General features: G+C 42.7%; 2 protein-coding genes across 2 annotated transcripts; one reads left to right on the plus strand and one right to left on the minus strand.

Moving 5' to 3' along the window:
- The first annotated feature begins 5,769 nt into the window (after positions 1 to 5,769).
- chpfa (chondroitin polymerizing factor a) lies at positions 5,770 to 16,664 on the plus strand. The gene is made up of 4 exons (XM_083682296.1): positions 5,770 to 6,184; positions 8,113 to 8,677; positions 11,713 to 11,895; positions 12,357 to 16,664. Exons 1-4 carry the CDS (start codon positions 5,895 to 5,897, stop codon positions 13,617 to 13,619), a joined length of 2,301 nt encoding a protein of 766 aa, XP_083538422.1. The 5' UTR covers positions 5,770 to 5,894; the 3' UTR covers positions 13,620 to 16,664.
- A 4,352-nt stretch (positions 16,665 to 21,016) lies between these two features.
- asic4a (acid-sensing (proton-gated) ion channel family member 4a) lies at positions 21,017 to 79,649 on the minus strand (the record flags this gene model as incomplete). The annotated part of the gene is made up of 10 exons (XM_083681921.1): positions 79,056 to 79,649; positions 27,312 to 27,456; positions 26,429 to 26,556; positions 26,181 to 26,334; positions 25,224 to 25,277; positions 23,255 to 23,408; positions 22,291 to 22,382; positions 22,047 to 22,126; positions 21,472 to 21,591; positions 21,017 to 21,130 (listed from the first exon to the last, which is right to left on the minus strand). The coding sequence occupies exons 1-10, from the start codon at positions 79,629 to 79,631 to the stop codon at positions 21,017 to 21,019; spliced, it is 1,617 nt and encodes a 538-aa protein (XP_083538047.1). The 5' UTR covers positions 79,632 to 79,649.
- Between the last annotated feature and the right edge of the window lie 58,510 nt (positions 79,650 to 138,159).

Below are 138,159 nucleotides of genomic sequence, written 5' to 3' on the forward strand. Positions count from 1 at the left end.
CAAAGATCCCCCCTTCCATTCCAATACGATCACAATACAAGCACATGCAAACAGGTCATGTCACTGTTGCGGGCCTTATCTACAGTGTTCAGTCCTCCCCTTCGCTAGCCCTGAGCACAGAGGTAACCAGAGGAGCTATTGTGTCTGCTATTTCATAGTAATGTTTCTCTTTGATTCACACTCTTTGTTTTTGCTTTAACTTCAAAGGTGACGTATGACACGCTGTCTAACGTGCAGGCGTGTCAGTCAGGGACATGGTAATAGTCCATTACATAAAAGAGAGACCGACTGACCACACCGCCATGATATTTTGATGTGCAAAAAAACAGTGTTAAGGCATCTTTAGGTCATGAGTCAAATTACTTCAGCTATTTCTGGAGTATTGAATCAAAGATGTTTCCTGTTTTCGTATACAGACAGACAGGCGACTTCTCATTCCACAAACTCTGCTTACGTTCAGTCACTGGTTCTCTGGTTTAAATTCAAATCAAATTCTCTTTTTTTCTTACTCCAGATATCTGCATGCTCCTGTTTGTGAGCCCGTTTCCCTTATCAGGAGCTGATTTAGTCAGATAAAGAGGCCCACAGAGTTGTCCTATATACCTTTTCTACAAATTTGGAGTTCATATAAAATGTTCCACCATACAATATGAATATGTGAGCTGCGACTGTAATGACATGAGAAAGTTATGAAAATTGAATTATCACTCCTCATCTATATTTAACTGCAGGCATAACTGTGAACATGTCTGTGACAACACTAGTCCACTTGTGCTTTAGTCTCAGTCTCTCTCTCTCTCACACACACACACACACACACACACACACATACACACAGACACACACACACACACACACACACACAGACACACACAGACACACACACACACACACACACACACACTCTGTATGGGCGAGTGTTTTGTTAGCGAGGGCTGATGCTTCATACTTGGCTTAAACTTTATGGACAATAAAGATCTCATTTCAAAGTGCAGCAGGGTGTTGAGCCTGGGGTCTTGGCTGAGTGTTTCTGGGAACAGCCCTCTGAAGACCCAGAGTATGTCTGTAGTTGACAGAGCTTCAAAATCCCCTGTACCGCTAGCATGTTATCCACACTCCACCCTCCACCCAACAGTCCCCCTCCGACACGGCTTTCATCCAACCATGAAATGGCTACCTAGTATCTGCCAAGGGATTGCACCTCCTATCTCTGGTTACTGAGGCTTCGTCTCTCTACCACACATTGCCCTTTGTTTCTAAAACGTTGTTCAAGCCTCTTGCTCCGGCCGAAAAGCCGGTCGATACATTCCCCGAGGATTATCATCCAAAATGATTAGAAATCCCATCACACATAATATTTTATGCGCCGAGTTAAATTAAGGCTAAATCAAAAACACATGACGGCGATGTGCCTTAGCCTTTTTAAACAAACCACAGTCATTTCTGGAATCCCCATGAGAAGTCAAGTTCATGAAATTCCTTCACAACTGGCAGTGGTGTTCTATTAAATATCAATTTTGCCACATGATTTCACGTCTGTAAACGGTAAGTCTGTTTTGGGAACTAAATGAAGTTATGTCATATGATTCCCAGATTGTAGTAAACGGTGGAGACAAATCTAAGTGTTTAACTCAGAATTACGTCAATTTTCATAGAGAAACAGCAGCGAATTGCCCAAAAGGTAAACAAGGTTGAGGTCTTGTTGTTGTTTTGTCACAGTGAAGCTGGAGAAGTGGCCGGTCACATCCACGAATCAACGTCACGATCTCTCTGCCACTTCACCTTTTGACCTTCGGCAGAGCATCCACTCCAGACCGCAGGCTTCCGCTATATAAGCCTAATTCCAGCGCAGATTACGCATTCTGACTGTTAAAGCGTGTTAAAAAGTTTTACTGATCATGAGATCACCCCCTCAGCAGCAAATACAGTCCTCAGACGCGGGCCAAGCTATTGGAAACATAATTAATCCCAGCCGTGGTCGCATCTTCCAAGTGCGTCACATTTAATACTCCACAATAACATCACTGTTGAACCTTTGTTTATTAGATTAGAACCGGCCAATTGATGCTTTTACCCGTGGTTATGTGAGCGAGAGGAACCCGCCATGTGTGTGTTTATCTCTGATATGCTCAGCGGCTTCGGTTATGACACACTCTGTCCTACTGGCCAGCGTCATCTGTACACACATCCTAGGGACTTCAACGTGTACTGAAGCTAATTGATCCTGGATGTCCAATGGACAATTATTATGGACCAAAGACTACTGTAAATTATACTTATTACTGGATGCATTCCCAAAAATCCCTGTAAACATGTGTGTACATTAGTACTTCAGAACTGCCCCTGAATTGTTATTCACTGAGCAGGAATGGGAGTCCACTGGTCGGTTACAGTGTCTAAAATCCCTCTTTTCTTGAAAAGCTGCTATTTATGTACTGGTGGATCTCCCCTGGATAGTGTGGTCAAAAGACTGACTGTTTCCAGAGGGCTTCTGTTGTGTTGGGTTCTGTTGTGTTGTGTTGTGTTGCTCATTTGCTGGGAGATGGTCTGTGAAGATTGAGGGAAGCATGCTGATTGCTCAGATGATAAACGCAGTTCATCCACAGTGTTCCAAATTAGACACAGCAAAACATAGTACACCGCATTAGAAAGATAAATATCTTCACTACTGTTGATATGCTCATAACACAAACAAATAAATTCAAATGTGTTGTTGTTGTTGATGTTTACGTTCACTGTCAAAGTTGAACTTCGGTAGTAATGAGCATTACCAAACACCTTTACATGATTCTTTATGAAGTTACACAAATGACAATTTCTTAACATTGAATTGATCAGTTCACTCATGATAATATGCAGGTTATTTATGCACAACATATTACTGAACCTCTGTTGCTTTTGCATTTGATAAACGTTGTTGAATTATTTTTGTCTGATTTGTACTGCACATGTCTGGTTGAAGATAACGAATATTACTATACCTGTGCTATGAGAAACATTAGTAAGGTTTATTAGTAAATATCGCCATCTGGTGGGGATCTCTGAAAATGACACCAATAAAAAAATTAAAAAAAGAATTCACGTCAACTTAATGTGTATAGTGTACGTTATTATGATATCACCGGCCCCGCAGCCCACAGATCCAACGGCCCATCCACCGGCCCCACGGCCCACAGATCCACCGGCCCATCCACCGGCCCCACGGCCCACAGATCCACCGGCCCACAGATCCACCGGCCCCACGGCCCACAGATCCACCGGCCCCACGGCCCACAGATCCACCGGCCCATCCACCGGCCCCACGGCCCACAGATCCACCGGCCCATCCACCGGCCCCACGGCCCACAGATCCACCGGCCCCACGGCCCACAGATCCACCGGCCCATCCACCGGCCCCACGGCCCACAGATCCACCGGCCCATCCACCGGCCCCACGGCCCACAGAGCCTCTGACACAAACATATTGGATTGGAGAGGATGCTACACCATTAGCGGACTGGCCATCTGGAGCACCGGTGGCCTGGTCGATCTGTGGGTCGTGGAGCCGTTGGATCGGGCAATCGATCTGTGCCCAGTCCGTCCCTGTGCAACAGTATATGTGTGCATAACTAAATATTTGATCACATGTATTATTTCTCATTAAACTAAAACGTTCTAATACATTCTTTGCTAGCTGTTTTTTCTTAAAAAGTTAAAAAGTGCCTCTGGTGTTATCAGTGACAACAAGGCCTACACGTTTCCAGTGTCCATTTATGCAGGCCCAGTCCAAGCCTACTCCGCATCTGTTTCAGCACTCACTCCATCAAGAGAAAGTTGTACATTTGTTCACTTCCTCAGACTTTTTTTTTTTCAGATACAGATTAGGAGTTGGCCTTCAGGTCATGATGGGATTTGATGGAACTAATGATTCTGATTGATTAATAAGTTATAACATCATGATGTCTGGGTCAGTGTGTCTGGTCTGTCCTCTCAGGCCCTGCGATCTCATCTTTTGACATTACACTTCACACCTGAGTCCAATAATTACAGATTGCAAACAATTATTTTTTTGGGGGGGCAAAGATTAGGCCGACAGTCTATTTGCAGACCAAGCTAGCCATGACTATCCTCATTATATCCTAGATATAATGTTATTTGTATACTACGTTAACTGAATGATCAATACTTTCATAGAAGGCATAGGCCTATGACCTTCTGCCTCTATCTTGGGAACTTCTAGTCCGCTGTGACTTGTTGAACTGGGGAATCAGCCAAGTTGATAATAGGTTGACCTTTCCCTGGTAATCTCTGTCGCAAGTCTGCCTAGTAACTCGCGGCGGGTTTCATGTCCTTGCGGCTGAATAAGCCTTCTAACGACCTGCATGTGTGTATGCTGACGCACGCATCTGGTGGTGCGACTCCTGGAACGTTGCAATCACGGCATGTCGGCGTACTAAACTACGCAGTAGGCCTAGAACAGCACACTACGAAGCATTATCAAGCCATGATCCATAACTTTGTAAAATCTCTCAAGCGAAGTCTGGTATTTTCTACGAGGAAACCTTGAAAGTGAAAAATCTGTGCAAAATGACACGGCGCAGTGATGTCGCATGTTGGTTCTTGTCAGGAGTTCGAAACAGTGGTTGGTACAATGTGCAGATAGGAGGACAGGTTTAACCACCACCACAACCACTCCTATCCCCTGGAAATCTATCCATGCTCAGTCTTTCACATTTTAATAAAGCTGGCATATTCATGAATTGCGTTATTTTCAACTATCTTGTCTAAATCTTTGGGCACACTTAAAGAGGTTTATGTTTTATAGGACCAGAGTTAACTGAGAATGCAGTGTCACCGCCGCTTTATGTGTCCTGTTCACACAACCGGCGGCAGGAGGTGTCAAGCTTTTAATAGGACAGTGACTTGTCACCTGGCCTAAGGGCCATGACCTCTGACCCTTTCCGTGAGAACCAGATGTACTGTCACTGTTTGTAGATCTAACTCTTGTTTTCTAATTAAGGGTCCCTCGAAACTATTTCAAGCTTAAAAGAAAGCGTCAGTAAAAAAGCATGGGTCTGATAAGATTGTTTAATCCATTAAACCTTCTCAGTACTTATCTACATTTCCCCCTATGGGAATACAAACAACTATTATCTTCAGTTTTACATTATTTAATGCGAGTATAGCCCACGTTATTTTATTACTTCAATTCATGATTTGTATGTGATACATTTCCTGAATAATAGTGGGCCAAAACCTTCAAACGGAAGCAGAAACATTATGTTCATGCAGTAGAAGAGCATCTTTTGATAATCATGCCACTGTGTAGTTTGTATGTTTTAAGACCAACACAGGCAGCACTGTTTCATTCTTTACCTGAATCATGCAAATATGCATTATCAAGGCATGATGGAAAACTAGATAGCGAGTTTGATTGAATACGACTCTTGGTTGCCCTCTAGTGTGACAGCGCACCTGTTTTAATAGGCTTTTCAGCTGAGGCAAGGATTTATTTCACAGCTCCTTATTTAGACCAACAAGGACCTCTTAGCCCATGCATGCCCTTGTTTCTATCTCCTCTGCTGTGGTCCGGTCCTGTGGTCCGGTCCTGTGGCAGCAGGGTCCGGGTCCGGTGCCGGTGCCGGTGCCGGTGCCTCCTCCACGCCTGCGCTCAGGCCTGTCTGACGTTCCGTCTCCGCGTTGGGCGGAGCTAAGAACCAGTGACACGTAAGAATCCTGCATTAATATCAAGGAAGAGGCTCCACGCATCTTTTAGTAGAGAAGGATGGCCTTTTCAAATGTGGTCAGTTGTTGATCATTTCGATCTGTCTTGATGAATACCCTTTAATGTAAGAGTCTCGTATTTGGACGCACGGCTGTGTGAGATATAGCACCGACATCCAGCAACGGGTAAAATGAGATTTTCAATGCTTATCTCCGTCCTGAGGCCGATTGGGCCGGTTATTATCGGTATTTCTTTAGGATTTACTTTGAGTTTACTAAGCGTGAATTGGGTAGAGGACTCCTGTGTTCTCGACGGGAAAGCCGGCGAAGAAGTTAGTTCTCCCCAAGAAGGGAATCTGAAAGGAGCCCGGAGACCCAATTCCATATCGACGGCCAACGATGTGGACCCAGAAGAAGACTTCGAACCGAAGATTGTCCCTTATAAACCAGTCCCGCAAAGCCAACCCAAGAAACTTTTCCGGTAAGTATTTGTTGGACGAAATGTAATTATTTCTAGGCTACATGTCAGCCTTCAGTATCGGGGAAGACACCTCAGTCTTGTTTATTTCAGCTCTATGTCCTCTCGTCCAAGAACTTTATTGAATGTCAACTTTGTTGCTGATGGTACAACATATTACACTGTTACAAACATCTATGTCTGCTCATTTAAAATGGCTATATAGGCAGCCCTGTGTTCATCTAGTGGTTTATCTCTTCATTGGTCAGTTGTTGTGTTTTTTAAATCATACTTTTTGGCATTGTTTACAACTTAATACGTCTAAAGAATATAGTGTAACGTTTTAAGGCTACTCACACAATACGACTGATTTAGCAATAATGCTAGCCAGTCAATAATGAATGAGTCATCAAGGCCAACTGAACCATGTTTGTGTTGCTGATACATTCCATAGATACTGTATTTCACCTTGACAATTTGATTCATCCTTCACTTAATCTTTGGCCTAGAGTTCCTAGGGTTCTCAGCCATCAAACTATGGTATTTTTGGTCATATCAAATGAAACTGAGATGTTTGGTTATAGAGAGTTGGCGTGTGCCAGGACTAGTGCCATCCTAGCTTGCTCTGGGAGCATGGCACCATCGGTCATGTCCTTGTTGTGTCATTCTGGTGCTGAGGTACTCTTGTTGACTTTGTTAAACCATCCTTTAAAAAAAGTTAGTTAGTTTTTTTGTCATGCTAAGTAACACTTGAGCAGAAAAGAGATGGACATGCTTATGAACAACACACAACTTACAGTATGGTAATACTTAGCATTAAATTGCTCCATATCTGTGTAGTAGGCCTAACTTTGTAGTAACTACATTACTTCAGTACTACCATGTAACACCATAATACACCATTGTTAGTATAGTAATTACAGTGTTACTACATTGGCATAAGAGAAACAAGAGGGGGTATGTTTAGCACTGCCTTCACAGCATTCTATGAATTATGCTCAGTGATTCCAGCTACAGTAGGTGTGTGTGTGTGTGTGTGTGTGTGTGTGTGTGTGTGTGTGTGTGTGTGTGTGTGTGTGTGTGTGTGTGTGTGTGTCTCTCTCTCTCTCTCTCTCTCTCTCTCTCTCTCTCTCTCTCTCTCACACACACACACACACTTTCTTGAGGCTTGAGGGAATTCTGTAGGGCCCTAGTTACAACTCCTGGACAGGCAGCCATTAAAAGACGCATAGTGTAACTACTATGTTAATGCCCTCACCCTGTCTCACACAGAGGTTGGTCTGACTCTGTTGCATGAGATACAGCTTTGTGCTGCAGGCCCCTCTGGCTCCAACTCTTAAATCTTGGACTCTGTCCAATGTCCAGGTTTCAAAGGCAGACGATGCTTAATCATATTTGAGGAGAACGGTGCTGTGACCTGACTCACACTTCACTTAGCACAGCAACTCAATTAATGATGGATTTGCACTCGTATTACACAGACTATTGTGAATTGTGTTGTGCCTGATTAAAGGATGGTGATTGGTTTTCAAAATCCAGTTCTAAATCATTGAAATACAGAGCTGCTTATAGTATGTCACAGTATGGGCCTACTTGTTCCACTTGTTTTGTAACTTTCAAATTGAAAAAAAAAAAAAAAAGGTAGTATACACTCACAGTACCAGTCAAAAGTTTGGACACACCTTGCCACGAGTGTGCAAAGCTGTCATCAAAGCAAAAGGTGGCTACTTTGAAGAATCTAAAATATAAAACATATTCTGGTTTGTTTAACACTTTTTTGTTTACTACACAATTCCATATGTGTTCCTTCATAGTTTGGATGTCTTCAATATTAATCTACAATGTAGAAAATAATCAAAAAAAAAAAAGAAAGAAAGAAAAACCATTGAATGAGAAGGTGTGTCCAAACCTTTGACTGGTACTGTACATGGGAATGTCTTTGTGTTTTTCAGGGCCAAGTACATTAGCTCAGAGCTGGGGATCCGGGAGCGTCTTTTTGTTGGAGTTCTGACGTCCAAAAACACCATTAACACCCTGGGAGTGGCTGTCAACCGGACCATCAGCCAACACCTGGACACCGTGGTCTTCTTCACCGGCACGCGCAGCCGCAAAATCCCCCACGGAATGGCCGTGGTCACCCACGGCGACGAGAGGCTCATTTGGAACATGTTCCAGACCATCAAGTACATTCTGGAGAACAACATCCAGGAGTACGACTGGTTCTACTTCGTCCAGGACGACACCTACACGGAGGCAGACCGGATCAGAACCCTGGTTGGCCACCTGAGCATGGACCGGGAGCTGTACATGGGAAGCCCTGAGGAGTTCATCGGCGGGGAGATGGAAGGCAGGTACTGCTACGGCGGGTTTGGATATCTCCTCTCCCGGACCTTGCTGCTCCGGCTCAAACCCTTCCTGGAGAACTGCAGGAACGACATCCTGAGCGCCAGGCCTGACGAGTGGCTCGGCAGATGCATCATCGATTATGCCAACACCAACTGTGTTGATGAGCATGAGGTATGTTATCATTTTCTATTGGGAAGGTCTGTTCCATGGTTTAAGATCCCCGATTCTGAATAAGAGAGGCTTGATCTTGTTACTGCTCTTTTCTTAAAACCACATGTCCACTGTCGCCCGCCGGCATTTCACTCCAAAAGGTGAAACAGAAACGTTTAATTGGCGTCATAAACGCTGCAATGCATGGTCCCCAACATGTAACCTCATCTGTGACGGCTTAGCTTGTAAAAAGCTGGTTTCTGCTCAGTGAAAGTAAAGTGTTAATACACCATGTGGTGAACATTCATACCAGTAGACTGGTATCTTGGTGGTAAGTTCTGTCTGAAGGCTGCAACGTTTATGAAGGTTTATTTTGTTTTCACACCACATTTGTCCTTGGATATGAATGGAATTTAGAGGAGGAGGAATTGTGTACCCACTAGAACTGGCCCATTAAATCCCACTCCTCTCTCCTACAACTCTTCCCCAGATTGTAGCTGTAAAAGAGGACATGTATTTAATGTCAGTCAGTTTACGTAGTAGAACAAGGGTGGAATAAACTCCAAAACACAGTTGCAATCACAGAGAATAGAACAGTGTTCCACCACTTTCGTTGCAGCCTCCAACCGTGCTTTGGCTCTGTGTTCTTCATAGAACCGGATGGCTGTCTGTCTCATCTCAGCGTGATCCCAGGGGTAGTGTGTCCTCTCTGCTGTGACACAGCGCTGTGTTCTCCACTGACTGCCAGGCCCCCAGCAGACGCCTGTCACACAACTTGTCTCTGTGACAGTTCTGAGAATGTTCCGTAACTACATTCATCGAATCTGTTTTTGTTTGCTGTCTTACTCTCTTTGCCTCAAGGGGGCTGCATGCACTTTAGACTTCGTAGTAGGATGTTACTTTTTTTTCCCCCAGCAATATCACAGATAACCCACCATCCATTCTATATATCAGTAAAAAAAAAAAAAAAATTGGACACTTTACAAACATTTGACATGAGTAGTTAAAAGTGTTGGTCTTAATATTTTCCTGGGCAGTTTGCCTCGGATACCCTCTGCTTCCATTTTCTCCCCTGTGGCCTGGCATTGGAACAGGAAACCATCTTGTTTAACAGTCTTAACAGAAACAGAGTGCTTGTTTCGCTGCTGCGTGGTCATCATAGAGCCCCGGGCCGGAAGAACTCCTGCAGAGACATATCTAAGGAGGGAAGTAGGGGAAAAGTCAAAAGAAATTCTTGGGAGCAAAAGTGACTCAGTTTCTATGAATTGTGTGAGTAACACACACAGAACACTGTGCTGCACTGTATTCTCTACAGTGTGGTTCTGATTTGAACTTGCTGATAACAGATAATCAGATAATATGTAGCACAGACAGTGCTTGGTTCTTCCTTTAGAGGGGATTTTGGGGTTGTTAAGCTGTTGACAAACATTTGCAGTCTAACAGTGACCCCTCTGCTCATTGGAGCAGCGGTTTAATTCCTTAATAGTATGATCAGATTGGGATTCACTTTTTCTTCCAATACCTTCCTAAGCAGTTAAGGTGCTTACTCTCTCTATCCTAAACGATTGCCCTCTTAGATTAGGTTATAGGATCTCATTGCCTATCATGGTCAGCCCCCAAAGCCCTGCCCGATGGCCTCCTGGCACCTCCACCTCTACGAGACTCATCCCTGCAGGCTACATACTGACTGTCCCTCCTAAAAACCTCTTCACCCCCCACGACCCATTTACATTTACATTTTATCCAAAGCCACTTACAACAAGAACATTTGTCTAAAGTAAATAAATCATCAGTCATCATAAGAAAAACTAATCTATGCTAGGACCAGGGGCCTTTGGCAGTCACAATCTCTTTACATTTTTACATTTTTTTACATTTATGGCATTTAGCAGACGCCTTTATCCAAAGCGACTTACAACAAATACATTTGTCTAAGTGAGTGAATCATCTATCCAACAGTCATCATAAGATAAAGTAATCAATGCTCAGACCAGGGGCCATTGGCAGTCACAATGCTAGAAGAAGGATTATTATTATTATTATTTTTATTTTTTTATTAACAGGAGACTAACTTGTAGTAGGGGTGAAGAGCTCTTTAGCTCTCTACTGTTAATAATAATAATAATAATAAATAAATAAATAATAATAATCCTTCCTTCTTCTAGCATTGTGACTGCGAATGGCACCTGATCCTAGCATAGATTTTTGCTTATGATGACTGATTTGATCCTGTATGGTCTCTATCGTCTCCATCAAGACGTCTTCATTCAGGATGGAAGCCTCCATTTCTCAGTCCATTTATGTACAGTAGATATGCTGTGGGAGAATTCCACTTTTGTGGACATCTTATTTTTAATCTCATTTCAACACTTTAACCAGCACTGGAATGTGCAAATTTAAAATGGTGTCCTCTTACATGTGGTGAGGATAATTTAAAATGGTGTCCTCTTACATGTGGTCAGGATAATTTAAAATGGTGTCCTCTTACATGTGGTCAGGATAATTTAAAGTCAAGCATGTGTGGCTGTCACATCTCTTACAGTGAGAGAAAGTGGTTGCTGAAAATGAAATATTTTTTTGCGATAGCCGTATCATTTGTTTGTTTCATTTGTTTTCACTGACGTGGGTCACAGGGTTAATCTGTTGTAGGAACGGATAGTCAAACTCCCATTGCGGAAAGCTCTTCACATCCATTATGTCAAAGTGGTGCACCATCATGGCTAAATATCTGGATATCACTCTGAAATATTGTCTCTTAGTGAGGAAATATGACAAATTGCCAGAGGCAAACTTGGAGTTATACTATAGTCTCCCTCTGACACGTCCTGTTTTTTTTCCACGCCTCTTCTTTTCTCTGTCTCCCCTTAAGTTGATTTACTACATCCAGAAAGATAGGAAGGCTTGCAATCCATTTCCCAGTAAACAATTCTATCACCTCTCGACCATCCTTGACAAGGACTTTTTTTGTCTTATCTGTCTGTGTCTATTTTTCCACATCTATTATTTCTCCCATGTCACCATTTGCAAAATAATACTGTATGTTGATTTGTATTCAGGGGCTGCAGTACTACCGTTATGAAATGGGCAAGAACTCGGATCCGAGTAAAGAGGAGAATGTGCAGTTTAAGAATGCCCTCACCGTCCACCCGGTGTCTGACCCTGAGCAGATGTACAGGCTGCACAGGCACTTCACTGAGATTGAACTTCAGAGGACATACGATGAGATTGCGACTCTGCAGGTAAACTGAGCCTGAATGGCACAAAACATCCTCTGTTCAATTGCAAAAGACCTTGGTGTCGATCTCCTTGTCCGTGTTTTAATTTAACATCAAGCAGCGAGGGGGTTATCTATTTCAGTCAAATAAAAAAACTCGACTCGACAGTCTGGGTTGGAACTAAGCAGGTTTTAATTATAGTCTTATAGTATCACTGTCAGATGATTACTTTTAAAGGTATTGTATATCTTTTTTTTTTCTTTCTTTTAAAAAAAATATATTTTAAGGCATTTCTGCTTTATTGGAATAGAGATAGTAGAGATTGACAGGAAGGATGGGTGAGAGAGAGGAGGGATGACATGCAGGATACGTCGATGGCCGGAATCGAACCAGGGACCTTGCAATGATATGGTATGCGCCTTAGTGTGCTACGCCACTGAGCGCCCCGGTATTGTATATCTTAACATTTCCTCATGTTTCCACAGGCCGAAATAAAGAACGTCAGTCAAGTTGCTTTCGATGGCAACCGAACGTCTCAGTGGCCAATTGGGATCACCCCTCCTTTCGAGCCGAAATCTCGCTTCGAGGTCCTGAAGTGGGACTATTTCACAGAAGATCAACTGTTCGCCTGCCCCGACGGTTCCCCCAAGTGCGAGCTGAGCGGCGTCGACCGCATGGACGTGGCTGACGTCATTGAGATAGCCATGGGGGAGCTGAACAAGAAGTACAAGCCCGTCCTCCACCTGAAGAAGCAGCAGCTGATCAATGGCTACCGGCGCTTCGACCCCACCCGAGGAATGGAGTACACCCTGGACCTGCAGCTGGAGGTGGTCAACCAGAAAGGCCGCAGCCGCTCCATCGCCAAGCGGGTCCACCTGGTGCGTCCTCTGAGTCGCATCGAGATCATTCCCATGCCCTACGTCACCGAGGCAACCAGAGTTCACATTATATTGCCGTTGACCCTTCAAGATCGGAGCTTCGTCAGCCACTTCTTTGAGGTGTTTGCCACGAACGCGTTTGAGACGAGTGAAAATGCCATCCTGACGTTCCTGTTCATCTACGACCCACTGGAGGCCCAGCAGGTCAACCAGAACGACATCTTCGCCGGCGTCAAGACGCAGATAAACGCTTATGAGCGCAAGTACCCCGCGGTGAAGATCCCCTGGATAAGTGTCAAGACCGAAACGCCTTCTCAGATCAAGTTCATGGACATCATCTCGAAGAAGCACCCGGTGGACACGCTGTTCTTCGTAGCCAGCGTCAACACCAACCTGAACTCAGAGTTCCTCAACCGCTGCCGCATGAACTCCATCAACAACTGGCAGGTGTTCTTCCCCATCCACTTCCAGGACTTCAACCCAGATGTGGCCTACCACAACCAGCAGCCCCCAGATACGGTGGACCTGGTCAGGGACGCGGGCCTCTTCGACCGCAGCTCCTTCGAGGAGGCCTGCTTCTACAACTCTGACTACATGGCGACGCGCGCGCGCATGGCCGCCGACGTGCAGGAGAACGAAGACATCCTGGAGACGCTCGACATCTACGACATGTTCGTCAAGTACTCCGTCCTGCACGTGTTCAGAGCCATGGAGCCGGCGCTGCACCAGCAGTACCGCGACCAGGCCTGCAACCCGCGGCTCAGCGAGGACATCTACCACAGGTGTGTCCAGAGTCACCTGGACGGCCTGGGCTCCCGCTCCCAGCTCGCTATGCTGCTGTTTGATCCAGAGCAAGGAAACAGCACTTGAACACTCCCCTTGACCTCCCCTTGACCTCCCCTGTGTGTGTGTGTGTGTGTGTGTGTGTGTGTGTGTGTGTGTGTGTGTGTGTGTGTGTGTGTGTGTGTGTGTGTGTGTGTGTGTGTGTGTGTGTGTGTGTGTGTGTGTGAGAGAGTGTGTGTGTGAGAGAGTGTGTGTGTGTATGTGAGAGTGTGTGTGTATGTGAGAGTGTGTGTGAGAGTGTGTGTGAGAGTGTGTGTGTATGTGAGAGTGTATGTGAGAGTGTGTGTATGTGAGAGTGTGTGTGTGTGTGAGAGTGTGTTTGTGTGTGAGCGCACGTGTGTGTGTGTTTTAAAAAGAAATGCAGTACATTCCTGAGGAAACTTTTTACTAAATGTTTACAATATAAATGTGCTGTCAACACAAAAGAGATGCTGGAACCAAATGTCGATGTAGTCCAAATTGCTTAGCAATTAAATAATTTCAACCTTATGATGAGGTGGTTATAATGAGCCACCTTTTCAGAGGTTTATTGTATTGTTCCACCTTTGAAGTGACTATTGAGGGTAAGGCTTTAAACAGGCACAGCTTTTAATACTTGCTCCTTTGCAGTTTAATTAATCACTACCAAAGCACATTTCAATCGGTGTGCCTTTTTAATACATTTCATTTTATTCCTTCCTTCGTATTTTCGTGCAAACAAATATTTCAGGTAAGATGTATAGAGCACGTACACAGTTTTCTCCTATATTACACATTGTGTCATTTTTATAAGCGTGAGCAAACAGAAATACCTTTTTTTTTTTTTAGATATATGGTGTGACTGTAACTGTAGCAAAGCCTCGTGAGGCAGTGAGGGGAACTCATCTCTGTTGGAAGCGTGTCGTTTTGGCCCTGTTCTGTTCAGATGGATTAGGAGATTCCTGCTGGGTTGAGTGGATGAGACAGTGTACAGTACCAGTCAAAAGTTTGGACACACCTTGCCAAGAGTGTGCAAAGCTGTCGTCAAAGCAAAAGGCGGCTACTTTGAAGAATCTAAAATATAAAACACATTCTGGTTTGTTTAACACTTTTTTTCTTTACTACATAATTCCATATGTGTTCCTTCATAGTTTTGATGTCTTCAATATTAATCTACAATGTAGAAAATAATACAAAATAAAGAAAAACCATTGAATGAGAAGGTGTGTCCAACCTTCTGACTGGTGCTGTGTGTCACTGCTGTATGTAGCCAATGGTCCTAACAAAGCGAGTAGGTCCTTGTTCCGGTACAATCCTCTCACCTTTAGTTTGAGACTAGCTGTAAAGAGCACCTGAGAGACTAAGGCAGGTCTATACAGGTCTAGTCTACCTATACAGGTCTAGTCTACCGCGCAGAGCCACGCTCTTGTTTCTCCATGGGGCTTCCAGACAGGAGCTAGTCTTCAGCTGTTTTTTTATTTTTTACCAACATGTAATCTCAAAATATTAAAATTGAAAGTGTTTGAATTGGTTGACATTTTAAGAATGTGGTTGTTAAGGGCAACAATGATTGTGGTACGTTGTGTGTAATAGTTGTAGTCAAAGTTACATGAAGGCAACATTTATTTTTCAACAAAATATTCCTAAAAATATACATAGTCAGGAATAAAATCAGCATTTCTACAGTTTTAATCAACTTAATGCATTATTACTATTATCATCAGCAGCGTTAATACCATTTGTGAAACTATTATTTATGGCTTTGTGCTTACTGTACTTGTGATTATAACGACCTTGTACATAATAGTCTACCATAAAACTAACAGCTCTACATGTACATCCCAGATTCACCCCCAGTGTAGTTCAAACAGAGGCCTTTTCTATTGAGTGGTGCTGGTACTCAAAACTGAGTTTGAATTGTCAGCTTAAGTTAAATATGTGCAATACTGTAAAGATTATATAATGCATTTGGATAACTGTCCAATCTGGGACAGTAATTTAAGTTATTTGACATGTGCTGCAAGTACAGTAACATGTTATTAATAATATTTATGAAACCATGACAACATCCATCGTCCCCACACTGGCATGGCCTACATTAAGACTAAATACTGTTGTTTTTGTGTTTATTGAACATGTACATTTATTAGATTCAGTTACACTGTAATGTATTGAGCTGAGAGAAACACTACAGACACTTTTAATCTATCTTGAAATGAATGCATACAAATAATAATAAGAAAAATGTCCCTTGTAAATCCAGATTTTACCTGTATATCCTGATTTCGCAAGTGGTTTTGAATTCAAAATGTTTTATGTATGTCTATTCTTTCAATAGAGACCATATGAGATTACATAGTGCAAATTCAGAATGCTGAAGTTCAAATAGAGATTTCCATTGTATTGTGTGTGTGTGTGTGTGTGTGTGTGTGTGTGTGTGTGTGTATGTGTATATATAATAGTTGTACTAAAATGTTCATGACAAATCCTCTGTTATAGTCTTGTTTACACAGACTGTAACATTGAGATGATGCTATAGACCTTCCTGCTTTGTATTTTAAGCCTTGTCTATTGAGTATTATCTATTTTACTACTAGTATAATTCCAACTATTGGATTCAGTCACCATAGATCAATCATTTATTGACCAGTAATTTGAAGTGTATAGTGTGTGTATAGGCTTTCCAATGTTGGCGTTAATCATCCAAACATCCAATGTTGGCGTTAATCAAATCCATTTATCATCTAATTGAGAAACGGTGACAGTTTGGAAATTAAATCCATATCCTCCCAAAGCAGCTGGGCCAAGGCTCCGCCCACCCAGAGGTCGTCATGTATACTGTACAGCACAAACTTTGAATGTTGTTTTGCCGATCTACGGATAATTGTTAATACAATCCAACGATGTCACACCTTCAGGCACTAATAGAAAACAAAATACTGTACTTATCGGTTCTTTTTCTGTTACAAAAATTTTGTATTATTCACATCTTTTACTCAAAATATTTCATTAGTATCCAAGAAATATGTAGATAAAACACCCAGTGTGTATACTGAAATCATCAATGAACTGTGAATTATTGTAATTATGAAATAAACAATATTTAAGTATGAACATGTGTCTTGTTTCTTCTTTAAATGTGCTGATGGCCGGTGATTGAAGGGAACAGTACTGTCCATCAGTCTTTTCTCTATTGTTAGGAGAATTTAGAATCTATTGTTAGGAGAATTTAGAATTTAGAATCTATTGTTAGGAGAATTTAGAATCTATTGTTAGGAGAATTTAGAATTTAGAATCTATTGTTAGGAGAATTTAGAATCTATTGTTAGGAGAATTTAGAATTTAGAATCTATTGTTATGTCCTCTCCATCGTCTTCCAATCACGTCCTACTGAGAAAGCACCGGAGGAGACGATCTAGATTCCTCCTCTTACTTACCCTCCTCCAATGCTTTTAGAGGAGGGGACGAGTGGAGGACAGAGGAGAGGACGCAAGGAGAGGACAGAGGAGAGGACGCAAGGAGAGGACAGAGGAGAGGACGCAAGGAGACCCTAAGAGTTGAGGAAAGGCAGTTGAGGCTACAAAGCCCAGGTTGTCCTTTAGGTGTCAGCAACAGTGCACATATTCATTCAGCTTCGCTGCCCCAGACCATATTGGACTCCTATCAACCTTGAATTGAATTGTGAATTTTGTGGATTCAGGACTGCAAACGGCAAAGCAGTTTCCCTCAGGTTTAAAACCACACATTCTAGTTGCTGCACCAGCATACGGTACTCATTATATACCTGTCTGTCTCCACAGGACGGTATGTTCCTCCACACATGAGCCTGAGATGATATAATGAAGTAGCTGACTACATTGTTGTCAGCGATACTGTATCTGAGAGGTTTAGTTGGGGAAATGGAAGCAGGGAAATTGCCTAAACAGTATTTATAGCTTGTGTATTTAAAGGGCCCCATACATACTACCCTCTGGCATGCTGTGAAACCACTTAACTACAGGGCAGCGGAGAGTCAATTGTATGTTATTATTTCGTACTCCATTTTACATAGAATCCTTGGACTTTCTCCTCCCACAGGCCAGAAGGGCATTCAAACAATTCACACAACTGGTAGCAGTAAAGCTGAAAATAAAATCAAAACTTTTAACTTCTGTTTTTTGCGTTGTTTCTTAAGTGTGTTAGTACCTGTTGCTCTGGAGGCAAACGGTTCAGTCACGCTTAGACATTGTTTACATCTTATTTGTATGCATGATTCCATATAATGTTGTGTTTCTTCATGGGGAATGTATTTTGCCTGAAGCCTGTTTTTTTTTTTTATTGAACCAACCTGCCAGTTAACGTATACGTCCTGGTTGATGTTCTCTCCAAAAGTCACAATGAATATCAAAGGTCACAGCAGTGAGTGGGATGGTCTGACAACCGTTCAGGAATAAAGCACTCTGTTGGAAATAAACATGTCAATCATGGAGGTGAATAAGTTCATCTGCAATATAGATCATGTAGGAGGCATTTCATTTAACAATCTAAACTTTAATATTTGTTGTACTTACCATAACATTTATAAAATGTGTTCTAACAGAAGAAACAGTCACAATAGCAGACTTCTGTACAAAATGTCTTGAGCGGTTGTTGTTATCTGAGTGAATTGTCCGTGTGTCCTCCAGCTGCTTGATGGCATTGCTCTGATTTCTCATTTTGAAAATGACCCCCTATTGCTGTCTAATGTGGAACATTCAGTTCAAAATGCGAAACATTTGCAATACACAATATCACAGACAACTTGATTTTGATTTTGTGAATACACAATATGCAAAGAGTTTTACAGAATGTTTTTTAACTGAGAAAAAGAAAGAAAAGGAGACAAGAGAAGAGGTAGATTCAGAAATTTTAAAATGTACATATTGTCAGGTGGGGGAATCCAATAGCAACTTCTACAGCAGTAAATGTGCCACTTCAGCTCTTCCCAGCATTGGGTTAAACAGCAATAGTCACATATGCAACTGTAATGACCAATTGATTTACTTATTCCTTGCACACATACTTAGGCGGGCCAGGTGCTACACAGGTGCTACACAGGTGCTACACAGGTGCTACACAGAGCACATCTGTGTGCTGTAGGGAATACAGGCTCTGACCATGGACATGTACAGGATGTGCTGTAGGGAATACAGGCTCTGACCATGGACATGTACAGGATGTGCTGTAGGGAATACAGGCTCTGATGATGGGGATCTACAATACCTGTACATACTTGTTAACCTAAGATAATGTAACAAATGAAGCATTACTGATAATGTGCTCCTATATGGACTCTAGTCCAGCGGCCCCTGTGAATGTGACCTGTCAGAAGATACCATTATTGATGAGAGAGGGGGGGATTGTTATGCATAGCCAGTCACAGGACACCATCAGAGATTGTGATTGGGAACCTTTGAAAATGTCATCGTGACACACGATTATGAATATTAAACAGCCCATGATTACTCGCCACGGAGGGGAGTGTGTCTGTATGCTGATAACGTTGTCATTTTCACTGTGGACACAATTCAGAGAGCACTCGACTACTGCATGACTACCATATTAAGATCACAAACAAAATCCACAAATAAAATGGTTAAGAAATAGTTGTATTCAAACATCTTTATATCTATTTATGTGACCATATGCTGTATACGGTATGCAAAGAGGACAATAAAGTCCAACAACTTGGTGAAGGTCATGGACCCACAGTGGATTGTCAGGAAAGAGGACTCAAAGTGATAGGTCTGTCAGTGAGGCTGTTTCACTCCAGAGAGTTGACAGCAGTGTTAGTCCCGGGTCCACCTTTGCTGTAACTACTTCAGTATCCAAGCCAAGCACAGGGGACAAAGAACAGTAATTTTGGAAGCCACTTTACTTCCAACAAGGATTTTTTGAAAAGACTCCTCTGGCCCAGTCTTTAAATAGGGCAGCTCAGCGTCACCCTGTCGAATGTGCTCAATGATGTGTATTATAGTGCACACACACACACACACGCATACACACACACACACACACACACGCACACGCACGCACACACACACACACACACACACACACACACACACACACACACACACACACGCACACACACACGCACACACACACACGCGCGCTAATGCATGCCCGATCCGTGAATAACTGCTCACCTTTTTCCCACACAGAGGCTTACAGAGAAGGGGAATGCTTTGGGCCAATAACATTCAACCTCTCATTGATTGCTTTGGATTTAAGCTGTGAGATCATTGACTTGTCACACTTATATTAGGGCTTTACGGGATAACATTAAGTATTCATAAGTTGGGGGGGATCTGTAATCGAGATGACCACAGTTTTAGCAGAGGTCCAGATGTAGGTGCAGCGCCAGGAGGGTCACACAGCGTGTTCCTCTGCTTTATTAGTGTATTTTATGTAAATGTCTTCGTAAAATTATTAAATTTAAGATGTTTATCTTTAAGAATTTTTCTGAACTTCATCTATACCCAAGCAAGTCAGTCAATTAGTGAAATAATTACAATATCATAAACCAATAATAATACGTAGTGTTGCTTGGAACAAATGCGTTTCAATCATTATCTTTCATAACAGGTTTAAACAAGAAGTCAGTGTGATTGCTACAATCATAACTGCTATAATTTCCAAAACATCATTTCTAAAATATATATAAATAAATTACAAAAAAAATATATTACAGAAGTTATATTAAATTAGAATAACCATCAACCATTTAAAACAGTACTTTCTTTGTATTAAGGTTGGACCTCTATGTACAGATACAATGCTACTCTCTAATGTACATTTACCACAGCGCAGACATGGTAAATACAGTAGGCGGGAGGAGGTGCTATCTATCTTAAAAGTGATGGTCGTATGGATTTAGCACGCCAGAAGACCACTTCTTCTTCAACTCCCGCTGGTGTTGTTTGAAAACACCTTTACGCTGATGGTGACGGTGGCCGTTTCTCTTCGCTATTCTCATCTTGTATACAATATAGAGGGGTAATTAAATAATTACATAATGTACAATGATATGACAGTTCAAAATAGTAGGGTGCACGGTGTGAGAACGTAGAGAAACGCGATTAAGGGAGCTACAGACGGAGGGTAATGGAGGGTGATAGATAAATCAGATTATTTTAGTATTAACTGGATCAAGATGACATGCACTCCTCTTCTTGCTCCCCTGCGGTGACCATGTGTGGCCAGCTTTCCGATCGACGAGGAACAAAGGTGAAAGTCCCCAGCTGGACAGTAAGTGTGGCGTCCAATTTGTGCCCCACACACGAGTGGTCTGATAAGCAGCACAGGTTTGGTGTTCGACTTTGGCTGTAGCTTTCACTGATGACAGCAAAAGAGGGGCTGAGGTCCAAGGGTCTGTTATTTGGCCCAATCACAGAACAGAGAGCTCACGTCTCCTGTTGTCATCAGGGCTGGAACCTCCACTGGCTCTAGCAGGCGAAGTCTTCGAACACCCCGTGTATCCCGTGGTGGTGGTGGTGGTTCGGTAGGATGGTGTTTCCGTAGGCTCCTTCAGGGTGACTCCTGGTCATGTCACTGCACTCCTGGTGGCAATGAATTACAATTAGACACAGCTAATAATACTATAATAATCATGTAAAGTATGTGACTTTGGCTCGATAAACCAAACTGATCATATCTGGTACTGTAGCTTCCGGGGGCATGTAGCCTAATCCTGTGCAATGGGATAAAAAAACAGATTAAACTTGATTTCCTTGGGGAAAACTAGATTTGTAGCGATGTAGCTCCCAACGATGACACAGAACAATGTAATCACAACTCTATTTTCAGTTGGCTCGTTTTGCTTTGGGCTATTTCCTCCTCCTGCACAGAGCTGTATGATAATGTTGGCTACGTGGCGTCACTCTCAAACCAGAGGACTCACCTCAGCTTTCATATCCTCTAATCCCACCGTTGCCACAGTGCTGGCCTGCTGTTGTTGTTGTTGCTGCTTCTTCTCCTCCTTCTGTGGCCTCAGCAAACGCTGTAGCCTGTGCTTGACCACCTGGGTTCAACAAGCGGTCGAATGGAGGGATGGATGGATGGAGGGACGGAGGGAGGGGGGGAGGGATGGATGGATGGAGGGACGGAGGGAGGGTGGAAGGAAGGGAGGGGGGAGGGTGGGTGGGAGGAAGGGAGGGGGGGGTTGATGGAAAAAACAAGCAGTCAGGAGTTCACTCCCCCACCATATCTGACATGTCTCCAAGCTCAGCGTAGGATTTCCATATCATTAGCCTCGTACACGCGAGTGAAATCCTTCACACCCATAATTGACACATTTACAGTGCTGGGCCTCACATTACTGTTGAGAGGGTTCAAGCACCGCTGACACTGATGGAGGTCGCGTTTTAGTGGCGTCCTGGGGTTTACAGTGTAAGACAAGCTGACATTTTAAGGTTAGTCACTCTGGGAGCCTCAGAAGCCATGCACATACAAATACGACAAAGAGACTCAATGTACCTCATACACATAATCCAATATTTCTAAGATTGTCAGGACGCTGGCCCCGATGAACAAGCCCATCTGGCCACCGATGTCACCTGAAAAAAAAGAAGTGACTTCATCTTCTGATATGGTTCCACCATTACAGGACATGCCAAATCCCACATGGGGGCTTAATATGAAACGTGAAAGCCCAAACATCATAAGCTCTGAATCAGAAAGAGAACACATCACAGGTGCATCACAGGTAAGAGGAACTCACCCAGCAAACCTGCAACGTCGTACGCTTTCTTCTGTTCAATCGTCTCGTAGTTGAGAGTCTCAAAGAAGATATCCAAGACTAGGAAGTTGTCTCTAGGGATATGAAGGTTGTAGAAAGAGAACGCAGCAGACATTTATAGCAGCTCGGTGATTCACTGTTCACCTTTATAACAAAGACAACAGCAAAATTGCACGGTCTATCGCAGCACAAACTCACCAGGATATTCACGAAAAGAAAAAAAAACTGCATACTGTACCATGTCATTTTTATGGTCACCATAAACTGTCATGACAGCACTTTCATGTCTTTAAGCAATTAAAATGAATCAAGTTAACGATAGTCTGATTATGGGGTGTTTAAGGTTTAACAGCGGTGAGCAGTGATTCAGTGAACATCAGGATGGTGATTAGTCAGTCCCTAGGTGGGTTGGTGTGCAGACTTCTCTCTGTGGTTTGGGTTAGTCTGATATAGACTACCTCGTATCTGATATAGACTACCTCATATACCTGATATAGACTACCTCATACCTGATATAAGCTACCTCATATCTGATATAGGCTACCTCTCATACTATATATGACATTTAGTTGACGATTTTATCCAAAGTGACTTACATTGCAGTGAGTGCATACATTTCAGTATATATGGTCCCAGCAGGAATCAAACCCACAACCTAAGCGTTGTTAACGCCATGCTCTACCAACTGAGCCACAGAGGACCACACTGAGCCACAGAGGACCACACTGAGCCACAGAGGACCACACTGAGGCACAGAGGACCACACTGAGCCACAGAGGACCACACTGAGCCACAGAGGACCACACTGAGGCACAGAGGACCACACTGAGGCACAGAGGACCACACTGAGCCACAGAGGACCACACTGAGGCACAGAGGACCACACTGAGCCACAGAGGACCACACTGAGGCACAGAGGACCACACTGAGGCACAGAGGACCATACCTGATATAGTCCTCTGTCTTATCGTACTTCCGGGAGAGGTAGCGAGCAGAGCCCTTGCTGGGGATCTTGACCATGGAGAGTTCTTTGCCGTAGCGGGTCAGGTTACAGGGTGTCTCACAGGGACAGGTGTCCCCCGTGCTCTTCTGGAGCATAGCTGCAACACAGGACAGAGCGTCAGTCTGTTACAGAGCCTGGGGTGAGCAGGCCAGGCCAGAGCCAGACTAGCCTCAGGTGGTGATGGGATGGCTGGCATACACAAACCGAGGCCCTTGTTCTGCCAGGTACCCGTCCCTTGGTATGGTACAGGTGTGCTAAGCTTCACCTCTATCCTCCAAAAGCCTTTATTGAGATGTTCCAGTTAGCACGCTACGCTAACCTTTTACGTGACGTTGTTATTATACAGTAATTAAAAAAAACAGCATTGCAATTATTCTAGTCACATGTACATGTATGTGTGGTTTGGTAAACTAGTAATTACTTTGTAATTCCACCAAAAGAGCAGTTGCTTCTCTTGTTTTAACAAAACAACACTTAACTCCATAATTATGCACTTACAGAGCAATTACTTTAACCACTAGACAGAAACCTAATATAATGTTTTTAATAGAATAATTACAATGTTACAACACAGGTATAAGAGGAAAAATGTTACCCAGGTTAGTATGATCCAATGTTACCTACTGTGCATGCATCTATATATCAATGGGACACACACACACACACACACCCATAAAGTACTTGTACACACACACACACACACACACACACACACACACACACACACACTACTGTGTATGCATAGACCAAGACTTATTCATAAGCTCAGCACTAAAAGCAAACACATCCACATTTAGAAAAAATGCCAAATACATACACTAAACACAGACCACAATGCATAGCTTATTTAAATCCCTCTTTTCACAACAAAATTCAATTCCTAGAAAAAAGAATGCCAGTGTCTATGACCTGATAACAGTAATTCACATTTGGTGAGTTATGTGTTTTATAACAGTTATAATGAGGTTATTTGTATGCAGGGGCAGCACCGAATCTATTCTTGGACTGAGGGGGAGGGGAAATCACCTATATAATATATATAAATATATATAGATAGATAGATATATAATGTTTTAAGTTATTACCTTTCACAAGGAGTGAATTTATTCAGATTATTTGAGGAGAAAATACAGCTGATACAAATATGAACAATTCTTGAAAGATATATCTAGATTTAGTTCACCCACCCATTAAATGAGGTTGGGTTTCCTTTGAAGAGGTAGATAATTAAATTTCTGGCTTATTAGGCCAGGAGAACATAATTGTACTGATACATCTCCCATCATATAATAAACCGGTTCTTTTACGGCCGTCATCATATCTTTCAAACAAGGCACCTCTGCATGGAGATAAGGTGCCCCGGCGCTGGTAGGAACGTGCGCCGCTGAGATGTTCGTGACGAAATATCAAATGACTGTGAGAGGCTGGAGAATGTGGCGGGTAGGTGGGTGGGTAGACAGGTGGGTGGGTGGGTAGACAGGTAGGTGGGTAGACAGGTAGGTGGGTGGGTAGATAGGTGGGTGGGTAGACAGGTAGGTGGGTAGACAGGTAGGTAGGTGGGTAGATAGGTGGGTGGGTAGACAGGTAGGTGGGTAGACAGGTAGGTAGGTGGGTAGATAGGTGGGTGGGTAGACAGGTAGGTGGGTAGACAGGTAGGTAGGTGGGTAGATAGGTGGCATGTTGTCACTCACCGCCAGCACAAACACTCCCAGCTCCAACAATTGACATATCGACGTAAAAGCAATTTCATTTCATAATCTGCTCCCATTGGGAACCTCCGGGCCGTTCAACCTGAAACCTAATATTTCTGTGTTGTGTAAATATTCATTTTGAGTTACTGATTTTAGCGTTGGTTCACTTAGGGGCATCGATCTATGATAATGAAGAAGGAAGGAAAGAAAGCATGTCTTACCGAGCGCTTTGTCAACACACTTGATTTTACTGGGGGTGCAGATATCGGCGTTTCCTGGAGAACAAAACATGGAATGAGTCTGACTGATCAATCAAGAACAGAATCATCGTCGCCCGTGTCTGCCAACATGAAAAAAAAAACGACTCCCCATTGAGAAACAGAACAGTGTCTTATCATTTGTCTAGATATGAAGGGAGACAGGCGAAGATGAGTTCTATTTACAATGTCTTGGCCGCGTTGGATGTCTGGCTCTGATTGCTTTGCAAAATGGAGCACTCCAGCCCCACCCCAAAGGCATATTTAGAAAGTCTTTAAAAACCAATCAATGATTCACCTTCCCGGAGACAAACAGAGCGCAGGAGCCACTAATGACAGGAATTCATCAGCAGCACAAATTAATGCTTGGGAAATATGTTCGGCACCGAAGCCAAAATGTTGTTTGAGTTAATGTTTTGAGAACAGTCTCCTTTTCAATTTGCATTAGGAGAGATTGATTTGGGGATATTCAACTGGGTTTGCAGAGGAGCAGAGCCTTCATTATGACCTGAGGGGTGAGACTGCACACTGTTCACCACGTGGTTCTAATAGGTCAGAGGTCAACGTACAGCCTGTCTATAGAGCTTGTGGCAAGAACCTCCATTAATTAATGAAAAGAAGCAGCCATGTGTGTCACATACAAATCCTGGCATGCTATATGGACACAGAAATAACTTATTGGAGATCAAATAGGTGACAGAATCAACACTAACACTTAACACTAAGTTGCTCTACACTGTTCCTGTGTAGTAATGTTGTATTTACTCATGTAACAGCAATGTATTTCCATAGTTTTGTTATTACACAAGAGGATCAAGAATCACTCCCTATTCCTTTTAAAGAGCAACTTAATGTAAAAGTTAAATGTTACTGGAGTAATAAACAAAAACGGGTGAGGCTAGAGAGACAGGGACATCGTACCGGGCATGTGCACCATCCTGCAGTGGCACTCCCTGACCACCTCCGTGGTCTCGCAGCGCAGACGGCAGGCGCTGATGCTGTAGGTGTCGTATCCTGGGATCATCTGGTCGCTGGCTGGGCGGCAGTTCCCCCAGGGCTGGGGCAGGTAGGTCAGCTGAGCACAGAATGATTGATTAGACCCCTGTCTGAGGCACAGGCCTGCGGGGCGAGGGCAGTAATCTGGGAGAGATAACAGGGACAGGGCCTACCCTCTGCTCCTGACATGAAACAAAGGTCTGGAACCCCGGGGAGACTCCGAAGCCCAGCTGGTGGATGTAGGGAGGCTCGTCCTGGCTGTGGATCTGCACGCGAATGCCTGCCTCTAAGGATGTTTCGTCTTCAGGATGAAAGGGGCAATGACACGGCACGGTGCAAAGAAGAGGTGTAGAGTGGGTTCATTTATCTTTTAAGGTTATTTTTTTGGAGTGGGGCAGTCCCACTCCTATACATACATATATATATATATATAATATATATATATATATACACACAGTACCAGTCAAAAGTTTGGACACACCTTCTCATTCAATGGTTTTTCTTTATTTTTTATTATTTTCTACATTGTAGATTAATATTGAAGACATCAAAACTATGAAGGAACACATATGGAATTATGTAGTAAACCAAAAAGTGTTAAACAAACCAGAATATGTTTTATATTTTAGATTCTTCAAAGTAGCCACCTTTTGCTTTGATGACAGCTTTGCACACTCTTGGCAAGGTGTGTCCAAACCTTTGACTGGTCCTGTATATATATCTTTTATTGCATTGAGATAGTGAAGAAAGACAGGAAAGTAAGGAGGAGAGGGTATGTCAGCAGGGCATGGGCTGGATTCAAACCCCAACTGGGGCTAATTGTGACTATTTTCAGTTATTTTCCAAAATGAACGCTCACATTATGTGCATTGTTGACAACTGTGCTTTGAAAAGAATGATGCCTTACAATCATTCAAAACAAGATCAATTCCCACATAAATACTGTATATTATTCATTGAAAGAGGTAGGGAAATTCTTGATTCATGACAACAAAAACACAACCCATACTGCAGCAGAGTGTAGGTTTATGTGTGACATATAGATGTATGGCTTACTTGTCTCTTTCCAGATGGGTAGATACTCATCCTGTTGAATATCCAACATGATCTCCAGCCCATTCCCCATTCCGCCCTGCTTGGTTTTCTTGGATGTGCTCTTGTTCCCGTTGAAAGTGTAGCATTTCCCATACCTGGTGTAGACCTACAGCATAGGAGAATAGATTGATATCAGGTAATGTCATAATAAACATGACAACATCGATCTGTGCTTCTCTGCTGTGGCAGGCTCATACACTGCATGGTATCGCAATGAAGTTCGAGAGATATGGAGCAGAAAATAAACCAGATGGATTGTACATGGTCAGTAATGTACCCACAGCTATTGCGTCTATAAAATAAAGACAGGAATCTTAGGCCTGGCTATCCTCTGCATAGGGAGGCCAGGCAATGATATGCTAGCAGTCAATCCATTTCAGGGATGTTTGACTGTGATAAAATGCAGTTTTACTCTTCCAAGGAAAATTACATAGCTAGCCCGTGCAGAGAAAACACCCACAACCAAACAGTTCAAAGTGTTTATTTTGGATCTACGCTGATGAGAGGACAAAAATGCACAACGCATATCTAAACGAGGCATGATTTAGACGTTGTTTGTGCCCCTCATCTCAACACAAGCAAAAGTGACACAAGTCTATTATTTTGGCCAAAAAAGTCGTGGAACTCGTGGGGCAGAGTAATGAAGGAATGAAAGAGGCAGAGAGCAGGCGACAGAATAGATCAGCAGGCGAGACAGAAGGGGAGGCTGGGAAATAACAACGGAGCCCGGCGGAGGGCAGATGAATGCATAAACAACCTCTGTCACAGCCTCGGCGTTTTGCGTAATAACAACTCTGTTTCAACTTCAACATCAGCTTGATCCTTATAATTGGTTGTGGGATGACTAAACAAGGGGACCACCACAGGGTGAGCTCTGATCTCAGAGGGTTCTGCAGAAATCAAAGCGTATAACAATTTGAACACTGTAATTCCCCCTCTGCAGCTGGCTGTTCAACACTGTCCACAACAGCAATTAGTACCAGAAACAGACACGGTTCTGTTTACCAAACTGGGACGTTTACAAAAACATGTACTGTATACAAGTCAAGTATGTATCCTTGACTAAAGATGACAAGGCAACAATGTCCTACTGGGTCAGTTGATATGGGTACTGGGTCAGTTGATATGGGTACTGGGTCAGTTGATATGGGTACTGGGTCAGTTGATATGGGTACTGGGTCAGTTGATATGTCCTACTGGGTCAGTTGATATGGGTACTGGGTCAGTTGATATGTCCTACTGGGTCAGTTGATATGTCCTACTGGGTCAGTTGATATGGGTACTGGGTCAGTTGATATGGGTACTGGATCAGTTGATATGAGTACTGGGTCAGTTGATATGTCCTACTGGGTCAGTTGATATGGGTACTGGGTCAGTTGATATGTCCTACTGGGTCAGTTGATATGGGTACTGGGTCAGTTGATATGGGTACTGGGTCAGTTGATATGGGTACTGGATCAGACAACGTTGTTGGCAGAGCTTCCAGTGATTCATTTCTGTGGCTCAGTTGGTAGAGCATGGTGTTAACAATGCTAAGGTTGTGGGTTTGATTCCCGCTGGGACCATCTATACTAAAATGTATGCACTCACTGCAATGTAAGTCGCTTTGGATAAAAGCGTCAGGTAAATGGCATATATTATTATACAACGTACACCCATTAGGTTCTTTTGGTACTAGGCTCATAAAATGTAGAGTTCCTGTATGTGTTGAATGAAGATTGTCAAATAATTAGTTCTGGCTAGCTCAAATGGTGGACAACGTATAATGACGACACTGTATAAAGTAAACCGATGCCTGACTGACATGTGCTATTAGTTTGAGTTCATTTAATCTCTCCACGGCTGGTTCAGAGCAGCTGTGGAAGTAAGCCGCACCTATCATTGATTTACCCCAGTTCATTGACATACATAAGCCTCAACTGGCGCGGTTTACACTATCTGATCCAGCCAGCAACCGAGAGAGAGAGGGAATCAACTTCAGAAATGCAACAACAACAAACAAAAAAACCACACTCTTCCCTCAGAGTCCCAGGGTTCTGCTCTAGAACTTCGGCTCTTGCGAGAGCGCCAAGGTATTCACACATGATGTCTCCGGAGAGCCGATGGAAGTTTTCCCATCATCCCACCTTGGAAATGGCTGTTGGCAGAGCTTCCAGGGACTCATCTCTCAGCTCCTAGCGCCTCTCTCTCTCTCTCTCTCTCTGTCTCTCTCTCTCTCTCTCTCTCTGTCTCTCTCTCTGTCTCTGTCTCTCTCTGTCTCTGTCTCTCTCTCTCTCTCTCTCTCTCTCTCCGAGAGCCGGCATGATTGATGGACCAGTTTTCTCTTTTTGCGTCTCGTACCAAATTTAGCAAAGGTAACAGGGCTGACTCTGTCAATTCCCAAGGAGAGACATCGCCACGCGGTTGAAGACCCAAATAACTGGACCATGACAGCCTCCTAGCAGACTCACAGAGGTTTAATAACCACTGCAGCGGTGAAAGTACTCATGTATAATCTTATTACTGATAAACCTCGTCTATCTTCTTGTCACTCAAAACCTACTCTTGTTTGACAGTTTGGGTTAAGCATTGGCTAAGTTACTTGATTAATAAGCCTGAAGTCAATATGCTCTCGGCCTATATTGAATGAATCCACATTAACTCTAAGATGTTTATCCCCATACTGTCAAAATTAGCCTCTCCTCTCAAGGACGGATTGCTGAGGGAGATTGCTATTAGCTTAAACATAAACATTTGATGAAATGGCCAAACAACCTCATGAGCAGCTGCATAGTAACATGCTATCCCCATTAGCATGCAACCCAAGTCCATAGCTGTAACTTTGCATTGGAAAGGTGCCTAACTACATCTCATTTGCATAAATCTCTCCTGTTCTAGCACCCAACGTAATTGGGCTTAATGTCAGACCATTAACAGTCTTTTGGCAGTGTTTTTTCTCCAAATTGCCTGTTCACCCCTTTTCTCTCTATTTCAAATGCATTAAGAGGCCCACCACTTGGCGAGCCCTGGTGTGGTAAACCCTAAAACAGCCTGTTTATGACAGTCATCTGACAGTTCCCCGGCGCTTTCCTTTTAAATAACCCACAATAATCGCTTGAATGCGGGAGGACATCGATTTGCTGGCGTGCGGCCGCGTGTCGTCACCGTCCCCCCGTGTTTCAGGAGGAGGATTTGAATTCATTTGCAGAGGCTGGAGGAACACGTCGGAGGACTGATTGGCAGTTCAGTCCCATTAAGGACGGCTCACGCAGGTTTAAGGGTGAGACGGGATGTTCACTGGTTTAATGGCTTCATTACGCCTCTCTGGCAGAGTGCTCGGGATCACACTGCGGCACAGACTGATTGAATATTTACATGACAACTCCAAAGTTTTTGAAGCGTACAGTATATGTGAATTCTGGTTGCTCCTATTTTAAGTCATAAGCTGCTATGCAGGAATGAATGAGCAGAGATGATATGAAAGTAGTTTCAACACTTGTACAATGACAGCCAGAGAAATCAAGGACAAGGGCCGTTTGTACTTCACTGCTCCGGGTGCCCTGGATGGTACATGGCAGTTTAGTCACTTAATTCCCGAATAATCCTGAATCAAAGTATGTCGTTAGAGTCTATCAGAGAGGCAACACGAAACAGATCACATTTGTCATGAGTTAATGCTTTTAAGATCTCAACATACCGGTGGGAAACGGCTCTCACTGAGAGAACAAGACGCTCTTCTGTAGACGCTTAAGGGACAGAGGTTTGGATGAATGGAGGAGACGTCGAAACACGAAGTCTAAACAGTGTTGATAGGAATGTGAGGCACGCAGGGTTCTGCGCCATTAGCGCTCGTCTCCTGGGCAGCTCCGCTACGTGTCTAGGGCTGAGCGTTGGCACGCCATCAAACGCCTTTCATTTATTGTATATCAATTCCTAACTTCATTAAAGAACAGATTGGCGAGATGTCTTCAGTGGCGGTATCCCTTCCATACTGAGCATCAGTAAAACATGACTTGACAGCACTGACCCACAACTGGAGAACCAACTTAAGAGTTTTTGCTTATCACACTAATATGAGTTTGGTGTGAAATTTAATATGTGTAAAAGACAGAAATCAAAACAATTATTTTTCCTTTAAAATCTACCCCCGCGAAACACAAAGAAAGTCACTTACAGCAGTTGAGAGACATAATAACTGGGATGATATTATCTGACACCAACGTATTGAGTCTCTAAGGACCGTCAAATATGTATTTTGACAGAAATAACTATTTGGTAATACTTGCATACCCTCTGTTGTATTCTCTCTCATCCAGTAAGAGGGGTAAATCACAATGATATCTTGGTAAATGTAGCCTACAGAAGAAAGTAGAGGGCATACTTTAATCTGAAATTGTAAAATCAGAGCATGTGGCAGAAAGAATATTTAGCCATTTTCGTTTAGTTGAAGACACACAGTTGAAACACATATTCTGAAAATCAATTTCCAGAATCAGCTCCCACTGAAATAATAATTTCCCACGTTTCACTCTTGGCCTTTAATTCTGTTCCTCATCCTCTCTCTTTCCCTCAACCCGTCCAAAGAATAAGGAGAAACACAGGCCCCCCCTCCCCTGTGTACTTCCCTCTCTCCTGCTGTTAGCGTACGGCATGCTAATGCAATTGAGAGCTACACATGGGCACTTACGAAGCTCAAACAGATGGGAGTAAATCTACCTTGACACTGTTTCACTGCCTGTGCCAAAACCACGCCTACATGGACCTATAAATGAGCCATTTGGAAATGTGATTGGATACTACTAATATAACGGAGATCAGTTAATTTCTATCACCACAGAGTGTCATTCTCCTGCCAGTCTTTATGTGTAATGGAGATGACCCCTCTCTTGCTTCTAAAGCTTATGTCTTGGTTGAGTCTGAACAGTGCTCTGAGACCCCAGATTATTGGTCGTAGAAACAATGCCCTCATGATCTTGTCGATCAGTCAGATAATAAAAAATTAACTAGCATCCCATTTTAAACACCCCGAAGGCTCGTAAAAATGTAACATTGGGGTGAAATTCAAGTGCTCTGTGTCCAAATGAACAAATCCGTTTTTGGAATTGCCTGCTTGTAAACTATGCTAACCATTTTTGACAGTTGACTCATGTTACTTTTCTTGCCCATGGCAGTGTAGTCACAATCTCTGGCTGTTTTTTTCCACACGGATGGTCAGGACCATAACACGGATGAGAGGATGACATCAACTGTAGAGCTGATTGAATGTAAGGGTATTAGGGTCCTGTCTAAACGCCAGGCATCCAACCTTTATCAAATACGTAGTTTATGTGCTGTCTGGATCCGATATCCTCCGGGTCAATTTACTCTCCGTTCTCAATCATTTACTCTGTTTGGTGCTCACTGATAGAGCCTAGGAGAGGTCTGCTCTGGTCACAGCAGAAGCAGAACAACTCAGCCTGAGGCATATGTCGAAGTGTCCGCTTTGTTTTTCTGCCTGCCGATTAGACTTTCTATTTTAATTAAGGCACCTCTCATTAACATAGACCTACGTTTTCCCAGCACTCAATCTTCCACCACACTTTTCTCCCCAGGACTCTCCACCTTCTCCTCCGGGGCAACCGTGCCGCCCACCGCCACCAATGCCCTGTCGCCACCGTTCCCTGGTGAACGTTTATTGTTTGTATTCATCATGAGATTTCCTGTATGGTTGTTTTTCTTTGTCTAAGAAGTCTGGGGAAGCTATATCTATTAGACTACTAGGGGAAGGGGAATAGACTTCCACGGAGGAAGAACAAAGAACATTACTTAATGACAAATACTAGTATATCATCAGTATACTATATACACATATATCCCTTCAGAGGTTCAGCACAGGGGTTTCACCTGTCCATCTGGAACAGGTCATGCTGTACATAACATACCGACACATGTAAAGATTATGGCCATTTGATGAATTACAACATCCCATCTGCATGATTCTATTTGTCAAAAGGTTAAGTTATAAAGAGTTGATATATTTCTCAGTTAGGTCACCATAGGACTTATACCTCCTTATTCCTCTAGGTGGTGCAATAAGCGCAACATATCACTCTGGCCCAAATGTCCTGTTTTGGTTGTGTGGATAAGAGGGAAACAGTGTTTACCTTAAAACCTTGTAATATTTATGATTATGGGGACCAATGCGTTGCATGGTATATTCATCTTCCAACTGTGTGCGTCTGAGCTGCAGCATTTCTCCTCGACCAATGTTTGTTAAAACCTGTTCTACGAGTCAGTGGAAAAACACACTAAATCAGTGACGTCAAGCCCAATATCCTGGAGGGCCCTTGTGTGTGGAGCTACTGTACACATGTTACTGCACAGCACTAACACGCCTGATCTAACTAATCACTCTACTAGTCCCATAGTCCTAAATCAAGACCGTGATTAGTCTAATTGACTAAGTTAGTGTGTTGGTGCTGGGATGTAACAAAAAAACCCCAAAACATGTCACATCATCACACCCAGACTAAAGCATATAAAGTGACACACTTTTCTGTTCAAACCCGTTCAGAATCATGGGGAGGATCTAGTGAGACCCACTGCTGTCAGCATATCAGAGAGGAGGAAGGGAAGAAGCCCGGGCCAGACAGCTATTACCACCATGGCCTGATACCATCCTCACAGATGTTTGGCATGTGGACTCTGGAGCTGCCAAATTGGGATCATGAGACAACGGGATGCTTTCCAAGGCCCTGTAAAGCTTCCCAAACATCAAGGGCAAGTCTGTGGTGTTGGTGGTCAATAAGCCCCTAAGGCACTGTCTTGCTAGCTAACAAGGTTATTGCTTACGCTAAAGTTTCATAAAGCTGACCCCAAGCTGTTACACTTGGAGATTTTTTTTTTGCAGTGAATATAACCCAATATGTATGTGTGTTTTCCTGTGTCTGACAGCAAAGCTCAGAGAGGATTAGACAGATGGATAATGTGTGTGTGTGTGTGTGTGTGTAAACACTCACAGTATATTCTGTTGCAGTGACACAACCCCATACTGGTATGAATGTTGCCACAGGTGATTCGACCACCACTGTCATTTGTTGTCAGAGTTTGCCCAGCATACAGTACAGGAACACACATGTTGGAAGGACTCCTGCGGTTACAGGGCCTGTCAATGTGGATTTGATCTCCCTGCTATTGACTGATGGTGACATGTATTTGTGTTTATTTACAGCCAAACCCCCCCTCAGAGGCGTGCTGATGTCACTGTGCTCTTGAGAGAGATGACGGGGAGGTCAGATGATCATTACCAAGGCATGGGTCAATGGAATTCCATTAGCGCCAGAGGAAGGGCAAATTACCTATGAATAAAAATGACCCTCTATCTTAAACGCTGCTGTACTGGTAAGATAACACTCTGGTTCTCTCTCATAGGTGGATAATTCCTTTAAGTCATGTTGTTGTATTATCTCAGTGAAATCCAGTGTAAACTGAGTATTACAGAACGTACTAGGGTATTTTTGGTAGAGGCATTGTGGTGATATACACAGTAGAAGGACTACACACTACACTATACTGGGAGTCTTAAAACAAAACACGGTTTTCATATTCTCAGTGAGGCTCGTTATACATTTGCATTATCATCTCAATGACAAATCCATTTCTAAGCTGCCTGCCGCTGACTTTGACAATGCCCTATGCTATTCAGACTTTACAAAATCCAATAAATACCATAGGAAATAAAACTATTCAAAATTGCTGCAATTTATTTTCGTATAATAGACACCAAGGCATGTCAAAGTCTTGGCTCACCCTGTCGTTTTCTTGCGACAGCCGCTTGTGTGGGACGAGACCAGATGATCTAACACACATACTTTACATATCTGCCGTTTCATTTAACCGAAATGGAATGTAGAGGTCTTTTAATAATCAGATGCAAATTTCAAGGATTTAATAGATTTGAGGGACATGAATGGAGAAATGTCATTAGTCATTTCCCTCTTTATGTTGACATGGGACCATTTACTGCATTTGATTATTTTCTCAGTCAGCCTCAAGGTCATATTGAGCGAGAGAGAGAGAGAGAGAAAGACACCACAATATTATCTCAGGTGGGAGGCAGCTGCAAAGTATTTATCTTTGAATTCTGCTTTAATCCGTGCTTTATGGAATCCATATCTTAACAGACTGGAAATTAAATGTGTGATTTCTACTCATGAACAACCCAGCTGAGAAGACATTGGGGCATCTTACCACTGTGGTCCTCTCCTAGTGTATAATTCACAAACAAATCAGACCTGAGTTTTACCAAACCACTTTTACCAAATGTAGCTCTAGATCGGGAGAACCCATGTCACGAAGGCGGCTCACCCTTTAGCCAGATTAGTTACTATAGCAACCTGTCCTGAAGCTCTGAGGGACTGATCGTTGGTTCTGATCAGTTAGATGAAGTGAACTCAGAATGAAGTTATGAGTTCTGGTTAGATGCCAAACTACATTTCGTTGTCTCAGTACTTGTACTCTGTGCAATGACAACAAAGTTGAATCTAATCTAATCTAATCTAATCTAATGATGAGGGGTACATGGAGAAAATCAGACCTCTAAAATATTAAAATTGATGACCCTCCCTCAAGCAAAATATGTTTTCACATAACCCTCCCTGAAGAAAAAAACCCTTTACCTGCCCCAGTACACACAATATAACACTAAAACATTAAGTAGATAGCTGCCGTTTCACTGAACACAGAAGACATAGAGATTCATAGAGATTCATAGAGGTTCATAGAGATTCATAGAGATTCATAGTAGATCTCATAGCAGAAACCCATCTCTTCAGGCTACATCTTAACAGTCCCTCCTAAATACCTCTTCACCCCCACTACCCCCCCTGTACTAACCCTAACCCCAACCCTTGAGACCTCTTCACCCCCACTACCCCCCTGTACAAGTTCTCTCCTGTTAATAATAATAATTTAAAAAAAAAGAAAAAAAAGAATTGGCTTCTGGCATTACGACTGCCAATGGCCCCTGGTGTGAGCATTGATTACTTTGTCTTTTGATGACTGTTGGATAGATGATTCACTTACTTAAACAAATGTATTTGTTGTAAGTTGCTTTGGATAAAGGCGTCTGCTAAATGCCATAAATGTAAATGTAAATGTAAATGCATAGGGTGAGTTTTTGGGGACGCTATCTTTTCAGGGGGGGGTCTGGGGGAACATTTAGAAATTCCCAAAAGCATTTCCTGCAATTTCCATTTTCTAATAACTGTAGGGCCTGTTTTCAATCATAACCCATCTAATAACACAGGGCACAACTGGAGTTGGAAATGTCATCATTTCATATTGACACATTTGACGTGACTATTTGTTCTGTGTGAATTTGGCGACCTGACTGTCTCCACGGGCTGGGGTGCATTATTGGACATGTGTGGAGGGAGGCTGTGCTCCTGCTGTTGAGCTGTGATTCAGCTCTGAAAATGAATATGGAAGGAAACCACGGTGCAGCTGCCTGGCCAGGATGGGCAGGTTCGGCAGGGTACCCTGGCACAACCAACACCCGAAAACAGCAAGGTTCCTGTCCTGAAAAGCCAAGATGATAATTGTAGACACCCTCCCCCTGCAATACATGTAATGCAATAAAGGTCATTAATCTTAATTTAGAAATGTCCCCCATGTATCTATGGTCATCTGAAAAGTCGGGTCGCCAAATTGCCTCCACTGCACGCAGTTGGCACGTTGGCACATGCTCGAGATGCAGCAGTAAACCAGCAGTAAACCTCAACCTGGGGCTTATTCAGGAGAAGTGGGCGTTCTAGAACGTTCATATACAGAAAGGTGTTGCGTAGAACAGCTGGGCGTTCTAGAACGTTCATATACAGAAACGTGTTGCGTAGAACAGCTGGGCTTTCTAGAACGTTCATATACAGAAACGTGTTGCGTAGAACAGCTGGGCGTTCTAGAACACTTACATACAGTCATGGCTGACAGGTGTGGTTTGTCCTGTGTCATGTGACAGGGGAGTTCTGGCTGGGCAACGACAGTGAAGCAGAGGTGAGGATTATAAAAGGGGGAGAAATTAAAGCAATTTCCTCCATCAGTGTCGCTCTTCCGGTTAAACTAGGCTCTCAGTCACACTTACTCTGTGACGTTTCAAGGAGGCAAATGCAATAGGATTGCTGCTGACTTGTGAGAATGAATCACTCACTCTGAGTCATTCTATCACTTTGATACGGCCAATCACGTCAGATGGGCCGAGGAGCAAACCAATGGTGAGCTAGGAAACAGCCGTCCCATGAAACAGCCGTCCCATGAAACAGCCGTCCCATGCGCTGGTCTTTGACATACAGTAGATAGGAGCAACATGAGCCTACCTCTAAATTGGGAACTCATGGCCCTCCCTCAAATGCCTCCACGTACCCCTCATCATGAATACCCATCACCTCCCAAGCTGCTCTGGGGCAGGTTAAACTGCATGAATACCCATCACCTCCCAACCTGCTCTGGGGCAGGTTAAACTGCATGAATACCCATCACCTCCCAACCTGCTCTGGGGCAGGTTAAACTGCATGAATACCCATCCCCTCCCACCCTGCTCTGGGGCAGGTTAAACTTCATGAATACCCATCACCTCCCACCCTGCTCTGGGGCAGGTTAAACCGCATGATAAACCTGCTCTGGGGCAGGTTAAACCGCATGAATACCCATCACCTCCCACCCTGCTCTGGGGCAGGTTAAACCGCATGAATACCCATCACCTCCCACCCTGCTCTGGGGCAGGTTAAACCCTCATCATGAATACCCATCACCTCCCACCCTGCTCTGGGGCAGGTTAAACCGCATGAATACCCATCACCTCCCAAGCTGCTCTGGGGCAGGTTAAACTGCATGAATACCCATCACCTCCCAACCTGCTCTGGGGCAGGTTAAACCGCATGATAAAGAAGGACCACTCCCTGACCTCCTCCGGGGGAGGATATTATCCTGAAATGTGGCCTATGCTGTGGCCTATGCTGTGTGCCTATGCTGTGTGCCGATGCTGTGGCCGATGCTGTGGCCGATGCTGTGGCCGATGCTGTGTGCCTATGCTGTGGCCGATGCTGTGGCCGATGCTGTGGCCGATGCTGTGGCCTATAATGTGGCCTATGCTGTGTGCCTAATTTGATACTTAGCGCATGAACAGTTTATTCAACAGTTTATTATTAGCTGTTTCTAGTTACCAGTAACAAGAAAGACAAATACCTTGTTATTACAAGGAAAGTTGGAATGTAGTTTCCATGTAAATTATTTTGCATGAAAGAAGCTTGAACAGAGAAAGTAGTTACTATGGAATAAGGTTGTATCAGAGCTGGAAAATTCTGTTTTTCCAAACCGGTTTCCATTTTGTTCTAGCCTTGTCTAGCCTTGTACCCAGTCTTGAACCGAAATCCTGTACGTAAGGATTCCATGCATTCGCACTGCACTTTGGATTAAGGAGCCAAACGGAGCGTACAGTCCAAACACGGGACACAGTGTTTTCCCTCAGGACTCACATCACACTCTGGTTACGTACGACTGACTGCAGATGAATGACAGCGAGCGTAACAGAGACGAGCAGGATCCTCGATACGAAAGAGACCACACTGTTTACGCCCTTTCTCAGACATCCTGTTAGCATAATCACATTGGTAGTCACCACAGCTTGAACGGCAAGCCGAGATGCTACTCAGTGTGGACTCGGTTGAATTCTCTCTTCTCAGCCATCTTCAAAATGTAAAAGAAAAAAAAAAAAAAAACTAAAAAACACACTCTTTTCATCAGAGAGAGGATTGGCTGCAATCACCAATTTTGGGTGGGTTTACATGCTGGATTTTATTGGGATTAAGATGATGAAGTTGAAATATTAAAATTAACAACCCTGGAAAAAGACGGGTTTCATCCGGCTTAATCCCACTACAGTTTGTCCAAGCTATTGTCTTGTCAATGCAACACATCCAACTGATCAACGTTGGGTTCGATGCGTTTGTGTGTGCATGGGGATGAAGAAATGTCAGTAGATTCCCCCAATGCCTCCATGTCTGCCAGCTAGGCTTCATGCGGGGACAGAAAGTCATCAGCTGAGCTCGTCCAAGGGGAATAACAGACATGTGATATTGATGTTTGAAGGGTTGCTGGTGTCAAGACTGGCCCTTGTAAAAGCTATGGTAAAGGATTACTCAAGCAACCATGTCCTCCCTCTGCACAGTGAAACCCACGAGGCTCCATCTCCTCCCTTGGCCTTGTTTGAAGGGTCATTTTTAAACACAGCCAGGGACGAACAAACAACCTGGAGAGGTGTGAAGGCCCATCCATCACCTCCAACCTGCCCCTTTCTCCTGCTGGCTGGCGCTGAAGCAGCCAGAGCAACACTTGGGTTCATCTTAAATTAGACCTGATCAAGCATCTTCTATGAAGAAAGACGTATATAAAACACAGGACAGGAGACTTGCAGGAAAATGAAATTAATAAGAAGTTACTTTGTTTGAGCAAGGAAAAGGTCCAGCCACAGCACGAGTTTGGCAATAAAAAGGAGAATTGTGTGTTTAGTGACTGGCTCCCAGGACACATATCAAGCATTGCTTTACCAATAGGATACATTTCCACTTGACATTGCAGTTACTTTCATCAGTGATGGAGTCTTTATCCATTTGACTGAATTCTAAAGGAATGTTTTGAAAGCCGTCTTATTTTTAGGGGACAATGCGAACTGCAGTTATACAGTGATTCAAAAATCCTTATTTTGTTGTAAACAGAACCCATGGATGGAGGATTCCTGTTGAATGAAAGGCTTTTTGGTGGGTCACACAATCTCAAGTGAAGTTTTCGTAATAGCATGAAATGATAAAATATGGTTTGCTGGTCTTAGAGTTAGCAGAGTTGGGACAAACACAAATATCTTCATTAATGACCATAAGTGATAACGAATTGCTGATTAATAGAAGCCTGGCAGACATTCATTATTTAGAGGTCAAGAGATTTATCATTTAGAGGTTTACACTCAGAGCAGAACTGTAATAGCCAACCAACCAAACAGTAGCCAGGGGGGGTGCAACTGGGGGGGGGGGCAACTTTCTTTTGCTATATACACTCTGTATTGGTGGCATCTGGCACATCCTCACACCTTAATTCCATCTCAAATACACAGGTTCATTTATTGAATATTTCAATAATCTTACCTCCCACATTGGTAACGTCTTGTGTCTGTGTTGTGTGCCAGCCCCCTTGTTTGTGGAAGATATATTGATATGTAAAACCATGCCTCTACCCACCTAATAGACTGCTTTTGCGAGATGGATAGTTGTGACATTGAGTAGAAAGACTTGACTAACAATATTGCACATTACTTGACTCAATGCATTGCAATGCAGGCTTATGTGCGTTGTCTTCTATATCATCACCAAAGACACAGGGGAAACCCCTAGGCCTTACATATAAAATAATGTACCTCTTTAAGCTGACATTGTGAATCTTCAGACAGTCTCACGTGTGATCCACGCTGCATAGGCCTGTCTGTCTCTGTCGCGCCACAGCCATGAAGTCGGTATCATATCTTCTCGTGTCCTGAATAGTGGCCAGTTTCCCATCGAGTCACAATCCCGCTTTAACCTGAAATCCTGACTCCTTTTCCAGTAATTTTACAAAATGTCCACCGGAGAATAATGACTTTTCTCCCCGGTACATCCGACATTCTCGCCAAAACCAAAGTGTCATTCTACAGCATGAAACCAATGGAGACGATCATGTGCCGTTCGAAGGTGTATTACACATACAAGCTTTTTCTTATTGCATTTGTTAGCCTAAAAATTATTATTATTTCCTAAAGCAATAAAGTCAATCATCTCTCAAGGTGTTGTTTTAAAAGGTTTATTTACCAGCATGTTGTTGAGGTTTTGAAACTGCCTAGATCACTGAGGCAAAAATAGAACAGGTTCAAATGAACAAACCTCTTTAAAAAAACTAATTTAGGGTCAATCCGTTCATGAAATTGTAAAAGTTGCCGGCCAAAAATGATTTAGTAGTCGGACATTTGGCCGACAACCGGAGCTTGTGGAAAACTCTGCATAATATTACAATAGTTCTACAGAGGAGGAAAAGATTCAGACGCAACGGCCAACAAGGCATCAATCAAGGAGATGTCTGAAACTAAAGATATACTTTGTGTGATGGTTATCGAGATCGAGAATTGTCTTGATAGATATTATCTATCGATGTCAACTTGACAATATTTATGTTTACAAATGTATGCCTTTGTCTGCTTTCTTCTAGTCCTGCGGAGCCGCACCTCCAACTCCCATTGTTGTGACGCCTCCTGGCGGTCTGGAGGGAGGGGGCAGGTCAGCCGCTCTGGCGGGGATTGATCCTTGACCCTGAATTTCATTGGATGATCTGCAGATTCCAAGAACCCTCCCCCCACATGTCAGTAGATGGTTGCTTGTTGTCATGTGCGTCGTCCTTTCCGACCAGGTAGGACTATTTTGCAGAGTTGTTGCAAAGCGCTAACTTACAACATTGAAGAAAATGGAAGAAAACCTGAAGGAAAAACTGAACTGTGTTTTTTTGGAGCTCCGCCCAAGCAGGTATTTGATTGGTTTGATGTGGGGCGGGGCGAGGCGTCACTCATTTCAAACGGGGTCCCACCCCTCATCATCATCTGATGTTATTGTAACACAAACATCACTTCAGTATTGTTCTTGCACACAATTGAAATGTTCAACTGTTTGTTTTGCTCATGACTCGTCCCCAGCGCAGTGACCTTAATACTCCAAACAAAGAACATAAACAGATAAATATGAGAGCTTGACCCCGCAAAAACCCCCAGTTTAATTAAAGCCAGGTCCCTCTCCTGTAATTTCAAGTTCCCTTTATTAGAAAATGTAAAAAAAAAAAGAAAAAAAAAGAAAGTGTCCTCCCAAGAGAGAAGACGAGTCACAGGGAAAATGTAGCACAATATGTTTTTAATTTCCCAGGGGACTGAAGCATGGCAACTATTTAACGATGGGAGGTACAGCTCTGCTGAATGAAACACAAAGGTACAGCTTTTTTTTCCCTTTGTCATCAAGTGTGCCCTCTTCATGAAATGTTTTACTGATTCAGCTGACACTTAGTCGCCCCGTATCATTAAACTCAATACTGGGTAATGCTTTCATCACCGCCTAGTTGAAGCATAGTGGGGCCCGCTGGGGTAAGCACTGTATTATTGCAAATTCAATCTGACGGACTTTTGTCATCTGAAACCGTAAACTTGTGGTAGGCAATAATGCAGTTTGTCACTTCAACACAAATAATTCATTAATTGCTGTATTCTGAGAATATCTAAGAACGACCACGATGAAAGAACACAGCATGAAGCAACCAAGCAAGAAGAACAGTAGTTGTACAGCGGCGCCGGGGATCATCTCCTCCATGGTAGGATACCTTTAATCAGGTTTGGCATCTGTACTGTACTGTTTCTTATTGAGACAGACAGGCACCGGCTCCTCAGAACAGTATGACTGCCTGGGATTGGCAGAGACACTACAGAGTCAACACATTGTCAGCCCTCATGTTCTCCACTCTCCTATGGGTCCCTGAGTAGGACACACAGCGCTGAGGCTGCGGTGGTCACCAGGACAGGCGAGGGAGTCTATTTAAAGCCATATACCGGCCTGAGATTTATGCATTTTATATTTGATGAGTCAAATCATCCCAAGAGGAAAAGACAGTCGTGGCTGAGGCTCTCTGCTTTTGATCTTCACTTTCAAATAGACAAGTGGGAAATTCTAACTTATTCCCAGAGCTACTTATATTTATAATGACTGTACCAGCAATACATTTTCCTTTTTTCATACTGTATGTAAACGTTCAATAAGTGTAGCCTTCGTAATATATGCATTGTTACTGATAAGTGAAATGGTAATCAACAAAGGTAGTTATTACTGTAGATTGAATGCTCAGGCAGTTTTAGCTATAATATGAAACCATGTCACTTGCCCACTGAATATGTTTATTTAAGGGCAGAATAAACACATAAATTGTGTCTTCCAAAAAGAAACCTTTCTACAGTACAGTGCTGTAGATGTTCCAGAGAAGGGTAAGTCCTTGCCCAGCCCTTTTTGCCTTTCATTTGAATGTTGACAGACTGTCTGTTAATCTGCCTGTAATACACTGCATGTTGCTGGTGATGACACAAATCAATAGACACTTAAAGGACACCCTAATCCTAGTGTATCCAGTTGGGCGTTGTTTTATCCTCAAGGATCTTCGCACACCAATTTAAAATCTGTTGAGTGGTCCTAAGGGTGACTTTCTAATTCCTGTCAGCGATGAGGAGGATTACATATGAGTCTTGAAGCTTCTTCCTCTCTCTTTTGCCAGGTCAGGTGGGGAAAACAAATGAGGAAGACTTTTACATGTTGAGTCTGCTGACATCCCAATGCATGACATAAACAAAAAATAATTTAAAAGAAAAAAAAGGGTAGGAAAAATCTCCCCATAAACTGGCAGATGAAAAAACCATCTGTTATCCTTCATCACAAGGTATTTCTCAACATCAGTCGTGAAAATATAAAACTGCTCTCTATGGAACAGAAACTGGTCTCCTGCATCTGAATTCACAACAACCTACCTCTGAAACAACAACTATAAAGCTGCCCACCTGGCTTTTCCCCATGGTTCTTCTGAGACAACATCTGCATCTTTGGTGGCGCCAGAATGATGTGTGTTGATATTTACGCTCTCACTGTCAATTAGCCTCCAGTCCCAGCACACCTGGCTAATAGCACACCTGGCTAATGGCACGGCTTGGCCAGGTAATGAACCGGAATAGATATAGAACGCTCACTCTATCGGCCATTTAATTACCACAATTACAGTGTGTGAACTTCACAGTAGGAGTGTGGGAGTACGCTTCGTAGGGAAATCACATCCCGACGTGTGCTTCCAGACGTAGTGCACAGTGTTGTGTGAAAATGTGGTGAAAGTTCAGAACTATGTTTGTTCTCCCCAGTTGGTAGTTTATTATTCCCATACGTTGTTCCGAGGGCTTCAGTGAAATATGTCTCTCAGTTCTTTAATGGAATAATAATAATGGTTACAGAATGTTTGGCTTTAATCCACTCCTGCGTTTGCTTCACTGATCCTCTTAGCGGCACTTATGTCACATTAGGCGCTGTTTTTGTCAAGATATTCCCGCCCGCTCCCTCCTCCTCTCTTCAGACTGAAGCTCAAACGCTCGTGTGCTTGTTGCTATTTCAGGAGTACCAAACTGGGGTAAAATGAGGAACATGATTGACGTTAAATTATTCCCCCCAATCCTTGAACTGTGTAGCAAGGCTCGGAGTTATGACTCAACTCAGAACTAAGGAGAGCTCGGATCTGAGATTGCCACAGTGTAAAGTGTTGCCGTGTAATTGAATTGAAAAGCACAAAGCCGCTGGAGATCACACTCAAAATTCTTCAAGCCCCCCAATTCAGAACCAAGTCACGACCCTGGTCGCCATAAGTGTCATCCAAGTCAAATCCCAGTTGCTTGCGTGTGTGTGTGTGTGTGTGTGTGTCTCTCTGTCAAACGGGAATCCAAATTCCCCCATCAATCGGGCGGTGGGAGACACGATCCCTGACAACTTCTCACATCAGTCCGGGATTAGAGGCAGAAGGGTTTACGCTGGCCTTGCCAGAATCGGGGATAACATTTTTTGATTCAGCAATTTAAACTAATTTCAAGGCTGGCTCCGCAGCAATTTTCTGGATCAATGGAACGTCATAGCTCACTTGGTCACTAGCCCTCTTATCGCTGTTACCTACAGCAAAGGGGGGCCTATGCTAATCACCCCGTTTAGAAGGGTGCAAGGTTGTTTCTAGGGATCTCTGCCTCATTGCTGGTAGGCAAAAATGCAAGCAGATTTTTAGGTTTATGCAATTCTGAAATTCCCCTGACAAGTGGTATTTTGGGACATACAGAGAAAATATATATATTTGGAATGCGGGCAAATCTTCATAGTTTGAATTAAAAGGTTTGAGCTTTGCTTTAATTAACCTGTTTTCTAAGGAGAATTGCCATATTAAATTCAAATAGATAACAACTCAGTACAGCTTTGTTGCACAGATGGCCACTGACATGGATGATTGTTGTCAGATATATTGCCAATGTCTCTTTTTCCAAGTGTCAGGACTTATTTAAATGATTATCAGAGTGTGTACTGTACTGTACATTACACAAACATGGGTCTTACTTGACATGCAACACACTGGAAAAGATTTCATCTGTTCTCTCTTTGATTAAATAACTTTTGAATGAATCGTAGAGCTATAAAGATTTTTTGTTCGTCAAAAAGTTGAAGCTAAGAAAATCACATTATACCTCCTTGCCTTTCAGACCTTGGGCCAGACACTTGAATTAAACCAACTCTTAAATGGGTATTGGCACAGGCCACCTTAGGCCATCTCAGAATACAGATTATGTAAATACAGACCATTCCATTTTAGTGGACTCATTCAATATATTATTTTTTGATTGTCATCCAGTCACCGTGAAAATACGTACAGTACATCTGAAGACTGGGGACAGGGACGGTGAGTGGAGAGTGGTTAAAACTCTGAACCTTGGGGTGTAAAATAAATAAATAACTATCTACAAATCATTTCTGTAGTGTGGCTTCAGGGTGGCACAGCTGAGGATAGCATTATCACACACACTATTTGCTGGGGCTGCTGGCGTTCCATTTTCCTTTGAACAGGAATAACTCAAATACAGTTATGCGACCGAATCTTCAAAGTTATTAAATCTGGGAGAGTGAAGAAAAAAAAAAATCAACACAGATCACTCCATTGTAATCTCTGGATTAGCCACCCATGCTTCCTTTCCCCAATGTTGCTGCATTATTTCATGTCTGGTTTGGGACAAGGAAAGAAAATAATGTAAAAGGTTCTTTGAGCTCTCCGTTCAAAACAGCACTAACAGACACAGCTAAACACTTCTTCTTTTTTTTTTTTTTTTTCTTTGCCAGGTGCCTGTTCCATTTGTTCTATACGTTTCAATTACCGGAGAGGATGCAATGTTAAGGGTTAAAAAGCAATTTCGCCCATCATGACATCTGTACAAATGTATGGTGGCAAACATTGCAGGCGAAAAGAAGAGGGAGGGGAAGATAAGGGGTGAAAGAAGCAGTGATGGTTGTGGAGGAGAGAGGTTAATCCTGCTGTTTAATCTGTGGAGGTATGGGGAGGTCTTATCTTTGCCTCCTGCTGCTGTTGCACTCTCTTTCAGCCACCAGCCTGACTGTCTGAGATCACTCAGCACTAGGGGACAGAGGGGAGGGGGAGCCGGGGGGAGAGGGGGAGCCGGGGGGGGGGAGAGGGGGCAGGGTAGCAGTTGTGGTACTAGAGTACCAGCAGCCCAGACAGACAACCCTTACCACTCTCCACACACACACACACACACACACACACACACACACACACACACACACACACACACACACACACACACACCCCTGATAGTCCCACCATGCAGCTTTGTAAGGACCACAGAGAGCACCCTATACCACTGATGGTATCGAACCCACAGGGGTCAGGCAGTCTGTCTTCTCTCCTGTTTGTTTTATAGTGGGGATGATGAATATGGGCCACCAGGGCCTCACAAGGATCATGGAGCTCCTTGGCCTGCTTCAGCAGTCAGAGGAAAAGGCAAAGGGTTTTTCTTTTTTTTTCTTTTTTTTTTTACCAGCTATGTTGTATAATATCTTGACAGACATGGTACTCTCATAAAACATTACATATTTGTTTTTCAGTTGCTAAATCCCATCACTCTGGTGTTCTCGGCCTTTCCACTTTCTCTTTAAACATTGTTTTCTTTACCGTCTGCTTGGTGTTTCCGCTAAACGCATTCAGCAGTGGCAGCAAAGTCTCTTTTATGAAGAATAAAATAATAAAATAATGCTCTCTCCACTTTGAGCAACTGGAGCAAACGACGGGACGTCGACCACCTCCACAGCTACCAGCATCTTCTCCTCCAGCCAATATTTTTGTCAATAAATACTGTATACATTTTTAGTTTAACCATATGATTTGCTGTAATATTTCTTCTAACTTTTCTGGTGGATGAAATTATAATAGTAACCAGCTTTGTATAGCTTGTTTTGAGAAAGGTGATCGTTTAAACACAATTATATTGTCTATGACTCGGAATTGAGGGGTTGCAATCTGCATAAAGGCAAAAAGCCCACTTTTAAATAACAGGTGAGCTCCTCTTTGTAGTCTACTGGAGAACCGTTTTGGATTAATGTATCGCTTTTGGATGAGTGAAGCTTTTAATGAGAGATTTAATGCTTTAACATTAAGTAATTGCAGCCCCCCAAATTCATATTCATTATAAAGATAAGCACATTTAACTTTGGTTTACCATTGACCAATTAAATGTTTTTTTTCATATTCTTTGAAGATAGACTCATCAGGACCTGGTAGAGCCATAAGCAGATACTGGATGTAAACTGAGATGTAGCTAATGAATTGATGTTGTGTAATTTAAAAAAAAAATGGTCATGGTTGCAAGGTTTTGTCCATTTTAGCTATTTTTTAGGTAAAAGGTTTATTGTTGTTAAGTTACTTTGTGTTTTTAGGGATATGAATACCAAGTATGTCTACTGCACCAGCAGCCTGTATTGGTGTTTGTGCTTCAGGGTCCCAATACGTAATATAGTGCATTTATCAGAATTTGGTTTTAATCCTACGAGACTGGAACATCGTCCAGATCTTCAATAATACCACTGAGGGTTCTAGTATGTGGGTTTAACAGAAAGCGTGTGTCATCAGCATACATTGACATGTTTGTTTTTAAGCCCTCGATATCTAGCCCACTGATGTCATTGTTGCATCTGAGCTTAATTCCAAGCATTTCAATGGCCATAATAAATAGCTAAGGAGACGAAGAACAACCTTGTTTTACTCCTCTTGATAGTTCAGCATTTCCTGAGAAATGACCATTACTTATTATCTTACACCTGGGATTGTTATTGTTATTGTTACGATACTTTAAAAGGTCCAGTATGTAACTTAAAAGCTTCTTAATGTTTGTAATGGCTATGTTTAATCGGTAGCGATCAGGGAATGAGATCCCAAATAATATTCCATTTACGGTTATTATTCCATTAATTCGGAAAAGGCGCTTTCTGAAAAGTGTCCTACCCAACACTCTTGTGCACATTGTGTTCCTGCCAGGGGTGTTCTAGGGGAGTGGACTCACCTATCTTTGCCTTTCTGTCTCTGGTGGCTGCCTCTTCGAACCGAGCATGCATACAGAAACACAACAGCTAATGCCCAACACTGCAAGTCAATTTCTGGGGTTATAGTATTATTAACTGCGCTGGCAGATTTCCAACAAGCTTACACCTCCTTTAACCCACTTGATTGATTCTCTGAAGTTAAAGTCCAAGCATTTATATAGTAAGCGTACTTTATCAAAGGCTTTTTCAAAATCTGCAATTAATATCAGCTCACACATTGAGCAAGTGAAGACGCAGATATGAACTACTGTTTCACAATAAGCCCATCCATTAGAATTGCTCAACGGTGCCCCCGGTGGTTGTATTGCTGAGGTGAAACACCTGAAATAAAATGTGTGGAGGAGGCCAGTTTACCGTCGCTCAAGCATGAACCTCTGACCTCTGACCTTCTATATATCCACTCGCTCTGATGTGTTCATAATACTCTTTAATCTCCTAAATGCGTGACGGTAAAAAATATTCCTGGTAAAAAAATGAATAAATAAATAATAAAAAAATAATGATTATACAAAATAGTTAGTTTAACCATTTATTAAATAAAAAATGGATATACAATTAGCCTATTTTGATGGCTCCACTCTTGATGACTCCACTCTTTTGAGAGCTCCCTGCATGGGAGTTATACAACTGCAACACATACTGCATATTACATGGCAGGGAGCCCTTATGCCTAACAACACTCCAACAGATACAGCCAGAGCATAACCAAGGCAGGTGGAGGCTGGGAGTGGTGACGGGTACAAAAACAATAGCAACACACTCAAAGCACAGTAACGACCAACAGTACCAGCAACACTGTGGCAGGCTGCAGGGAGGCGTATAAACTGACCACTTAAATAGGCCACCGTATCAGTTTACATTTACATTTTTGGCACTTAGCAGACGCCTTCATCCAAAGCTGCTTACAACAAATACATTTATCTAAGTAAGTGAACCATCTATCCATCAGTCATCATAAGAAATGTTTATTATTATTAATTTATTTACAGTAGAGGAACTGTACAGGGGGGTAGTGGGGATTAAGAGGTCTTCAGGAGGGACAGTTAAGATGTAGCCTGAAGAGACGGGTCTTCAATCTACAGCGGAAGACAGGTAGTGAACATGTGATGGTGTCAGGTGTAAACAGCTGATCTGTCACCTGACAGACAGCTAGCACAGAGAGTGTCTTAGAGTGTCCTGCCTGAACTAAGCTCGCCCCTTTTTGTGAAACACGGAAGCTGTCAACTAGCATCAGGCTTCGCGGAAAAGTGGAAAATCTTGCAGAGACATGAATATCAATAAATACATTGATCTATTCAACACATTTACAATACGCTCCTTTGTACTCCCGGGCTCAAAGCATTAATTTCTCAAGCATTTTGAATTTCATTGTATCTTAATAGTCTGAAGAGAGAATATGAAATATATTAGGACCAGTACATTATGGATTGTCTCCTAAACAAGATTTAAAGGGAGTGAAGTTTTAGTAAAAAAAAACTAAAACAAAAACATATTTTCAAATCAATCCCCATACTGAGGATTCTGTGAATACACAGCGTACTAGTTTCCAATCAATCTATAATCCTCTGGAAAGCACTTTCCTACTGTGCCATTTACTTTATGACTCTGATTAGTGGATGAGCATGAAATATGCACCGGGGCAGAGAGCCGGACGGCGTGGCAACCTCAGCTCATCAGTCATGAGTAGCATGCCAACCCCAGATATGCCCCGGTCCAACTCACTCAGAGGGCACAGGCGCAGGCCATCGACCCGGCACCGGGAGGAATGACTAAATGGTTTTTAAAAACCCTCCTTTGTTGATGCATTTCACTTGACCTTACAATGAGCACTTTGTTCCTGCCTTAGACCGAATGGCTCTTTTCTGTTGAGCCTATTTGCAAAGTGTCATCTCGGCAGCCTTCACAAAGAGCTGAGTGGGAAACAGTTTGCGACTTTGTTTACTGAGAGAGTGTGCACAGCGGGACTACAGGTCAATTAACACAAACAAGCAGGAAACATCAAATGTTTATCCCAATTAGTTTAATTGCACTAGGCAGACATTTAATGCATAGTTTATAACAATCTGAACATAATTATTCATAAGAGTCCCTAATTCATTAGTGCAAGTACAAAGCAATATCACATTTCTCTGTGACATGTTAATACAGCTCAGTATTGTTGAGTAATTGCAGAGTTACGACACAGGGATGACAGAGCGTCACAAAGCACAGGGATAAAAGGTAGTTTAATGAGTGACTAAGGCAAGGACTTATGTGTATATTGTTTTGTGTTTATAGAAGATCCATTTCACCCATCTCTGACACAGCAGAGCAGAGGCGTGAGAAACAGGTAACAGGGCATGATGGACAGGTGCTTCCTGTTCCAACGAATGACTTCACTTTTAGCCTAATTAAAATGGCACAGGAACCAGGCTGTTCAAACGCTAAGCTGGTGTGGGAAATGAGGTGCCTCTGCTTTGATATTCAGAGAAATAAACAGTCCTACTAAACGATTCCGCATCTCTGGCCTCCAGCTACAAAAACAATTACCGGAAAATCCATTTCTACATACGGCTACCTAGCTGTTGTCTACCTAGTTTTTAATGAGTCTGTTAATGATAACATTCCATTGGTTTACAAAGGTCCTCACACAAACAACCATTTTGTTTATTTTTCCTCAAATACGAAATGTGGGGGGCAGAAGAAAATGTACTGCTTTTATAAGGTAGAGTGCCTTTGGAAAGTATTCAGACCCCTTCACTTTTTCCACATTTTGTTGTATTATAGACTCAATTTAAAATTAATTAAATTAAAAGAATTTGCCTTCAATCCACACACAATACCCCAGAATGACAAAGTGAAAACAAGTTTTTTGAAATTTCAGTAAATTTATTAAAATTGAAATACAGAAATACCTCATGTACATAAGTATTCAGACCCTTTGCTATGACACTCTTAAAATTAGCTAAAATGCAAAAATGTCATCAACAAATCACTCAATAAGTTAAACTGAGTCTATCTTAATGCAAGGATAATAGTTCATGTAATTTTGGAATTAATATCTTTGTAAGTCTCCCCAGGCCTCAGGGTCACATTCCTGAGCAGTTTTGTTCCTCTCCATTTGATCAGTTTGTAATGACAACCTGATCCACACAGTGTGTAATTGATTCCTATGCAAATCAGAGACTCTACAAAAGCAAGGATATTAATTCCAAAATTACATGAACTATTATCCTTGCGTTAAGATGGACTCAGTATTACTTATTGAGTGATTTGTTGATGACATTTTTGCATTTTAGCTAATACCTATGTAGATGAGGTATTTTTGTATTTACATTTTAATAAATTTACTGAAATTTAAAAAAACGTGTTTTCGCTTTGTCATTCTGGGGTATTGTGTGTGGGTTGACGGCAAATTCTTTTCATTTAATCGATTTTAAGTCGAGTCTATAACACAACAAAATGTGGAAAAAGGGTTAGGGTTAAGGTTACCGCTGGTGAAGAGCTCTGAATACTTTACGAAGGCACTGTAAAGTGCCAATTCCCCTAGTAGCAACCTTTATATGCTCCATTCACACATTGCTTTCAAACCCTTCAAAGTTTTCTGCACAATGTAATGACAACCTGAGATTTCGGCCTTTTGTGCCAGAACTCTTAGGCATCTAATTGGAGGCAGGTCCCATTCTTCTGTGTGGTCACGAAGGATGGGACGATCTGCAGACTTAATGCACAGCTGATGGCTAATGACAGGTGCATTAAGTGATCATAGGATTTTAATGGCCACTTATCCCCGACCCTTGAAGACAGTCGACACCGGCCTGCTGAGAGGAGCTGGAGCAGCTGTCTCCCCGCCAGGCGTACAGGCAGCCGCCCTCAGTCTCTCTACAGCACTTCTTTACTCCTCTTTTCTCTCCAATCACACAACCTCATTGGATGACTTTTTGACAATACAAAAAGCAGTGCTGTTGTCAATTTAGACCATAGCATAGCATAGCATAGCATAGCATAGCAGTTCATGGCATTTCAAAACGACTTTGGCATGGTCATATTTACTTGACTGCATTGTATGTATCACATCTCATTCTAAAGCTGCAGCAGTCATCAATACTATCCTTTCATAACCATGAAAATAGGTATTTAATGAATAGATTTGACCTGATTATGTGAGTAAATTGTATAGGTTCTCATTATCCTCTCATGCAGCTAGGTAATATTTGGCTGGTCAAATAAATCTGTTTTGCCTTTACAATCTAGTTCCTGTGACGTTGCAGACTTGGTCACATTTTTGCTGCAATTTCACACTGATAACACTCCAGAATGACCAGAGTTTTAGCATATAAAACACCAACGTTCTGCCTGAGCTTGTATTCAAGTGTTACTTTTGTGTCATAAACATTCATGATAAAAACTCGTATTCAAAGTAGGGAAAGTGGATGGCAAAAATGTCCTTTGGGAGCATATCACAGAAAAAAAGACGTATGAAATAAGACAGGAAAATAGTTCCACAGTCCACATTGTTTGCTCTATTGATTGAACATTTACACATTTGAAATGAAACATGGCGATGAATACATTCCAAGGAAGAAATACCCTGGGGTGGACACCATTTTCAATCCACGTCTATGAATTCGTATTGAAAATGTTCTCTTTCTAGTGGGTGGAAACAAGAGACAGCAAGTCTAGACTCTCAGAGCATTATTTTGAGGCTTTGAAATGTAGATCTGCCACTCCAATCTGTCAATCATTTATCAAAATTCTGTACCATCTATAAAGATAATTGCCCCTTTGGCAAACTGCAATATCTTCCCACACTGTCAAAATTATCTCTAAAAACCTTGCAGGGACAGTTTATTGGGTAATACCCAAGAGAATAGATACTGTAATGCATTGTGCGATATGCAATGAGGTAGATCGGCAGAGAAGTTTTCAAGTTTATTTAGCATTTTCACCAAGGTCTCAACACACTGTACATCATATAAAAATACAAATAAAAATACCCCAAAATATACCAAACACATTCACAAAATAACCTAAATAAAAGCATCTGGGTAGACTACAGGATAATCTCGACATGGGGAAAGCGGAAAGGCAGCGGGGAGGGGGAGTTGCTAAGGGCAACAACACATCAGCCTGTATTCTAGAGAATAAAAATAACAAATAAGAAAAACATTTTGAATTGTATGTTTTGGAGAATGGAGGTAAGCTGCATGTAGCTTGTCTCTCTCTTCTCTCTGCTCCTGTGGCAAAAAAAAACGTTTGTTCCGTCTCACCGGGATTCTGGGATGAAGCTTCTAGAACACATCACACGCCCACATAGTGGAAGCTCTACACCCTGCAAAGAATACTGCAGATTAATGTTTCACAGTAACTACTGGCCTCCCAAGATGCAGCCTCACAGGCAATGTTTTGTACCTGTGATCAGCCATTAAGGCATCGATGTTCTTTGAGCTTCTGACCAGAGAACCGATCGGGCCGCAACCGAGTCTCTCAGAAACAACAGTAACTTCAGACAACGGCGAGGTGAACCACTGGTCACAGAATCAGTTCTGGGCACAGAGAAGTCCTGCAGAGCGGGGCCCAATGAGCAGGGGCACGTGACGCTCAGCCATCAATGTGCTTACTCCCCAGATCAATTTATTTCCTTTTTCTTGGCCACTTCACACATTTCATCAAGACACATTTTAAATGCCAGTGGTTTCATTGATTTCCATTAGAGCAGCTCACATCTCCTGGCTGAGGCCAAGGCAGGGATATTTTAGCATTCCAATTTAATACACTCCACTGCCTCTGGATATCATTGCCACGGCTGTCCACCTTACAGAGCAGAGCACTGTACGTTGTGTTTAATTGAACAGCTGAATCACTGCGAATCATATGGAAAAAAGAGTAGAAATATTTCAGATGATTGCATAAAGGGGAACTGTGACCTGTGTTCTACTTTCTTTCCCTCATCTGATACGTTCTCACACCTTTCAGAGTACCAGTCCACTAGTTCTCACTTCTTCTGTGGAGCCCTAGAGGGTTTTAAACTCTGAGACAAGGTCTGTGTCCACAAACACCCCTAGCCCCTACTCCCAAGTCACTTGTGTAGATCTGAAAGAAATAGATGGCAATCAATCCACCTTGAGAGCAAGGTTGGGCTACCACCATCTTGCGTACATCTATCCAATCCTTTCAGATCTACACAAGTGTCTAGGGGTAGGGACTAGGGTTTGTTTCTGGACAGGCCCCAGGAGGCAGCTGGTTTAATCCCCCAGTAGCAGACTGTAGCAGAGACCATAGCATTTCTGGTCGTACACATGCACTAAGAGCAGGCCTCTCCGGTCCAGGGGACATACTTGAATGTCACTTTAGATCACATCACAGAAATCAGGATAGGGCAGCATCCATGAGGCAATTGAATGCCATACAAGCACAGCTGAACTAATGGTCAGAGGCTCTTCGGAGGAGGAAGGGGAGGACCATCCTACTCAGTGAATTTCAGAAAAATATGAACATAGGGAACATTTAAAAAGTGATGCTTTTTAGATACAACTATACTAAATACATTCACATCACCAAATACCCGATTAAAACCCACTGTTTGGTAATGAAGGTCTACAGTAGTCTCAACAGCACCCTCTAGAGTAGCACCATGGTGTAGTTGGAGGACAGCTGTTGTCGGTCCTCCTCTGGCTACATTGACTTCAATAGCCGAGACCTCGGGGGCGTCTGGTTCTCACCCCCTTCCATAGACTTACAGTAATTATGACGACTTCCGGAGGACCTTGTCCAACCTATCAGAGCTCTTGCAGTATGAACTAACATCTTTGTTCATCCAATCAAAGGATCAGCGAATGCATCACGTACTGAACGCGTAAGGTTCACTTACTTAGCTAATGCAGCTAATTTAGCCTACTCAACAACCTGACTCAAACATGGAGGGAGTCGTTTTATGTTAGCTAGCTGGCTAAAGCTATCCAACACGACAACTCCTCTGAATCAAGGTAAGCTTACTTGTTTTATTAACGTATTGGCACCGAGGTCCGCCGGTGTAACTGTTGCTTTCCGTGATTGTAAACATGGATTGTAATTCTAGGTTACGCGCGTCGGTTGTAGTTTGGTAACTATCGTTAATATGGTGACAACGACGTAGGCAGGGAAGCGTTTCTGGAGCGGTTATTGTATAAAGTTTTGGCTAAGAGAGGTTTTTGCGCCTGGTCACAAACAGCTGTTGTGCACTGAAGTTCCCAGGCGAGGGGAACAGATCAGGAGGCAAGTGAGTGGACGGGAGAAGGAATTATACAACGAGCAACGTAATGGTGCTGGTGCTATGAAAGTGAACTGTGTGTGCGGGTGATCACATCAGCTGGATGCAGGCGAGGGTGTGCAAGTGAATGTGTTTCTGTCACCTTGTTAACTACAATGCATCTCTCCTCCCGTGCATCTGCGTTATAAACCTTTATGTGTAGGATAGCATGATAACCTCATGATGGGTATAGGCTGGGCAAAGTCGAGTATCATGCTGGGTATAAACACCCTACGCCTATTGATGTTACATTGAGCTGGGGGAATGGAATATGAATGACACTCATCCAATATGCTGTAATAGAAATGAAGCCATACTCATCATCAACAACGACAAAAAAAATCGTCCTCCCTAAACTTGAACGGCTCCAGCCGCCACTAATTGGGAGACATTAGGAACAGACGCACCCCACTGGGTCTGTGTGCTTTGGAGGAAAATGTCTGCACTTCATGACAGAGGCCACCCAAGGCGAGCGGTGCTATTAGTGTAAATGTCAGAGTGAGGAGTTTTGCGTAATTGGCCTGCACACTAAAAACAAAACCAAAAACCGTGATTATTACCATGGCATGGTCAAATGTCTCCCTCCATCATGAATGACGGAACTACTCTCCAAGCAATGCTGTCCCCATTAAGGACTTTGGCGGGTATCTTAATTCTCAAACCGGTATACCTTTATATTAAAAGAAAAAAAACGAAAAAAAAAAACATTTCTACCAAGTGTAATCGTTGTGCCACCTGGCAGAGCAGCGTGCACGGCATCGTCAAACGAGCGTACCCAGACTGAGCGCCCCAGGTGACAGCGGACGCTTTCCTACAGTATTTTACTGCATGTTCACGAGCTAAATCTAGGACTACTCAATTAACAAAGGTAATCAAGGTAGTATTTTGTCATGTGCTTGGCAGTTAATGCTGCGTTTACGTTTTTAAAAAGCTCTACATTGCTGTACATTCGCTAACGGGCTACACACATAAAGCCAGCTCTGCAGTTGGTGCTCAACGCACACACACACACACGGTCGCATCGCAGAAATGACAGGGCCGTGCTATTGTCGTCTGGTTTGAATCCAAAATGTTGCCATGATCCAAGTCAACAGGTCACTTCACACGAGTTAACAGTATTGTTTCTCTCTCTGGCTACCGTAGCAGGCTAAAGATGTTCCACAATGTCACTGATCACGCCTTGTTCATTTCTACCAATTATGCGTACATGTGGCATTTCCATATCTGTTTCAGTTCCATATTTAAAAATATAACACAGCAACGGTATCAATATGATTTCTCAAAGCGGTGCTATGTCAACAGAAGATCCCCGCTTCATCTGACCTGCAAGCCCCCCACCGACCACTCGGGTGACAGTGATGATGCCTCAAAGCCTCCGAGATCAAGGGGAACCTTTACCTCGTCTTGCTAAGCAAACCGCAGGACGGCGCGCATCGCTTTTGTCAGCAACATGGGAGCACCTTCACAAAATGTCAGCGAACAAAGCTGTTTTTTTTTGTGGCCAAAAACAAGCTCATTAATGTCAATACTGTGATCTCCGCTGCTTCCAGGTTGCATCAGTAGATATTGCCTATAGGAGGTTTGGCCGGGAGAAGGTCAATGAGCTGATGATGAAAACGATATTGCTATTGATTTTACAATGAAAAATGGCAGACAGAAGACAAACGACGGCCTACGCTAAAGAAACTGTTTCAGGTAATCTTTAAAGGCAGGTATGCCTGCCAAATATACACAATACAGAAAATATAGCTCTTTAAGCTCTGATACAATATAGTTTGTTAGCATAATAGCCTGGTTTTGTAAAAAAAAAAAAAAAAAAAGAAGGAGATTAAGGAGATTTGTTTTTATGACAAATACATGAAAATGTGTTTATTTCCCTCAGAGGGAGACACTTCAGTCCCAAGATTGATGCAAGTGTTAAATATGGAAATATCAGAGAGACATACCGCATCTCCATATTTAGTAATATGTATGAGCAGCTGGCCGGCATGTTGTCCACAGGAGTGGGAGACGGGGCCGAGGCCGGGTGTGAACAGATGAACCGATGGCCTTTGCAATGTTTTACAGGACCTCAGCCGTGCCAGCATTGTTCACCACTTCCCAGAAGACACCAGTCAGCTGCTGGAGGCTAATGTTAATTAGCTCTTGTCAGCAGTGCACCCCTTTAAAAAGGGTCGCTGAAAAGGTCAGTGTGCTACATTATAATTACTTTACATGTTGAAACCAGATCTTCCCTTTTGAAATTTGACTCACTTATCCATGTAGTATTTCTTTTTCCTTGGTGCACTGAAACTTAATATGGAATCCACCTCTACCACATATCCTTATACAAAACACACTATCAGATACAATACATTGACCAAATTGACTCATAGAATTCAGGTTAGCACTGACGGTTGTAAATCACAGACCTACACTGAGATGTTCCCCCAGGGACCACGCCACACTCCAGACCGTTCTTTCTAATTCTCTACGGTACGGTTCCAACAGTGGAGCCTGTAGCCCACACACCATCCAGCAGCCCACAACTGTCTGTCCCCATATTGACCTTCTCATTGTGTAGTCCCTCTGATCAAGTCCATCTTCCCCTGCAGTGTCAGACACAAATCTCCAGAGGCCAGAGAGTGCCTTGACGAGTCTGCCCTGTCTCCCGGCAAACCTCCACAACCTCGTCTGAAACACAGCTTTCTCTTCCCCTCCGGTAAAACCCTCACCGACAGGTAAAGACAGGTGGAAATGTGTGTCCCAGTACTGGACATAAATCACGCCTGTTTCTGTATCTGATAAACATCATGGCACAGATAATAAAGCATTAGTGGCTTCACCTTCATCACGCTGACATTTGTTATGCCTCACTGAGGCAGAGGCTTGATCCGGCCCATGATTCAACATCACGTCTTTAATCTGTGTAAGCGAGTCAAAGGCCAGAGTGGCTTGGGAGCAGGCAGAGGCAGAGGCAGAGGCATTACTCAGATAGAAAGAAAGAAATAGAGAAGGCATATGGGCTCCGGAGGAGACTGTAGTGTATTGCCATGTCAATTGGAGCTACAGTAAAACAGCCGTTTGTTTCCGTGTACCTCTCACACCTGAGTCAAATAAAGTATCTGAAAGGATTTCAAATACTGAGTGTTTTCTTGAGCTTGTCTGCAGTGCCAGATGGACAGGTTAAGCACTTGTTGCACTATTCCATTGGTTCAATTGCACCAGGCAAACACAATCAAGCACGGACAAGTATTTGAAATGTCTACAAACACTATTTGGACCCTACCCTTGGTACTTCCTCTACTAAGCATTTGCATTGCACCGTCCAAGGGAGTCTAAGAGTATGATGAATCACCAAACAGATCCCCAATCAGCGGCCGTATTTCGCTGAGCGCTGCATGACGTTTGAAATTGACATTTCTAATCTGCTGTGGTTTGCCCCCTGATGTGATCTACTGTACCGCCGAGAAGGACTAAGGAAAGCACATAAATCTGACACACATTTCTCAGAAGCATCACCACGCCAGATAGATTTTTATTTCTACCCCTGCCTTGCTACCAACAATCAATTTGTGACGAGTCATTACGTGTTTGGTGCATATTACGGCACAATATGAAATGTGTGACGCTGTGAAATCTAAATTCAACGTTCCAGTGTGATAATGTAATGGCACTAAGGATTGAAATCACTTGAACACGGAGGAGACAACATCACATTTCTCACACAGCACACAACACAATTGCGCAGCTGTTATACAAAGACAGAGGGGGAAAAAGTGGAGTGGTCTGCAAAAAAAAAAAAAAAATCCCAGACATAAGTCATCTGTTTCTCTGGAGACTTTCAAAGCGTATTTCAATCAAACTCTAAATTGTTTAATCAGCCATGCCAAGCTTAATTGAATGATTAGGGACTTGCCTGAACGGACTATAACCGGAAAATAATCGTTTTCACAGACCAATTCCCTCAAACAACAGAGCGTGTTGGGTCTAAAATGACTCCGTCTGGAATTGGTCACTGCTTCCATATCATACGTTGGTTTGTGATGATGAAAAATGCTCTATGATGTGAAGTGTACAGAACAGACTCTTCTCAGCATAGAACCTTCTGGAAAAAGTTCAAATAAACTAGCATGATGTTTGGCAGATCCTTTTTCAATTGTTGTCCTTTGTTTGTCTGGACTTCAAAGTTTCTTTTGGAGACAAATCTCTGTGACTGAGGTTCACGGTGCAGCAAGAGGGGGCTTTAAAGTCCTCGTGTAATATGTGTCTATCCTTTTCTTAAAATATGACTGTAACAAGGTTGTCAGAACCTTGTGTTCTCTCACACAAAGGGAGACTGTCCATCCAAGGTAAAAATTCCCCAGGGGCTGAACATGAAAGTCACTCACTCCCACACTGCAATATAAACCATGCTGGGTGGACCACATGTGAACTGCATTACGCCCTCAAAAGCTCCCCACTTAAACCTGGACTATAGAACCATCATACTGAATTATTTCCGAATGACCAAATGCCACACATTCAGCAGTAGCTAGCCACTCTACTCTTCACAGAGTTTTCAACATAACGACAACCTCTCCTCCAAGACCTCGGCAAATATCCCACGTTTAAACCAAAGAAAAATAATCTAGAAGATAAGGTGCTTTCTTGTGCTTTCTAAAGTATCAAGCAATTATAACTACAGTATTATGCTTTGTTTGCAAAGGTCAGAAGTTATATTGATGAAGTGTTTTTTATCTGTCTCGTGGCAATCTTGTTTAAAAGCACCTAATTATGTTGATGGCCACATCAAGTGCACCTCTGAGCCCCATGCTCTCTCCCATGGATGATGTGACCACCCTGCTTAATGCAGAGTCACAGGCCTGCACCGCTACCGTGTTCAATCTGTTGAGAAACATAGGTCACACAACACTGCATCTACTGAAGCTTAGCTCTGACAGCTTCTTAATTAATCGCAGTCCTCTCCAGGTCTCTCATTTCCATGTTGAGATCACCCACAGGTCATACAGGCCCTTTACAGGCCTCCACAGTACATGGTATGATGGTGTGGTGAATATTGGAAGGTTTTCTAGGAGAGTCCCCTCATGTTCATCCATAAATCAGATCAGTTGGATAGAGTTAGAGTTAGACCTTAAGTCGCTCTTTAGTGTTTACCTGAACAATGCAACAGATTCTACTTCTACTCTGTTAAACATGAATCGCCTTGAGACTATGGTGTGGAATGATCCAGAACACTCTTCACTCAGTTTGAATGGGTTATTGCTTCCATCGATTTGAGTCATTTCCATCTATGTTCTGGCTTTACAAGAAAATGTGTCAAAGAAAACCTCTTGTTTTCATTTCATGCTAAACATGAGTGGCCACCCGAGCTCTTATTGATTAGAAAACAACAACACATATCAGGCAACCAATATCCTTTGAAAGAAATAGCAGCAATAAAACCATGACATTTACTGTTAAGCTAAAACGAAAACCATCTCAAGAATTGCAATATCAATATAGCATTCACGGGTGGCAGGTTAACAATAACAGAAGCTTTGGTTTAAGCAATGGCCATCAGAAAAAAAGAAAAACATTTGTCTATTTTCAACAGGGTCTCACAGCAGGCCACAGAGAGCAGCTAATCATATGCAAACTGTGTACAAGCACTAATTACATACTGCAGTACAGCTGCCAAAACCAATACGGCTTCTAAAAGTTATCAGTGTTTGTTGATAACCACCCGGACAATTCAGACCATCATTAGCCTCCTGGTGACCCTAATTCAGCTCCACAATCCCAGGGATTCTGAGGATTAACGCTACATTTGCATAATTAGGGTCAGGAATGGACAAATGGCATTAAATAACAACTGTGCTGACATGATCCCCATTGAACTTTAATAGGACTCGTCCACTACAATAAACTGTCATCCCAAATATGGTGTTTAACCAATGTCTTGATAACCATTTGTGCCAAACAGTGTTCTTTATGTACAAACACTACATACAGTATTCCGACATAGGTTATGATACATGAAACCTAATGCAATCTTTTTTTATATTCATTTAACAATTAATGAGTCATCAACCCTATGATGAAGTCCTAGCAATGGGGGTGCGAAACAAACAAGAAACGTCGTCCAATGAAACACTGAAACCAATGTTCTGATTTAAAATGTGTGTAGATGGCAAAAGCCAACATTAATTCAGCAACGATATGATAGTTAGCACCCGCCCATGTGTTTAGAATGTGAGATCACACCATCCGTCTGACGAGGCGTCCGTCTCCCCTTTAACTAACTCCAGTGTTCCTCGCACTGCATCCCATTAAACACCCTCCGTTTCTGTGTCGGCTCGGCATAATTATAATACACATTTTATGAAATACTGCAGCTTACATCATGGCATATTAGACTGGGATATTAGCATACTTATAGCATTTGAGGCCCTAGGTCTGCTAACAAACAGTATCATTATAACTCTATTGCCTTTTGCATCTTAAAACATGAGTATGTATACAGTGGAAGTCGGTGTGTAGTGATCTGTTGATGTATTAAGAGTTCACCGTATGCTTTGGGTAGAAACATGAGAACTTGGTACCAAATAATTCCCAGTGCAAAATCACGTAACATTTGTATTCTCTTCTTAGTTGTGGCATCAAGGGAGGCTACCGAGATCTCAAGTACAAGGTGGACTCTGCGGCACAGCAGAAAGCACTGAGATTATGTTCAACCTACACATCTCCCTGAGACACAAGAGGAGGATCATTAGCAAGTTGCAGGGGGCGAGAATGACGGTAGCATTATTAAGAAGACACTTCAAACGGCCAGTTGATCAGCGAGGTTCAATATACAATCAAAAAATCTGAACGCTACTTTAGGGCGTTTTAGGAGTGCTAATGAGGAATATCGATCCCATATCAAAATGTCACAGTTTAAAATAGAAGGGTTCGAGGTTCAGAAGAGAGCAGGCTCCTACGCTACTGGTGGAGTGAGTGACAGTGCCCTGACAGGATACAAATGTGAGCCTTCATCACACCGGCATCCACATAAACACCCACAACCCCCGGGCCGCGCTTTGAATTGCTAATTCGTTTGTGATGAGGATGACAGGGACCTGTTTTGAGGAGAAAACTGTGGGTTATACACACACAAGTCCTTCCTGCTTCCCTTTTACACAGTCATCAATTTAGTGTATTTTTCACTTCCCCGCTGTGCCGAGACAGAATGGACAGTCCACTGTTTTCAACAACATTGATCAGCCACTGTGAAGCCAGGAACTGGGATATTAGGAGAAAAATGATCAGCTGGGGTTGGAGAAATGGCTTTCTGCAGAGAGACTTTGATTGACTTCCCTCGGGCGGACACACTGCATTAGGACTCCACCGGGGCTGAAAGGACAGCAGGAGAAAGGACAGCAGGGGAGTAAGTTAAGTAGCAAGAGACGTTAAAATGTGTTGTTACGATGACTAAGGATAGTGACGCGCTGTCCCTTATTTGGGTGCAGGGCCGTCAGCATAAATTCAAGCAGGGCCCGCATGCTCACAGACATATGCTCAAATGGTCCTTTATTAATAAACTAAGACAGACAGTGTTTTGCACTGCTATCCATACCAATAATGGTTTAGAGTAATTGACAGGCAAATGCTAAGCTCACACAATATAAAATATATACTGTTTACGTTTAAAAAAAAAAAAAAAACTTTTAAATTTGACATTTAGCAGATGCTTTTATCAAAGCGACTTATAACACGTACATTTTTCTAAAGTAAGTGAATCATCTATACATCAGTCGTGTTAAGAAACGAATCTATGCTAGGACCAGGGGCCGTTGGCAGTCACAATGCTAGAAGATTTTTTTGTATTATTAACAGTAGAGGAACGCTATAGAGGGGTAGTGGGGGGTGAAGAGGTCTTTAGGAGGGACAGTCAAGATGTAGCCTGAATGTTTGATTATGCGTTACTACATCCCTGGTTTACAGGTAGCTGTGGTCTTCAGCTGTTCCATGTGTAATCCAAGAACTTCCTTGCTAACTTGATCCATGTAATGACATCCATCTCTTTAAGTAGGCTTTCACAATCAATGCCTTGAAAACCACTTAGAAAATGGTGCAGAACATAAAGGGGAAAGTTAGTTAATTTGGAGCAAGTTCTTTTAACGTTCTTTAAACATCGATAATGAGGTATGGACCTCAAATGCAATCAACAAAATCCAATTTTGCCTATTTTTACAGACTCAGTAATTTCAATTCTGAGAGATACATTTCTTCCAAACAAAATAACCTGTAACTCTAACCTTGCATCTCTGTCTGTAAACTACCTACTCCTTTTACAACAACTCGTTTTCATTCTGGGCTAATGTTTGAGTATTCCTTGGGGAAGTATATCTTTTGCATCTCACAGTCAATTGTAAAGCATATCTTTCCCTTTCTCTGTAAATGCAGTGTCTCTTACGGGTTGTTGAAGCAGGCATACTAAATGTGTGGATCCCGAGATAGGTCCCTGAACACGTCTTGTTATATGGAAACTCTGCTACAGTATGTAGGCTATGTGGAATGTGATATTTTTTCAGGTATGAGATGTGAGACACATGCTAACTACTGCACATGGGCTGGGATGGATTATTTAGTTGTTGGATGGTAGAGGAGACCCAAGTACACTAAGTATTAAATTAACCATTCAATTCGTCGAATTCCCTGAAGCATCAACAATGTTGGATTTAGAATTGAATCCATTCATCTATTAATCTAGAGTATTTTCTATTTCCTGTATTGATTACTGGAGTATGAAAGATTCATCGTTTTTTAACCAGTATCTTGTCTCCTCACCCTCAAAATGCAGCCATAAATAGTCAGTGGAAAGAAGTATAGTGATCTCCACGGCTCCCACTGATGAAAACATTGCCTTGAATCATAGAGATTGGAGATTATGGGGGCTGTGGCCGGTCTTGGGGTGGGTAAAGGGAGGCGAGGTACCCCGGGATGCAGCATAACGCTATATTAAAGAGATTCCGACAGGCATTTAAAGTATTCTAAGCAACTCCAGGCATGGCGAGGGGAACCAGACAGAATGAAAAAAAAATCAACTATCCATTCCCTCCCTAATCTCCATGACTTTCCACGCTAAAGCTGATAAATAGCATTAGACTGAAGTTAATACATTGAGACCTGACACAGGCAGCCTCTGAAGTTCAGGCACAGCAGTTTTACCCTAAACATCACCGCTGAGGTGACATGAGGAATTGGACTCAACACTTGGGGGAATGCACCAATCAGGTACAGTACATGTATGGCATTCAGATCATCACATATCTGGACTTTTAGTCCACAATGTTTTGCACATTTCTGCCTTTGGTGAATGGCAAAACATATGCATGAGTCATATTTCCCCAAAAATTGCTTTATTTGAAAATACATAAACGTGGTCATCCGGTATGGTATCGTAACTAAAACGCAATACATATCCAAACATATACTTTGCATGCTATAAATATGTGAATGAAGGGCTTATACCAAAAAAAAATGCATCAGATGCAAGTAAAAAGGCCAGGTGTGTACACACAGTACAATTCAAAGCATGCCTCTCTCACAATTTTATACTTTAAGTGAAGCGGGACCCTGGTTAACATTCAAATCATGAGGCTCCTGGCTAGTTTTAAAAAAGAAATGTCAGGTCATTATAGATTGCAATTTTTGCCAGAGTAAAATGAATACATGAAATCTTTATTACCCACAAGACAGTGAGGAAAGGAGGAAAGACACCTTCAGAATAATTCTGACTCTTTTCTTTTCCTGGTTTACCCGTCAGATCAGACAAAGTTTTTTCTGCTGCTTCTTTTACAAGTTCTGGGGCCTGTCATGTCAGGGTCAGCGCCTAATCACATAAGGGCTTGATCAAAGTGTCAGGAGTGAGAGGGAGAACACAGGACCTCATTTCTCACAGTGTGGGGATTAATACCCGCCCTCAACCAACCGTAGCATCACCAACATCCCACCCCACCTACATCCCACCACCTACCCCCACAAAGCCTTCTGCTGACTGGTGGGAAACCAAAGAGACAGCTCCTGAACCTGTTGTAATCATCAAGATAGAATATACAGGGAGAACCAGAGTCCATATGCTCAAGCGAGCGTTCGGGGCAGATAACAAAAAAGTGGAGGGTAATATCACCGATCAGGACCTCTCCTAGGTGGGTGATCAAAAGATCTTAAAGTTGAGAGCATGGGGAGAATGCGGGGGAGAATGCAGGAGGAATATTTCACAAATCCCATCGTCAATATTTTAAAGCCAAGTTGCCTGTCTTTTAGATGTTCTTAAAAGTCAGACCTCAAATTCTCATCGCTTGCATCTGAAACTTCACCTGTACATAATACTTGACTACTTGACAAATGATTAACCATCAATTCAACTTTATTTAAAATCAGTTTGCATTGAGCAAGGGGAGGGAGAGAACAGGAGAAACTAATCTGAATTGACATTGCAATTCCCATTGGAGTGAAAAAGAGGGTGCAATCCTGCATATGGTGCTTTTAAGTAATATTAATACATTTACATCACAGAACCATGACGAACATCTCTGCTGCAATGAGGCGATCAGGATGATGAGGGTTCTGTAATTTATACAGACAGAACAAACTCTATTTTCACATTTCGGTGATGGGCAGTGAATTACAATATAGTGGGGGAAGGTGTGGAGTGGGTCAAGGTGTGGAGTGGGGGAAGGTGAGAGAATTTGTCAGCAAATGTGGGCAGATGTCAAAGTCATCTTCGGCTGTCCTATATATGCTGTTATCATTAAGCGTCACAATAGGCTCTGCCAAATCCATGCACACTTTATTGGAAAGCTGACTACCGACTATCTACAATGACATTACCATGTCTAATCAATGACAAATGAGGCTAAATCAGCTGGAAGTTTATGCATGCTTGCATGTCTTCAGGCTACATCCTCCCACTACCCCATTCTAAGACCTCTTCACCCCCCACTACCCCATTCTAAGACCTCTTCACCCCCCACTACCCCTCTGTAGAGTTCCTCTACTGTTAATAGTTCTAGCATTGTGACTGCCAATAGCACCTGGTCCGAGCATAGATTATTTGTTTGCTTATGATGACAGATGTATAGGTGATGATGTATAGGTGATTCACTTACTTTAGTACTTACACTTACTTTAGTACTTGTTGTAAGTCGCTTTGGATAGAAGCGTCTGTTAAATGTCAAAAATGTAAATGTAAAAATGTAAACGTAGCTTGCACGAGCCTTGCAACATTAATGAAGGTTTACATTGTAATACCTTCTGCTATCTACATTATCTGTGTGTGGTGTGTTTGGGAGCGGCAGCACTAATATAGGAACTGTGTCTATTTGAGACACACCGCCTGAAGCAAACCTTGTGGAAACCTGTCCTGATCGCTTTTAATTCATTCAGTGCCGAGGGTGAATAAAGTCGCCCAAATGGTCAACATTCTAGAGTGCCGAGGGTGACTTCATTCACCAAGAACGCATAAATGATGATGCTTCATTTTGTAGCCAATCAAAGTGTTGTTGCTAGGTAAACACCACATAGAACACTTGGAACACTCTGGGTGGTGAGTGTTCCGGAACTCTTTGGCTGTTAATGGGTTAATGTGGATATACAACAATGACAGTCGCTTGGCAACTGACCCATGGCAGACAGAGATTACTGTCTGTATTCTTAGAGTACAACTTCAGTTATACAGCTATAAGCTCATGAGCTCACCCTCTTTCTAAAATAATCAAGGCTGTTACCCGTCCGTTTAGTCAGAACACGGCCCAGTTTGATCAAGTATATGAAAGTATATCTATCGCAGCTCAGCAATGGATGACCCTTGGTTCCATTGTGTTGTGGTCAACTCAAAGAGTTGTATAATGGCGACACATTCTCCATATGTTGGTGAACCAATGTATATAGCCACCTGAATCTCCAGCTGCAACCCACGCTGTGAACAGCTGCCATCACATGATCATCCAACTTATACACTGGGAAATTTCTGTTTGTTAAAGTTAAATTCAAGTGGTGCAATGGGACACCATCATGCCACTGGGGCCACTGCAGCATCTAGCAATTCACTCATACCCCTCCAACACACTGCCCTGAGACATCTGCCTACAAAATCAGCCAGGCTACTGCATGGCGGTGCCAAGGAGGAGCAGACTCACTTCTGAGTTTCATCTCCGACTAACACTTGAGGGGGAAAAACAGATAGGAAGTTTCATATCGACCCCAAAACAATACAGAAACTAAACTGCATTCAAATAAGTATGAATATGAATATCTGTTGTAAAAAGTTCAGGAATTTGAGCTCAATTGTATTGTCCACATGAGATGGAGAGCAGCTACTGTCAACGGGCCCCTTGTCTCCTGTAGTTTGCTGCTCTGCTGAGCATGTACACTTATCGGTGGGGAGCGGAATCTGGGGTAATTGCATGTTCATGCCACAGATAACGCAGACCGGCCAGCAGCAGGGGATGTTTTTTGCTTTTGCCAATTTATCTCGGTGGCAAACTGTCTTCCAAGTTGTTCAGTTTAAGTATCCTCTAGATTATACCCTCTCACTCCCTGCATGGGATTTCATATTAGGCGCTCACTCAAAGCGAGCCCCGTGGATTTAGCTCTTTCCGTACCCATGCGTTCCGCAGGAGGAGTGTTTACTCAAGACGGTTCTCACAGTTTTAAGTTTGTGACATTGCTGTGAAATGTACAGGGGAAAGTGTGTAATGACGTCTGATAGCAAGGTTTGCTGCCTAGATGGTACATTCTTGCCACTAAAAAAAGTATTACTGTTGCATCCATAGTCAATGCATGTTTATCAAGCTAGCCCCCCCCGGAGGACTGGGATCCACAACCTCTTTCATATTCAGAGGGAGAACTCACAGAGTTCTCTTTTGCACTCCCTTTCACACGCCTTTGTCCACAATCCCCAGCACCCCTGCCTTTCTAATGAGATGCTAATCCTTGGCCACGTATTCCGGTGTTTGGACGAGGAAAGGTTTTATTTATTCAGTATCTATTCTGTATACATGTTCTGTCTACTGAGATCCCGTCTTATTCCTACATTACCTGCATTATAAAGAGGGATGGTTAAAGGTGACCCCCTCCGAGCATCATTACGCCTGGTCCAAAGTTAGTGTTAGATTTAATTTCCTTCCCATCTGAACTACATTCTTCAAGCAGGTTTAGTTATTCACACAGACATAGGTGAGCTCTGGTGTGCATCTGTGGCTGCGTGGTTTGCACAGATACCAAGATGGCTAAATAATTGATTTGTTATGCAAAGCTATTATTGATCCCAATACTAATATGTACATATCACAGTATTCTATTCATTACATGATTACATAATTCATTACACTATTCATAACATTTAATCTTGTTTCTCTAGAATATGCCCCAATTGGCTGAAGCATATAATTTTTTCACAAGCTAGCCCAGATTGTTTTAAAGAGACACCACCTTCGCCACCTTAACATACACTCAACTTCTACACAGGGGAGCTGCTCGACTTCATTACAAGCCAAGTCAGATTGGCAGAAAATGAGGCATGTAAGGCCTCCCATTTGGACTACTCCAATAACACAAGGCATGTCGACACAAGGGGGGGGCTCCAATTTAGCTCCCAAGCCAGCTGGTCCAGCGTGGGGCTGGACTGCAAGGGACACGAGCAATCTCTCTGACCACTCTGCTCCTCACTGAGCTCGTTCAGGAGCACTTCCCAAAGTAGGACGCATTCCAAGAGGTGTGGCGCTCTCATTCAAACCAGCCTCTGCACCATATAATGCTCTCCTCTGTAGTGTATAATCATAACATAATCATGCACACCATTTGTATTGATCCCCTTCCTCCAGAGCTGCCAAGTCATTTCCTGAGCTCTTGTCAAAAAGTATGATAATACCTATCTCATTTACTACTGCAGCAAACATAATGGAGTTAGCCCCTTTTTGGCACGGGGGATGGAATCTTCCACACATCAGCTCTGATGTTCCTCAATGTCATGGTAATGAATTATTTATAATCACCTAAATGTGCTAATTAATTATCAGTTTAGGGGGCCCGCTTTTATGGAAAAATATACAAGCAGCCTCATCTTCTGTCTCTTTCATTACAGTATACCTACTAATTAAAATCTTAGCATCCCGTTAATTCTCCTTAGAATAGTGTGTGAAGGTCAGGGAGGAGGAACAAGTCTGGGTGATTTGTGAGTGAAGCGCGGTGACATTTATTCCTACCATGGACTTTCAAGATCCGTTTAAAAGCATGCTATTACCCCTTCCTTTAGTCTCAAAGAGAATGTCAAGGACACACGTAAACATGACCAGCGGATGCCATACCTCATTAATGGCTGTATTTATTCTAAGTGATGCCCTTATCACAGGGCCTATAATGAAATGGATGAGATCACAAATTTGAAAAGATCTATCATTTTCTTTGCAGTCCCCAGGGGCATTAAGAAGAAAAGCTATTTACATCATTCAGGGTCCTCTATATATATATATATTTTTCAACTTATCTCTAGATTAGACAATCACAAATAGAGTGTTTCTAATTGCAGAGTTTGCATTAAAGTGGCCAGACCAGCAAGCTGCAACCAGACCTTCAGAAGTGCAATGAAATGTTGGTATTGAACTAAGAAGCCTGTTTTAAGCAGCTTGCACTCAGACAAAGACATTTTTGTACAAAAGTGGAATATTGGATTATTCAGGAATAGTGCAATATTGATATTCAGGGTAGCTAATGCTTTATATTTGCATAAGTGAACTATTCAAAAGTAAAGTACAATCAAGAAATTAGTATTCCAGCATTTATAAACGATTATGAACATTTCTAGGCATTTCAAGTTTAAAGTTATTATGAAGTGTTGCCAGAAATAATGATGGCCAACACCACTCTAGCAGGTCTATGTTCTGTAACTGTTTGCACACTATTTCCCTTGCAGTTATGGGCCATAAATAATCTGTTTATGTGATCATAAAGTGAACCCTGGACAGTGTGCTATTAATGGTTAGGGGAGTCCTCTCCTGGGGCAGAAGTGTTAACCAGAGCACTAGGTCCTCTTCCTGCTGGATCAATGTCAGCACAAATTTCAGATTGCTTTCCTGATGTGCGCCAAGTTATCTGTGATTCAACTTTAATAGGTTATTGAACGGAACCAGCGTTTAGGGAGCTGAGGCCGTATTTCAAGATATTGACAATCAAACGCACACAAGTTTCTCATTAGCATACATTAGGACAAACAGAATTAATCTTGACAACACTGTCCAGGACGACTGGTACTGTTACAAATAGCAGGCTAGTCAAAACTAATGAACAAATACAGCTTTTAAGACAGGTAATGCTGCCTATAAGGCTCAGTTAAGACAAACACATTTATAAGATGAAAGATTAGTTTACAATTATAGTACGTTATTTGAGCATTTAAAGAGCTGTATATAACCGTAGAAAAATCACATGGGTTCTCAAAGTGCATACAGATTGATATGACTTCAATCCCATAATTGTTTGTCAGGGAGTAGTCTTACCTAACAGTCCAACCAAGGTGCATGAATTAAGATCAAACTGTGGATCTGTGGAAGGACAGCATTGTATATATATTCCATTTAGCTGACGCTTTTATCCAAAGCAACTTACATTGCAGTGAGTGCATACATTTCAGTATATATGGTCCCAGCGGGAATTAAACCTACAACCTAAGCGTTGTTAGTGCCATGCTCTACCAACTGAGCCACAGAGGACCACACTGAGCCACAGAGGACCACATTGGACTATCCAGTATCACCCCATATTCGGTAGGATTCTCTTATTCCTTCCTACAGCATACCGTCACCGTGAATCCGCTCATGAACGGCCATACAAATGTCACTTCAAAGCTCTGCACATCCTACATCCAGATGTAATCCAAGGGAAGGAGGTGTGTCACAGAGGAGAGGAGAGGACATGAAGAATAGCTCGGCTCCAAGGCTGTTAATCTCCACATGCACTCTAACATTTGTCCATATTCACAGTATGCACTGATTAATTTTTAACAGGACACAGGCATTAATGAACGCTTGAGTGATTAAAACGCTGTGGCCGTTTCGCGTTGGAATCGAAATGTGTAAGTAAGTAATTTGACTCTTTTTAGCCGGTTCGTTACTCCTCACTCTGTCCCCTCAGACACTTCATAACTGAAATGTACTGCTTGGGTAACAAAATGAGTGGTGGCAAATCATGCATGGTACCATAAATCAGATGACATTTTCCTGGACCTGAAGGTCGAGTGGTTTGTCAACATCCCCACTCTCCTGAAATGACTGTCCTTGCTGCATCTTACTGTCCTGGTTTTACCTCCGTAAACACATTCAAACACGATCATGCAATGCATATAGAGATGTTATATAGTAATCAATAGGGGTAAGATGGTAGATTTATGGTATCTTTTTCTCTTTTTCTTGTTTTGCTTTTCTGTTCTACGTTTTGTTTATCACTCATTCTTAAAAGAGGTACAAACTTCGCATCAGTGCAAATTATTTGTAAATCATTAAATTGCAAAGGTTCACTACTGTATCACAATACACATCATCCTAGCTCTGAAGTTCACTTGGATTACCAGGAGCTATAAGCATCAACAGTATTCTCCATTAAACAACTTCATATATATATACGTATATATACACACAGTGCTGAACATGTCCCTGATTTCAACTCACCTAAAACATTACAATAAAAACTATGGAGGTCGAAGGTCAGCCTAAGGCAGTGTATTTGCTGTTGGCTAAGCTTCAAAACACCATAAAACCATTTGACAATTAATTCTAACCATCTCCTGAGGAAACACAGGCCGCGCCAGACCAAACCAAGGTTCAACCCTAACCCTAACCCCCTCCAAGGCTCGTCATGATCTGATGCACACAGACCGGATCTCACACCTGACACCACACCACAGCTGTGTACACGGAGGTCATACATTGTTGTTTTACAATGATTGATCGTGACCGTAGATATTCTTTATTTCACTCCTTCTCTTCTCTCTGAATATGGGCACATGCACTCATTTATTGAGAAATACTGCAATCACATGAGGAGCTTATCTATACTTTGCGTTTGTAATCCAGTAGTGACTGCATGAACTTGATAGACTAGGTAGTGACTCTGTACTTTCATACCTATATATAATATACGCCATTTACCTGACGCTTTTATCCAAAGCGACTTGCATTGCAGTGAGTGCATACATTTCAGTATATATGGTCCCAGCGGGAATCAAACCCACAACCTAAGCGTTGTTAACACCATGCTCTACCGACTGAGCCACAGAGGACCATGTTGTCATCTACACCATCAATTTAAGCATGCATGTGAAATGGCAACAAGACAGGATTTTACATCTGACGTCCGTTGCTCCTCTCCATCCATGGCGGTTGTATCTTGTTTGCATCCAAGTTGGTGTGCCAACCATCATTTGAATAATGGAATCACATTTGCAAAGACACAGAGATGATTTGTACATGTACGTCTGTACAAATCCTGTTCAATAAAGCATGCAGATATGGGGAACATACTCCAAAGATCTGCAATGGGTAGAAACCAAGTGTGTGACATTAGACATAATTCAGAACACAGGCCAATTGTCCAGCCATGCAGACATACCAGCTCCTCATGCACAGCAACACTGGGGGTAGATATGCACAGTGACATTTGTGTTCCTTTCATTTCCATCTGCTGAATGGTCGCCCTAGTGATCACTGACATTTCCATTCGAATCGAGGCAACACAATGATTCTCACATTTGAAATCTCTTTTAAGGTAATTAAGCGATACTGTTAAAAGGAAAGGGGAAGCCACGCATCCATTATCTCCTGTAGTCTAAAAGCAGGCTCGATTAATTTTTCACAAGCATTCCCACATATGTATTCAGGGACTCAGGGAAACATGGCAAAAATAAAGAGCTCTCGCTGGGAAGAAGGAAGGAAAACGCACGCACACACTGCATCTCTGGTCAGAAGCTTTTATAATCATACGCTTTTGCATTTGGGTGTAGACTGTAATCATTGTTTATCAACACATACAGTCAAAAACGCTAAATGCATTTTCATCTATCGTAGGGCTTGAGGGATGAACTGCTTGTCATTACTTAGACCCAGACCGCTGTGGCACCTTTTACATTTAAATGAGGAAAAAAGTTCGTCATATTGACTGTTGGCCAACTCTATGTTTATACAACTAGAAATGTTGCTCTAAAATCAAACCCTCACCAGCCTCTGCCAGCATTAACAAATACTGCAGACTCTGGCCAAAACACAGGCACAAGATAATTAGTCACACCAGGCTTAAGGGCTGGGGAGCAATCTGAGTGAAGGAAGTATTGATCCCTGCGAGGGGGAGGGGCACAAAGTTGGGAGTCGTTATCAATCTTGTGAAGCAGGTCTCTTCGTCTGTGTTGAAACATGCACACGTACTCACACACGCACGCAAACACACATACATCAAACTCACACATACGCACACATACATTAACACACCAACAGCTTGGTATACTACGTGTCAGACGGAGACGAATGTCTGTGAGAGTGAAAGACTCCCAGGGGTTATTGGGGAGGGAGGGAGGGGGGTGGGAGTGTGTGTGTGTGTGTGTGTGTGTGTGGGAGGGGGGGTTAGCTGCACCAGAGCATTGGAAGCCTTTATCATGGAGTTAAAAGCCTTCCCTAATCTGCTGCTTCTCCTCATCTAGAACCAGTGCTCCAAACCTTGCAATGGTAAGAGGTTTTAAATCAGCTCAGGGATGATGAAAAGCTAAATCCTTACACAAAATCAACTGTTTGGATTTGGAATATACAGTAGCTGCTCGCAGGTTATCTGATCAGATGGGGATGATGCAGAACTGGGGGAGCAGATATCCAATTGGACTGTAATTCATCTCCTCCCCTTGGATGGCGGAGTGGAGTAGGAGAGGGAGTGGGACAGGGATGAGGTATTTCACTCCCACAATAGTCCAACATAATAGTTCACATAACCCCTGAGCATGATTTGGGATCAACAGTGGTATTTTTTTTTTTTTTTGCATTTCAGTAAAAGCTCTGTACTGAACAATATGTAATAAAACAATGCTGCTAACCCGTGGTCCTCTGAGCTCCGACTAGCTGCTCCTGAAGGCTGTGGGTTCAGATTGAGGGAGTATCAGATGTTGAGAGGAGCGTTAAGCTGCGGGGAGGCCCACAGCAGTGGAACTCTATGGCTAATTGACAGGCTGTTTCAGATGGAGCTCCAGAAAGGCGGTCACTTTCACGGTCCCCAGTTCTCAGTGTCTGTCAGGGGGCTGGGCGGACGGGGGAGGGGAGGGGGGGGGAGGAGAGGAGCCAGATGCAAACCCACTGGGAGGCCTGATGTCATTCACACACTCATGTGCTCATGTGCAGCAGCTCAGAGACATGTCACCCCAAGAGAGAGAGAGAGAGAAAGAGACAGAAATGGATTAAGGATGTGGGTGCCAGCTGCATGAAAAACCGCAGAAAAACCCAGAACACAACACCTGTGCACGGGGCAACTTTTCATAGGACGAGACGAAGGCATCAGATCTCAAACAGAGCTCTCTCTCTCTTTGGTACTCTGAGATATTGGGTCCATAGGTAAGTTAGTGGAGTGAAGGATCAACAAGATGTAGGTTCAATGTAATAACATCTGGCTAACCATCCCATACCAATGTAATAACATCTGGCTAACCATCCCATACCAATGGATAGATACGAGATAGAAACTACATCTCTGGTTCGGCAGCAACACAACCACTCCCCCCCTACTATTGATTTACATTAGTTTGGTCCCAATACTTATGGATGAGGAGATCAAGAACAGCTTACCACTCCGGATCACACCAACAAACATTCAATTATCTATTAAAGCACACCTGCCCCTCAAACAGGACCTTACACACAGAAATGACAAATTGCAGTGGTGGACGTTTAATGGTGTCACTGTTAACCCAGGTTTTATGGATTTCTTCACACGCCAGCCTACAGCCACTTAGTTAACCCATGAATATATGCAGAAGGGATCTGTCCTCGCTGAGAGCGGAATCTCATAATGCTGCAGCAAACAGAATTGTGTGAGAAAGCAAACAATTCTAAAACACGCATGTTTGTAAAACTAGACGTGTGGAGGGGACAGGATCTCAGCGATAGCACCACACAATAAATGAACAATTATTCTGAGATAGAAAAAAAGAAGCATTTATTTATTCACGGCATGTTGAGTCAGCTTTATCTGCTCCTGATTAATCTGAGTCAATAATATCATCTTTAATTATACAAAATGGCACTGAATGCCAAAGTCAAACAATGCTTCCAATCTTAAGGAGGACAAATCCTTTAAGGAATTACACGTAATTATGCACGGCAAGATACTAAAATAGAGCAGTTGTTTGTTTTTCTCAGACCAGTCAAGACATCATTACATTATTTAAAAATGATCAAGACCACTTTGGAAAGCAGATTTGTGAATTGATCGGTCTCTGCACACTGCTCAGCCTAACCAGGGTAACAAAAACACAGGTTTTAAACTGGGCTGCATTTTATTTTTAAAAAAATGTTTGAATATATACTATATTGCTGTGTGTCTGTCTTGGTGGGGTATTGAGTGCCTGGGGAGCACCTTCTCTCCTTTCCAATGATTGCTTTTGAAAGCACAAGATCCAGAAACTGTGTGTGCGTCATAACATGCGTGTAACATTCAATGCAATTCCATGGATAACATTTTATGTATAATATGCAAGACCAGTGCTTATACACAACAGAAAGACAATGGAAAAACTAAAATAATGGCAAGATAGTTTCATGGTGAGGCAGAATGTACCTTAACAAATAGTTAAATGACAAAGGATTTGTGATGATACTATATCACACAGTGTTCCCGTCAGCACGACACCAGCCATTACTTAAACAAAACAACCAGGGTCCTGAAGATGACATGTTGAGACACACTGTGCAACAAGGCAAGCCTGATATGTGCTATGAGAGGAAGAGTAATTCGATGTGTACGGAGAGAGCGTGTGTGTGAATATGGGCACACGTGTGTGTGTGTGTGTGACCGCTTCACCTGTATGGAACGTAATATCCAGACTTCCATAATGAACAAGGTGTTCCCCATGCTCTCTCAGAGGCACTTACACATGAACATGGGTGTAAATGCATGTGGGAGGGTTTTTCATCTGTACTCTGTGGCTGGGCTTTAACATCTGTTAGCACCCTCCCCTCCCCACCCCTGCCCTTCGCCCAATGCTCCCAGGCCTGTCTCCTCAAAGACTCCCAGTTGTACTGGGGGTGGAGCAAATGACTTGTCATGCGTAGAGGTGGCACGAAGCCTGCAACCAACCCAACCGACAGCCCCCACAAATGCAGATCACACAGCCGACAGAGGGTAAAAAACCAACCCGAGGAACTTTCACAGGATCTTAATCTGCAATGAAGTCACTCACCGTCCAGGGGGACGGCAGAGGTTTCAACGGCTGACATGGGACAGCCGATTCTTGGATGTCAGAATCTTCGCCTAATTAATGTTCTTAAGGAGGAGTGACTGTCAATGTGTCGGAGGCCATTTTCATCAGCCGGTGTAGAAATAGCTTTACCCCGTCACGTCAACAAACTTTTAGAATCATAACCTCACAGCTGCCAGTGTTTCTCCTTCATCACCCGTCTGCTCCAGTCCCCTTGGAAGCGTGACATTTCCCTTTGCATGATAAGACGAAAAAAAAATCATTCTTACTATATGTCAGAGGTAATTCCATGTCTGAACATGAGTCATTCTTTTGAAGATAGAAAAAATACCACAAAGAGGAAAAATACACTGTTACACCAGGGATGGATACAGGGAGGGATAAGTCATTATTTCTGTGGCCTGTAACGTGACATATAAAAAGGTAATACTGCATAATGACTGTGATAAGAAAGAATCCTTGGGTCTCCGGAAGGTGAACATATCAATGCTCAACACACCCTGGACTTGACACCAGTACTTTATCATCAGCAAAGCAATTGCATATTCCTATCCCTCCTGGAGAGAGGGGAGAATCAATCTCATATAGTAGGACCACGGCTTTAATAAATAGTGTACCACAAACACAAACACACACACACACACACACACACACACACACACACACACACACACACACACGACCCTCCTGACCGGATGTGAGGAGCTTGAAATTCTTTCATTCCTATTAGTCAATCTGGCTAATGCAAAAATCATGTATGTCTGTCTCTAAATATTTAATCTTAACAGCAGTGAGATTGAAATACAACGTCGGTGGAACATTACTCCTTCCATCCTGAAAGGTACAAGAGCTTTGAGAGAGGCAGTGGTTTCCGCAACGCCAGAGAGAGAGAGAGAGAGAGTGAAAGAGCCAAGAGAGAGAGAGAAAGAGCTAGAGAGAAAGAGAGAGAGAGAGAAAGAGAAAGAGAGAGAGAGAGAGAGAGAGAAAGAGCTAGAGAGAGCAAAAAAGAAAAAGCGAGGGAGAAGCCGTAAGAGAAGTTTGTTATTTCAAAGACTAAGCTGCTGGCATTGGAGGCAGTAGAAAACCACAGTTTGTCTTGGGAAAGTAAACAGCATTCAAGAGGGCAGGAGCCATTGTTCCATGACGATACTGTACTCGCTCCAACACAGCAAGTAATCAGGTTGAGGTTCGAAGGAAACTGTTGCTCCCCTCAACATGATGAAAGCTGCACTGACACGACTCTGAATCCTATTTATAGAAACACGTCCCAGGAAACAGCACATGGGCTCCCGGAGAAACACGGCATGAAGACCATTTCAATTACAGTACCTTAAAAAATACAGCTGACTTAAACATTTTCATTCCTCTTGGCACTTTTCTAAACACAAGAAAAGTGCTATATCCCAAGCATCTATATCTATAAATTATATTATATAGGATCTATATCTATATATATTATATTATATAGGATCTATATCTATATATATTATATTATATAGGATCTATATCTATATATTATATTATATAGGATCTATATCTATATATATTATATTATATAGGATCTATGTCTATATATATTATATTATATAGGATCTATGTCTAATCAAATTCCCTATACTTATAACACGAGAGCAAGTCTACTTGTTATTGTCCTGTATTTCAGTAGTTTCAATGTTTTGGTTTAGGTAAACACTGTAAGTGCAATAACATTATATCTAAAAACAAGGCACTAGTGGATCACTTTCAGAAACTTTAAAACTTACCACAGAAAAGTCCTCTGCAGAGCAGTTCTGTCCACTGAAGTTGCAGCTCTTCAGCATCTCGTCAAGCTGGTGACCCGTCCTGTTGAAGATGTCCTGCATGTCAGGGGCAGGATACTCCAAATCGGTGGGCTTGTGGCCATCCTTGTTTTTGGGTGGCAGACCCGTCAGGTTAGCCAGGTGGTAGATGTCGGCGTCGGTGAGCGCGGAGAATCGAAATCGGTTGATGTTGCAGATGGTCACAGCAGGGAAAACCATTTCAGGGGTCGCCTCCTCGTTCAGAGCTGTGACATGAGGATGCTCCAGGTAGGAGATAGCGCACTTAGCCGCCTGGTACAGAAAGAGCACAAGAGAAGCCAAAAAGGCAAGTGCCCAGAGGGTCTGCCGGATGCCCAAGCGACCGGAGACAAAGATGTGGTTAATCCCGTGTAGGGAGCAGGAGTTGGCAAAGCCGGCCAGGTCCTTTACTGGAGGTGTACAGCTCTCCTCGATCAGGCTCTCCTTGTCCCCATCCTGCTTGCCTTTCTGCTTCTCATCCTCCTCTGCAAATTTGATTTTGCAAACAAATTCGATCGGCATGTGGGCAGCCAGGTCTGCGTTTGGGGTTGTTTTGATGACAGCTATCAGCCCTGTTCCACTTGTCCCTCTCTTCCTCCGGCTTTGGTCCTCAAGAACAGATTACAACTCCAGAAAGAGGGAAAGAAGGTAGGAGAGTTTTCTGTTGCTGCTGCTGCTGCTGCCTCTGCTGTTGCTGCTACTAGTGCTGCTGCCACTGCTCGTAGTGACTGCCCCTGCCGCTGTGCTGCTGCTCTGGATGCTTGTCTCAGTACTTGATCGGCTCACAGAGTCTTGCTTATCAGCAGTAATACAGCTGTCAAAAAAAACACCCTTGCTCTCTGCTTCAGACCCACAGATGAAAATGCAGCATTTTGAGTCGAGCTGAAAGAGGCAGGGGGCTACTTAATAATTCATGAGAAGGCAACATTGTGATTATTTCCTCCTCACTGGCGTGAGCCGCGAGTTCCCCCGCCGTCCCCCTGCTTCCCACAGACCGTCTCCCCAGCCTGCTTAATCCACTTGTTTAAAACGCTGTCTTACTCCTTGACCGTAATAAAGTTGGTGTCAAAGGTGGTTCTGCCGAACATCCGGAGCTTGATGTGAATTGCAGGGGGTCACTGGTTTTTAATGCCACCCCCCCGTCAGGTCCCCAGAGAACGCCTAATTGGAACAATAATGAGGAGTGAGAGAAGTGGAAACGAGCACCAGGCAACTCCCAGCAATCAATCTTCTCTTTGGAACAAAAAAAAAGTGAGAGACTATCGATCGGGCTGAAGCATCTGTCAGAGATTAAGGAAGGCAGTACAACGGTCCTTTCTTATCAGGAATTAATGGTAGCATCACAGGCTCCGGCACGAATTTGAATTAGTGGATGCCTTCTGATCTAGAACCAGATGACGTTAGAGATGTTGAAATAATGTATCGATCTGCCCCCCCTCCAACCACCCCCCCCCCCCCCCCTCCTTTTCCCTCCTCCTATACTGTGTGTGCCTTCGTGCCGTTAATGGCCCTCTTCCAGATTGCCAAACAAAATTATGCAAATAGAAGGCACAAAAGTGGGCTCCCTAATGCATGTTATTCCCCTTTAAATGGGATTAGTCATGCGGGTCACATCACAAGGGGCTGGGACCTTTAGAGAAAAGGCATATTTAAAGGTGAATTGAACCGCTTTTAACACACGTGCCAAGTCCTCTTAAGTCAAGGCTGAGAGAGAGTGGAAAACACAAGATTACTGGAGATTGAACAGGGAACTACGGGGGACAACAAGGCTTTTAAAAATCGCTCTCTTCTCTCTCTCTCTCTGTCTCTCTTTCTCATTACCTGGACTGACTAAGTAAGTAACATGTTGAAAAATACAAAAAGCAGTGGCTGTCTTTGAAGCAAACAGCATAAAATCTTGTCAAATTATACAAATGAATACTTCTGCTGAGAAGAACTGAGCCATTTATTAACTAGTTAAGAGCAATTCCCCTTGGTTTGTTCAAGCCTGGGGAATTCCCATCCCCAAAGAGGACTAAAGGAGTGCTCTTAAGCTACTCTGAAAGTCATTCTCCTCCCCAAAGAGGACTAAAGGAGTGCTCTTAAGCTACTCTGAAAGTCATTCTCCTCCCCAAAGAGGACTAAAGGAGTGCTCTTAAGCTACTCTGAAAGTCATTCCCATCCCCAAAGAGGACTAAAGGAGTGCTCTTAAGCTACTCTGAAAGTCATTCCTCTCCCCAAAGAGGACTAAAGGAGTGCTCTTAAGCTACTCTGAAAGTCATTCCCATCCCCAAAGAGGACTAAAGGAGTGCTCTTAAGCTACTCTGAAAGTCATTCTCCTCCCCAAAGAGGACTAAAGGAGTGCTCTTAAGCTACTCTGAAAGTCATTCTCCTCCCCAAAGAGGACTAAAGGAGTGCTCTTAAGCTACTCTGAAAGTCATTCTCCTCCCCAAAGAGGACTAAAGGAGTGCTCTTAAGCTACTCTGAAAGTCATTCCCATCCCCAAAGAGGACTAAAGGAGTGCTCTTAAGCTACTCTGAAAGTCATTCTCACTCCATATTTCTCTCTTGATCCATGTCACCACCGTCACTCCCATGTGGGACTGCATTCTGTCAGCCGGAGACGGGGACGGTCCGTTGATTGCAGTCCTTGCAGATACATTGAGACATCTGTGAACGTTGCCTTTATTTGTCAGGAATAATTGGTTACATGGCTTAACCGTGCCTCTGGAAGGCAGCGGGGTTTGCCGGACTTGGAGTGTTTTATATAGTGACTCCCAGAGGATGCTGAGGTTATTCAGAGCCTGGTGGAGGTTCCTGATCACTCTGGTGGGGGGCGGGGGGTGTGTGTGTGTGTGGGGGGGGGGGGGGGGGGTGGAAGAGTCGATCCAGGCAGCAACAACAACCACAAAAAAAAAAAAAAAAAAAAACATAGCAGGCACATCTGGCAGATGGGGACAGTTTTCACATATTGGATGAATCGTAAGCCACATTTTTCCCCCAAACACAATCAAGGCATATACAGTTAACATACAGTTAACACAATATACCCCTCTGAGCTGTGGCTGTGTTCTGATCCAATGTGTCATAATGCACGTTCATCCTCCTTATAGGTGAGATCAAGCAGAAAATAACAATCCTTGCTCCTAATGCACTCAACTCCATTCATATGAAATTACAGAGCAATACTACTACTACTGTACAAAAGCATAATTTAAGGAAAAATGCTACTGAAATGTACTGAAAAGATGGCTTTCAACAGACATGAAGACAAGGTTTCAAGGTGATTGGCTGAGCCCTAGTGACTGGTTAATATATTATTTCCTTCCATTGTTTGGCTCAGCCTTGGAAATGCCACTGACGGCTGTACGACACCTTTTAAGCACTGATAAAACTATTTCAATGAAACATATTGTCACCTTAATCAAAAGTCAAAATTGACTTTACTCCTGGTAAACCATGGATACCAGTAGTTTGTTTTTCAATTTGAGTTAATTACAATCATCACAATAACATTGACTGTTTTACAACATTGAGAAATATGGCAAAACAGCCTTCTCAAACCCAAATACATCATGTAATTATCAACAATTTGCCCATAAAAGATTATGAAGTTCCATGTTGCATTAAGTTCAACAGACTACACATCTATAATACCTTTCAGAGTTAGGCCTGTATATACAGTATTCTTCTTTCTTTACATTTTACATTTTACATTTGGTTTATCTTGCGGGAAATGTCTTTTCTTGAATCTCTTTCGAGGAAGCGTTTCCTGGGTAAGCTTTGTTACTCAGGCATTTCTATTCAATCCCAAGAGTGCAACCATGAGATCCATAGGCCCGGTCTGAGATTCTGTCAGACACATACTGCAGTCAAGGTGGTACTCAAGCAAACCAACGGAGAGACTTTGACCGGATGTAATAATTGTTAGAGATATTAATTCATAACATGCGAGGGAGCTGCTAGCTCAGCAGGAACACGGCCGGGTATCTGCAGCACACAGAGAATCCAACTGCCTGGAACAGGCCGGGGAAATTCAGTCAGATTTGCATAAAAGCTACAAAATACTATTTCTTGTTTTCCTCGTTTTCTCCTCGTTTGAGGATGTGGGATTGTGGGAAATGAGAGGATGTGCTGATATTAGTTGTTTTAAAAATAAAAAAAAATAAAAAAAATAGCAGAGGAGCAAGCTCAGTAAATGTTCAGATAGAATCACTGAAAAATGCTATCCTAAAGGACACTTTTTTACTGACATTAAGATATACTGACATACTGTAACCATTGATGTTTAGGCACTGATAACATATTGGTAATAGCAACAAGTCTACTGGCTGTCTGACACTGTGACACTGCTGTAAGGCCAGCCCTGCTGTCAAACTGTGGAATGGAATTTCTATTTCACGTTCACATTCATTCCAGACTTGTTATGTTTCGCTTTTCATCCCTTTGAAAACGCTAGAATAATATGTATGGCATTGGAAGTTACACATAAGCCTCCATTAACGCTGAGATTGGACATTGTACGGTTCAGTCGCTCAGTTCAACTTTGGCTAGCACACATTCTGCTAGCGTGCTATAATAATCCATGCAAGTCCAAGGTTCCACTGCCATATGGACACTCATTTAGCTGTATGTATGAAAGTGTTGCCCAAAGGAGAATAGGGAAACGGGGAGCCAGCGTAGTGGACAGAGTCATTGACATGCTGTCCACATGGGCAGAACACTCAAGGTTCACTGATTTTATTTATTTTTTCCTACTGCCCTGAGGATGATTTTTATTCAAGTACACATACATGTACAGGACGCTGCTTCATTTTAAAATGCAACGTCTCACTCACTCATACATCTTCAATGTTGCACTCCATAACATCAATAAGTACGTGAGTCACATGGCATGAGATGAGAGGTCATTGAAAGGGCAAATCCCGCAACTGCTCCAGTGTTCAGACATTGCTGAGGACAACAGTCCTGTTTCAGCGTGTTGCTGCCAACGAGCCCCACTCAGCTACAGTTTAGATGAATGACAGCTATTCTCGCGGGAATAAAGACACCCAAGGCTAGCAAATGCAGAATTATCGATAAAACCTCAAATTAGGAAACAGAGGTTGTTGACAATGGGTAGGGTATCCAAGAATCGACAACCAAAATGGCAGAGTCCTGGATGTACAGGACAGGACACAGCCAGAGTACAGCTGACTGAGGGTACCAGACTACTTTCCCTTCCACTTTCCAATAGTATTTTGTCCGTGTCCAAATACTCCCGGCATAGAAATGAAGGGAAGGCCCTCTCCCACGCTGCAAGTATGGGGAACAAAAGCTGAATGTCACAGGCGGAATCTTTTCTGACAAAAAATCATTCATGCGCAATTTCTACAACACACAGTTTCTTGTAAATAATAAATGCACTTTTTAAGAGCTTCCTAATAAAAAACCCTCTCTCTTTCCCTGGGTTCATGCGAGTGTCAGGTTTTCTGGGGAGGCTGAAATAGCCCTGGCCTTTGATGCCAAGGGAGAACTCTGACTGCCTCAGCTGTGTGCAGAATATCAGTCCAGTTTGAAACACTACAGGATGATATAGAACAGCGGGGGGTGGACAAAGAAATGGGAAAGCCCCACAGACACGTGCATGTGTTACACAGACAACAATGCTAGCTTTACAAAGCTAAGTTCACCCTTAGCCAACTCAAGTTGGTGCGTTGTATAATTGATAACGTAGCACTCCTAGCAATCTAGTGATTATTGCTTACTTTGTAGACGGAGGCATTCTGATTAAGTGGATTGAGAGGGCTATATTTCACGCGTGCACCTCTCCCCCTGCCTTGATTATCTACCTGTTAGCGTTTGATGTCTTGATGCAGAGCGGGAGGCCTCATTACAGGACAGATGCTGACTTGTTATTCAGCTCACAGCCTGTCAGCGCAGGACAGATGGGATGAGGAGGGAAGCCTGGGAGGGACCACTGACCCTCTTCCCCTCCCCATCAGCAGCACAAACACAAGGCGCGTCACAGTGCGCAGTCCTCCCCTGCATGACAGTGCTCACCTGCCCTCCAGCCTCCCACAACAAGAGGGCATGTTCCCCCACCAGCTGTGAACATCACCACAACGCAGCCCCGTGTGAAGTCTGTAAAAAAACTCACTCAGTCTAGGCCATGTGTGGCTCAATGGAATCCTACACGCACGCACGCACACACACGCACACACACACACGTGCACGCACACACACACACACGCACACACACACGCACGCATGCACACACACACGCACGCACGCACACACACAGACACAGACAAGCTTGTCAACAAGTTGTGTAATGATTCTGTTTTGGGAATGGGGGAATGGTTCTTGTTTCAGTAATGAAAAGTGATTCTCACTGACAATCTTGTACTCATGCTGTTATTTTGTTATTTTTAGAGGTAAATATCATCGGATTTGTTTGTGCAATCTTGGCTTTCAGAGGGGGAAAAAACAGCTCATTAAACTGCCTTAACCTGGTGACTCCGGGAATGCAAATCAAATGGTTGTTAGTTGTAAGAGAGAGAGAGGGGGGGGGGGGGGGGAAACATCCTAGAACAATACCGCATGAAATATAAATGACAGCAGTTTTGAAACTGTGTTGGAATTTATCAAAACAGTCAGATTCCCGGCTAAGTGGAAAGCACCATAGCAACAGTTCTGCTAGAAAAGTTGAGATTGCATTTCGCAAAGAGGTTGTGATACTCGCAATGATGAAGGAAAACAGCGCCTGGAGAACCCGGTCCCAGGGGGAAGGCCCCGACGCAGGATATTAGAGCCTGAATAAATCATGTAATGTTGCTGTATCATCTCTGCCCTGATCAATCTTCTCCAATCGATAAGCCAGTCTCTGGTCATGAAATCTGAGGGACAGGAGATCAGGCACCTGAGCTGCTCATTAGCATCACGATTGGCTGGCAGCGGTTCTGGGAGAGCAGGGGTAGGACCAGGGGGCACGGTGGGTTGAACGGCATACATATTGCAAAAACAGTCACCTGATAATGGGATCCTAACAATGGCAATGAAAGACAGATCAATGTTCGGCAATTTGGCATGCTCTTGCATCAAGCATCTGCTGTCTACAAATGTGTTGATATACAGTAGTAGTTGTCGGCTGTGGCCATTTATTACTTTTTCCAGAACAATACACCTCTCTAGTTCAAATACCTTCACTTGTTCAAAACAATATTTGAACCATTCAGAACACGCTGTTCTGTTATCTGACATGACACAATACTTCATATTGTTCAGTCTCTTTGCGGATGTTAGTCGATTTTTATTTTGTTCTGAGGAAAATAGATAAAGAAAGCAATAACCCACTCTATTAAAAGTGTATCCATGGCTCTCTGAGTGCTTCAAAGGGAGGTGTAATAGAACAACACAAGGTGCTGCTACTTGTTGATTCATTCATTGTGTCTGACATTTTCTCTAACCAAGCAGAAAGACGCCTATTCAGCCGACGCACTTCCAAAACGGTCTTTTCTATCATCACTGAAGAATTGTCATTAGATCTGCCGCGTTATTTTGTAATCAGAGTTCCGAGTAGAGAAGCTGCAGGGATCCGATTGCATTTGTCTGCTTTTGTTATAATTAATCTTCCGCCATTCAGAGATTAAAATGGCCACTGTTTTTACATGGTAAGATCGATTGTAACTTTGATTGCAGGTAGATAAATATCCGCAAGTCACAACCTCTCAGCAAATTTACTGCATTGGCATAATATTTTCTGTAAACTGCCATAACAAGCAGTTGAAAATGGAAACTATGGAAGGCCATCTCTCTCGCCGTGTGACTAATGCTACGTTCCATATTGTCCCCAAGACGCTACCCTCAAGGCACTCCTGTAGATATGTTGTGTTCATGTGAAAACATCAAAACACAGAGCATGAAATAAAGGGCTGGGGATAATAAAGGGCTGGGGATATATAAGGATACTATTTCAAAAAGAGAAACAACAGAGAGGGTACTTTCAGTGCTAGTTTCAGGTGACACTAATGCCACTCGACTCATTTTGCTTGGAAAAAAAAATCTATTTCCCACCCCAACAAAATGGGTTTTTATCAAAGAAGAGGAAACGGGGGACATATAGGAAATATTTTTGAATATGAATTAATAGCGGGCCTTTTGACGGATGGCAGTGTTAATTAGATCAGCGGAACACATAATGGTGCCTGACCTTTCCCAGTGCTTCTGGCTTCACCTCCAGATTGGGACATTTGGCTGTCGCTGGGGACAATTATCTCTCAGGTACTTCCTGCTGTGTTGGATAATAATACTTAATTAGCCAAAGAGCAGAAAACACAGACAGGACACATCTCTCCCGGTCTGCAGGACTGCAGCACTTAGGCAGGATGTGCAGGGGAAGTCAATCATGCTCACTCTACTGCGTCCTCACTCACCTGCACAGCGGGGGAAAGGAGGCCCGTGCCGGCTGCACCGGTCCTAATCAGGCCAGTTGGTGGTATCATGCTTTCAGGGGACGGTGGAGGTCAGAGCATCAGAGGAGATGGGGGGGGGGGGGGGGGTTGAGGGCCCATCTGCCTCTATAGCCCCAGAACCACTCTCATCCAACACAGGCGAACGGGAGGGAAAGGATTGCCAAAAGCTATTGAAATATGCATGCTCTGCACTGACAAATGGAGGTCACATTCAACAACTTTGATGCATATACACAACGAGAGAGAGAGAAAAATAATCAACTTTGTAAGTATGAGAATGGGGGAGGAATGGGGGATGGTCCTTCATTTAGACACAGTGATACTGCATCTTGCCACTTAAATGAATTGATTGACTCAATCATGTAAAATGTTTATGATTACATACTGCAACACTAGGGTAGTTAGCATTTCTTACGGGAAATTGATACATTGATTAGGCCAAGCCACTCCTTGAAAAGCATACGGTACGAATGTAGCAGAATGAAATTCCCACTCTAACTTCCTGTAATCCCCAGTTGAGGACAAAGGGACTCCCCTTGGTAGTAAATTATCCAAAACAACCCGACATAAATGTCTTAGGATGCTTTCTGTTTGGGATCCACTTTCACAAAGTAGATCTTTACCACTGCAAATATACTTGAAGAAGCACTCGAGCCAGAGCTGGGTCACTGTCACAGACATGTTTGCCTCAAACAGAGCAGATCTCGCACGAATTACAATTATTTCATGTGAATACATACGATCCACTCATGAGCTTTTTAAAAGGTCATCTGAGTTTATGCCTCAATACATACAGTAGGATGGTGAACAGTAAGATGGTGAACCTGCCCAGCAATTTGCCAGTAATTGTGGTCCTCTGTGGCTCAGCTGGTAGAACTGAGAGGTAGAGGTTGTGGGTTTGATTCCCGCTGGGAACATATATACTGAAAAATGGATGCACTCACTGCAATGTAAGTCGCTTTGGATAAAAGCGTCAGGTAAATGGCCTATATTATATATAGGTATGAAAGTACAGAGTCACTACCTAGTCTATCAAGTTCATGCAGTCATTACTGGATTACAAACGCAAAGTATAGATAAGCTCCTCATGTGATTGCAGTATTTCTCAGTAAATGAGTGCATGTGCCCATATTCAGAGAGAAGAGAAGGAGTGAAATAAAGAATATCTACGGTCACGATCAATCATTGTAAAATGGCAGATGCCACAGTCTGGGATCAGAACAATAGCGCAGACACACACTAAATGACTTCAGTCACTCATCAATTACCCAGAGACTGTGCAGAACGTACAAAAGCCCCCTAATTACATTTAATCTTCACTCTAGATGTAAAACAGGAGGTTAACATAATATCACTTAGCAATCTTCATGGTTCAATAGCGCCAAATGAGTGAGCTAATGAAAGCCAGTCTACTTCACTAACACCTTCTGACTGGCCATTTTTTTTCCGTGAGACAAGGCATTCTGGAGAAATCCAATTTTCTCTGAGCTCGGCTCCTTTTTTTTAGGTCTGTCCACTTGTCATGTCTTATGTTGTGAAGATTATATATATTTTTTTGGCCAGTTTGCCAGTTCTCTCTAAATCCATCACTTACAGCATAGCATGTACAATGGTTGGATAGGATAAATCCTCTTCTACGTGGGTTTCCCTCTGTGCCACAGACTTGAAAATAAACTCTTGAGCATAATGACTGAGTTTCTGGGGTTTTGAATATGTTGCTGGCTGCCTGTTGTCAAGGCCTGTGAGGTAAAAACCCTGACATTTAAGCATTAAGCAAGTTATCGGGCAAAGTAAACCCTTGGCAAACGAACTCTACTTTGATGTAGTAAACAAACCAAGGTGCCACTGCCAGATGGGAGATGAATTTATCCTCAGTCCTAGCTAAGCTGACTGTTATTATGTCTTGTACTGATGGCCACATCAAAATAATGGATGGCATTATTGGGGTTGTTCCATGGAATGATCGTAATGGCAGAATGTGGCAGATGAATGGTCCATTTTCTCAAAGGTCGCAGAGTGTGAAACCGTTGCCCAATATGCTGTGTACACCCGTGAGAGACATTGTACAGTAGACCTCTTAGCTCTCGTTCTGAGAACATTTTCATTACAGGTGACCGACCAAATGTGAGGCGATATGAAGGTGAATAATTCAGAAGACAACTATAAAAACTAAACTAAACTCTGGTGTCTTCAGACTCTGTAGAGATTAATGTTGTCAGTAAACCTTGTCATATTGAGACACTTACCCTGACAATGTTTACAAAGACCTTGCCAAAGTGAGGAGGCAGATCCAGTCAACTGGATCTAGTAACCTCAGGGCATTCAACACAGAGATGTACAACAAAGCCCAAACAGACAACAACCTTCAAAGCTATATCAACATGTTTATGAATAAGTGACATCCCTTATGGTTATGACATTGACAGCATTCTGTGTATAATGACTATCAGGGTACACACATTAAGGGTGATATGAAACATATTTGTGACAATGTCTGTGATCGACGATGGTGCAACGTGAAAGTTAGTTTAGATTTGTAAACAAGCCACGACCCGATTTAACAAAACAAAAACGTTCAGATTTCATATTTCGTAGCCCAACTAGCTTACAGCTGTGTTACTGTTGTTCAATGCAAGACAGACACGGAGGTCTCAAAGGGGCAGTGTTGTATGCAAGTCATTTCATCATAGGACACAACTGAATTTCCTTTATAGGTTTCAGGTCAAACATGGCCGATGTTTAAATAGCAGCACTTTCATTAAAGCCACAATCTGTAATTTTCCCAGTAAAATCAAATAAGGTATACTGTATATTAATATATAATATAGGCCTACACCTGAATTTAAAAAATATATGACCTATAAATAGCATAATGAGGTAATGACAACAGTGTCTCCTTTCCATAATCAAAACACCAACGACTTCAGCTAAGACCTTGCCTAGGGCCCCCAAATTCATTAATGTTAATGTATTTAATAATTGGACTGAAATGCACCATAATATTTCTCATACTTTCCATGTTTATCCGTCTGAGATGGATATTCGTACCCATGATACACGTACATGTTTTGGTTTTTCTCTCACTCACCCTCCCTTTTCCAAAAATGAAAGCCGTTAAACAATGAATCACGTTTGTATGGCCTTATCTAATGATGTCATCATCACACTACACAGTAGACGCCCCCTTCAACACAGTCGTCCAGTGTTTGTGTTTCAAAGATAGATGACAGGCTAAGCTGACCTTTGAGCAGAATTCCACTTTCTGATGATTCCTGTTTGAGCCAAGGGAACTTGACTGAGACTGAAAGAGGGGTCCTTCAGGTCACCTTGTTTCAATACTCCAAATTCAACTGTACATGAACTGCTGGCCAGAGTTGAAGCTTTTGGGGCTGAGCTGGCATTTACTGTAGAAGACCCTGAGTGGATTAACACAACAACCCTCAAGAGGAGCTACACTGCACTTGTGTCAGACTCCTGGTGCCTGATGCATTAAATATGATTATATTCTACTCAGATCATGCAAAGTTTCTTGCAAAACATTATACTGCATTTATCTGAGCAAACTAACATAATGGCTGCTGGACTATTGGTCTTTTTCATTGAGATATAATAATAATAATAATAATAATAATAATAATAATAACAATAACAACAATAATAATAACAATAATAATAATAATAACAATACAAATATGTAGCTTATTAAAGCAAGGTTCCTCTTACAAAAAACAATTTGGAGGGACAATTACATTCTGTTCAGTGGTTGTGGGGAATGACAGATTTAATAAATGATTCAGGAAAGATGTCCTGAAGACATCAGCATTAAAAGTGAATATATAAAGATCATATCAGTGGCTTTAAAGATAATATGAGTATGTGCAATGACAACATACACACTCTATAGTCACTGTTTAGACATTTATGGAACCACTCTGCAAATAGAAGCAAATACATATTGAACGACCCACATCATAGTCTACCTGCACATCATCAACACCCCAACACAACCCACATCATACTCTACCTGCACATCATCAACACCCCAACACAACCCACATCATACTCTACCTGCACATCATCAACACCCCAACACAACCCACATCATAGTCTACCTGCACATCATCAACACCCCAACACAACCCACATCATACTCTACCTGCACATCATCAACACCCCAACACAACCCACATCATACTCTACCTGCACATCATCAACACCCCAACACAACCCACATCATACTCTACCTGCACATCATCAACACCCAACACGACCCGGCCTCGTCTGCATCCACTGGCGCTGTTATATGTTAAGTTCTGTTTACCGTTGCCTAATCCTCCCTCCATCATTGGTTGTTGTTGTATTGACAGAAAATTAAAGATTAATGTGTTCTCTGGCCTTACCCCTAGCGTAAACCTCTCCCATAATTCAACCGCCATCTCTTACAGCCAATTGTGCATGTGAAGGGAATACTAATCTTATTTGGAGGGCCTAATGGCTTTGAAGTGGGGCTGCAGTGATAAGGGGAGTGCAAAGCCCTCATACTGACATATTTGTGCCAGATCTAAATGGACACAGGATTTTTATGTCTAAAATAAAGCATCAAGTCAAAGGAGATGCGATGTACGATTGTGTTTCTGAAAAATAAAGTTTGACAGTCTAAAAGTGTGATATGGATTTTTTTTAGCGTTCATCACTGTCACTGAGTTAATAATCTCAAAGTCTAGACATAAGGATTGTTAAACAATAACGCCCTCTGGTAAATACTGTACATAAAACATTGGTATCAATATACAGCGATTTAAAATCAGTTGAGCCATCATTTAAATATTTCACTCTTTGAAAACAAAATGCTCAAACTAACCTTTGTATTACATGTGTTATTACCTCTGTATTACATGTGTACTGTATTATTACCTCTGTATTACATGTGTACTGTATTATTACCTCTGTATTACGTATACGCATGCAGCAGACAACCTACAGTATTTGACCAATAAATGAATGCCACTGTTCAATGGTCGTCACAATTACAGTGGGAGTGGCAAAAATTACAACCTCACAAACTGTTTATAAGCTGTAAGACATGAATGGAGGATTGATTTGGCCCATAACCACGGGACTCCAATCAGCTTCTATAGTCCGAAGAAGAGCCATGGCCAAGGCCCGCGACACACAATGTAGTGGAATGCTTTTAGCTCAATACTAGTCATCAAGGATTCTTCCTGCAGCTACGGTATGAGTTATAGATGACATGTCTTCCTATTTCAAATCACGGGGGAGTGAGGTAAGATGGGAGAAATGAAGGGAGAGTGTAGAGCGGTTTCCTATTGTATTGTATTACTGGCACACACACACACACACACACACACGTACGCATGCATGCATTAACGGAAAGTCACCCGTGCATGCACATGCGAGCAAGGGTTATGAAAACATTTTTATTTGTACAACTGGATAAGTGAGCGATGACTGATGAAGATCATTACTCTCTGATCTAATATGCGGTCCTCTGTGTCTCAGTGTGGTCCTCTGTGGTCCTCTGTGGTCCTCTGTGGTCCTCTGTGGTCCTCTGTGGCTCAGTGGGTAGAGCATGGCCCTAACAACGCTTAGGTTGTGGGTTTGGTTCCCGCTGGGACCATATATACTGAAATGTATGTATGCACTCACTGCAATGTAAGTCACTTTGGATAAAAGCGTCAGATAAATGGCATGTATAAATGGCATGTATGTTTCCTGATGTACAGGTCCCAAGCGTTGCACACTTACTGGACCAGCCCAGCGGAGTCAGATTATCCTCCTGAATATTGATTTCAAACCGGGTTAACGTCGACGCTGTAACACATCCAAGAAGACAACGTGACGATGTGTTGATGGGCCTCCCATCATATGGTACCGACCGCACAAGGAATGCGGACACACTTCACACCCAAAACCACGGCATACGCCACTCCAATCCCAACAGAGGTGTGGACAATGTTACACCTTTGGACAACGACGAACGGGATCATGCATTCTGATCGGCAACTTCAATTATCACACACACTGACAGGAGTAAATGTGTTACCCCTCGTCGATTTCCAATGCCTTGGACACAACCTCAAGATCTGCTTGTTTGCAGTCTCACCTTGGCAGACGCTGACACCTGGGAAGAGTGCGTCCAGTATGGAACACAGAATGCACCTGTCACAGGCCTTGTATTCCTTTCTTTGATCGATACAGACGTGAAGCAAGTGAGCACCTAAATCCCTGCCTCTCTGAAACAGTCACTGTCATTCTCATTAGCACACAGAAGAGGACTAATAAAAGAGTGACCTTGACACTGTGTTTTTGAGGGAACCTGCGATTTGAAAGTCAAGGTCTTAAAGCCAGATAAGCAGCAGTGCATTTTAATCCCCTCTCTGCTGAGTGGGGCATCTGGTTAAATAACCGTCTTTTCACCCCTTCTCTTTGTAGTGGGGATTTCTGTTACGTCTGTGCTTCCCTCCGCAGATCCCCGAGACTTCAGATCCATCTATTGTACGGCCACATTGTGTCAGGCTTAAGCTCCCATCCTGAATAGCCTTCCCAGGCTACACCAGCATATTCCTGTACATGGTATGAACAAATCCTTATTTTTCCAGTAAAGCCAGATTATAAAACTTTCTAGATGTTTTCTTTTCCCCCCTCCCCTTACAAAAGCTGCTCTTGGTCAGTTATGGTTGAATCTCCAAAACCAATTAACTTTTTCATTTTTTCCCCCTGCCATGCTGATGGTCCTTTGAACATCTACTTTGCCCAGTGCTTGGTGCTTCAAATCCAAGGTTGCCAAGGCAACCGGCATCAAGCAAGATGCTGCAGAGTCTTTGCCCATCTTGTATAATACCGACTCTACCACTTCAACCAGGTTAATTACTTATTAAAGATAAAAAGCCTGTGCTGCAATGGTCAAGACATATCATGAGAAGTGGGTGGATTCTTATAATGAAGCTCATTATTCTTTCCTTGCCCATGTGCTCCAAATCGGGATACAATGTGAGAAAGAGTGCATCTTATAAATATTCATGCGCTGAATGTTTGACTCTGACTAGTAGGCAGTATCTTCAATCAAAGCCTGCTCATATGCCGCTTCTGAGAGATCACACAAGTGTATCTGTGACAGTGTCTTTGCTCCAGACTTCGCTCATGTCATATGGTTCCTCCCCATGGGCAAGGAATATCTGCTCATTCGGAGGCGATATGGAAAAACTGGATGATGCAAACTGGATGAATGGAGTGACAGACTTCCCCCATACACTTCATCAGTCCACGTAATTACAGGTTGAGATTCACGATGAAGAGGCCAACCCTTTGAAGAGACTGGAATCCCCAGAAATATAAGGTATGCAGACTGACTGCAGATGTTTCGTCCCATTGTTCAGAGAGGGCAAAAAACCCTACAGTATCGTGCTCGGCGAGTCCACTAATTTGCATTATACCCTGGCATTGAAGGCAGGAGGAAACATGGAGAGCTGATAGTGTACAAGGCTCAGTAAGGCTGCCAAGGCATTGGCATGGACGCTTTAAATACCTCCCCTGCCTCACTCACAGCTAGTCTGGAAGATGCGATACATCACAAAGTTTGGGGGGGGATTATGTAAGCTCCCGAAAATGAGTTTTTTTAACCCCAAAGTCTAACGCTCCGATCAGGCTGTTTTGACCTTTCTGCCAGATGGCATTACAGCATGCCGGGTCTGGGGCCATGTTGATGACGGAGGTGCAAAGCCCCGGGCCCTGACAATTGGCATACTCATCTTCCTCTCTGCAATGAGTTTGACACTGAGCGGCCCCCTGATGGATCTGGAGAGAGGCATGCTTATATCATAAAGAGCAAAGCAGAGGTCGGTCCATCTCCGACGCCAGAACCATTTCAGTCTCCTTTGGAATGGCTTATAGAGTGAGCTATTCAAAGGGGAATTACCAAATCATAAGGAAAGTGTGTGTCAGGAAAGACAACATAACCACAAGCCGTAAGGCAATTAAAATGTGAGCGTCATTGTGACCGTTATCAAACTAGAGTAACTACTGGAACACACTAGTCCTTGTTCGTTAAATGAACCACCAAGAACAATCCCATTGTTCGGGGAGATTGAGTAGATTATCTTTGCTTTATGACATCAGCGCTTTCTCAAATGTTTAAAAGATTGAATTAGAGCTGTTCTAAACTACGCTAATTGTATAGAAAATGTTACTTCCCCTAAGTACGTTTGTGAACTATGATGGTGATACTGCCGCTCTCCAGATAACCAAACATGCAAGAAATCCTCACATCGTTCAGGATTCTGCCTGGTATCATCTATAAAAGAGACTTATGATCCATTTTGCTCTGTATGACGTGTTGATCTTTAACAATGCAGTTCTGTGCATTATGCAGTGGCTGAGTGGGTCAGTGCAGTTACAGTATGAAGACAGACAGCAAGGATCCTTGCAGCGAGTGTATACATGCAGTACCCTACGGTACATTCCATAATGCATGTGGTCATTCAAGACACTGACGCATTCTGCTCATTTTACTGAGATATATAACTTGGCTCACCATTTCTCCACCAACCGACCAGCCAGCCAACCAACCCGGCTCGCTATCTGCTCGTGACTGCGTTGCACACACAATAATGCAGGGGGCCATTCCTTTCCGTTTATGGCAAATTTGCGATTGGAATATAACTGTGTGGATCTTTAACGTCATTCTGAGAATAAATGAGAACACTTTCAGTGGAGCTTACAGCACATCATTTAGAAGGTGGTGTAATGAGAAAGCATGAGGGAAGGCAATTAACATTTAAAAGAGGGGCTCATTGGTAATGGAGATAATGCCATGGCTCCTGTGTGTGCCCTGGCACTCAACAAATATTTAACAAGGCCCTGACTGAAATGAATGGAGGTACAGGGGGAGACAGCATTTCATGTCCCCAAGTGGGGGAACAGCCCATCTATATTCCAAACAGTTATTTTTGCTTGTTAGTTGCATCATGAACACTCATCTTGTCATATGAAAGCTTCACATTTATGAGGAGATGGAGCTGAGAGGGGGGGGTGATTTTTCATTCAAAACATGCATTGTTTAGATTGTTTTGTGTATACAAGCATAGAAGTATTTTTGCAGCAGTGTATTTTATTATGATATAACAACCTGTTAACATAGACTTGGTGTAATCAAACAGTAATTTATATAACATGATGGAACATGATATATAGCAGAGCAGAGGAAAGCTTTGGCAGCTCCATGAAGGCTTTCTGGACTGCATTACTCTGAGAAAATGGACTTTTGATAGCCCTGAGGTACAGTACAATGGGCCAACAGAGTCTGTCGGGGCGTGGAAAATAAAGAATATATAAAGCGGTAAGAAATCCACCACAAAATGTTTAACTATCAGCTAGGCTATGTAGTCAAGTTCTACATAACAGATCAGGATAAAATGAACATAATGTTTCAGATTTTACTACTACCGTGACTTAGAATATAGGGACATAGCTTCACGGTAGGCCCTACTGGGCACATTTAAGCCATACAGTCGTGGTTTTGTACCACAGCCTTTGCAACAGGCTAGTGATTGTTCAGGTAGAGCAAGTTCTTCCAGAGGGAGAGTAGCCTCAGCCTGCTGTCCTTCCATGCCTGCTCTGAAGGACATTCCTCTGGTCTGCCCAATCAATCAGCTACCTGCCGGGAGAGGGAGGTTCCCCATCCCTGTCAAGACGAATCATTGCACTGCACTACCGAGGTCTGACTCTCATAATGTTCTCCAGTCTGACAAAACTGTCCTTTAAGAAAGGTACAACACCGTAGGAGAGATACAAGTTGATATTTGGTGGTTATGGTAGAGCCCATATTATTGTATTGGCACATGTTGAAAGTGGTAATGATGATGAATAATCTGTCATTAGTGGTCCAGCAGCATGGCCTATAGTACACACATATGCCCATGTCGGCATGGGTTAGAATCCGGCCCATGCCCTGCTGACATACTATATATGTAATATATTACATTTATTTACATTTATGGCATTTAGCAGACACCTTTATCCAAAGCGACTTACAACAAATACATTTGTTTAAGTAAGTGAATCATCTATCCAACAGTCATCATAAGATAAAGTAATCAATGCTCGGGCCAGGGGCCATAGGCAGTCACAATGCTAGAAGAAGGATTTTTTTTTTTATATGCCATTTAGCTGACGCTTTTATCCAAAGCGACTTGCATTGCAGCAAGTGCATACATTTCAGTATGTATGGTCCCAGCAGGAATCAAACCCACAACCTAAGCGTTGTTAGTGCCATGCTCTACCAACTGAGCCACAGAGGACCTACATACCCTCTCCTCCTCCACATATACGCTTCTGTAATAATCATCAATACTACCACGGTAATAAAGCATGGACATCACTCCAATTGCTGAGCTTTAAATGTTAATGTATTGTACAGACATGTTTTGGCATGTGCCCAACATGCAACACCACCAAGCCCACACATATTTGTGTGCTCTTTCACAAGCAATGTGACAAGCGACACGATGAAACCTGTTTTTTCGTAAGCATCCATTTGTTCAAGAAGTAAAACTGACAGCTTTGAGTCTGCAAGGCACCGTGGCGGTGGCTCAAGGGTTAAGTTCTCTCGGTGGGGAGAGTACTTGGCTACGATGGGGGGAGAAATCCCTTGAGAGAACCAGACATGGGTCTTTGCTGCCATAAGAGGTAATGCAAGAGACAGAGGAACAAAGAAACATTTACAAAGTGAGAGTGGGTGCATTAAGTGCTATTTTGGTCCTGCCTGGATCCAGGTGAGCGATGTTTAGCAGTGGCATGTCTGCTCTGCCAGACCTCAGGCACCAGGTTTTTCTGCCTTTCTTTTCTGCTCCAAAACAGTGAATTGTCAAATGAGTTCCTTTGTCAGAAAACGAGGCCCCTTTGTTATGGAAGTTCAGCCAAATAATTTGCTTAAAATAATGTGCTGCTTAAAAGCGGAGGGAACATGGAGTGCCTTAAAACATAGGGGAGAAGATTAGGAAAGTGTACTATTAAAATTCCATTTCACCCTGTTATGCAGCCGTGAGAATCACTCTCACTGTATTATCTCTGTGAAACTAGTCTGTAGTGTCAATCTGCTGTTCTAGAGGCTCCCTGCAGACACCCATTCAATTATTAGTATGTTATCTGATGTAAAAATGTTTCGTTGTATTATTATTATTAGCGGTTCTTGCTATTAGTAGAATAGGAACTGTTCCTATTTCCAAATAAATAATAAAGCTCAACACCATTACCACAGAGTATGTCCCTAAAATTTTAGACTCACTCCCAAAGAGAATCATGGTCATGTCAGAGCATGTGCTGTGTGCTGTGCACAAATGAGTTTTCAAGCAGAATTGTTTTCTTGTTTTCATTTTGGCTTTGCATGTCATACAAGAGGCATGGCCAAGATCCAGATAACCTTTATTTCATATCAGCCAGGAAATCTTCCTTTATCCACCATATCCCCCCCCCCACGATAGGTGGACACAGAGATCCGGGACAGAACAAGCCCACGAGAAAAGTAATATTTCCTCCGAGGCTGTAATGTAATAGCTCTGATCTTGGCCGTGATAGATTTTTTTTTGACGCTGTGCAAAGAAAATTTCCCCACTATCAGGATTCCATCTGTAAGCGCAAACAATGCCGGGGCGCGTCGGTGGCGTCTACTTTATTTGTTTCACGTTTGCTCTCCGTTCCCGGTGGGTAATAGTTTGCAGAGAAGTGTCATTGACTAAAACAGACAAACATTTAAGCTGAGAGGTGCCCTGACTGTAAAATAGTCTCTGAAGCCGGCCGTATCGATTTCTTGTCCTGGGTACACAAACAGAGGAGCAAGGGAGAGTACCATCTTTATCTCCACCTTCCATCGCTATGGTGACTGATAGGCTTGCAGAGGAGCCCTCAGCTAACAGTTTTGTCCTCCACATACATGCTGTGCTTTAGACCAGCAGCAGTGTCCTCCTCACTCCTGTCTGCCCCTCCAGCCCATACTTAGTCTTTCACAAATGGACTGATGCTATCTGGCCCTGCAATACAGTGACTTCAACAAAAAGCAATTCAGAGGGACATTCGGTATTTATAAATGTCAACTTACAGTAAGTAAGTAAAAGCCAAGGTTCGAGGTCGTGAAAGTTTTGTAATTGAAGGTCAATGTTGGTGATAAAAAAAACGTTTTGTTTTTTTCTATTTTCCCATTAAACAAGGGAAAGCACACATAAAATAAAGGAATATTTTAGGGAAATGTCCACATTCAAAGAAAGCCTTTATCTTCAAGGAAGTAGAGCTGGGATGATAGTGACATTTGCTGTTTGGACTGTAAATCAATACGGGGGAGATGACATATTTGCTGACAGGAACCTGAAGGAAAATGGACACTTGCTACCGGAGGCTGATGCAAAACACATGAACTAATCTCGAATCAGAACACTCAACAAAGTAAAACATAAACAAAATTAATCTACAAACACATGAATAACAGTTATATTTGAAATGCAGATTAGCATTGTCACCTCATCACTTTAAAAAAATGTAACTATTCCTGTCCACTACCCCACTATCCCACTACAATAACCAAACCAGCGAGCGTAGGCTACAGCTGATAACCTTACAAGCGTCTAGGTCCTCTCGGCATCTGAAACCTTGTCTAACGCCCATCAAGGCTTTCCCAGGACGCCTCAAGAGCTGTCAGGCACTCGCGAGAAAAACATCAGTGGGAGGAACAAGTCAATTTGCAAAAGGGGGACCATCAGGAGAATTCAATTAAATAAATAAGTAGAATGCAGGTCTGGAGAGCATCGAATGAGACACCTGTTTCCACTTGAGTAACACTGTGACAGGTAAAGAGGGGTGGCCTTCCTCAGAGGAACAAGGCCTTTAAATTGGCCACATTGTGACGGAGACAGTGACAGCCTGGCGGAGAGAGGAAACCACGCCTGGAACCACAGCAGTGACTCCATCCGTAGTTCCACTCCACCGGCAAATGAACACTAATAAATTAGCCAACATGTTGGCTTTGAGTTGGACAGGTTAATTGTTCAGAACACACTACGCCGAGAGGCAAGGTAACCTTGGTTCTTGTTTTACGGCTCGTAAAAATAAACATTAACATTACACTATCGTGACAAATGGACTTGCGGGTAATATAAAATATTGTCTTCCCAGAGGCTGCCCTGGAGTTGATAAAGAAAGGAAACCGTGTTTCAACGTCTCCCTAATAAAGAGAGTCATATCTGTTGAGCTGGTCTAATTGCACATGAAATGATGTCGACTATTCACTGCTCTGCAGGCGTTGCTGCATGGGACATATCTAGAGGCTGTGTACACTACGCTATTGACCAACCTGAATACTTCAATTGATTCCTTTCTACGAAGCCGTCATATGAAATTACTCAATTAAATGCAGTAATTACAAAAGGTGGGCTGATTCATTGTAGAGACCTTTTTTCCTCATGACAGGAGATCAATTAGTTTACTGCACCGTGTTGGATTTCCCCATGAAATTTGAAAACATGAGACACATGCTGTGTATTTATAATCAATATGTATACACACGAAAAATATTTAATTACAGAATATAAAAGAGCAAGATAATCTATAATATGAACACAGCGATCTACGTTCATCTCACCACAGGTGCCTACAAGAAACCTTTTGTTTCCATTCAAAGCAAACAGCGCCAATGGGGCCTAACAACAAAGACAGCTCCTCAAAACCAGCCTCAAATGGGTTATGCACTTTTCACAACAATGCCAGGGTTTGTTATTACTTCCAGCCAAAGGACTCTGATTAATCATAATATTCATGAGGCTCCAGCGACAGTAGGAGTGACCTTGACTCCTTTCCTCAACAAGCTTATGTACGCCCTGGAGTCAGGGAATATCAAAGGGGACACACTCCTGGAGATCTGGGGCAGAGACATCACACTCATCCGTCACAGGCCTACAGGCTAAACCAACACTTAGAAAGGCTGCACTGCACTCTGGGGAAGAAATTAGACATTACTCTGGCTTCTTAACTCAAGGTATAATCCTGAGTGATTTAAGCCGTGTATTTTAAGAGTGCAAAAACTGATGAAGAAGAAGAAGAAGAAGAAGAAGAAGAAGAAGAAGAAGAAGAAGAAGAAGAAGAAGAAGAAGAAGAAGAAGAAGAAGAAGAAGAAGAAGAAAACTACTACTGCTGTATGATGTAGTAGTATGGCTCAAAATCATAATACAAAGACAAGTCATTTAATTATTTGTTTCTCAACCTGGACTGTCCACTCCTGTAGGCTAGAAGATATCATATTCGGGCATGTTATTAATAGGGACCGTTCCTCATTCAAGCCGTCCCATTTATTCCGCAGTGTCTCCCATTCCTGTCAATTTATGGCACTCCAAGGAATGCACCTGATGACCAGACAGACCAGCTCAGCGGACATTCTGCAGCGCCAGCACTGGCTGTCAGGCACATTTAACGCTGTATTTACATTATTTATGAGGGTACCTTTGAAACGCTTTCCTTAATTATTTTCCAAATTTCCATAAAACACTCTTGCAGTCAACTTGCAACACTTGGAACACACAGGCCTAACAGGGGCATACACAGGCCTAACAGGGGCATACACAGGCCTAACAGGGGCATACACAAACGAAGAGCAGGGTGTCCAAACAGATTGGGTTGTTCTCCATCACTGATTGATCATGTTTACTCCACGCCGATGCTGCCACGCACAATGCAGTTAAATAGGTTTAAACCAATTTACAACACTTTAAGCACTGTGGTTTCCTTGGTTACTTTTTTCATCCAATCACGAAGCGTATTGCCTCTTGCTTTCCCCCACCTCTCAGCCTCTAAATGGCAGATTAAGTTAGGAGACTTGGGTAGACCCATTCTAAATAGCCTTGGGTAACAGTTAAAACAAGCAAAATAAGGAAGGAACTAAATTAAGTTTGTTGGTGCCTGAGATTGATATAACTCAAAGTCACCTCCGGTGCCCAAAAAGCATACATAAATCAAGCCTCAACTAAAGGTGCCATCCTAGAAATATGAAAATCTTTGGAGAAGCAAAATAGGTTGCAGATAGACGATCATTGCTCACAGAATTAGAACAGTATGATTCATCCACAAGGTAACTATTGTGTCTCCTAGGAAGATATATCCTCAATTTCATTCTGCTACAGCATCTCAATTTACCCCCAATAAACTTCTCTGTCAATTCTACCCCATTAGGTGGTGATACCGGATGTCTCCTGTCACCTCCACATTGAGTCTGATGCCTACAGTATTGCTGAAAGTAAAGTACTTTTTTGATAGTGACTCTTTAGAGTTACACTCTACAGCACAGTAGTAAAGCAGCAAATGTTTACTTATTTCTACATCAAGATCTGATATACAGTGATTCTTCACAAAGGCCCCATTTGAAAGAAGGATCTGTAACTTGGTCTTACAGTAAAGCTATGGATGTGAACCCTCACAGTTTCAACATGACATTACCTCATTCAGTGCCGAGGGTGAATAAAGTCGCCCAAATGGTCAACATTCTAGAGTGCCACGGGCGACTTTATTCACCAACAATGCATCAATTATGATGCTTCATTTTGTAGCCAATCAAAGTGTTGTTGCTAGGTAAACACCACATAGAACACTTGGAACACTCTAGGTGGTGAGGGTTCCGGAATTCCTTGGCAGTTGGTGAGTCAAGCATCCAAAGGGCATGACTCCCAGCCAAAGCCTTGACTGGGGACAGCTGTCTAGGTGAGGTACTGCAGCGTCAACCAGTAGAAAACAATGGTAACGCTTTCATTGTTGGTGTACCTGTGAGGGACCCAGGTGCAGGTAAGTACTCAATTACTCTGTGTTGTAATTCTATTGCAATTGCATAGTGGTGGTGAGCTTTTATTTAGTTAGTATTGTACCTGGAATATGGACTGTTACCTATTCATCACAACACAAACACTGAACACCATGAACAACAACAATTACAAAGTAATTACTGTACAACAAAATGTTGTTACAATGTAGTTACTGGAGTTTACAACATTAATGGAGCAACTGTGTAAAGGGTTAGCAAAAAAACAACAAAAAACTCCATGAAACTCACCCAAAAAGTATGGGAGCCCAATAATAAATCAGTGCTAGCAAATAAAAACACTACACTAAATCAAAGTGCATCAATCTCAACACGTTGTAAAAATTCGGAGTTCTGAAATCCAGAAAACATGTGACTTCATCTCCTTTCGGAGAAATTGATGGCTAATACAGCAAATGCAGCATAATGTGGGAATATTTGATGAGATAAATGTATATTTTCCACGTGAGGCTGCTTACCCCTGATGCATGCTTGGCTTTAAATAATGTCCCAGTTCTGAGTCACGCAGTGGAATAATCAGTAGCTCCTTCAGCAGGGCCTGGCAGAATGATTTATTCCCACTTTGGTGCCTAGATTGAGGTTTTAAATATATCTAACGAATTGCATCCCACTGTGAAAATGATGCAAGAGAGAAGAGGAGGGGGGGACAGGAGGTTTGGCTGTCTGACCCTGAATCAATTCCAATAGTTGACCGAATCAAATACACTTAGCCTGTAGGAGACCTGATTCTTGAAATTGTAGATGTCCACACACTATCCTGTTCTGCGTTATTTGGGGTTTGTCTGACAATATCCCAGGGTTGTTTTTGTTGTTGCTGTTGTTGTTGTTGTTGTTGTTGTTGTTGTTAAGCACTGGGGCAGCCTGGTCTGGGAGGCTGTAGCATCATCAGCAGGTCAGAGGTCATCTCATCAGAGGCCATCTCATCACCACCCATCACTAGGACTGTCCACTTCAGCCGGGGAGCACAGAGCAAACGTTTCTCAACATGAGTGCTTTCGCAGATGACAGGATCTCAGCAGCACCACTTACAAGAGGAGAGCAGGACAAGCCAATAGACTTGGAGAGCAGAGAGTGGCTTTTTGCAGAGAGAGAGAGGGAGAGAGAGAGAGAGAGAGAGAGAGAGAGAAGAAAGAGAGCGAGGGAGAGAGAGTGAGAGAGAAGAGAAGAGAGAGAGAGAGAGAGAGAGAGAGAGAGAAGACCCATAGTGACATTGTCCCCAGACCACATTTATTATTTCTACCTTCAGCTGGCTCTGTGCAGAAGAGGGACATTGTGAAATACAACTTCCAAACACATTCAGCAATAGGAGCAGAGATGAGGCGTAGGATGTACAGCGCCGTAGAGAATCAACGTAATACCCCACCAGGATCATGAATCACAGCTGTAACATGCAGAGGATAAATGCTACATCTTATTCTGAGATGTGCTGTGGAGATGTTTTCCCTGTTGTTCAAAAACAAACAAGAGTGTGATGAAGTACATCTGATTTAAAACCTCAGATCAGATCTCGTGCTTTAAACGACAAATCATAGCATTAGATCATGTGCCTCACAATCATGAGACTCCGGTTAGCTCCGGTTGGAGGGGACGAAGGTCGTGGCTTTGCACAGATATTGTAGCTATTATTACTATTATTATTATTATTATTATTATTAATAGCTATTATTGCTACTGAAAACTAGGTTAGAACACTGTGATTACTGGGGTGAGTTTCCCGATGCGGACGACGGCTCTCTGAGTTTCAAAGAGTGACCATATGATGGGCTATCATAATCATGTTGATGAAGAAATCGCTGATGCTGGGATGTAACAGTGAGCTGCATCTTTTTTTCTTAATAATATGTCCCACAAGACCCACTTCTGGGCAACGGCGAGATAAACTCGCTAGTTCTTTGTTTGTGGTCCACTGTCAATGTGTAAAGTGAGCGGGAGGGCAAATTTCACCTTTGGCTCTTCCACGGGCGGTCTGCATCTGTCTTTGGCTGTTCCACGCGCGGTCTGCATCTGTCTTTGGCTGTTCCACGCGCGGTCTGCATCTGTCTTTGGCTGTTCCACGAACGGTCTGCAGCTGTCTTTGGCTGTTCCACAAACGGTCTGCAGCTGTCTTTGGCTGTTCCACGAATGGTCTGCAGCTGTCTTTGGCTGTTCCACGAGCGGTCTGCAGCTGTCTTTGGCTGTTCCACGAACGGTCTGCAGCTCTCGGGAATTCACAAAATAATTGAATTACCACAGTACGTGAGCTACAATGGGTTTTGAACTGCCGAAGGCTTGTAAGAGTAACTTCAAGAAGTACTTAAAGGGGCTGGGCGTAAGTTTGTTGGAAAATCTGGCGAGCACAGCGAAATTCAGCTCCCTAATAATATTATAACCCCCCAAAATGGACTTGCAGTGTCGGACATAGCTGCCCTGTTTCTGCATGTGCACACAATTCGCAGAGGCAGTTACCAGAGACAGAAAGGTGAGTCCACTCCCCTAGAACAACCCTGGCGGTAACAACCGTTTTTTACCAGAACAACATTCGTAAAATAAAATATTACTTTCAAAGGATCTCATTCCTTGTTCGCTACTGATTAAACATAGTCATTACAACCATTATGACATTTTAGAAAGCTTGCATGTTACATACTGGACCTTTTATGAAGCTTTTTATGAAGCTATGAAGCTTTCGGGAAACTCACCGCTCTACAGTACAGTTAACCATGACCTGACAGTTCACAAATTGCAACAAAAAACAAAGATTAATTCCATTTCTGTTTTAAAGCGCGATCTAATATGAAAGGAAAAACAGCAAAGGGACCAAGAAATAAGAAGAATAAGAAAAAATTAAATCACTTCTACCAGCCACGAGAGGCCTTTATTAATCAAGTAAATGACTGCGTATGAGTTGCCCTTTAAAATCCCAGCCCCTTTCCTGCGGGAATTGATGTTGTTAATATTTAACACATACACGTGCAGTGTCACAAATCAATCTGTGTGCCAATTAGTTGAAATTAATTCAATTGGCGGTCAAGAGCGACTCCTGTTAATGTGAATTGCTGACATCGCTGCAGTGAAGATTTATATGGGCGGTCGTTGTTGGTGCTTTTCATTCTACTGCAATATAATAGTCTCTTCTTCTTCTCCTGCTGTCCGATCCGATGTGTGTGCTGCTGTGAGTCATTTCTCTCACCCTCACTTCAACTTGGAGAAGAAATGAGAATGAAAGTCATTCTGTGGGTCGGCTGGCTGGCCCGGTGCGATGCAGTGCACAGGGTACAAGCACTAAAAGAGGGCGTTTGCTGCCAGGACTGCCTTGGTAAGCACCCGGTCGGCCGAGGTGTTAAACAGATATTTCCACCACGTGTCAAGGCAGCCAGGCAGCGTGTCACAAATATGCACGCGCCTGGGTTGTTCATGGAAAGCAATAAAGTGACATCATCATGGAGATCACCCCACTGTCTCTCCCCTTTCCACAACCCCCATTAATAAACTCTGACACCATCAGCCCTTGACCTGCCCCCATGGCTGTGGGGTAAGAGCAGGAACGTCCCTCACCCCCCTACACATACCCCGTTAGGGAGAGAGGACGTAGGGAGTAGCCTCCAGCTCATTTCAAACAAGACGAGAAAGAATGGGTAAACAGCGCCAGTTGCTACTATATCGACAAAAACTGACATCTGCACTCACCGTACCACCCTACCTGCTGATCTGGTCCTCCGTGGCTCAGCTGGCAGAGCATGACGCTAACAATGCTTAGGATGTGGGTTCGGTTCCTGCTGGGACCGTGTATACTGAAAAATGCATGCACTCACTGCAATGTAAGTAGCTTTGGATAAAAGTGTCAGATAAATGGCGTATATATATATATATATATATATTATCTGCTTTCAATTGCAGGAGATCAATCACTCCCTTTAGCTAGGTTGAATACAATGTAACAGTGCTGCACAACCTCTGCAGTAGAGAAGGGTTACACTTACTTTCATTAATAATCCAAACATAAACATCAAATAAGGGAATTTAGCATCCATCATTTATCATAGTTCATAAGAAATGATCAATGCGTACTCATGTTCAGACTCCCCTAGCTCTCAAGATGGAACACACAGTCTTAAACATGAGGGATCACAGCCAGAAGGAACACAAAAATCAACAGTCTCAACTACTTACAGGATGAACCCCGTAAAAAACATTCCATGTGTGTAACAAAACAGGGACGGACAGGCTGTTGGTATATTACATAACTACACTTCATATTCCATATCCTTTCACTCCACAAACTATAGCGTCTGTCGATTCAAACAAATAAACAGAAAAGCGTTGGGGGGGGCTGCAGAGACGGTTTTTGCCTCAGGTAACGGGAGGCATCGCTGGATGGAACAGGAGGCTTGTCACACCGGAGCTGTGCGTGCCCCGTGTCTGGGAGGATTAACCTTTGTGCGGGCCCTGTCTCCAGTAGAACTCGTCTGCAGCGAAGCAGGCGTCTGGGAGAGAGGGGGCCTCTCCTGAGGGCACCGCCCACCTTGTCTGATCTCAGAGAGACAGGTAGGATGTTTACAGTAGGCCGCTGCCACACCAACAAAGACAAACAGCCACAACCGCCTGGGAAAGGAGAGGAATACACTGTGCTGAGCACTCCAGGAACAACCGCTTAGGGACACGTTGAAGGAGGTGACGGAGTGTCAGAGCTCTTTACTTGGCTAAGTTGAAAGGTAACATGGGGGTCAATTTAAGGCACTTATTGAAGAAAATATTAAAGGGCAAACTACTTTTTTTTTTTTTTTTAAAGGCACATTCACAGTAAGTATCTGTGCTGGAAATACTTCCACCCCCCCCCCCCAAAAAAAACTAATCCATATGAAATGTCAATATGAGTGATACATTTATTTTTTTATATTTATTATTTATATTTTAAATTGCAGCTTTTGTGTGCAACAATTTTTCCTCTGGCATGTAAATGGCCACTTAAATGGCCACTTACATGTAAACAGCTAGCAAGCAAGCTACCTTACCTTGTAAATCTGGCCATGTCTTGAAGAAATCAGAGACATTTTATTGAAACTATGTATAAGAAGGCATCAACGTTCCTCAGGAAACTGCAATGTATTTTAGAACCATTCGTTTCAGATGTAAGTTTGATGTTATATTTTTACGCTTGCCATGTCTCACATTTATGCTATAGCAATCAAAAGCATGGGTTTAAGTATGGTTTGTCGAAATGAGCTTTTAAACCATTACTTTTTAATTATTATTAAAAATATAAGTATTATTAAACTACTACTGATTTTCAGTGCACAGACACTTTAAATCCAACGTATAGAAAACCCATCCTAAAGGCCTCGAGGGGCCATCCATACAGCACATCAGTGCTCTTTAAAACTCCACTCGTCTCCAGCCGATTAGTGTTGATTAATAGCTTCATAACTATAATTGCTGAAGGGCAGCTGCTTGAGTCTGTGATTCAACCCACATTCTAGAGTGTGTTAAATGCATCACCTGCTGTTCTGCGTGGATGTCACGCCACGCGGTAGGAAGCTTCTGATAAATACCCTCTCCCCCCCCCCTTTAATTCATCACTTATGAGACCGGGCCCCCCCTGCATGCTCCCGCTAATTTGGAAGGGGTAATTAATTAGATGACTGGATGTCTTCTGATTGGAGGATATGGATACGACAGGTATTCTCCTGCTGTGTGCAGTCACGCTGATACAGATGTGCGTTAAAGAACATCTAGAACATCTTGGTGAAGAGGAAACTACCAGTAACTCAGTATCTAGAGTATTATAGTATTTAGCATTTAGAGCAGTAAAATAGGATTTGCTACCTGCCACTTTGATGAACGAAGACACTTTTGTCTGGCCGCATCCTTGATATTCACTACAGATTCTGTAGATCCTTTCTATATGCACTCAGGGACAAATGGAGAATTACTGCAGCAGCTATGGGTCGTATTCAGGAAATGTTGTCGAAAGGAACATGTTGTACATTCAAGCATAAAGCATGAACATACTGTACAACCACAGACAGCAGGTATTCTATACATGAAAGCAGAAAGTGTGGGATAAAGCTCTACACAGGAACATGGTAATTGCTCACGGCTAAACTCCAGTGTTGCAGCCAGGCAATACACAGCCGACACGTCCTCCACCAACAAACATATCTATCATCAAACAAACCCACACCCTCGATAAGAGCAAAGTCCTGGAAAAACAAATGTGTCAGTCGAGAAAAATAACATATCAAATTGATGTCTTAAGGAATACCAAACACTTCTGTCAAAGCTTACAGATACATGAGTGATGGCAAGCGTCTGGACCTGCTGTACCTGCTCATTCAGGAGGGACAGACATGGCCAATGCTTACATGTTTCATTATTCTCTCTTCTTCCCTGTGGTTACTGTCCAGAAAATATCTCCATCCTACCATCCCCATGTCACCCCCCCAGGTTTTCTATTGCACAAACAGTTATTACAGTCCACAGTACATACAAATCTCCTTCAACATTGAATTCTCACCTCTGATTGAGATGGAAATACAGTAAGTGCAGCAAAAGACTGCATCTGCAAAATACTGAGCATATCATCAGAGGAGCTTTCTGCACTAATGCTTTCCTCAGGATACCATGTGATGTTTGGGTGACTGAATGCGACTGTGAGACATTCAAGTCTTAAAACAGCATAATTGCAAAATGAGCACTCCAAAAAGCACCAACACCAAGCAGAAATGTTCTCACGTCAAATTGGGAAAAATTGCTGTTCATGTTAAAAAAAAAAAAGAGAGAGAGAGAAAAAGAGAGAGAAAAAGAGAGAGAAAGAAAAAGAGAGAGAAAAAGAGAGAGAAATGGTGAAAAAGGAAAAAATCGTTGAGGCTGATGCACATTAGCCCCTTACTGTAGCAAAAAATGAAGACATAATTTGTGCATGTTGATACACTTATGTTAGACAATGTAATTAATCACTCTGCTCTGGCTGCCAAAGACATTGCCGAATAAGCTCAACGCTGTGACAAAAGCTTATCGTGTCCTTTACGGATTTTGAAAATGCTCCACGAAAGATGCAATTGATCATCGCCAGGCATGACAACCCCTGTATCGCCACGTCTTTCGCGGCTAATTGAAATAATTTGGTCACGGCCAGTCACACTGAATATAATGCTGCTCCAGGCAAAATGCCAGCAAGACCTTTAGCATTAAAAGAGTATTTAATCTACCTGTTGGTGATAGATCTACAGGAGTGACTGTACTGTATATTCAGACGTTTGGATAGCTGACCTTTGCAATTAGCATGTAGCCTCCTGGTCTTTCGAGGCACATGATTATGGAAGAGAGATGGTGATGTCAGAAGGTGTGCTTCAGACCAAATTGCACACATTAAGGGTGTGGGGAGCCATAACTATTTAAGAGGCATTTCAACCATGCCCTGGGGTCATGTATCAGTCTACCAGGCTACCACCAGCTCGAAGGCCATTTCTGCGTTCCTCCTGTAAAAAATAAATAAATAAAAACAGGTCTTTCGTGTAGTAAAGAGTGTCTGAGATGTAATGTATCTCATCCATTGATCTTTGGAGCCGAGTGTTTAAACAATAATGGATTTCTCTCCTCTCTGTGTCTCTGGGAAGCATTGATTTGAAGACATCAGCAGCAGCTGTACTACTAATCGGTTCGGCAGGACTTAGTCAAAATGTTATCATGAGTGTCAAAATGGAAAAAAAAAAAAAAAAAGCTTTTTTTAATCGGTGTTTCATTTGGAGAACAAACCCGATGTTTCATAATTTCTCACATTTATGGTTTATATACGTCCCATTCTATGTAACTGACAATGAGGACATGGTGGCTATTGTGGCTGCAAATGGTGAAAACGCTCATTAGAGCATCACAAAAGGACAGTTCTTCAACAAAGACACACATTTACAGACAAGTATGAGAGAAGCCAGGCAGACAGAAGTTAAAAATCAACTGTCGTTAAATGTAGTTCCATATACTCTGATTGGCTTTGAAGGTAACAAGTTTGGATTCTGTTTGTGTCATTCAAATTCCACAATGCCTTGTGGACACCGTCTACATACAACTTGAGAGATGCAGGGTCTTTTATTATGAAGAAGTTCTCCATAATTTCATACCTGATCTTTGCACTGTGTCCTCAGATATGGGTAGCTATTCAAACCTGGGTCTGGCTGGGTTATGATTACAAACCTTTTCCCCAGAGGGATTTGGTCTATTAAAAATAAAACTGCAACATACGAACACTGTCCCTTTAGACGGGCGTAATACCTCACAGCATGGAGGGAAATTCATCTTACTAACTTAATGGGACGGCAATGAAAACAGCTCCTCTGAAATGACAAAATGACTCTGCATGCAACGCCGTTCTATCCTGAACGAGATGTGCTCAGATGGATTACATAGGACACTTTGGATCACAGTGTACAGGGACTGTGTGTGTGTGTGTGTGTGTGTGTGTGTGAGTGTGTGTGTGTGTGTGTGTGTGTGTGTGTGTGTTTCATAACTTAACTAGGAGGTCAGCGGGGCCACTCCTGGTGATGACATCATCAGTGTGTGTGTGTGTGTGTGTGTGTGTGTCAGAGCAGGGAGACAGCAATGTGTTTGTGAACAGCATGGTCCATGGTGACTGTCTGGTTGTCATGTAAGGTTGCTAGGTGAATGTGTACTAATGGTGGAAGCAGTAGTACGGTGTTCTGTTGAATGTGGATGGACGTATTAGCCTGATCCAGCAGGTTCATACTGACCTTCCGGTCCTGCTTAGGGGCATTTGAGGGGAATATGGAGATGGCTTTGGATTTACATGTGATGATCACATTTGTAAATGAGGTTTGAATCAAAACTATACTGTAATTCTTTGCCTCGTAACAATGTTTCCCCTTTGATAGTTTCCTCAATGCCTAATGGTAACATAACCATTTATCATAATCAGGAATAATCACCAAATATATAAAAAATAACTTGAGTGACAAGAATGGATGTCTTGGGTAGGGCCTCCCTTTATTAGGAACACTATACTAATACTGGGTAGGGCCTCCCTTTATTAGAACACTATACTAATACTGGGTACCCTTTGCTCTCAAAACAGCCTCAATTCTTAGTGCCATTGATTCCACAAGATGTTGTAAACATTCCTTTGAGATTCTAGTCCATGATGACATGATTGCATCATACAATTCCTGCAGCTTATTCAGGTGCACTTTCAAGCTGTGAATCTCCCGTTCTACCACATCCCAAAGGTGTTCTATTGGATTCAGATCCGGTGACTGGGAAGGCCACTGAAGAACACTGAACTCATTGTCATGTCCATGAAACCAGTTTGAGACGGTTTTTGCTCTGTGACATGGTGCATTATCATGCTGGAAGTAGCCATTAGAAGATGGGTAAATTGTGGCCATGAAGGCATGCACATGGTCAGCAACAATACTCAAATAGGCTGTGGCATTGAAGCGATGATTGATTGGTATTAACAGAAAACATTCCCCACACCATTCCACCACCTCCACCATGAGAAGGTGTACAAGTGTCAAGTGATCATATTTTCGAAAGGCCAAAAATGTTATTTAATTTTTTGCATTAGTTATTTGTTACACTAAACATTTAGAATAAACAAGTGAGTTGGACATTTTTTTATTTAGTTGCCGAATAAGTGTGCACAGTTATGTGTTCCTCTGAGAAAAACAAAACTCACTTTTCCTTTCTTAAACATTCAGGTTTGAGGTTCAATAACATTTTGGATTGACTGAGAACATTGTATTTGTTCAACCATAAAATGACTCCTGAGGAATACAATTTGCCTAATAATTGTGCACGCAGTGTATAAAGGTGGAGCTATTTGCCTGCAAGCGTCACCTACCTGTACCATGTGTGATTGTATAGGGGTCTTCCTCATCTTCCTCACCTGGGTTACATTCTCTACCTGTACCATGTGTGATTGTATAGGGGTCTTCCTCATCTTCCTCACCTGGGTTACATTATCTACCTGTACCATGTGTGATTGTATAGGGGTCTTCCTCATCTTCCTCACCTGGGTTACATTCTCTACCTGTACCATGTGATTGTATAGGGGTCTTCCTCATCTTCCTCACCTGGGTTACATTCTCTACCTGTACCATGTGATTGTATAGGGGTCTCCCTCATCTTCCTCACCTGGGTTACATTCTCTACCTGTACCATGTGATTGTATAGGGGTCTCCCTCATCTTCCTCACCTGGGTTACATTCTCTACCTGTACCATGTGTGATTGTATAGGGGTCTTCAGCAAATAGGTCACAGTGTGTCCCATAATGGGGGGTCTCCCTCATCTTCCTCACCTGGGTTACATTCCTACCTTCTAGTTTTCATTCCAGATCTGAGTTGTTGAATTCTCCCTAAATGTTGGTGAAGATTGTAAAGAGAAAAAACATTTAAAAAAATGTATAAATAAAACCTCCGGGAACATTTTTCATCAGGATAATATCCAACTAGTGATGTTATTTCTGTACTGTTTATCACGCAAAGCCAAACCTGGCACTCTACACACTCTTTTCCACACAGACAAACACCTTCAGTATTGCTAACAAGGGCCTGATTATTCAATAATGTATTTAATAATATTAGATAAATATAATCATATAATATAAATATAATATTTGGAAACACTCTATTCGTTCTTGTAGCTTTTCTTTAACAGATGTCTAAGTCATTCAGGCTTTATTCAGCAGCAGACTGACAGTAAGCAGGTTATTGTATGTTTAAGGAATGAGGTAATGTGGGGAAATGGACATGTGATAGGGTTGATTATGGCCAGACCACCACACAATGAGACATACTTAAAAAACAGAAACATTCATATTGCAAATGAGATTATGCAGGAAATCAAATTTAAAACGTTTTCCCTATGAACAACTGTTTGCCATAAACTGAATATCACACTTAATATGGCTGGATATTTGAAGATAATCAAGTATTTAGACCTAAATGCCTCTGGCGCTTTTTTGTCTTGGCTAAGCAAACACAAGACTTGAAACACTGGCATAAAAGCAAACAGGGGGGGGGGGAATCTGGCATGAAGCGTAAATGGAAAGGAGGCCATGGAAAGGATTCCCATGCCAATATAATAACCATTTCATCCAATCACGCCAATTCAGATTGGCCATTATAAAGTCACCTACATAATCTGGACCCCACTAATCGAACATGACTGGAGCGAGCTGTGTTTCCTTATACCAGACAAATGTCTGTTATGCATATCAAACAGCATTGTAAACACTAACACTGCCGCTGGGATTGCATAAGTGGCGTGTAGCATGTTCCTGTTACCAGGGTCTGCCTTCCAACAGACCCGGCAGTCGCTCTGTCAAATGTTCTGTTGTATGGTTTGTTTAGAGCAGAGGCAGGAGAGGGTCTGGGAGCGTACACACGGCCCCACGGCCCACAAACAGTTCACAATGAGCCCAACAAGCCACTAATTGCACTATACCCAAAGGATAAGTCTCATTTGGTCAACAAATACCATCAAAGGAAGAGTAAAAAGCAGTTGAACCGTAATTGTGGCAGAGAGTGTCGTTTGACAGTCGAGGAGGAGAGGAGGGAAGCTGTGCCATTTCGTATTTAACAAAAGCGTTTTCACCGTTGTTTTTGAATTGTCATTGTCATTCTACAACACAATCTCCTCTCGAAACTTGCTTTCTACATACAGTTTGTAGAAAATTCAGTTTGTAGAAAATTCAGTTTGTAGAAAATGGCCGCATTTCTTGAGAACCCACTAATCTGGGCAGATGGCAGAGGCTGCATGATAACAGGTCTGTGGGAAAAACATTCAATTTCCCACATCAGAAATGTCATCCTCTTGGTAGATTGGTCTAATTCATACCCACATACGGAGATAATATCCAGGACTTAATGGATGAAGATTATACACTGAACCGCACTCTAAATGTAGGTCTCCACAAAGGCAGTGTTCTACCACAGAGAGAAATGCTTCCGTCAAACAGCCACAACTGAGTACATGCTGTCATTTTGGACTGTGGCTAAGTACACTCGACGGTGTCCCTGCGGACGGGATTTATTTCATTAATCTGGGCTTTATTTCATTAATTTTCTCCTGGATAACAGCTTCTTAAAGCACTAGCAGAGACAATGGGGCGTGGACTAATGACTGCAGTGAGGGATGAGGATGACGAACGATTCCATCTCTGGTCTTGGGATTCCAATGATGAGAGGCTCTCAGGGCTCCTCACGACCAGCTAGGCATTTTTCAGTGGCATGAGTACATTTAGTACAAACACTCAACCTGAACATAGAAGCATATCAACTGGGGCTTTCAGTGGCATCGACATATCCTGCATGTCATCCCTCCTCTCTCTCTCACCCATCCTTCCTGTCAATCTCTACTGTCTCTATTAAATAAAGCAGAAATGCCCTAAAAACATATATTTCAACTCATGGTTTATTAGTTTACTGTGCCTGAGTAAAGGACGTCAACTGGTGGTGGGACAAAAGCCACTATTCAGGACATTGTTTGGTTAGAGAACATGATGACGTACCTCAGACAGAGGAAAATTGTGAAAAACAAACAACTATGGAATTAAAACAGAATGTAAGTGCATCAAAGTACGGCATTTTTTGCAACCTTCAAACTCTATATAGTGTTGAATTGTCCGCCTTGCAGCAAAAAAAGGAATTTGTTGGGAGGAATCTAATTGCTTTGGACAGTGGCCAGGAGGAGAAAGACTGTGAAACAGGGTTGATTATATGTTATGATCCACCATGGCAGAGGATCAAAAGGGAGAGAGAGATTTATGTAGCTCCAGTGACTTCAATAGCCAGGGTTTCTGGGTTAAATATCGCTCAGGTCCAGCACTAAAACTACAAACAATAAACCAAACCAATGTTGTTGCTGCATTCACAAGTAATTATGGATGTTATCTCCAAATGACATGGATGTTATCTCCAAATGTGCACATTCATACATAACATCTGTATTTCCCAAAAGTAAAATCTATAAAAGACATAAGTTGGGCAAACGTCAACGGCAATGGCGGCAAAAGTTTTTACAAATCATTTAAGGATGAATCACCGGGGGGGAAGTGCCTGTCAGAATGTGCCACTCCAAATGTTAATGCCGAAGCATATGTCCATGCATGCACCGTCGATCATGATGCAATCAGTGAGATTAAACCGAGAGCCAATGAACATGATCAAATTGTCCTTAATCTGACAGGCCATTCATCACACCGAGGCGGGATCCTCGCTGTCACTGCGAGGCCCTCGATCTGTTCTGGCGCACTGAGTTGATTGGAACAGTTGTTCCACAGTGTTCAGGAATCTAATAAGCCGTCCCGTTCCTTAAGTTAGTGAGCCTTCGTTAATGAATCTCCGCAGGTTGTTTTTTTTAACCGTGGTATTGTTTCTTTTAGAAGAAGGGTTAGGGCTAACCTTAAAAAAAGTCACGTATCTCTGAAACATGTATCCAATCAACTTGCATGTTCATATTTGGCAAAAGCGATGGGAAGTGAAGCAATGACACAGCAAGGACAATTCTGGAATTAACAATTCTTTGTGAAGAACAATGATCACAAAACATACAGTACCAGTCAAAAGTTTGGACACACCTTGCCAAGAGTGTGCAAAGCTGTCATCAAAGCAAAAGGTGGCTACTTTGAAGAATCTAAAATATAAAACATATTCTGGTTTGTTTAACACTTTTTTGTTTACTACATAATTCCATATGTGTTCCTTCATAGTTTTGATGTCTTCAATATTCATCTACAATGTAGAAAATAATAAAAATAAAGAAAAACCATTGAATGAGAAGGTGTGTCCAAACTTTTGACTGGTACTGTACATTGAAATGGACATTATGACCAGCTGGTGGCCCAACTTTGCCTATGATGTGAACAGAACTTCACGGCATAACTCTTACCACAGGCTGAAGATTAGATTGTCACCCATCATACATTTTTTCATTAATAGATTCTGCTTTCAGTTTCTGACACAGATTAATTTCTCAGTTGAAATCCAAGCCAGGTGACTCACAGCTTTGAATAAACAATGGTTATCAAATAATTTACTCACACTCCTTATATCCTAATTAGGCATATTTACTTTGGCAATAATCATTTTCAATTTCACGCCATTTTAACTTGGAGTTAATTAAAACAGGAACGTTCATTTGCACAGCTCCAGCACACACACACGCACACACACACACACACACACACACACACACACACACACACACACACACACACACACACACACACACACACACCTCCCTCACCTGAACCCTAAAGTAATGCAAATAGGTGGTACAGAATGTGCTTTTCAACATTTCTAGTGTCTTTAAAGTTCTCTGATGAATCATTACAAAGGACTGGAAGACAAAATACAGGATGAAAAATACAGCATTCAAATGACTAAATGATTGTACATTCAGCAGGTAAGATAATTAGTTTGATTAATGAGGCACATTTGTGTGGCGACCGGGAGGCTTCATGATGCACTGCTCCAATGTCTTCTTCCCTTTGTTGATGGAGTATGACCACATATGTAAACAAACCCTGTGAATTAATGAAGCTCGCTGGTTTTCATGATGCCTCCAATTTTAGGTAATATAATTTATCACTAAAATAATCCTTGTGTTTCAAAATAGTCATAATAATAACAGAGAAAGTGATGAAAAATATGGAATTTATTCCAAACAGTGTTTCTGCTTAGTGGACCTCAACATAAAGAGGTATACATAACAATATTGTGACAACGTGACCAAGACTACCTTCCTGTAACTTCCTACAAGCACAATAGTGCTTTCATGGCATATTCACTGAAATATCCAAAGGTATATTCTCTGATATTCACCACTAATGTAGAGTGTTTTTCCTTTTCCGTGAACAAAGTTTAGACCAGAAGGCCAAGCAAGACACTATCAGCACACCAGTGTCCAGGATCCATTCGTCAGACTTACTATAATGTGTGATTCATTTCCCACTGTTTCTGATCCCGAGCAAGACAGCGAGTAAAGCTTTGGTTTAGGCAGCATGGCCGTCTGAGATAATACTGCATGAGTCAACAACCAAAACCATTTGAATTCATTATCAAAGGACTGTGAAATGAAGAGAGAGAGAGAGAGAGAGAGAGAGAGAGAGAGAGAGAGAGAATAGCCAGGAAAACTTATTTAGTCTCTCTCTCTCTCTCTCTCTCTCTAACCAGGGTGGCAATCCTGCCAAGAGATTTTGAAGCTGGCTATACCATGTGGCCAAGTGGAGAACTGAGAACTTTTTGGCTGATGCCAAAAAGCATGTTTCTTAGTTGAAACCCATGTTTAAGGAGCAGGGCGTAAGGAAACCTGCCACCTCTGGCCATCGCAGCGAAACAACATCCTCCCTAATAATAATATAATATATGCCATTTAGCTGACGCTTTTATCCAAAGTGACTTACATTGCAGTGAGTACATACATTCTTGTGTATGTATTAGTTCATTATTTACAATTGATTTAATACTCAGTCAATAGAATGACTGTACTCTGTGTTATCTCCAGACAGTGGGTTGTCATCATGGCTCAAGTTTCATCCATTTTGAGAAAACCAGGTTCTTGTTCCCCGTATATATTCCAAACCACAGATCGCCTCTACTTTAGCAACGGACCGAGCCTGCGATGGAGCCACGGTTCTAGTGCCACCAATCAGATGTCAATGACGATTCATGACAATTCAAGATGGCCGCACTCGTAAACAGCGTTCCCTGGCTTCACGGCGACAGTCGCGTGATTCTCATAGGAATCCAGTGGGCGGTCCGTAGTTCACTGTGTCTAGTTGTTGTACATCAACAATGCCTCTAACCAGTCCTGAGCCAAACACAGACGCAGCTAAACCATCAACAATGCCTCTAACCAGTCCTGAGCCAAACACAGACGCAGCTAAACCATCAACAATGCCTCTAACCAGTCCTGAGCCAAACACAGACGCAGCTAAACCATCAACATTACACACTGTCCTCAAACTAATAATGGGAGATGTCCTCACCAGGCGTTGGCCAGCCTCAAGTGCTGTACTCAATGAAAGCTCTCAGTGGCATACGTACCGGGATGTATGTGTCCTACATACCGTGCTGCAGACACAGGCGGTGTGTGTCAGGGTCTTCATTAAGCAGCTGGTAGGAAACCCCAGTCCCTCTGAGGCAGGGCCTTGTTCACAGCGTGAGGGGGGGCAGCTCCGCTGTTTTCGCCACCCCCCGTTTCACGGGCCGTGCTCCCTGATTGATGTTTTTATAAGTAAGACCTTGCCACCGCTTTCCCCCTGGGCCGCACCCATGCTTCCTGACATCAATCACCCGTCATTTCCATTCCTGCGCCACCGCCTGACAGAAATACTGTAAAGGTGATCTATGTGTGTGTGTGTTAAGTAATTATTAAGTGTCCAGCCATGCTAATAAATCATTCACATCCAGCCACCCCAACCCCTTCAACCCTCTCTCACATTTCTCCCTTTCTCAAGCTCTCTCCCCCCCCCCCCCCCACCCTTTATGATATAATAACAACAGAGCCAGGTAGCCAAGTTATCGTGGGGTTGTGAGGGGGTGGGAGGGGGGGGGGGTTTGGGGGGTCGGAGAGGCTGGCGTGGCCTGCCTGCCTGGAGGTGGGGGATGGTGGATGCTGGTTGGGCGGCCCAGGGGGGGTGGTGGATGCTGGTTGGGCGGCCCAGGAGGCCTTGGGCTGCATTGGCTTTAATGAGACGCCTGCCATCAATCCCAGGGAGCAGTAGGGGAGGGAGGGATATGACTGTAAATAAGGTGGTGATTATGGGAGGGGCCCGGCGACGGCGACAGGCAGGGGGCCCCTCCTCCACACTGGAGCTGTGTAAACACGTGTCAGGGTGACAGGGGTTCAGGGCACACGCCATCTACAGGGGGATGGTCAAATTACGGGGGGGGGGATTACATTAAAAACACACAAAAATTATATTTGGCACTTTCAATTATGAGCCAAACTCACTGCTGAGCAAAAATGCCTGAAATTAATCAAATCCAGTTGTCTGTCCCGACATGTGGACATGGATATTGATTTCATACAGTGAAGTTATTCACATGCAGTGTTTAAGTGAAGATATTGCATGTGGCAAGTAAGTGACAAGTCACTTGTGGAAGAATATTAACAACTTTGTCCCCAAAATAATTGCTATGTAGTGTAACAGATTAAACATGCCATTTATTTTAAGGTATTAAGGTATTTGAGTCTGTGGTCCAATCATTGTTGATCACTCAGGCTTACCAGGGAATCAAATCCGCTTTGGAAATGACATCCTGTATGAACAGATTTATTTCTGTTAGTCCACTAATTCTTTACCTATTCAAAGCTTAACAAGTAATAATAATAATATAATATATGCCATTTAGCTGACGCTTAAGTAGAATGTAATTCATATTTTCAGTTTAAACCCTCATATCAAGATGAATATGCCGTATGTTTACGTCCTGAATGTCTGTGTTTGTGGGCATATACAACAAGTCATATCTCACACAGAACATATGAATGACCGACGCCTCGCTCACAGCAGAATAAAACACTGATGAACAACAATATCACATCCTACGATACAAGGGAGGAGGGATATCCAAGACCAATGCCATGATGAATTAAGGTCATTTGTGTTGTATTCAATATCCTTACTAAGTCAGTGAGCTGTACAGCTGCACTGTAGCAGATATCTTGGGGTCAGGGTATGGAGTAACACCACCAATTTCATTATTCACCTCGGAAAATAATATTAGTCTTTTACAAACCATAGTCATACTAAACATCTGCTTTCCATTTTCATAAAGAGGCTGAATGTCTGCGTGCTCAAAGCCTCGACTGCATGCTACCAAACAAGGGTTGTTATGGGGCTCTCTTCTCCAATATGTTCATCATGCTACAGTAAAAAGCCCCCAGGCTGCTGAGGCGAGAGAGCCTGAACTTCAGGACTAAAAGACACAGCAGCCCAGCCATTTCTAATGCAAATTAGTCTGAAAATTACTTCTTTCATATTATGCGTGAGGGTAATTGCAAAAATAATTCCATCATAATTGTGTGTTTAACTATATTTAAGATAAGGTTTTAGAGTTTGGATTCCTCGTTTTCCGCCGACTATTAAATGATTAAGATGTCACCGTTTCTTAGCAATTTGAAAAATGCTAAACCGGGAGAATAATGTCTATTGTAATATCTGAGGGTTCTAATACAACAAGTCGTGCAGAAGAATGTTTCATTGTTTACAGAGTAAATTACAGCACCTCAGGGCAACGGTTAAAATAGAAGCATTGCAGAAACTACTCATCTTTGGCATGCTTGGCCCTCCAGCCCCCTTCCATCTCCAAGTACATATGAATAATCAAGAGGGTTCCATTCCCATTTCCTACATGGAACGTGTCACTGCACACGCGTCCGACCCGTCAATACAGCATGCCACCGACATGCACAGCTCAATACCCTCGCCAACGACACAAACCACTGAACAAGAACGACCCAAACGGTCAATAAGTATTAAAACACTTTGTTTGCACAGTAAATGCTACTAAATAAACTAAACATGGGGCGCTTGGTGGCGTAGCACGTAATCACAAGGTTCCTGGTTCGATCCCTCCTCTCTCTCTCCCATCCTTCCTGTCAATCTCTACTGTCTCTATCCCAATAAAGCAGAAATGCCCTAAAAACATATTTAAACAAAAAAAATAAACTAAACATTTCTCTCAGAGAGAATATTCACTCCAAGCACGCATGCAGTACGGTGCCGTTCTCCTTGTATTCTTGACAGCATATGCAACAAGGATAACGAACCCCAAATGAAAGGCTAACTCGATATTATATTTAATCCAAATCTTGCTGGAGTCTTGCCAGTCCATCTGCCAGGCTGGTTGGCAGGAGGCACACAGAGGGACACGGGGGGGGGGGGGGGGGACAAGGAGGGCCCCTGCTGATTCAGGCGGAGTTACGAGAACATCAGACTTTTTTCAGATGTCAGGTTTTTTTAGCCCTTAACTCATTCAGCGCCGAGGGTGAATAAAGTCGCCCAAATGGTCGACATTCTAGAGTGCAGAGGGTGACTTCATTCACCAAAGACTCATAAATTATCATGCTTCTTTTTGTAGCCAATCAGAGTGTTGTTGCTAGGTAAACACCACATAGAACACTTGGAACACTCTAGGTGGTGAGTGTTCCGGAATTCTTCGGCAGTTGGTGGGTTAACGTACAGGCCAGTCACCAAAGTGAATGAGTGTGATCACCGAGGATCCAATGCATCAAACCCGGAGACACTAATATCCACCTTGCCTGCCACCTCAGCTGTAAACACCGCTGGCTCTGCCCACCCTCACCTGGGAAGACCCTGGCATGAAACAAGGAAAATAAATCTACTTCCGTACAGATAAGATGAAAGATGCCAGCGTGTCACAGTAAACTGGATGAACCGGACGCCTGGTGGAGGGGGTTTGATATGGTTTCGCTCAGTCGGTCTTTTACTGTACTTCCTTTGGATAAATAACGCAATAGCACAGAAAACTACTGTATCGGTAACTTTTAATGTCCCTCAGAAGGAGGGAGGGACTGCCTTTGGCACAGTTATTGGACATTCCTCCTTTTCTTATCAAGTCTGTTGACTATTTTATGATATCATAAATCAAATGTTTTCACATTTTCCTTAATTAAATGTGCTGTAGTGTACTGAGAGGGGGTGGGGGGTGGGGGGCGGTCACGTGTGTGTGCAACACAGAGGGCCCAAGATCACGGCGGAGCAGCAGCTCGTGAGGGAGGAAGCTAGACTGTTGAGCGTCAGTGTGACACCAGTTAAATTGGCTTTAAATTTCCCTCCCGTGTGCCAAGTCTGTCAATTCAGTACATCGTGTGGGAAATGATTTGCTTTCTTTCACAGAAAGTTGTGTAGTTAAAGCTCATGGTTTGAGAGCCGTAATGAACAACCAGGTATTTTTAGTCACACTGTGGGCTGGAAAGCCTCCTGGAGCGCGTTCAGAGTTCAGGATCAGTCCAGCGTGTCACGCGTCCAGGCGCCCGTTCCACCGGGGGTTGCCTGATGAACCGTGAGGCCTGATGTGCCGTTGGCCCCTCAGCACAGCTAATCTCACTGCACCACAGCCCTGCTGGGAGACCCCAGACAATCTTTATACAGGGTGGCCTGTCTGGCCCGGCCCTGCCTGCTGCCTCTCTCCCCATCTCATCTCCATAAACATGAGGCTTCTCTCTCTCTCTCTCTCTCTCTGTCTCTCTCTCTCTTTCTCTCTCTCTCTTTCTCTCTCTCTCTCTCTCTCTCTCTCGCTCTCTCTGTCTCTCTCTCTCTCTCTCTCTGGCGGCTGGATGGACAAACACTACTCTCCATCCATCCTTCCTGACTCATCCTCTCTCCCTCACCCTGATGTTGCTCAGTCCCCACTAGATACATCGATTTTCTAAAGGTAGCATCTGATGCAGAATGATTCAGCCCCCCTCCCCCCTCCCCCCTCCCCCCTCCCCCCGGTATGAACTGCTGGGGCCTGGCATGTCCGGAGAGGGCCAGGGCTGAATAACTCAGACTTGCTGATGTGTCTGGATGAGACCTTGTCCGCCCCCGGTCTCCATGGCGGCAGTAATGATGGCAGCGACAGCACTAATGGCAGGGTGTGTATGCGGGCGGTGGATCCATACAGATAAGAGAAGCAGATACCATTGATGGGACACTCTCAACATGATTAGTGTCCATCACATGCAATTACGGGGCGAAACCTCAAAGCCATATGTACGGTTATCAACACAGCGGGCGGGGGTGTGTGTTTCTGCTAAAACAAGACAAGGATGAGGTCACAGGGAACTAGACACGGAATCTGATACCGGGAATGCTGCTAATGCTGGTCATACAGTACCAGTCAGAAGTTTGGATGCAAACTTGCCAAGAGTGTGCAAAGCTGTCATCAAAGCAAAAGGTGGCTACTTTGAAGAATCTAAAATATAAACCATATTCTGGTTTGTTTAACACTTTTTTGGTTTACTACATAATTCTATATGTGTTCCTTCATAGATTTGATGTCTTCGATATTAATCTGCAATGTAGAAAATAATAAAAAATAAAGAAAAACCATTGAATGAGAAGCTGTACCGCCTCGCTTCTGTCCCAGTCCTCATCCCAGCAGTAAGATCATGTTGACGTCACACTGTGGAAAGCAAAACAAAAGTGACTACTTGCGGCCTTCACCCACCAGAGTGTCTCCTTAGTCCCCGATGTTAAATAGGCACCTAAAACATGTGATTAAATATTCAACAGTCAGTGTCTTCTTTTGTATTTTGCTACACTTCTAAGCTAATGGGCTCATTACCAGAGAACATCAAATATTAACACCTTAAGTAGATTTGGGCAAGTGGGACACGTCAAACACATATATGTTGCAATTACATTTGACACATTGTAGCATTAACGCTGCATGTTTCACACTTCCGTGAGGTCTATGCTTTACTCGTGGTCCATACGGAGCGGCTAGGGAGAAGAACATAACGGTTCTGGGTGTGAAGCCGTCCCCCCCCCCCCGTCCGTCCGTCCCCCCTCCTGTCTCCCGTCCCCAACAACACTGTGTATACGGTTACCCCCCCGAGTCCAAACAAGAAGGGAGGGAGGGAAGCTGTAGAAATGGGCTTCTATTCTTCATGGAGTTTAACATTCTGGGCATGCAGCAACACAGAGATGAGAGAGCAGCTCAGAAAGGTTTAGTTTGGGCGTGGAGTGAAAAGACCAGGGTGTATATATAACAGTATAGTAACATAAATGTTGAGGTTGCCCTCTGATTATTAGTCAAATGACGGTTCAGTAGGTTTAATAATATTTTCCAAATCAATTTAGCATGGCTATAAATGAAACAGACTGCCAAGACAGACAATAAGTCATGCAAACCTCATTAGGCTTTCCTTCTGTGAGTGTGTGTGTGCAGTAGTTATTGCATTTAACCGTAATACAGATTACGTGATAATGGCTTATTAAATCCAAAATTCACCATGGTCCAGAAAATTAATTTCGAGCAGAGTGGCAGACAATCCTGTAACATTTAGATATGCCAGGCCTCCTAATTGTATGACAAACAGACACAGTTAGTCCAGCAGATAAGATAAAAATGGCAAAGCAGTGGTCGAGAGGACACATTTGTATAATGTTGACACACTTGTATAATGTTGACACACTTGTATGATGTTGACACACTTGTATAATGTTGCATCCTGAACCATCTCTGATGCAGTGCATGACTGGTCAACGCAAGCGTCCAACCTAGGTAATGGGTTCTAAACTAGCTCAATGTGTTCTAACCTAGGTTAATGTGTTCTAACCTAGCTTAATGTGTTCTAACCTAGCTTAATGTGTTCTAATCTAGGTAATGTGTTCTAACCTAGCTTAATGTGTTCTAACCTAGCTTAATGTGTTCTAAACTAGCTCAATGTGTTCTAAACTAGCTTAATGTGTACTAAACTAGCTTAATGTGTTCTAACCTAGTTCAATGTGTTCTAACCCAGGTTAATGTGTTCTAACCTAGCTAATGTGTTCTAACCTAGTTCAATGTGTTCTAACCTATCATAATGTGTTCTAACCTATCTTAATGTGTTCTAACCTATCATAATGTGTTCCTAGACTTTATACATACGCTTTACCAAATACAGAGTGAACTGCTTTGCTAGATATAGCAGATATTATAGCAGATATTATAGCAGATATTATAGCAGATATTATACCAGATATCATACCAGATATCATACCAGATATTATACCAGATATCATAGCAGATATCATACCAGATATCATACCAGATATCATAGCAGATATTATAGCAGATATCATACCAGATATCATACCAGATATCATACCAGATATTATACCAGATATCATACCAGATATTATACCAGATATTATACCAGATATCATAGCAGATATCATACCAGATATCATACCAGATATTATAGCAGATATTATAGCAGATATTATAGCAGATATTATACCAGATATCATACCAGATATCATACCAGATATTATACCAGATATCATAGCAGATATTATACCAGATATTATACCAGATATTATACCAGATATCATACCAGATATTATACCAGATATTATACCAGATATCATACCAGATATTATACCAGATATTATACCAGATATCATACCAGATATTATACCAGATATTATACCAGATATTATACCAGATATTATACCAGATATTATACCAGATATTATACCAGATATTATACCAGATATTATACCAGATATTATACCAGATATCATAGCAGATATTATACCAGATATTATACCAGATATTATAGCAGATATTATACCAGATATTAAAGAGATGGCATAGAGAGGAAATGAAATTCATTAATTGGTGCAAAGATCAAAGACATAATGGTAACATGATAAACAATAAATAAAAGCCTGATGCTCTTTTTTGATATCAGATAAGACCACAAGGAGATAATTATAACACTGTACTTAAAAGCCAGCTGTGACCAGAGGTTTCTGAAATGTAGGTCATCAGCTAATGGTGTAATGGACAATAGACACCACGAGAAACTCATTTCCTGTTTAAAAAGCATGCTGGGGCACTTAGTGGTGTAGCACACTAATGTGCATACCGCATATTTGCAAGATTCCTGATTCGATTATCGACCCTCGACATATCCTGCATGTCATCCCTCCTCTCTCTCACCCATCCATCCATCCTGTCATTCTCCACTGGCTCTATCCCAATAAAGCAGAAATGGCCTAAAAACATATTTTAAACCCCCCCCCCCAGAAAAAGCATGCTTAAGGCTAATACAGCACCCCAGCTTACCCTCCAGCTAGAACAGGGCCATGTGTTTTGGGGTAGCGGCCAGCTGGTCAGGCGGACCGGGTCTAGGAGGCTACGCACCGGTCCTGCAGCGCGGCCACGTGGGAGGTCGTCCTCTCTTCTGACAAAATAACTACTTCCTTCGATTCATGAGCGGCTTCTCGGGACACGCGCTAACTGCTCTTCCCCATAGGTGGTTCAAAGATAGCTGGGTTTCTGGCTGGACCGCGGCTTCCCAGGAGCAGAGTTGAGAGCTGCAGGTCCTCAGGAGCAGAGTTGATCTGCAGGTCCTCAGGGAGGCCCTGGTACAGTACATCTCCCTCTATTAAGGCCTGCCAGACTGTCTCTCTGATCGGTGCTACACGCACGCACGCACGCGCACGCACACACACCCTCATACACAGCCACGTGCACACAGACACAGCCTTTCTCTCTCACACACACACACACACACACACACACACACACACACACACACACACCCTCATACACAGCCACGTGCACCTCTCTCTCACCCACACACATCCACACACATCCACACACACACACACACACACACACACACACACACACACACACACACACACACACACACACACTCATACACAACCACGTGCGCACAGACACAGCCCCCCCCCCCCCCCCCCTACACACCCACACACCCACTCTGGGGTTGATGATGGGTGGTGTCAGATCACCTCGCTCGACAAACAAGCTCAGGAAGACATCATCATGCCAAAACACAGCTCATTAAATGCTATTAGGTAGTCATTTCAGCAAATTGAATCCCCTCTCGACTCCCCTGGTTAGCAAACAGCTTTAGGGTCACAGCTAAAGAGGAAGAAAAAAGCCTGGCAAAGGAAGCTAGGCCGCTCACCCTAATGCTGCTTCTGGGACAGACACGGGGATAATGTGTTGCTGTTGTTAATGATCAGAGACCAGGATTGGAATCTAATTAGACCCAGAGAGAAAAGCAATGAGGTGAAAGGGCCGACAATATGCCAGTTGTGACCTCAAGTAAAATCATATCACAGCAGCAATCTACTGGAAGAGGAAAATACTAAATCAACTCCTGAAAGCGAAAGAATGAAATCCATTTTCTTTTTCACTCCAGTATGTATATTTTAGCTTTAAAATAGTGATAAATGGCCATGATAAATCGCTAGCCATCCAGGAATGAGATCACATGATGAAGGACGTTCAGTAAAGAGTGCTGTATTAGTCCAAACAAAGCGTTTTGGGTAGGACACCGGCCTTTACCGGCCTATTTCACGTTTGGTTTGTTTACAAGGATGTACACATGTCTGGCGTTATTAGAAAATGTACCAAATGCACGTTTTAAAATGTTCAGTGTCGCCAGCAGGGGCAGCAACACTCAAAACTACATGCTGCAATATGTAACATTGAAATAAATAAATAAATATATCAAATAAATATATAATAAATAAAATAAACACATATTCAAGATTAAACATGCTCTGTCATCTTGTTTCAACCAGCCCCAGCAACAAATGAAGCTACTTATAAATAGCAACATTTATGTTAGCCTTCATTCAGTGTTTTTAAGCTTGATTGACTGAGTATGTTTTACTTAAAGCTGAAAATTGTATTCTTGAAAATGTCGTCCTCTTCAACCTCATTAAAAAAATTGCCTGAGACATTGCTATCACAAGAACAGAAGATGAAACCAGTCTAAACTGAGTGGTAAAAAGCTGTGCTTATGTCAACGTTTTGTGATGCTGACACCAATCAACAACATGGTTCTTGAAAACACATTTCAATGTACAATCAACTCACAGCATCCTCCAGAAAAGCACTGTGACAACCAACCACTGCGACTTCAAGCCCTGGTCTCCCCTATGGTGTAAATGTGATGACGCAGAAAACTTCAATAATCAAAGACATATTTATACAGCAGCAGTAAGGCCTTAGTGAAAAGCATTAAAAGCCACTGAATATCCCAGAGAGCTGGGGGGGGGGGAGAGAGAGAGAGAGAATCACATGAACTGTGTACCAGGGCAAATGTAATTGCACATCAGACTCTGACAAAATGCTGTTTTGATACTACAAATTGTCCACTGAAGCGCCTCCCTCATGCAACCGGAACAACCGATAATCTAGGAACTGTGATGATGAACACCGAGTTTGTGCAGCATGAGGCAGCATGAGGCATCTCTCCCAAACACGTTAAGCTACCAACCCAAAATCCAGACAAGGCCATTTTCTACTCGAGAGGGGAGGGGGGGGGGGGGGGTGGGGGGGGATAGAGTTCCTTCTCAGAAATTAATCTTCTATTAGTAATGGGTCTTATACATACTTAACAGAGTGAATTTGAACCATTCTGGTCCAAACAGGCATATGGCTCCAGAATGGAATATATTCTGAGCCAAAGAGTGTGTTGAGATCACAGGTTTCTTATTGGGTTTTTGGGAAATTTTTTGCTCTTGGAATGGATGAAAATATTCACAGTCAGGGCTTGTTTAACTTGTTTTTAAGTGTAAGGTTTGCACTTCTTATGCTGAAATGCAACCATATTCCTCAAAATGCTTTATCTACAATGTCCACGAGGAGACCGTGATACTATTATTTATTTTTTTTAAAACAGGAAAAAAAGATGATTTGTTTTTCGACAGTCAACTAAATGGCCGCCATTTCAAGCTGCAGGCCCCTTCATAATCGTTAGGCACACAGCAAAGCTTCAGCAGCAGTCTGCTGTTCTTTCTTCTGTCCCTCTGATAGACAGAATTAAATGATGACATTCACAGGCCTGTTTGAAGGCCCGGTGTCTGGAGCCTGACGGAAGACGCCTCCATAAATCAGGATGACTTTGCAGAGTCAGACTAATGGAGACAAAACAGAAGATTAATACGGCTCAAGGTTTTGATAAAGGTCAATTTGGTAAAAGTATGCATCCGTTTGAAGCAATTACCACCAGCGATCTGGCTCTACCTGCAGAATTAGGGTTGCCATGGATACCTGCTGCCCTGGAAATGGGAATGGTTTCCCTGCATGACAACATCTTAAATGTGTTCATTACTCTACTATTTACCACTGGCTATGCCAAACACACAGCCAATTTGTACTAAAAACATGAAGACGCTGCCAGTCGGATGCAGAGATACAATCCTAGACTACCGTCTCACTCATCAAGGAATCAAATAACTGTAAATACAGCTTGTGACCGGGCAAGATCGTACCCCACACACGTCAGATTATACTGACATGGCTACAGTACGAATAAGTGTGTTTGTGTTTCTCAGTGTGAATAACTGTGGTACTGTACCTCTGACTGCAATCTGGACAATATGAAAAGAAATAATAACTCAAACGACATGGCAATATTGACAACCAATTACGCCTCTACAGGCCACAAGGTTACAGGGAAAAACACGTCTCCCCCCGCTGTCGGACCATGAGATGATGAAGGCATGGACATACTCCTACTCTGCCCTGCTGGCCTCCACAGCCTTGTGGAAGTACAGTATGAACACCGACTTTCTGTTCACACCCACTTCCCCAAGGGCAGGTAGGTAGGCTCCATGGTTCAGAGCCAAGCGTTGACCATCTGCCACTGGACATTGTACACACTTGCAAGAGGTTATAACACACAATTTAGTGTAACTTTATGAATTAATGTCAAAGGCACATGGAAATAACTGGTATCGCAACCGCGGCCGTTAGCAGGGAGTCATCAGCTCTATATTTACATCCAATTATCACTGAATTACCATCATCATCGTATTTGTCAAGTCAAACCAATCGTAAGGGATTTTATCAAGTGTGTCAGATGATGAAATTATCCTCTTTTACCCGGTTTATGTTATTCAGTACAAATTCATCCCAGTGCAGCATTTCTAAGACATGGCATCATTAATATGATTCACCAACACTGTAATTCAACAGACACATTACCACAAGATTTATGACAATCAGAATGATATGGTATAAAACCTCATCTTTTTCTCAATGCACTGACACTGCCTCCTGAGTGAGCAGAGTTTTAATTAAAGCCCAAAGACGAGAGTGAAGGATAAAGTCTTCACAACCTAATGCCTTGTCAGTCGCTGCCATGGGTGTAGCGAGAGATTGGCGAGGTTATTTACACCGAGGGGGAGAGTTAATCTGTTCTGATGCTCTTAGATCTTTAATCAAATAGAGAGATTGTAAATATCACTACAGAGTAATCCACCCTACCAGTGCATGGAGGTGTCAGATAAGGCTAGAAGTTCAGTCCAATATGAGTTCATCTGTGACGAAACAGTTACCACAGGAGAGGCACCTACGACACACCTACATCACCTACTACACACCTACATCACCTACTACACACCTACTACACACCTACGTCACACAACACATTGTCATTACAGTCATGCCTGATGAGCATCTACACTAAATCAACAACGCTCACACTAAACGCTCACACCATGATAATGCAAAGACTATACCAGGGAGTAAATATGTAAGCTGACTATTCAGATATCTGTGAGGCTTGTTTGCATAAAACAATGGTATTTTGAAAACCATACTGACTCATTAGAAACATACAAATGTTTGGAGTAAAATAATCTTTAATTAACTTACATGTCTGGGTTTGTGGGTTAACACTGTTCTATCCTGTGTATCAGGATAAATGATAAGCCTATTTCACAGTGAGAATGGAAAACTAGTCCTTTTACAAAACTTCAATAGGTAACCCACCATGTCCATATGCTTTACCATTGTTAGCTGATTGCGATATTGCCGCAATCTCAGATTCACCAATCGGCTGGTTTAAAGAAGATGCCTCGGTGCGCCTCGAACCACTGACTCTGTGAAACCGACCGCGTCATCTATCCTTCATTTATAACTTCGGGATTCACATGCACTCAGGAATGTAAGACAGGTGGTCGAAAAAATGATATGAACTGCTTTAGCAATACCAAATAAGAAATATCAAATAAGACTTCAAACAGAATATATTTCAAGCTTTGATGTCTAGTTAGTGCCTTTATGGAGGGGAAAAGCAAGAGTTTACAGTGAGCTTATTAAAAAAAAAAAAAAAAAGTATAGGCCTAGTCTTGTTTCTAGGTACTCAAAATAAGAGACATAACATGTATTTGATCATCATGAAACTTCATCACTTTCTCAAAACAGAGCGTTGGTCATTCATTGAAAAATATTTAGATGCATCAATAGATGGAGGTTTGTGAGCATATTTCTTGGTTCATTGACATCTTCCATACACTATGAGCAAGCCTTGGGCCAAAGCCTCTACTGAAATAATTCAACTCAAACGAAGACGGGAAAATTACTCACAGACTCAAAGTCTTCAGCCGTGCAGTGGGCTTCCTGAAAGCGACAATACTTCACCATGTCCCACAGTTTGTGAGAGGTGTGGTCATAGAACTTCATCCAGTCAAACGTGTCACAGTGGTCAGAGAGGTTCTCTTTCTTAGCATGCAGGGAAAACACCATTCCCACGTGCTCCACATCGCACGGGGTCAACGCTGACGCTCGAACAGGGTTGATATTGCAGAACGTTACGGCAGGGAAGACGCGCTCTGACGAGCTCCTCTCCTCCAGCTTGGTGACATGGTGGTACTCTAAGTAGTAGATGATGAGACTGATGCTAAAGTACGTGAAGAGGCAGATGCACACAGAGAAAGCCAGGGTCCTGAGGCAGCGCTTGATGCCAGTGGGCGCAGAGGTGGCGACACACAGTAGGTCACAGAGAGGAGTTCCACTGGTAGTCTGTTGTAAACCTCCTGCCCTGTCTTGCGCCCCAGGCTCAGAGTGGATTGGACAGTGGATCGTACAGAAGTTGGATTCTGGGCTAGTTTCATCCGATCCACCCAACTGTGAAGTTGACATTTTGCAGCTCATGGCCAACTAACAAGAGGGCGAAGTGAATTCAATGGGCTTTTATACTGTACATCTCTGGCATAGGAGAGGCACGGCCACTCGTAGTTGCACAATTACCAAGGGAAGGTTACCCGGGGAAGAAAGCCGCAAAAACAGGAAGGTTTCCCGTCAGATGCATTACCTCCCTCCCCACACGGCCATTTAGCACCGACCCGTCTCATCAGAACAGGGAAAATAAGAGCAAACAAAAGCAGAGTGGATGTAAAAACATCCACATAAAAGCTTTCTGTCTTCTTCCAATGAGTGCCTTTCTAATGGTCCTCATTCCCTCCGGTTCTGATAAGGAGGCGAGATGAGGCCTCGTTTATCGACTGAAAGACGAATGGAACATGCCTGCTAAGGCCTCACTTGAAGTTTTCCAAAACACAATATTTAGTTTGAAAGAACGGTGGCGACCCTTGAATAAGTCCATCACTCAGTTTACGGGTTCATTGTGTTCCAACTGAGTATCACTCGATAAAATATTTTAAATGAAAACCTCACTTAACCATGAAAAATGAAGTAGGCCATCTGGATTTGTTGTTTTGTCGTTATGTGAACATTCCTACTTCAGAGTTATTCTTTCCTCTGTCCTCTTCAATGGTTACCTCAGACAAAGAAGTGGGCTCCTGCCCAAGACTCCCCCGTCGCAGTGGAGCATCTCACTACAGGGAGTGTGATGTCCTGTTGGCACTGACTGGTCTGACAGCAGCCAGAACCCTGCATGTTCTCTCTGCAATCTCTACGTGACACACTCTTCACCAACCTACCACTGATCGGAGGACAGCCAGAACGCTGCGTGTCCTCTGTGCCTTCTCTACCTGAAACTCCACCCAGCCAGCACGAAGGTAACTGTCTGTATACTGCTACTACTGAATGGTTTGCGCCAAAAATACATGTAATCTAACCTTCAACTTCGAATGTCACTATAATTGGCAATGTATAGACTCACATATATTTAGATAATGCTCTTAGCAAACTGTAATATATACTCCATAATTAGTGGAAAAAAATCATTCGCTGGGTGGGTCCCAAGATTTGTTGTGTAAACAGTGTGTGGAGAGAGGCTACCAAGCACCTGGAAAATACAGCCCGCCAAATCTTAAATCATGGACTCCTATATATATATTTTTTTTAAAAACTGTTCAATACATCATTTCCCCCATAACCACTGTCATGTCCCCTTTTGTAATGCATGAGGAGGTGAGAGAACAACAGCATCCAGCCTGTACGAGCTGTATGTTCTTAAACCTACTAGAATAGAATTGATCCAACATTGGCCTAGCTGGCTTCCAATTAACTCAGAGCCTTTCATTTTTCTCCACCGTCAGCCCCAGATCCCAGACCCTCCTCCTCTCAGCATGTATTTCTGTAACTGCTATGGTGTCGGGCTGCCGGGAAATGTTGGGCAGAGGCAACAGTTTAATAGAAGTCGTGCTCAAGCTTGGATAGCCTATATAGAGCGACTGGTCATAATATCTGTGGGAAGGAGATTGATGTTTCAGTATCTGTTGCAGACAGGACAGTCCATCTTTATATTGCCAGGAGTGGTGGATTTGCGCACAGTGAAATATATATGCTTCCGACATGATTCTGTGGGACATTGTTATGGTCAGGCAGTGTACAAACCAATATACTTACATTACTTTATAAGCAAGCTGTTGTTGTCGTCATCATGTGCTCTGCTCAGCACTAAACTGCTCAGTGTAGATAACATCTCACTCTAATCTAAGGCAGATGAACAGATACACGGAGGTGGGGCAACCTGACAGCATTATGCTGCCTCCCGTTCGTTAGAACAAACTGCATTAGTCAAATGTGGCAGCTGTCCATGTGTTGCGTGTGGAGGTGAACTGTTCATTAGCATGCCTATGAGGAGCGGTCGTGTAAAACCGCCGGCTTTCATCACGTTGTCGCATCGCGTATAAACATGCAGTAATTGGTGGGGCGCCACGCCGCCTTCATTCCTGGAAGACTTTTACCATCAAAGTCGTGCGGCCCGCGAACGTTATTGACTCAAGTGAGTTCTAAATGTATCACTCCTCACCGCACATGAAGCGAAAAGGAATAGAGATGGGGAGAGACTCTACTGCTGGCCAAAAATCGTTTGACTTTAAGAGAGGAGCATGGGACATGAAAAACAACATTAGCGGGCATGAATGGAATACATAATGCACACAGTCCAACTGGGTTATCTATCTGGGTTACCTCGGGGCGTTTAACTAAGAAAAATACCATATCTGCCTCAAGAAAGAGAGTAACAGACACGTTTACCTGATTCTTTAAGAACTGCTTTGTCATTCCAGTGATATTTACTGATTAAACTGAAGTAAAGAGCATTGAAGAGACACAAACACATTGAATAAACGGTCATTGTTGTCTATAATCTCCTTTATCCTGTTTTAATTTGCAACATTGTGCTCACAGTTAAAACTCACAGGCCATGTCGCATGTTCATTAAAGACTGAAAATGATTTCTTAATCTGAGTCAATTTGAATTCCCTCATATTAATCAAAATTACCCCAGACTAGGCTGAGCAGAAATATCAGTATTTTGTAGTCCTTTCCTTCCAGATAAGCCTAAAAATGGTATTCTTTGTGTAATTAGCTTCTCTAAATTACCAAACTCACCTAATTAATATTTCCATGTCTGGCTAGGTTAATAAAATTATGAGCCATGTTATTTTTTTCCTCATAAATTCCCTCCTGCCTTTAGCTGATTGCAGACAAATGTAAACAACAGCTTGTTAATTCACCACAAGGCATTATGCTTAGTCTAAGTATTAGCATTAGCATCCTAGCATTAGTAAATGTCTTATCTGTTGTGCAATTGAATGTTTTACTTTTAGTATGTCTTGTCTTATCTGTTGTGCCTGGGCACTTTATCTGTCTCACCGTGGGAGAGTGAGAAACGTCCTCTCGATTCCTTTGTATGTCTTGACATGTGAAGAATTGACATTAAAGCCACTTTGACTTTGACTTTGACTTTGACTTTGACTTTGACTTAAGTCTATTCGTGTTTTTAAGGACTTATTCAGTGTCCAACCGGACGCCTAAATCTACAACTCCCAGAAACTATCATACAAAATGAGCTCATTTACAACTCGACCAATCAGAAATGTGCACACTGACCTTGACCACTGGAGTGGAAACAAGCAAGCGGTCGTAACCTTGGTTTAAATGTCAACATCAACATTTGAAAGACCTAAGCTAGTCAAAGACCGGGGGGATGCATTTTCTTTTCTTTTTTTTTTTCTTTTTTTTTTTTTTTTTAAAGCTTTTGAGTCCTTCTTTCTTTTTTTTTTGCATTATAACAATGTAGCAGTCTTACAATATTGGCCTTTGGCATGTTTTGAATTTCCACTACTTATCTTATCAGACAAAGCTCCAATAAACACAGTCCGTGGAGCTCCAACTCTGAACAAAATGACTTCAGGGGCTTTCAACCACCTGGAAATGTGCCACTATTTGTGAATTATATGAGGGGAAAAATCCCCAACCTCTTGGTCAGCACCTTAAGTTATGCAGTCTAATGCAATTGTGGTCTTGAAAGCTCAACCATGGGGGAACATTCTCTGGTAGCTCAACCATGGGGGAACATTCTCTGGTAGCTCAACCATGGGGGAACATTCTCTGGTAGCTCAACCATGGGGGAACATTCTCTGGTAGCTCAACCATGGGGGAACATTCTCTGGTAGCTCATTGCATTTGGACAGCAGCCCAAAAAAATGGCATAAAGATTCTGTAAAAAAAAAATGACATTCAAAATCTTAATGTAGTGGTGTCTAGACTCCAGTAGGCTCTCGTCATCATGAGTATGGACATGGAACTTAACTTACCTCTTGCGTAAACGACAACACAAAATACATTTTGTGACATACAGTATTGCTACATTACTGCAGTGCAAGTGCACATGCACAGCAAATATGCATGGATGGCAGTCCTGTGGGGGCGGCCATATTCAGAGGCACTATATGCACTTGTCATGGTTGCATTCGTCATGGATCACGCAACAATGATTACCAGATCCAGATCAAAGAACAAACACGCACATAACACAGCACACACAACAACAAACAGAAGACGACCGGGCCTCACAGGAAGCAGCCGAGCTGGAAGAGTACTCTCACAGGTCATTAATATACACACTCCCACTTGCTTCATTCACAAGCCGACAAAGACGTTCACACATAAACCCGACATCAATACAGATTACACAGGCTCACACTGATGTTGAAAGGAAGATGTCCATACAATTCGTTTTATATTCAGTTGATTTATGAAACGAGTGTTTCCCTCTGTTTTCCCCCTTCCCTCCCCCCTATTCACTCGGAATTCATATGGGTCCTGTTTTCACACTAATTGTTTCTTTTTTTTTCAAGGGGAAATGATGGTTGCTCTCCAGAGAAACGTCTTAGTTGAACAGAAGAAAATGTAATAAATAAAACTAAAACATCTCCAATGGGAGCTGATAGACGCTCAACCTTGAAAGTCATTTGACAGTCTAAGTGAACAGCTGCAGCAGGATGTGACAGCAAAGGTGGAAAACTGTGACATTTCTGCAAACACTACTAATGGAGAGTGTTTTGCCAAGGGTTCCATTAAAAGCCAAGCAGTGGTTCAACACGATTTCTGATTTAAGAACATTACAGCAGTATTTTCAATGTTGTACTTCAAAGTCATTAAGACTTCCCTTGCCATCCATATGGACAAAAGAAGAGGGACGACAAGAGACTTGAGGTACATTTCTTGACTGCGGCACCGAGCTTATCTCAGAACGACGGCGTGGAGCTGTGATCAAGACAGTGCCGCGTTGATGAGCAGCTTTAAAAGTTGCGTCATGAATCATGGAAGTGTCCCATTTGCACACTTCAGTTAGCCAATGCAACATATTCCTTAACACTTCTTTGTAGCCTCTGCCGTCGTTCTTTAGTTCAATGTTTAAAACAGGAATGGCAAAGGAAAGGTCATGTGGTGACATTTGTACATGAACATCTCTTACTCCCTGGAACCAACCAGGGGAGGAAACGATTTGAAATGGGCAGAGTACCAGACAAGATTTGTGTTCAAAGTTGACATTTTGCCCA

Source organism: Argentina silus (assembly GCF_951799395.1).
Source record: "Argentina silus genome assembly, chromosome: 12".
Lineage (NCBI taxonomy): Eukaryota > Metazoa > Chordata > Actinopteri > Argentiniformes > Argentinidae > Argentina > Argentina silus.

What these genes read in the sequence shown, in the direction of transcription:
- chpfa (XM_083682296.1), top strand. Translation starts at nt 5,895, where the DNA reads ATGAGATTTTCAATGCTTATCTCCGTCCTGAGGCCGATTGGGCCGGTT. An exon ending in CAACCCAAGAAACTTTTCCG is followed by an intron (nt 6,185 to 8,112) that starts GTAAGTATTTGT and finishes TGTGTTTTTCAG; the next exon opens with GGCCAAGTACATTAGCTCAG. An exon ending in ATGAGATTGCGACTCTGCAG is followed by an intron (nt 11,896 to 12,356) that starts GTAAACTGAGCC and finishes ATGTTTCCACAG; the next exon opens with GCCGAAATAAAGAACGTCAG.